The sequence below is a fragment of the Kogia breviceps genome, chromosome 14, assembly GCF_026419965.1.
Source record: "Kogia breviceps isolate mKogBre1 chromosome 14, mKogBre1 haplotype 1, whole genome shotgun sequence".
Lineage (NCBI taxonomy): Eukaryota > Metazoa > Chordata > Mammalia > Artiodactyla > Physeteridae > Kogia > Kogia breviceps.
In genome coordinates, this window is record NC_081323.1 from 53,296,066 (window position 1) to 53,434,890 (window position 138,825).

At 49.1% G+C, this 138,825-nt stretch overlaps 5 protein-coding genes and 1 pseudogene across 9 annotated transcripts; 2 read left to right on the forward strand and 4 right to left on the reverse strand.

The window, feature by feature from the left end:
- Positions 1-985: 985 nt before the first annotated feature.
- MYLK2 (myosin light chain kinase 2) lies at positions 986-14,254 on the forward strand. The gene is made up of 13 exons (XM_059038801.2): positions 986-1,158; positions 1,256-1,355; positions 1,837-2,338; positions 3,344-3,645; positions 5,249-5,354; positions 5,921-6,014; positions 8,206-8,315; positions 8,397-8,538; positions 11,108-11,178; positions 11,300-11,428; positions 11,913-12,065; positions 12,228-12,360; positions 13,305-14,254. The coding sequence occupies exons 2-13, from the start codon at positions 1,304-1,306 to the stop codon at positions 13,383-13,385; spliced, it is 1,875 nt and encodes a 624-aa protein (XP_058894784.1). The 5' UTR covers positions 986-1,158; positions 1,256-1,303; the 3' UTR covers positions 13,386-14,254.
- Positions 14,255-23,105: 8,851 nt separating this feature from the next.
- FOXS1 (forkhead box S1) lies at positions 23,106-26,066 on the reverse strand. The gene has a single exon (XM_059038810.2). The coding sequence runs from the start codon at positions 24,357-24,359 to the stop codon at positions 23,367-23,369; it is 993 nt and encodes a 330-aa protein (XP_058894793.1). The 5' UTR covers positions 24,360-26,066; the 3' UTR covers positions 23,106-23,366.
- Positions 26,066-37,249, reverse strand: LOC131741699 (interferon regulatory factor 4-like; annotated as a pseudogene).
- A 2,352-nt stretch (positions 37,250-39,601) lies between these two features.
- Positions 39,602-49,174, reverse strand: DUSP15 (dual specificity phosphatase 15). Of its 3 annotated transcripts, XM_059038813.2 has the most exons (7): positions 48,649-49,042; positions 47,913-47,946; positions 45,925-46,007; positions 43,820-43,869; positions 42,759-42,833; positions 41,436-41,607; positions 39,602-40,586 (listed from the first exon to the last, which is right to left on the reverse strand). In XM_059038813.2, exons 1-7 carry the CDS (start codon positions 48,667-48,669, stop codon positions 40,314-40,316), a joined length of 708 nt encoding a protein of 235 aa, XP_058894796.1. In that variant the 5' UTR covers positions 48,670-49,042; the 3' UTR covers positions 39,602-40,313. The 3 variants fall into 3 exon arrangements, with proteins under 3 accessions (XP_058894796.1, XP_066870329.1, XP_066870330.1); XM_067014228.1 differs by lacking the exon at positions 42,759-42,833 and having other exon boundaries at positions 48,649-49,174; XM_067014229.1 differs by lacking the exons at positions 42,759-42,833; positions 43,820-43,869; positions 47,913-47,946; positions 48,649-49,042 and having other exon boundaries at positions 45,925-45,995.
- On the forward strand, positions 49,009-115,092 carry TTLL9 (tubulin tyrosine ligase like 9). Of its 2 annotated transcripts, none has more exons than XM_059038277.2 (14): positions 49,009-49,330; positions 59,263-59,306; positions 71,951-72,043; positions 76,027-76,138; positions 77,063-77,248; positions 90,688-90,756; positions 92,447-92,537; positions 94,048-94,088; positions 94,949-95,036; positions 106,013-106,071; positions 106,904-107,100; positions 109,140-109,253; positions 110,473-110,597; positions 114,925-115,092. In XM_059038277.2, the coding sequence occupies exons 3-14, from the start codon at positions 71,988-71,990 to the stop codon at positions 114,999-115,001; spliced, it is 1,215 nt and encodes a 404-aa protein (XP_058894260.1). In that variant the 5' UTR covers positions 49,009-49,330; positions 59,263-59,306; positions 71,951-71,987; the 3' UTR covers positions 115,002-115,092. The 2 variants fall into 2 exon arrangements, with proteins under 2 accessions (XP_058894260.1, XP_066870328.1); XM_067014227.1 differs by lacking the exon at positions 49,009-49,330 and adding an exon at positions 51,863-51,887.
- Positions 115,093-117,325: 2,233 nt separating this feature from the next.
- On the reverse strand, positions 117,326-125,063 carry PDRG1 (p53 and DNA damage regulated 1). 2 transcript variants are annotated; one of them, XM_059038278.2, is made up of 5 exons: positions 124,880-125,063; positions 121,675-121,750; positions 120,551-120,625; positions 118,530-118,610; positions 117,326-117,903 (listed from the first exon to the last, which is right to left on the reverse strand). In XM_059038278.2, exons 1-5 carry the CDS (start codon positions 125,003-125,005, stop codon positions 117,821-117,823), a joined length of 441 nt encoding a protein of 146 aa, XP_058894261.1. In that variant the 5' UTR covers positions 125,006-125,063; the 3' UTR covers positions 117,326-117,820. The 2 variants fall into 2 exon arrangements, with proteins under 2 accessions (XP_058894261.1, XP_066870337.1); XM_067014236.1 differs by having other exon boundaries at positions 118,413-118,610; positions 124,880-125,058.
- Positions 125,064-138,825: the final 13,762 nt, after the last annotated feature.

Below are 138,825 nucleotides of genomic sequence, written 5' to 3' on the forward strand. Positions count from 1 at the left end.
TGTCAGTTCATTCACAGCTTCCTCCATATTTTTTACAGTTACACAATTTCCCTTTGTTCAGATGTGCTGCATTCTCAAGCCATTTCCCCACTCCTTCTCTCAACAGGGGGCAAGAGGTGATCTCTCCATTTGATAATTAGAGGAGCTGGACCGTGGAGTGGGGTTGGAGTGACTGGACGGGTCACCACAGTCAGGACCTGAACCCAGACAGCCACTCCAGAGCTATTTCCAATGCACTCAGCTTGGGGCTAGTTCTCAAGTGCCCCACAGAGAAAGGCTCTGGGCAGATAGCCCCGGGGTAATGGAAGGCCCTTTGGATCATACCTCTCTGCATCCCATCTCCACTTGAACACCTCGGGCTGGAGTGGCCCCGGTCACCATTGTGGTGGAGGATCCTAGGATCCTTCCAGGCGGGCCATTGAAAAGACCTGGATCAGCTCAGGGGAGGGACACGAGAGCACTGACCATCTCTCACAGCCGCTTGGGGCAACCTCCATCTCCCCAGGGGCCCAGGAAGAAGACATTTTCAAAAGAAAACGCTTTCAGGCCCATGGAAGTGTTGAGCAAGTGCCCCTGAGACCATTTTTTACCCAAAGATGCTCCAAGCAGATCCAGAGGCCAGGGGCAGGGCTTGTGGACACCGAGTTGGGCGCTGAGGTCAGGGTGATTACCCGTGGGCCTGTGTGGTTCTAACCAGGCTCCGGGGAACCCCAGGAGATGCAGGCAGAGCCAGACCCTGGCCTGGGCATAGTCTTGCCCTTCAGCCCTGCCTGAGAGCCCCTCTTCTTCAAGCCCCCCTCCCCCTCATCTTGTCTAAGCCAGAGATACCAGGCAAGGCCTGGGAGAAGGCTGCTCCCCCAGGGCCCCAGGTGCCCCCTCCCTCTCTCTCTTCCTGCTTGTTCCAACACCACTCTCCTCCCAGTCAGTTCATGGGAAGAATGCCGTGTCCTCTGAATGGGGGCCAAAAGTGACAGGTGGTGGCAGTCTGAGCTGCATGGCCCCTGGTGTAAGAGATCCTCTCCTCCGCCCCCGCCTCCCTGCCTGCGCCCCTGCCTCCGCCTCTGCCCACCCGGCCCGATCCCTTACAACTGCCCCAGGACTGCTCCTGGGCAGCCGCTGCGAGACAGACAGACACCAGATTGCCTCTCTCTGCTCCAGGTGCCTCTCTCCCCTCAGTCAGCTGGCCCTGGCCTCCTCTCAGCCAGACAGGAGGAGGAATCCTGCAGCCCGACACACCTTTCTCTTCTTTCTGCAGCTAGAAAGACTTGAGTTAGACAAGCAGAAGCACACGCCTCCCTACCTCATGGCGACAGGACACGGAGCGGTGGAGCTGGGAATCCAGAGCCCATCAACAGGTGCCAAGCTGGGGCAGGAGATGGAGGGAGGAGCTTGGGAAGGGGTGTTTGAATCCAGAGTTGGGCCTGTTCCTCAGTGGGAATTCTGTGCCTGAGGACTCCTTTATGGCGCATGGAGAACCAAGAAGTCAGGGTTATCTCCGGTACAGTGGGGTTGGATCAAGGGCCAACATGAAGCCTTCCCCAGAGAGACTGGGAAAACATGAAGTCCCCATTGTTGGTGCCTGAACACTCAGGGCAAGGGATGGCAGGGGCATCAAGACCCACCCACCAGGAGACCAGAGCCTCCCACACAGGGCTGCCGAGGTCTTGGCAGCCCATCTCTAGAGCCCATGGAGTGGCCCCAGAGGCTCAGTGGGACAAGCCCTTGCAAATTGTGGCCTGGGTGGGGACCTGGGCCTGGAGCTGGTCTCTGGCCAGCCTAGCTGGGGAAGGAGGTGTAGGAGGGTGGATCCTGACTGGTGTTTCACCTCCTTTGCAGACAAGGCACCTAAAGGTGCAGCAGGTGAAGGACCCCCAGCTGCAGAGAAAGACCCCGGTCCCCCAGACCCAGAGAAGGATCCTGATCCCCCAAACCCAGAGAAAGAACTTGGTCCCCTAGACCCAGAGAAAGAACTTGGTCCCCCAGACCCAAAGGAAGAACCTCATCCACTCACCATGAAGAAAGATGCTGAAGCTCCAGCCCCAGAGAAAGGGGGTGGTGCCTTGGCCCAACCCTCAACCAGCAGCCAGGACCCCAAGGGAGAAGGACACCTGGGTGGGGGGCCTGCAGAGGGCAGTGCTGGGCAGCCGGCCACCCTGCCCCAGGAGACCGCGAAAGCCGAGGTCAGTGTCAAGAAGCCCGAGGCCAAGCAGGGGACCCCAGGCAGCCAGGACCTCGGAGAACCCAAGCTGCACAAGAAGGCAGCAGAGGGCCAAGCAGCAGCCAGGAGGGGCTCACCCGCCTTTCTGCACAGCCCCAGCTGCCCTGCCGCCATCTCGAGGTGAATGGCCCCTGGCCGGGAGCGGGGAGGGGTCCTGCAGTTCCTCTGTCTTGGGCACCGTCATCACATTCAGTGCTAGACGGGGTAGTTCTGATGTTCACCTCCCTCTGTCCTGGGCATTGGCCTGACCACTTTGTCTCCCTGCAGAAACCAGGATTTTGTGATAGTTCACAAAAGCCTGGAATGTCAAGCAGCAGAGGTCCTCAAAGACCTCTTCTCCAGGCATCTGGAGTCCAGAGTTCCCCTTACCCCATGAACTTGGGTCTCACCAAGGGCAGGACTGAGATGTCAGGAGGAAAAGATAACCCGTCTGCTTAATAGAATTATTGGTATAATATGGAAAGGTGACTAATAACCAGACTGAGAGATACTTACCAGTACTCTTAGAACCATAATATAGCACCAGTCTCATGGTGCAATCCGTTATCCTTACCTGAATACCAGTCATATTAATGAGGTTATTAATGATGTATTTATCGTAAGCCACAATAATAACACTTACCATATCAGTTTGAATTACGTGGTAATATAAATTAATATCATTAATACATTATCAATTGCATCACCACAGTTTTATGAATCAAGCTACATAACCTTCCTAATTGTTGACACATAATGATTAACCAAATCAACAATCCTGTTAACAGTTATTAATGATCTGTTAGTGTATTGATACTCAAGATAGCAACCACAGACATGGGAATTCCCTGGTGGTCCAGTGGTTAGGGCTCCGCACGTCCACTGCAGGGGCACAGATTAATCCCTGGTCGGGGAACTAAGATCTCTCATGCCATGTGGCGTGGCCAGGAAAAAAAACCCCATAGACGTTTATGGTATTATTAACATCCCTTGATTTTGTATGAGGTGAATTCAGATGCATCACCCCACGCCTTTGGGGGTGGGGGGGGGTCGTATTAGCTCCAGACTGCAGATGGGGCTCTGGAGACCTGCCTGCTGGTGGGGCTGTGGCTGCTGAGGGCGTCACCTCTGTGTTCTCACTTCTAGCCCTGAGAAGCCGCTGGCTGAGAAGCCCCCAGATGAGGCATCAGAACTCATCTTTGAAGGGGTGCCCGTGACCCCAGGCCCCTCGGATCCTGAGCCAGCCAAAGTAGCAGAAGGAGAGAAGAACCTCCCAGAAGGCAGCCAGAAGGAAACAGAAGAGAAGGCTCCAGGCCAGGCTGGCCAGGCTGAGGTGCAAGGGGACACCTCGAGGGGCATCGAGTTCCAGGCTGTTCCCTCAGAGATATCGGAGGTGGGACAGGCCCTTAGTCCCACAGCCAAGGAGGAGGACTGCTTCCAGATTTTGGGTAGGCCGGGGCTGCCCTGGGGCTGAGGTAAGAGGGAGCGGGCTCCCCATGTCTCCCCACTTAGAGGACTCAACCCCTCTGAGCTGCCTCATCCAGCCTGATCCATCTAAGTGTCACCCAACCCCAGGAAGTACGAGTTCCTGGTCCCCTTTGAGAGATGGGGAAGCAGGGGCTAAAGAAAAGGGAAGTGGGGCACCCCAAACCCATAGCTAGAACAGGATATGAACCTGTCAGGACAGCCTGACTCCAGAGCTCACCTTTTACTTTCTTCTACTTTGACTAAAATGGGGCTTAAAAAAAAAAAATCAGGCACGTTATTGGAGCAACACCAATTCTCTGGACAGTGGGATTTGAAGTCAGTCTGTAGAAGGGCTCAAGTGCCAGGCTTTGGTAGTTAAACTGCATCCTGGGCGGGTGGGGAGGCTACTGAGAGCCATAGAGGGTTCTTGAGCTGAAGAGCACAGGTGGGGGGAGGGGGCTGACCAAGGTAGCTGGGCACGTGAGATGGGGCAGGACTGTGGAATGGCCTTAAGTGACGATGGTTTATTCAGCAGGCAGCAGGGAGCCATTGAGCATGAGTGAGCTTGGCGAGCAGGTGAATAGGAAAAGGGCCTGGGCAGGAGTGCGGCAGGGCTGGGGGTGGGTTGAGATGGGGTCAGGAGAGCCCAGAGTGTTCTGACAAACCCCCTCCTCCAGGCTTAGGTGCCCTGGGAGACCCGCCAACCTGCCTGGTGAGCGGCACAGTGCCACCCAGACAGGGTGGGAGGGTCTAGGCGGCTGGGCGGCAGCCAGGAGCCCTGCCTCCTCCCCTGAGCAGCGGCCCAGACCTCTGGGCCCACTCCACCCTGCAATCACATCCTTGAATGACGGACCTGAACAACCTCCAAGGGCCGCCTGATTTATCACCGGGTTCCCTGCAGCCTCTTGCTATTTATAAAGAGGTTTCCATTCGCCATGACTCAGCCTGTCTGTCCCCATGCTGTTCCTCATGCTGTCACTAGGTGGCAGCCTCTCCCTACCAACATCTCCATCCCTGGCCCACCCCCACCCCACCCCACCCCACCCCACCCCACCCCACCCCACCCCACCCCCAACTCTGCCTCTGGGCCAGGGCCAGGGCCAGGGCCAGGTAGGACACCCATTCTACAAGTGGTGAGAGCTTGCAGTGTTATTAGAGGGGATGGTAGGCAGGTCCCACCCCCTACCGCAACATAGCAACCCCTATCGGGCACTCCACCATTATAGATGCCTTTTTTTTTTTTCTTTAATGGAAATGCAGATAGCTTGGGATGGAGTCTTCATACCTTATAATGTGGGAGGGTCCGAGAATTCCAATCAGCTGTACCCACTGTTGTGCCGGGAGAAGCTGAGCCCCCCTCTGACAGAGGCAGGGGCCTCCCAAGGAGGTAGCAGAGCTGTGTGTTGGTAGCAGAGCTGATATTGGAAACTAGGCCCCTAGCCCCTATCCTGGAGCCAGCTGTCCCCCAGGTATCACTTGCTGAACTTCCCTGGATGGGGCTCAGGCCAGGCAGGAGGGTGTGGTGCCAGGGTGTGTCCTCAGCAGCCCTGGCACTGACTGTGATGGCTTTGCTCCGCTCCACAGATGATTGCCCGCCACCCCCGGCCCCGTTCCCCCACCGCATCGTGGAGCTGAGGACTGGGAACATCAACAGTCAGTTCAGCCTGAACTACAAGGAGGCACTGGGCGGGTGAGAGCTGGGGCCTCAAGCCCCTGGCCCACCAGCAGGAAAGCATCGAGCCCCCAGGCCTTACATCTTCCCCATGAGAGGCCCAGACACTCCGACTGGACATGAGCCATGTTGACAAAATTGGTTCCACATGGTCACACCTGTGTGCAGCCTGTCACATGGCTGGTGTGTCACTGTCACTCACACAAACACACCACTGGTCGTTCAGTGTCTCCCATAGGAAGCATATAGTATTTTCCTGTCTGTCTCAGTTGCAGGCACCACACTGACCCCCTCAAGGTGACTCCTACTTTGTTAAAAGTCCTGAAGGTGCCCTCCCCCAGGGCCCAGGGCCCCTCCCTGCCACAGTCTGCAAGCTGCACATCAGCGGCCATCCTTTGATAAGCCTACCCTTCCTGGGCCTGTGGTCTGTGTGGTTCAGCCATTGTCCCTGCAGTAGAGCTCACGGTTTCTGGAGGGAATCGGAGCTGGCTGGGATGTGAGCCCTCATCTCATAGGGAACAGAGCACAGCCCCTCACCCCATGGCCCTTAGAACTCCCTCATTCCCAGCCTCTTCTCTCTCCAGTGGCAAGTTTGGAGCAGTCTGTACCTGTACGGAGAAAGCCACAGGCCTCAAGTTAGCAGCCAAGGTCATCAAGAAACAGACACGCAAAGACAAGGTAGTGGGGGTCTGGCTGTGTGGGAGGGGGAGGGGACCCTTGAAGTGGGTGCCTCTCACTTCCCTCCACCCACTCTGCACCAGGGACCTGGTGTACGAAACTTAATGCACTGAAGATATCACACAGATAGACAGACAGACAGATAGCCCTGCCACAGGGGCCTGATGCCTCTGACCATAAACTTGACCCCGCGGTTAGTGAATTTATCCTGGGGACTTACCCCCTTCATGCCCTCTGTTCGGTTCAAGTCAATAAGTGCCAATGAGCACAGGCTCTGGGCCAGGCCCTTGAGGGTGCTGGAGGTCCCAGAGGGAAGTCAGTTGGTCCCTGCCCTCAGAGAACACCAGGGTAAACAGGCCTCGAAAGCTCTGCCTCTAACACCCAGCCCAGGCCTGCTTCAGAGCAGTGTTTGTTCAAGGAGTGAATGAATGGCTGAATGAATGAGGCAGAGGCTCACGTGGAGTGAGGGAGTTGGGTGTGTGAGGAGGTGATGGTGACCTAGCAGGCTGGCATGGTGAAAGCTGTAACTCAGGAAAGCTAGGGTGGTGCGGGTGGGGGTGGGGTCACAAAGGAGGCTCCTGACTCACCTGTGGGTTCAGGGAAGCTTCTCCGGAATGACGAGTTTGAAGAAGGAGGGGCTGTTTTCCAGTGGGGAAGGCAGGGGAGAGAGTTCAAACAGAGAAGACTGGAAAGAAAGGCCTGAGGGCCAGAAATGGCAGGTACCTGCTGGGAACGCTTGAGTCAGGGTCAAGGCCAGGGGAGCAGAGACAGCAGCATCTGCAGAAGCCTGGAGAAGCAGGAGAAGCTGCTCTGGAGGAAGTGCTGCAGCCCTGAACTCCTCACCGTGGCTCTGAGCGCATATGAACAGCATGGATTTTCTATGTGACTCTGTCTTTCTCTGTTGCTTCCACTTGACGGGGCCTGGATCCATGTTATTGACTGCTGGGTCTAAGGCCTCTATCATGGACCTGGCTCAGCGTAGGTGCTCAAGACATATGTACTGTGTAAATTAATTGGAGTCAGCTGTTGATTAATTAATTATTGGGCACTTTTTCTGTGCTGTTCAATGTGCCAGGTGCTAAGAAAATGGTAGTAAACAAGTCCCGACGTGCTAGAGAGGAGGGACAGACGGCTAAAACCACACTAAAACAAAAAGCATCGTGTCAGGAACTGAAAAGTGTTAGGAAGAAAAGTAAAGCCAGGTAGGAACAGGGTCGATGGGGGCCGTTCAGATAGGATCAAGTGAGATCAGGCCTCTCTGAGGAAGTGGCATGGAAGGTGAGATATCAACCAAGGAATGGAATAACGGGAAAAACGGAGCAGTCTAGGTAGTGATCCAATGCTCTGGGGGCATAGTTCTGGGGAGAGACCTGATCTGTAGCATTTGCCAATTTCCCTGGTGTAAATATTCCTACCATTGTTGATTTCACAGATGTGACCACTGGTTTGCAAACTTTCTGAAAGTGACAAATAATGGCAGCTGAGACTAGGAAGGCAGTGATGGGGGAGGTGAGAAATTATTGGATTTGTAATCTAGCTTAAGGGTAGAGTCAAAGGATTTACTGATGGGTTGGATGAAGGGTGTGAGGAAGTGAGAATAAGATAGGAATCTTGGAAAGCTCCTAACTTTTTGTCCTGCACACCCAGGTGAAGAGTGACGGCCTTTTGCTGATGGGCAAGCTGGGGGCAACTCAGTTGTGGGGAAGGGGTGGTATCAAGAGTTTAAATTTGGACATGAGAGATTTGAGATGCCTGTTAGTCAGACATTCAAGGGGAGGGAAGGTAGGCAGTTGGAGAGATTGGTGTCTGGAGCTTAAAGGAGCACTCGGAGATGGAGATATGGATTTGGAAATCAATTACATTTGGATGGAATTTCAAGTCATGGGACTTGAGGAGAAGGCCCGTGGGGAGAGTATAGAGCGGGGAGTGCTGAGCAGGGAGGATGGAGCCCACTGTTCAGCCAGGGGGAGGAGAAGAACCAGCAAAGGAAAGGTGTCCCAGCAGGAGTGACTGTATGGTGAGGACACAGGCCTGAGGGTGGGGAGAGGTGAGAGGCGAGGAGACCAGTGAGGAGGAGGTGGGCAGTGGTCCAGGCAAGGCCCAACAGGTCTGGTCAAGGGCGAAGGTGTGGAGGGTGGAGAGCAGGGGGTAATGATGCTCAGATGGTACCCCTGACTTCCCTGGTCCCCAGGAAATGGTGATGCTTGAGATCGAGGTTATGAACCAGCTGAACCACCGCAACCTGATCCAGCTCTATGCAGCCATTGAGACCTCACACGAGATCGTCCTCTTCATGGAGTAGTGAGTGCCACCAGTGGGGTGGGGCCTGGGGAGGGGGCAGCGGGCCCGGAAGCAAGCCTGCAGAGGGGTCTGTGCACACAGCATCGAGGGCGGCGAGCTCTTCGAGAGGATTGTGGACGAGGACTACCAGCTGACGGAGGTGGACACCATGGTGTTTGTCCGGCAGATCTGCGACGGGATTCTCTTCATGCACAGGATGAGGATTCTGCACCTGGACCTCAAGGTACTGAGGTGGGGGCTCCTGGGAGGGGTCGGGAGCGGCATCTAACCACCTGAGACCAGTGTTGCAGCCAGCCATCCCTCCGTCTCCCAACCCCTCCTCCTCCTGCATCCAGCCTTCCATCTGTAGATTCAAAAAGGGTTTATTGAGCACTTAGTAAGTACCAGGAGCCACGGGACACATCAGAGAGCAAAAAAGGCTTGGTCCCAGCTCTGAGGAGCTCCTAGTCTGGTACTAAGTACTTGTCAAAAGGGTCTCTTGTCCCACACTCATTGTCTCACACGTGAAACTTGCTGATAAGTGTTGCAAAAGCGCCTGCCTCAGTGCAGGCCTCTGACAGGCACTGCGAATGTTTGTTCATTTATTCCACAAATATTTGTTGAGGGCCTACTAGATGCCAGGCAGTGTTCTAGGTGGTGGAGATGCAGTGGTGAACAAAATAGATAAAAACGCCTGCCCTCATGGAGCTTACGTTCTAGAAGGGGAGTCAGAAAAACACATCAGTAGGTATAGTGTCAGCGCAGCAATACGCACGTGGCAGGCGCTAACAAAATGTGTAGTAAAAGATTATGTCTCTCTTCTGACCTTGCTCACTAGTACCCTGCATGTAGCAGGTCAGGGAGAGCAAATAGATTTTACTCATCCCACCAGCTCGGATCAGCCGGCAGTGGCTGTCTGGAGCTGAGAGACATGGCCGTGGCGTGGAGTGGGCAGGAGCCCCATGAGTAGCGGGTAACCCCATCCTTATGGCAGGTGTTAATGTTTGTGGGATCAGTGGCAAGGCTAGTGGAGAAGATGAAATCTGAACACTGATGTGGATTAGCAAAGTGGATGGTCCTTTCATTCATTCACTTGGTAGATACGTACCAAGTACCTGCTCCTGTGCTACTGTGCACAGTGCTGGGCATGGGCATTACCATCGAGATGATGAGGCCACGCCCCTGTCCCACGGAACCTGCAGGTCAGTGGGGGAAACAGACATTCAGACAGTAATAAACCAATGAATAGATCATTTTAAACCATTAAATGTGTTATGAAAAAGTACGTGAGAGTGATGGGGAAACATACAAGGTGTAACTGGAGAAGCAGGCAAGGGCTGGAGCATTCGAGGTCCAAAGCAGGAGATGCTCCCGTTGCTGTGGGCTAACACCTCCACCGTGCTTACTAGGGGTCAGAGCTGCTCAGGGTGTGTTTAGAGTGTGCGACAGCCCATTGGGTCAGGCGTGCTGTTATCATCCCCACTGACAAGCGAGGAAGCGAGGAGGGTAAAGAGATGAGTTTCAGTGGGGCCGCCGTGGCAGCAGGGCATTTAGAAGGCGGTCATAATAAGCCAGGAGAGAGATGATGGGGCTGGAACCAGTGGCAGTGGGGGAGGGATGGGAAGTGGTCAGATGATGGATGCATTCTGAAAATAGAGCCCGCCGGGTTTCTGATGGTTTGGATGGGGGAGGTCAGAGGGAAAGGAAGGAGTGTGGGTGACTCCTGAGTTTCTGGACAGAGTGGGTGCCTGCGCGGTGGCATCGGAGCCTGCCCTTCTCCCATGAAAGCCATTTTCTTTGGGGTAGGGCAGGGTCTCCAACTAAAATGCAGTGTCCTGGGAAGAAGGTCATCCTTAAGTCTCTGTATCCGAAAGTGTGTTTTTTTTCAGGAAAGCAGTAAGGTTTTCACCCATAAAGGGTTTCACATCAAGTAACTTGGGTGAACCACAGCCTGAAGGCACTTTCCAGGGCTCTGGCTGCAGGGCTTTTCAGGAAGTCCCCTGTCCTCCAAAAGGAGGTCTGAATCTGTCTCATTTCCCCTACCTATTGTATCCTGGGGCCTTTCTTTCCTTTCCCTGTTTCGGTGGAGCACTGGGTTGGGCTGTTGAAGTCACTAGCATCCTGCTCGGAATGAGTGCAGCAGTGTGAAAGGACCTTCAGAAAGCCTATCATTTGGGGCCTCAAATCAGATGCACACAAAGCCCAGACGAAGAACAGAACCCCATTAAACGAGGTGGAGGCCCCGGGGAAGTGGAGGACTTCTGCACATCACAGGGGTCAGGGGCAACTCCCTCCCAGCCGTGTGTAGCCATGCAGCTGGGGCTTCCAGTGTTTCAGGAGGTGCTGAAAATCAGGGTTTTTGTGCAAAATCTGCCTTTTAACCATTGTTAACGACTTACAACTGTTCTGCCCCGCAACCTCGGATTAGTCCTCTGTCCTTATGTTACGTGAAGAGGAAATGGGGGTCCAGAGTGGGAGGGACTAGACTTGCATGTGACTCACATGTTCACCTGTGCTTGGGGCACAGGATTTCTGGGAGCCTTGGCTGAGTATCTGCTGGGCGCTTTGTTAGACGCTGAGGGTGGGGAGCAAGGAGGCCTGGAGAAGGTGGTTCCTGCCCTGGAAGAGCCCCTCTCGGGCCTCGGGATCCTCCTCTGTGCCTGGAGCAGGCAGGTCTGAGCGTCTCTGATGGACTGTCCGCTCTGGCAGCCTGGGCCTCCAGTCTTGGGAGCCTGGGACTTGGATGGATCTGGGCAGGGAGGGAGGGTGAACCAGGTCAGAGGTCAATCCAGGCCCCACCCACTTCTCCTCAGCCGGAGAACATCCTGTGCGTCAACACCACGGGCCATTTGGTGAAGATCATTGACTTCGGCCTGGCACGGAGGTACCACCTGGGTGGGTGGCATGGCAGGGCCAGCCTCGAGGTGGGCAGGGCCGGGGGAAGGTTGGAGGGTGTCTGGGGATGGCCTGGGAGTTGTGCTCTGAGCTCTTGGCCTCACCTCCAGGTATAACCCCAACAAGAAGCTGAAAGTGAACTTCGGGACCCCAGAATTCCTGTCACCTGAGGTGGTGAATTACGACCAAATCTCCGATAAGACAGACATGTGGAGCCTGGGGGTCATCACCTACATGCTGTGAGTCCTGAGGGTGCCTGTTGTTTATGGGGTTGGGGCACGTGGGTGGGCAGCTGAGGCCTAGATTGCTTCCACCTCACCACTCCCTCAGTCAGGGGTTTGTGGGGCGTTGGGCGTGCTAGGGCAAACCAGGAAAGGGAACTTTGTACCCATTTTATAGATGGAGAAACCAAGGCCCCCAAAAGCATAGTTTCCCAGCCCAGGGCTCTGGGCAGCAGAGCTTTGATGACCCAGTGCACTCATCATTCCTCTTCTTCACTCTAACCCTGGGAAGCCGGGATGATTATGCCCGTTTTACAGATGAGAAGAGTGAGGCTCAGAGAGGGGAAGTGACTTGCCCAAGGTCACCCAGCCAGATTCAAACCCAGGTCTGTCCCATTTGAGAGGCTGGGGGTCTTTTCAGAGCATGGTGCTGCTTCCTAGGCTCTGTCCCCATCCCTGACCCAATCTCACCTCCCTGCTCCCTGCCAAACCCTCCCTTCAGGCTGAGTGGCCTCTCCCCCTTCCTGGGAGATGATGACACTGAGACCCTGAACAACGTTCTATCGGGCAACTGGTACTTTGATGAGGAGACCTTTGAGGCCGTGTCAGACGAGGCCAAAGACTTTGTCTCCAACCTCATCGTCAAGGACCAGAGGTGAGGCTCAGCCCAGGACACGAACCCCGTGTGTGCAAGCCCAGTGTGTGTGTGTGTGTGTGTGTGTGTGCGCCAGCTGGGCGAGAACTGGGCTGGTAGGCCAGTGGGGTGGTGCCTCCCTGGCCTGCCACCCACCCTCACCACACTGCCTCCTCCCCACAGGGCCCGGATGAACGCTGCCCAGTGCCTCGCCCACCCCTGGCTCAACAATCTGGCAGAGAAAGCCAAGCGCTGTAACCGACTCCTCAAGTCCCAGATCTTGCTTAAGAAATACCTCATGAAGAGGCGCTGGAAGGTACCACAGAACTGAGGGTGGGAAGAAGGGGCGGATACAGGGCAGGAAGAGTCCTGGCCCCACTAGCCCTGTGTCAGCCGGTTTGGTCTGGAACGCAGAACTGGCTTTTCTCTCCTTGTCCTGGGCTGGCTACTGCCCTGGGTAGTGGCCCTCCACCCACCCATCTCCACCGTAGGGAGGGGTGTCCATTTGTGGCTCAGGCTCAGGAAAAGGTCTCTGACCCCATCACAGGCTTCCTCCCCTCATTTCACAAATATTTCTTGAGCATCCACTACCTCTAGGCACTGAAGATACAGCAGTGGACAAAGAGACAAGGATTTCAGTCTTTGTGGACTTACTTTTGGAAGAGGATGGAGAGTTGCTAAAAGGAGTTAAGGAAGGGCTCTAGAAAAAAATAATGATGGTCAGGAGTTCTGGGGAGAGGCTGCACTTCTTAGTAGGGTGGCCATGGAGGGCACACTGAGAAGGAACATGTGAACAAAAACCTGAAGGAGGTGAGGGCTGAGCCAGGCTGGTATGGGGGGAGGAGTGTGCCAGGCAGAGGGAACAGCTGGTGCAAAGGCCCTGAGGCAGAAGCATGGTGGTCAAGTGTGAGGAACAGGTAGGAGGCCAGCACGGCTGGAGTGGAAGAAGCAAGGGGTAAGGGAGATGTCCAAGAGGATCAGGAGGCAGGGTGTGGAGGGACTCGGCCATGATGAGGGGTTTTTACTTGGAGTGAAATAGGAACCACTGTATTGCCTTGAGCAGAGCGGTACTCAGGTTGAATGAGGGAGGGAGTCCTGGAGGCTGCAGTGTCATGGCGCCCCCTGCGGCCATTTTGGGCACTGCGCCCTCCCTGGCATGGAGCCCTCCTGGAATGAAGGTGACCTTGGGAGACACTCAGCTGTCCTACAGCTTTCCCCCTGCCCTGCTGCTGACTGGGACCCCTCTCCCTCATCCCTCAGAAAAACTTCATCGCTGTCAGTGCTGCCAACCGCTTCAAGAAGATCAGCAGCTCGGGGGCACTGATGGCTCTGGGGGTCTGAGCCCGAGGAGCAGCTGAGGCCTGGATGCAGCCACACAGTGGCCGGGGCTGAGGCCACACAGCCCAGAAGGCCGGAGCAGACGGGCCAGATTGCCGGGGCTGACTGGCCAGGACAAGGCTGCACCAGGCTGGGAGGCTCGGGGCTCCCATGCCCCCACGCAGTGACTGCTTCCCCGACGTGAGCTGCCTCGGATATGGCCTGACTCCATCCTGCTAATGCCTCCCCAGACAGGGCTCCGGCCCATCAGCCACAGCCCAGACGCCACGGGCCCTGCTGAGACGCCACCTGGCTCACCTTCTTGGAACTGCTGCTCTGGTGACCCCTGCTTGGCCTCACCTGGGGCATCCCTGGCCTGGGCTTGCTCCTAGCTAGAGCAGGAGGGCTGGGGGTCCTGGCATATGGGGTTTCTGCTGTTGGGGGTGGAAAGTCTTTGGTGGGGCAGGAAGGCAGACGGCGATTCCTAAGGCGCAGCTGCCAGGGGAGACAGAGCAGGCTTTGTGAAGGAGGACCTCCATGCCCCCACCCGCCTCCCCACTCCCAACAGATAAGGCCTGACACACCATCTGGTCTGGCCAAGCCCCCGCCCACCTTCCTTGCGACCACCAACACACAGGAACTCTGTGTGAGAGAGAGGACACCCAGCCCGGGCCTGGTGGAGGGGGAGTGGAGAGGCCTGGAGGACAGGGGAGACCACCCCCGAGCTTGCCTGAAGGCCAAGCCGGCCCAACCCAGCCACTCCGGCCCCCATTCCAAGGGTCACCCACGGCCTCGGATGATGGCGTCAGCAGGCCCAGGAGGAGTGGGAAGGCCGTCGGCAGCCCCCAACCTGCTCTCAGCTTGTGCCTTGTAAATAAATGTACAGGTTGGAAGTGGCCTCCTTTCACAGTGTGTGTGCGCCCGGGTGAGGTCTCAGCTGGCCATCGTTCACGGAACACTGCTGCGGGCCGGGCACTTTAGCAGCACTTTGTGCGTGACGTGCTGGTTATCAGTGCAGCCTCAGGAGCCAGACTACCCAGTGTGTGATCTAGGCAAGTGGCTGCCCGCTTTGTGTCTCAGTTTGCTCGTCTGTGAGAGGGAGGGCACAGCACCAGCCAACATTTAGGGGTGACATTACTGTGTGTCAGGCTCTATTTAAGTGCTTGTATGTCTATTAACTCATTTAGGAGGTTATGAGATAGATAGCATTATTATTCCTCTTTTACAGAGGGGGAAACTGAGGCTTAGGGAGGGGAAGGAACTTGAAGGCTTTTCAACAAGTCAGGAGCTGGGGCTTGAACTGGACTCTTCTACCTCCCATAGCAAGACCCTGCCCGCAAGCCCGCTCTGCTTCTCACCGAACGAGGTGTAAGCAGAAAGCAGAGTCTCCAGGTGGAGCCAGAGGTTTGGACCTGCAGCGGCGGGGGTCCTCCAGGAGGCCTGGGGGAGACAGCTGTTCTCCGGTCGCTCCCATGGGCCCCAGCCCGCCTCACCCCAGGCCTGCAAGGCAGAGGAGGGGCTCCATCTGCTGGAAGGGGCAGCCCAGAGGCCAAGAGAGCTTAACCCCAGTAGGGTGCAGCCTTTCTGGCTGTGAGGACAGCTGACTCAGAAGTGGGACTGGCTTAAGTGGGGCAGCTGGTCTGCCTGCTGGGGGCTTATTGGTTCCAGCAGGAATGGCAGTAACAGCAGCTCACGTGCACTGAATGCTTGCAGGGTGCAGCCCTGGCCCAGCTCTGCGTGTTCACGTGACTCTGCTTCCAGTGACCCTGCACGGTGGGCAGTTGTGTTATGTCCATTTCTCCGATGGGGCAGCCAAGCCTCAGGGAGGCTAAGCCATTTACTCAGGGTCACAACAGCTAGTCAATGGCAGAGCCAGGATTTGTACCCAGACAGTCTGGGCCCAGAGACCCTGCTCTTAACCACCACACTATCTGCCTCTGAGAAATCTTGGACGGAGACCTTGACCGTTCATCCTTCCACCTCCTGCTTCCATGAATATTGGCCTGGAGGGCAAGGCCAGGTCCTCACCCCCACCCCTGCCCTGTTCCAGCAGATGGGTGCAGAGTCCCCCTACAGCAGATGCCACATGGGGCAGGGTATGGGGGACTTTGGAATCTGAGCATGCTGGGGCTTGCACTTGGGGCTTGGGGGGCCTGGGGAGCCTGGCTTAGGCTCTTGGTGGGAGATGTGCTTATGGGCAAGGCCTCTAGAGCTGTTGATCCCTGACTGCCTGTCCGCCCGCCACCTGCTAGCTGGGCCAGGCCTGTGGTTTCCTCTCAGTTCTCTCAGCCTTGCTGGCCCCCGCCCAGGCTGAGCCTCGGCCACACAGCTTGATGATGAGGGATGAGTCACCGCCATAGTGGAGGGGTAAGGAAATGAGGTCCAGCCAGCACAGAGATCCAGGGCCTGGATCCAGCTAGGGAAACCGAGGCCAAAATGAGAAGGCTCCTCAGCAGAGACAGCAACAGCTGGGACTAGAACCCAGGACTCCCGACTCCCAGCGCAGGCCTCAATTTCCTCCTCTATAAAATGCAAATGACAGCCTCAGCTCCACCGTCCTCTGCCACTCTGAGGGCCGTTGTAACAATCCAGAGATGGGATAGGGTGCTCATTCACCCTATTTCACAGGTGAGGAATCAGGTTCAGAGAGGGAAAGTGAGCTGCCCAAGGCCACACAGCAAATTAACATGTCCTGGGAAGGAATCCCACCCAGAACCACGGAACAGGGCTGACCACTGCCTCTGTCCCTATCTGCTCCTGGGGGCACATCTTAGAAAGCTCTTTTTGATTCATCAGGTACCTCCTTTGGGCCTCCCCTAGTCCCTGGAAGTAAAGGATATGGACTCAACAATATGGATGGGAAATGATGGGATTTCAGAGAGAATTTGCTCTCCCGGGACCATAGAGCACACCCAGGAGAAAGCTGGTGTGGCAGCCCCTGGGGTGGGACTGAGTCTCAGTCTTTCTGTAGGCTGGGGCCCAGCCCCATGACCTGCACTAGCACTTCCATTTCCAGCAGCCTCGGAGCCACCCGAGAGAGGGAGTGGATCCACGCTCGGTTGGGCCTGCCAGCTGGAGCCAGAGCCAGGACCAAAGCTCCAGGTCTGGGTCTGGGGTTCAGCCAGTCCCGGGCAGCCGACGGCAAGCATCCCCTGCCCCTTCCTTGGTGTGCCCTGCCCGCCCCACGCCTGTGTTGTGGGCTCCCCCTGGACGGCGCCCATCACAATGCCGATGCTGTAACCTTCCCTGCAAGGTGCTCTGTACCCCATGGGGCCAGGACCACGAGCTGCTCCTGCACACGGTCCTGGGCCCCCCTTGTGGGCTCAGAAGGGTTAACACCCTCAACAGGACAGCTCCTCCCTATGGGTCCCAGCCCAGAGAGCGTTCCTCCAAGACTATTTCCTGCCTTTGGGCCTTGGCCAGGCCCACAGTGACCACCCCCATGGGTCTGAGGCCGCATCTGGTTTGGATTACACCAGGGCTGGTGACGTTGCCTTTTCCTGTCGGCGTCCAGTGGCCTCGAATTCCACTGGCCACCTTGGACCCAGCAGGGCAACTGTGGGAAAAGATTCAGCCAGTGACAGGGCTGCCCTGAGGGTGTGAAGCAGCCAGTGCTGTCCTGAAGGATGTGCCCACCTGGACCAAGTGCCCGTTCATGCAGCTGCCCACACACCTGTTCCTGCCTTCACTCTAATGGGTGTTAGTTACTGAGCGCCAGGCACAGTGCCAAGTGATTCCCGTGTATGCACTCATTTCATTTCCCCCCATGAGTGGGTATTTCCTTATCAGCAGTTCACAGAGGAGGAAACTGAGGTACAGGGAGGTGATGGACAAGTCCATGGGTTCCCAGCCAGTAAATAGTGGGGTCAGGATGCAAAGCAGGTGGCCTGACTTCAGACTCATCCCATTACTTCACAGCTATTTCTTGAGCCCCTTTTCTGGGCCTGGCCTTAACTCAGAGCCTGGAGATGAGTTAGTCATGGTCTCGGTCTTCAGGGAGTTCACAGCATCTGGAACCCCAGGGGTGGGGGGTTGGGGATCATGGTCAAGCTGGAAGGGCATGGAAGAAGACACTAGCTCCTATTCCCTCCTCTCCAGCGGGAGTGACAGTCAAGCTGAGAGCAAATAAGGAGCAGGCCTCTTCCAAATAGAGCGTGTGCTGGGGGTAGGGGGTGTTCCGGGCAGCTCCCAAGACTTGGAGCTGAGAACAACCTTGTCTTGGAGCATCCCAGGGGGCTTTTGCATATGAGGAAGCAAGAAGTAATTCTGGAGAATTTGGTGGGAGTCTCAAATGCTAGGCTGCACTGGGGCCATAAGGAGCCATGGAAGGGTTTTGAACGAAGGAGGGACATGATCAGATCTGTGGTTTAGAAGGATCCCTGCAGCCAGGGATGTCAGTGAGGCAGAGACTGGAGGCAGGGAGGCCAGAGGGAGGTTGGGCCACGCCTGCTTGAGGGGCTGTGAGGATTGTGGGGACAGGAGGTAGGAGCTGCAGCCCTCATACACTGCCAGGGAGACAGGCTGATGACAGAGAGACTGGGTGCAGGTCAGGCAGAATGGGGTTCACATCTACTTACTTGCCCTCTCTGAGCCTCAGTTTCCTGTCTGTAAAATGGGATAATAGTACTTGCCTCCCAGGGCCAAAGCAAAAGTGACATGAGATGTGCAGATCGAGCACCTGGCCAGGCTGCTGAGCTTATGCTTGTTCCACAACTATTTCTCCAGCCCCTACTTTGTTCCAGACACTGTTCTAAGTGCTGGGGACAAGCAGCCAATAGACAAAAACCCCTGGCCCGGTGGAGTTTCCTTCTGTTGGGAGACAGACCCTGGACAGCAATAATGAACTTAGAGCGTGTTGGTGGGGTGGATGGGGGATGCGGTGGTCAGGGAGGCTTTTCTGAACAGAGACTGAAGGGCATGAGGGAGTGAAGATCGGTCCAGGCAGAAGGACTAGCAAATGCAAAGGCTGTTTGGAGTGGGGGCGGGGAGGGCAAGAGCAGGTGAAACCGGATCACACAGGCCTGTAAGGACTTGGCCTTTGGCTCTGAGTGAGCCAGGAAGGCCCTGGGGGCTTCTCTGAGATTTAATCCATGGCAAATGGATTTATCCATTTATCCACTCAGCAAATCTTTATTGATGGCCTGCTATAGGGCAGCCAGTGGGTTAGGGAAGTGGATAAAGTGAGTAAGGCAGACCCAGCCCCTGCCCCCAGAGGCTTATGACACAGAGGCAGAGACAAGCAAAAGGGAATGCACACAGAGATGCAGAATTCCACATTGCGACCGGGGCGGGTGGAGGAAACAAATAGGATGCAGAGGTGGAGAAAAATCTAGAGGCATCCAATCAGATAAGGAGGTGAGGGGAGGCTTCTCCGAGGAGGTGATGTTTAACTTGGGCTCTGGATGCTGAGAAGTCAGCCAGTGGGGAGTGAGCATTCCAGGCCGAGGGAACAGCGAGTGCAAAGGCCTAGAGGTGGAAACACTCACGGAGGAGTCAACTGCCTTAACTCAGCTCGGGAGGGTGAGCCTCCTGTTTGTCTCCCGGAGAGATCAGGGCACCGGAGGACTGTGGTCTGGCAGAGGCAGCCCTGGCCTTTCCAGGGGCCACAGGCAGGGTTCTGGCGGACTGTGGGACTAAATGGGACTCTGGTCTGTTTTTAGCCTGGAACCACTTCCTTCAGCCCCACCAGCTGCCTCCCTGAGTCACTACCCAATTACCAGCAGGGCAGGAACAGGGGATTAGACACCTCAGGGTCTGGACCTGCGGGGAAGGAGGTTTTGCCGTGTGCAACAAATGGGCAGAGAGGACTGGGCTGAGGGTACAAGGCCCTCCAGTGGGGCTGTGTCATATGCCAGTAGTTGATGTACACTATTATATTAATTTCAGATGTCCCATTTCATTAGTGTTGACTGAATTGTACACATATTGTGCAAGGTGAGGTTTCCCGCATGACAGTCCCGGGGGCTGAAATCATTGCCCCATTTTACAGATGAAGAAACTAGTACTCAGAGAAGTGAATCTACTTGCTCGAGGTCACACAGCAAGGAAGTAAAGATGCCAGGAATTGAATCCAAAGCTTTGTGTATATAACAACTTTCCCTCCCCCTGCATCTTCCCACCTCTACAGCAGCTAGACCTTCCTGGTGGGTAAATCAGGTTAAGAAGACAAGCCCACAGGGCCCAAATATTTATTTTACTTAAACACGTAACTTGCTGTTTCCATGTGTCAGACCCTGTTTGAAGCACTTTGCAAGTATTAATTCATGTAATCCTGACAACAATCCCATGGATGTAGGTACTGTTAGTGTCCACATTTTTTAGATGAGGGAAACCCAGAGAGGGGAAGCAACTTGCTCAAGGTCACACAGCTAGGAAGTGACAGCTGGGATCTGAAGCCAGTCACTTGGAGTCCAGAGCCCCTGCTCTTAGCTGCTGTACCTACTGCCTCTGGGAGCCTGGCCTTTCAGGGGTGATGGGAGGCGATGTTTTGGCTGAGGCCTGGATTCCTGGCTTTGTACACTCCCAGTAGGCAGACATGCCAGGCTGGCCGACACAACCTCCCCCTCACCGTCTTCCTCATTTCTGTGGTGGCCTCAGAGTGCCCGCCTGCCAAGGGAGAGCGTCTCCCCACCCTAGCCCAGGCGCTGTCTGGGGTGTGGGAAGGAGCTTGGAACTCCGGGCAGTGGAATGCCATAAACCAGGGAAGGAAGCGGGTGGGCGGAGAGGCGCAGGGAGATAAGATGTGGAGGGTGGAGGAGCGGCTGAGGAAGGCCCAGCCCTGTGGGTGGGGGTAGCCTCCCTGGAGGCAGAGAGAGCAGAGACCAAAGGACCAGCAGGTGAAGAACTTCCTGACAGCCCTTCAAAGCTGCCAAACTTGGGCGGGAAGGGGCCGACTCTGAAAGCAGCAGGCGCCCCTTTCCTGGAACCCCCCCACGTGATATGAACTGCTTGGTGTAGAGGGGATTCAGAAATCAGGCAGGAGACGCCCTTTCAACTCTGATATTCCAAGAATCTGAGCTGCTGTGATTAAAAACTCTGGAATATTCTGAAATACCACTGATCCTACCATTTTAGATTTTGATTTAGCCTAACTCTACAAGGCCCCTCGGCACCCTCTTTTGCTCTGACCTGCTGAGGAGGAGTAGGGGCTGGGATCCCCTCCTGGAGACAGACCAGCCTCCAGTGAGGAGAGTCAGATGGGGTGGCCCCTGTCCCCTAAGAGCTCTACAGTTAAGGCAGCAGAGGGGTACTCCTGCCCTGCTGTGTGACCTTGGGCATGTCACTTACCTTCTCTGGCCTTGGTCTCTCCATCTGTGACGAGGAGCTTTCTCTGGGTCGGCCCAGCTTAGGCATTCCGAATCTCTGCTAAGCACTGTCCACCCCGTCAGGTGGGGGTGGCCAGGCCAGAGGCAGGGGGTGTCTGTTGGTCATGGAAAGAATGTGAGGGCAGGAGGCCCAGTGGGTGGGGTCCCCAGGCTGGGCAGAAAGCAAAGGGCAACATGAGATCATGGTGTCTGGGCCTCCTGGTCCAGTACTTCTGGGGATGGGATCCGTTCCAGGCTGTCCCCCAGGTTAGACCCTCCCTGGGATCCAGATTCAAAGAGTCAGGCTGCCCTTTCCCCTCACCCTGCAACCCCCTCACTGGACAAAGGGAGTGAAATCGGGGCCCAGAGAGATGGGCACTAGTCCAGGCTCACACAGCAAGTCCAAGGCAGGCTCTGAGCCCAGGGCCTGCCCTGCTTAGGGACTGGGGCTGAGGGGACTGTCTTCACTTCTTGACTCTCTGGGGGGACCAGAGAGGGGCCGTGGAGGGGGCTCATGCTCAGAGCTGAGTCTGTGCCTCTGGGTGCACTTGACCCCTCTGCATGTTCCCCCACCTCAAAGCGTGGGCAGGGGGTTGCAGCTTTCTTCCCCCCAGGCCCCCACCCCAGTTAGATGCTCAACCTCATGGGGGTGGGGTGGGCGGGGCAGGATGCAGAAGCCTGGGATCCCCAGCCTCCCCATCCTCCTACGAGCTCAGGACACAGGCTGGGAAGGGACTGGGGTCACCAGGTCTCCACAGGAATGCACCACAGGGAACAGTGCCCGGCAGAGGCCTCTTTCCCTGACCCAGCTAAGAACCCCCGCCCCCCGCCGAATCTGTCCTTGTCTCCGTAACTGTCTCTGCGCATCACACACACACACACACTCACGTACACACGGAGACGTACTGACCCACACAAGCACACACGGTGGTGCGAACCGCTCCTCACCCGTGCCCTGCACTCACGGGTCTCCATCCCCTCCCCTTTCAGCCATGAGGCTGCCTGAATGCGACAGGAGAGACCCTCTTTCCCTCCCCCCACTGCTCCATGGGTTCCAGGCTGGAGTCCGGCACACACGGTAGGGAGGGTCCGCACAGCTGGCCGGGCATTCTTCCACCCCCTTCTGGCCGCACTGAGCCCGCACCCTGCAGGTGCCCCCTCCACCCCGGCTCTGGAGTCTGTGGGAACCAGACAGTTGGGGCTGTCCAGCCGGGCTCACTTCCTCCCAGGCCCCAGGGGACCTGCTGAGGGAGGAGGGAGCCACAGAGACTGAAGCCAGCGTGGCCGCCTGCCCGAGGGGGGTGTTTTGGAGGGGACTGGGCTGCCTGCCCAACGAAGGGATCTCCAGCCCCCTGAGCATCACCTCATGGGACATAAGACCCTCCAGCAAAGACCAGAAAGTATCCTTGGCCCCTCTTCTCTCCCTATACCCATGATCCAGGTGAGGGGACTGAAGTTCCGGAAGAAAGCCATCTGCCTCAGCAAGTCTGGGGTTGGAGGATATGGGGACAGTGAGGTTTCAGGTCCCTAAGTTGTTCCTCTGATGGGGGCCACGACTATACCCACTTCTCCTGCTTCCACCCAAGGGGGCACCTAGAGAAGGCCAAAGGTCAAGGCTCAGTCTCTTCTAATCTGTACCCAGGGTAGCCACCACCTCCCCCCAGGAGGGAAATGATTTCTTAAAGAGTCACCAGGAGACCTCAGAGAGCTGGGGGCTCGGGGAGGTCTCCCAGTCACGTGGGAAATCCAGACAAGGGAAGTGTGCCTGACTTTTGAACCTTGGGTTCCCTGTCTGTGCAAGGGGTGAGGGATGGCTTTTTAGCCCTGGCATGCCAGGATTCAAAAAAAGCCCTCCTCCCTCTGGGGGGTGGTCACCCTGTGGGCCACCCTGCATCCTCACGCAAACTGCAGGTAGGGGCGGGGGGTAGAGCCACGCAGACCTGGTTTTGATTTCCTCTCTGCCACTCATTTGTCATTTGGAGCTGGAGCTAGTGAGCCCCAACTTCTTTGAGCCTCAGTTTCCACCACTGTTAAATGGAGATAACATTCCGTACCACCCAGGATTCGGTGAAAGGATATATACGAGCCCAGGACAGGATTAACCGCCACAAATGGTCACAGTTATTGTGGCTGCTTATAATGTGAGGTGCTGAGTCACAGAGTTTGGGGCTGGAGAATCAGCCCCTTGGTCCAGCCCAGCCTCACTCCTGACTGGTGTCTCTCCTGGTTGCATCCCTCCTCTCTCTCCCCCACTCCCTGCTCCCCCTTCCTCGGCCTTCCTGGGAAACTCCCTGAGAAAGTCCCCAGCAGGAGAAAGCCTCATGTGGGACATTTCTATCTGTGATCCCCCGTCCCTGCCATACCACCCCACAACCCATATGCCCCCCCACGGAGCCAGGTGTCCTGGCCCTCAGTCCCCAACCATCCAGCAAACTGACCCTCATCATCACACTGGCTTTATTGGCCCTGAGAGCCGTAGAGTAAATCCCAAGGGGGCCCTGCTTCCCCTCACCCCCAAGTCTGTCCAGAGACCCTGGGCGCCGGCTGAGTGTTCACCACTCCAATCTTGGCTTCCTGTCCCGGCTGTTGTGGGCTTGCCAGGCCTGCGTCCTTTGAGAGCTCCCCAGATCCTAGAGTCAGGCTCAACCTGGAGAGCGTAGCTGGAAGGGGCTCTGCAGGGACTGCCTGAGGCCGGCTGGCTTCACTCAAAGAAGAACATTCCTGGTGTCCGGTATAGGCAGGAGGTCAGCCCCAATGGGTAGCCGGAGCTTCCCTGGACAGGGAAGCTGCCTGCAACCCAGGGTTCCTTGGGGTCAGCTGGCAGGGGCAGCGGGGCCCGGAGAGAGGCTGGAGGGGTGGGTGGTGCAGGGGAGGGGGCTGCTGAGGCCAAGAGGTGCTCAAGGCCAGGATCAGTCCCCATGCAGAAATTCAGTGCCTGCAGCCGGCACTGGTAGCTGCTTCCGATGGTGGCCTCGGAGGTCAAGATGGGGGCAGGGGCCTTGCTAAACCCCTCAGCCTCAGAGAAGCTGGCAGGAAAGCCAAATGCGGGGCTCGGGGAAGATGAGGTGGCCACGGGGAGCTCCCCTGGACCTGCAGGCTTGGGCGTGGGCATCTCCTTGGGCTCCGAGGGTGGCCGAGGCCTGGCATTGGTGGTGGCCGGGCACACACTGGCTGGCAAGGCCCCCACCAGACCCCCAAAGCTTAGGCCCTTGGGTTCTGGCGGCTCCAGTGGGAACGGGCATTGCATGCCAGTCGCAGCGTTCGGGGCTCCTAGGTCCTGGCTGGTGGCTCGGAGGGGTCTGCGGCGCACCTTGGCGGGGCCCTTGGCGCCCTCGGTGCCTGCCCGTCGGGTGAAGCGCCGGCGTCGGCGCAGGAAGCTGCCGTGCTCGAACATGTCATGGCAGTCGGGGTCCAGCGTCCAGTAGCTGCCCTTGCCCGGTTTGCGATCATCACGGGGCACCTTGACAAAGCACTCGTTGAGGGACAGGTTGTGGCGGATGCTGTTCTGCCAGCCGGGCCGGTTGTGGCGGTAGAAGGCGAAGCGGCCCATGATGTAGCGGTAGATGCCACTGAGCGTGGCCCGCTGCCCCGGTGAGCTCTGGATGGCCATGGCAATCAGGGCAATGTAGCTGTAGGGAGGCTTGGTTGGCTCAGCTGCAGGGGCCAGGGGCCCGGGCGGGGGCTGCTGCTGCATGCTGACCGGGCTGGCCAGGCTGGCGGCTGCCGGAACCGCGGGGGCCAGGCACGGTGTCCAGGGCTGGTGTCCGGCACAGCCTGCCCAGGCTGGTTAAAAGGCCCACTGGCCCAGCCTCCCAGCCTGGAAAGGCAAAAAGGGGTGGGCCCGCCAGGCTGCCCTCCCTTCTTCCCTCGCCCCCCTCCCACAAGGCCCAAGAGGGGCGGGCAGGAGAGGCCAGGATTGGGAAGCCGTGAGCAGCTGCCAGGGGTGAGGAGACGGGAGGGAAGGGACTGAGACCCTTAGCCCACATGTGCTGGCTGGTGGTGGCTGAGGAGGGACAGGATGTGAAACAGAGAGAGAGAGAGAGAAAGAGAGAGAGAGAGAGACGAAACAAAGAGAGATAGAGGCCGAGATGGAAAGAGAGAGTGAAAAGACACAGAGAGACAGAGACAAAGAGAGGTAAGGACATAATAAGAGGGAGACAGGAACATACAGAGAAGATAGAGGCAGAGACTTAAAAATAGACAAAGAGCAGAAAGAGACAGAAAAAAGGGAGGCACACAGAGAGCCAGCCCCACGCACGTGCACAGAGTACAGAAAAAGAATCACTGAATGAGAGAAAGAAAGGAATCCACAAAGATAGAGAGGAAGAGGGAGATACACACACACACACACACACACACACACACACACACACACACACACACACACATTAATGAGAGAGGAGAGAGGTAGCATCTGTCTGAGCTGGAGAACAGGGAGTTCCTGTGAGAAAAGCCTCAGGGGCCTCTCAAGTCCCCACCTCTGGTTCCCCCTTTCTTTTCTCTTCCTCCTCCCAGGCCTGGGGTCTACTTTCTCCTCCCCACAGTGCAGAGCACTCGAGGTCACACTGTTCCCTGCCCTCCTAACACTGGGGTCTACGAGGGGTGGGGCACCTAGGGTGGGGACAAGGGCCGGCCGAACCCTGTTTGCTGAGCGCTGGCGCCCTCTAGTGACTAGTGTGGGGAGGACAGACATCTGGACAGAGCCATCCACCCTCCCAAGAGGCTCTCAACCAAGACCCTGGCTGAGCCTCCGTTTCCCATCTCTAAAATGGAGCTGAAGACTCTGCAGCTGTCTGGGCTGTGGTGGGGAGGCAACGGGCTCCCTTACACTGAACCCAGTGCCCTTTGAGAGCCTGGCACAGAGTAGGGGTTTGGGCATGAGGAGGACTGTCACCCTGAGATGAGGCTGCCCGATAGCTGCAGCCTTGGGCTGAGGGTACAGCGAAGCCCAGAACAGACAGTCACGCCTTCTGAAGGATGGGGCAGCCTCCTCCACACTCTCCCACCCACAAGTAACCAAGTCATCGGGCCCCTACTGTGTGCCACTCTCCATGCCAGGCCAGCTCCTCTCCCCTCTCGACATTTACTTCTCAGACCAACTCTGCTCCAGAGGCCTTAATAGCTTCTTTTGAGTAGATGAGGAATGTGAGGCTCAGAGAAGTTAAGTGACTTGCCTGAGGTGGCACAGCTAGTCAGTGACAAAGCTGTGATTTCAACCCAGAATTCTGTAACTCCTTAACACTACTCCTTCCGTGAGGGGCAGGGGTAGAGGACTGTCACTGGGCCCCCACTGGAAAACTGGCTGTGACCTCCAAGGGAATAGGGAACCATGCTTTGCTCTATCCCCAGTGTCCAGTATCTGCCTGGAACAGAGTAGGTGCTCAATCAACATTCATTGAATGAATTTTAAAACCAGTGATTCGACTGATTCTGTCCTTTATTGAATCATACAAGTCCCCCCCCCATAAAAGTGGCTTATTAATGTATCACTAAAAGATTTATTATGTTGCCATCTGTAAGAGAATGCCTATAAATAAAGTCAGAAATCAGAAAAGGTAAAAGGTCTGATATCTGGGGTAGAAAACAGTGACTTTACCGACAAGGCAGGGTCACTGCCTTCATGGTGGAGAGGGTTCCCTCCCAATTCTCAAGGACTTCCTACAACTTACAGTTTGCAAAGATTGGAGGGGGGGCTTGGGCAGGGGCTGGACTCCTGGCTCCCACTTTGGCTTCTGTCCTAGGCCTGCCTCAGTCTCTCCAAAGACAGTATCTACTGGCGGTGGTTCAGTGATTAGCATTTAAAGCCCCAGGTTCAGGCTAAGTCCTCTGTTTTGGGACCCCCTCCCCTCACAATCCCCACCCACCCCAAAAGAAGAGAGACTTGTGGCAGGTGAAAGGAGGGTCTGGAAATTCACAGGCCCTCAGAGGTGGGGCAATTCCATTACTGGTTGGGCTTCAGTCTAAAGTATGTGGAGGATCTTATTATTGGTAAACTCAGCCCCCCCTTTTTTTGGTCACACCTGGGTGCTTGCGGGATCTTAGTTCCCCCACGAGGGATCCCTCGAACCTGGGCCCCCAGCAGTGGAAGCACAGAGTCCTAACCACTGGACCACCAGGGAACTCCCAGTAAACTCAGCTTTAAGCAAACCTTATAATGGATCAATTGCAGGTAAGGTCTGCTTTAAGTAAACCGCTATGGGCATGTCCGGCTCTTCACAAAAAGATGAAGTTTTGTTTCTGAAATTGCTATTTCTGGAACCTCAAGGTCGGAGTTTCGTTCCCAAGCCTGACGCCCCAGGCCCAGCTGCCGGGCTGTCCGCTTACGCGCCTCCTTCCTGGGTTCCCGGGGCTCCATCTCATTGGCTGAGAGCTTGAAGGCCGTGACTGGCTTCCGCTGTCTCAACGTACCTGGGCGATGAGTGAGGCGAGACCTAAAGTCCCCTGGCTCAGCTGGATCGGGGCTGGGGTGGGATCTGCACCCTGTGGGGACTGCTTTAGAGTGTATGGGAGGGGGAAACAGCCGCTCAGGGCTGACTCAGCTGTGTCAGCAGGTGAGTGACGCTGTCGGGGACGCGGGGCTGGGAACGCGCCACCGAGGCACCTGGCCGTGGAGCTTCGAGTGTAGGAGGAGCTCCCGCGCGAAGACTGGCTCCACCTGCGGGGTGTGGGTGTGGGTGTGGGTGTGGGTGTGGGTGGGGCAATGAGCCAACCTCCCCCTTTACCCACACCCTTTGTTGCGGGGGGGGCGAGGGAGTGACAGCCCCTCTCCACATGCATGTTACACGCAAGGTCTTCCAGATCAGAGGGTCGTAAGGCAGGTCCGGGGCGGAGCTAGGACTGGAGGGTGTGGCTCTCCGCTGGAGTGGGAGGTGACTCACATGGGCCATAATGAGACGCTCCTCAGGCTGGTGCGGGGGCCCCGGGTACTCCTCGCCAAAGCACAGCCGGATCTGGTACTCGGGCTCCTGGAGACCATCCTGCAGGTGGGCTCTGAGTCCTGCGGGCACCGAGACTGTGGGGTCTGGGCCAAGATGGGGCGTCCCACCTGGTGCCCACCTTGTGCTCACATCCTATGCCCACGTCCCGTAAGCCCACATCCCCACTGTGTGCCCATGCCCTATGCCCACTTCCACGTCCCCACACCTGCCTCACGTCCCACATCTGCCCCCACGTCTAGGTTTCACGCCCCGTGCCTCGTGCCCGATGCTTGCTGTCATGACTTTATGGCCACCCCATGCACACTGCCTCTCACCTATGCCTATTTTGTGCCCAGTGCCCCCGATGCCCACCCTATGCTTCACCCCCTATGACAACACGTGCCCAAGTCCTATGCTTAAGTCCCACACCCAGTGCCCCAGCCTGCCGCGTGCCTACACCTCCCATACGCCTATGTCTAATCTGTGCCCAGCCCTCCCGATGCCCATATTCGTTCCCACTCCCGGCGCTTCTGCGTCATGTCCTTTGTTTCCATGCCCACTCCAGCCCAGCATCGTCAAGTCCATCGCCCCGCGCCCACATCTCGTGTGCCCACTCTCCTCTGTCCGTGTTCCTTTGCCGACCCCTGGGCCCGGCCACTCCGCCCCGCGCCGCCAGCGGCCCCGCTGTCGCGCTCTTACCCGCGAGGAAGCGGCGCGTGTCGAGGAGCTGGCAGGTGCGCTCTCCCTCCAGTTTGTTGGGCCGCGCCAGTACACACGGCCCTGGCACAGGCGCTTGGCGAAGACGCCCTCGGGCGCCACCCAGAGCAGCACTCCGCGCTCCAGGTGGGGCAGCAGGCGCCGCAGCACGCGGGCGCCGGGCGGCGGCTCCGGGAAATGAACCTGCGCGACGCGCGGCGGCGGCCCCCAGCAGGAGCTCGGCGGAAGCGGCGGCTGCGCGCGGACTCAGGCTGCAGCCCTCGGCCGCGCGCGCTGTGGCTTCGCACACCAGCTCCGCGCCATAGAAGAGTCGCACGTGCAGCCAAAAATCTGCGGGAAAGGGAGGGGGCGCGCGCCCGGTGTTGGCGGCGCCGACTCCCCCTCCCCTCAGAACAGGGCAGGGAGCCCAGAGGTCACCCGGCCACCACCTCGGGAATTTTTGACACTCCCTCCCGCTAAGTAATAATAGTCATTCCAGTAGTAGTGGTGGTAGTAAATAATAGCAGCTTCCAGTATAAATAAATTGGTAGTTGAGCTTCGAAAGCATAGGGTCTGGGGCCATCAGTACAATGGGGGCATGGCACTGACGCCCTCCCAGCCCGAATTTCTGGGATTCTAGGAGTTTCTTCCCAGCAAATATTTTAATGCCGGTAGAAATAATAATAATAATAGCAACAACAACAACAAAACAGCAGCCTCCCATATGGAGAGCTAGCAGTATGCTCAATGGTTAGGGCTGTGGGCTCTACAGCCAGGCCCTTGGGTTCTAATCTCTCACTGCACCTTAGGAGCTGGGATCTGTTAGTAACTTTCCCAGGGTTACTAACTGTGTGACCTTGGGCAGGGTTCTTAACCTCTGTGTCTGGTTTCTGCATCTGTAAAACGGGGAGAATGGCAGTATCTATCTCACAGGGCTGTGGGGAGACTTAGCAGGATGCCTGGCATAAGCTAAGCCCTCAACAAATGTTAGCTGTTGTTATGTGGAGTCTGGGCTGGGTGCTTTGGGTGGGAGACAGAGGCTATTCGGCACCAACCCTAGGTCCTCCCCAGTTCTGCACAGTGGTCAGGGGAGAGGGCCTTCAGATTCCTTACTGGGGTTGCTGAAGCCCTGAGAAGGCGAGGGGTCCCAGGGGTGAGCAGGATCCTGAGCCTGGTACCCTGGAGAAGGAGGGGAAGCAGTAAGGCATCGCCTCACCCTGGGTCCCTCGACCCCTAGATCAAGGTCCTGGAAGAGGCCGGGAAGGAGGCAGGGGTGAGTGAGGAGACCCAGTCCTTACTGTGGTCAGCCAAAGGGTCTGGGGGCAGGGCAGCTGGTGGCAGGGAGTCCTGGTGGGCCAGCCTGGGGGGCTGCTTCTTGTCCTTATCCTCTGTGACTAATCTGGAGCCAACCTGAGCATCGGGAGAAAGGGTCGTGAGGGTGGAGGAGGAGACCTGTGGGCCACAGGAGTTCCCAGACAGTCTAAACTGAGGCAGAGGGAGGTCTGGGCAGACTGAAAGCCAGCCAGGCTTGGTAGGGACTTTGAGGTTTACCCTGTAGAGATAAAGAGAGAGTTGATGGGGTTTTGGGAGGTGAAGCTCATTGTGATAGGGAGAGAAAAGTGCTAGCAGTGAATGAGGAGATGGGGTGATAGTAATGGGGTGATAGAGCAATGGAATGGGGGCACTTGGCACGGTGGAATGAACCAGGCTAATGGGGAGATGGGAACAGAGGAATGAACCGCAGATGAAGGGGAGAGGTGATGGGGTGGAGTAAGAGTGATACAGACAGTCATGCAGGTAGAGATGATAGGGGTGACGGCAACAATGAGAGCTAGAGGTGATGCAGGTGAAGGGAATCCAGTGATGGAACTGGATCTGATGGGATGAGTGGGGACAGAGTGATTGACCCCATAATGACAGGGAAGAGGGGCTGAAGTGGGAGAAAATAGGGCTCACACAGACAGAGTGATGGAGGTGAAGATGGTGGAGACGATGGGACAGAAATGATGGAGTCGAGGAGAATAGAATGAAGGAGATGAAAATGATGGCAGAGATGGAGTAGAGGCAGGAAGTCGAGCTGATGGATGGGAACAGTGATGGGCAGGAGCTGATGGAGAGGATGAGATGAATGCCCTGGAGATTAAAGAGGGGGCGGTATGGGTGCGAGGTGACTGGGCTAGCAAGGCTGTAGGGGCTGGAAGGACTCACTGACCTGCTCTTCTGTCTTGCAGGCCGGCTCTGTCACTTCTCCAGGGGGAACCTGCTGGCTATGAAGAACGCCCTCCTCTTTACAGGGAGCACAAGCCCTGGTAACTGGATGAAGCAAGAAATAGTCTGTGGTTTCCTGGGCCCCAAGGGGAACCCCTCAACCTTGTCTGAGGTGAGCCCAGACCAGAGTCACCCAGCTCACTGCATGAGCTCAGGCAAGGCCCACCTCTCTCTGGGCTCAGTTTCCTCCTTTTCGAGTGGGGAGAGAAACTGTAAGGTCCTTCTAGCTTTACCAGCCCATGAGTTTAAGCTCAATAAACCCACCATTTCCCATTTTACAGACGGGCAATGTGAGGTCTTTTTTGCCCAGAGAGCCATCCTTAGCTGCTCCCTCCAGGGACAGGATGGTACCTGGGCTGTGGGCACCGTCAGACAGGAGCCGGTAGACCTTGTAGGGGCTTGGAGATGTCCAGCTGGCTGTGCGAGCGCACCTCACAGAAGTCAGCACTCTTGTTGAGGGCACAGCGGAGGAGCCACGTCTTCCAGGTGGAGGGGTCCTCCTTGTCAACGCCCTCTAGGTGCTTGCCCTTGTATATGGCCCAGGCCTGGAGATGAGCAGGGGCATTGGGGGAGCAATAGCGTGGGAGATGGGATGGGGATGGTGCCATGAAAAGGGATGAGGGCTGCCTTGCCTCCCACCCTTCTCTCTCTCTCCCTCTGTCCCTCAGCCCCTCCCTCCTTCCTTCTCTTCCTCCCTCCCTCCATCCAACACATATTCCTTGAGCTCCTGCTATACGCCAGGCCCAAGTTAAGGACTAAATGGGGAACAACAAGACATACATGGTGCCTGTTCTCAAGGAACTCAAGTCTAATGGGAGAAGGCAGCCGCAAACAGCTGAAAGGAAATAGCTATATTCCAAAGACAATAATACAATGGGATATAAAATGCTGGCAGTGACTTGCTATCTAGAGAGCCATAAAACTAAATCCTTACCTATTGCCACAAACAAAGTGGACTCCAGATGATTAAAAAAACAAAAGTAAGAGGTAAGACTCTAAACTTAATAGGAAATAATGTAGAAGAAAATCTTCTAGGGGCAGCGAATGCTTCTTAACCAAAATCTTAAAGGCATGAACCGTAAGGCAAAAAAATTGCAATGTCTGAAATCAGCAAGGGGCTAAGATCTAGAACATACAGGAACTTCTGCACATCAATAAGAAGCAGAAAGCATCCCCTAAAGAAAAATTCTTATCAAAGGACAAGAATGGGTGGTTTATAGAAGAGGAAACCAGAAGCCCATGAGCATAGGAGAAGGTACTGAAACTCATTAGTGCCAGAGAAATGCAAATAAAAGTATGAGATATCACCTGTAAGCTTACAAAATTTAGCCAGTTGGATAAGCCAGTAGTTGGTTGGGATGTGGACACTGTTGGTGGGCACGGAATGGGAGCAGAGTTTCTGGAGGGCAATCAGGCATGCCTAGTCCAATTAAGTATAAGCATACCCTGTGAGCAGAAATTCCAATTCCAGAGGAATTCTCACATAGGATCACGAGGGGACCAGGGCAAGCAGATCCACCGCAGCGTTATTTGTGGTCTGGAAAGCAAACTTGTGTCCATCCCTGGGAAAGTAGCTGGGGGAGTGCGTGTAATAGATGCCCACTATAGAGTCTGTGCAGCATCTAGAAACAAATTAGATGGACAGAGAACAAGACTAGATCTTCAGAGCATGACCCTGAGTGAAATAAAAGTAAGGCACAGAATGAGATCTATGACACAATTATATGTATACAAGGTAAGAATACACACGAAACAGCAATGCCCACTTTGCAAGGAAACATACAAACCAAAGATACTCATTAAACACATTAGAATGACTGTTTGTGTAGAGGGACTAAATAAATAAATAAATAATGTGAGGGGCTGCTTTAGAGAGGGTGATCAGAGAAGGCCTCTCGGAGGAAGTGGCATTTGGGCTGAAGCCTGATTGAAAAGAAGGATGGAGTCGGACAAAGAGCTGGGGGAAGGCTGTACGAGGTAGAAGGAACAGCAAGCACAGAGGTCCCGGGGTGGGAGAGATTCAAGGAAGGCCAATGAGGCTGGAGCACAGTAGTCAAAGGGGAGGACAGTAGGAGACGTCTTGTTCGCATCGCTCACTTTCAGGGACGGGGGGCGGGGGGTTTAACTGGTAAATCACACTCAGTCATTGCTCTCGGAGATCCCAGGCTTAGTAGGGCACCAGACTGAAAAGCCACAGTTCCTTTGTTGGCGTCTCCTGCCAGTGGTGAGACCTTTAAGGCTTGATTTGGTTGTCTGTAAACTGTGCCAATAATACCTAACCTCACCTGGTTGTGGCAAGTGTAAGATGAGCGGTCTATGTAATGTGCTTAGCACAGCACCTGGCACACAGTGCCTATTTATGGCAGTACTTATTCATTATGTTAAGGATGCTCTAACTCAAGGGTAACCTGGGCTCAAGGCACAGGCTGTTATCACCATGATGAGACAGGGATCTTTGGGGACACTGCTGTGCCCCTAAGCATTTAAAGTGGTGCCTGGGCTTCCCTGGTGGCGCAGTGGTTGAGAGTCCGCCTGCCGATGCAGGGGACACGGGTTCGTGCCCCGGTCCGGGAAGATCCCACATGCCGCGGAGCGACTGGGCCCGTGAGCCATGGCCACTGAGCCTGCGTGTCCGGAGCCTGTGCTCCGCAACGGAAGAGGCCACAACAGTGAGAGGCCCGCGTACCGCAAAAAAATAAAATAAAATAAATAAAATAAAGTGGTGCCTGGCACACAGGAGATGCTCAATACATATTTGTTGAATGAATCAAATTGGACCTCGAAGGATAAATAGGAAGTTGCCAGGTGGAGTGACGTTCCCAGCAGGGGGAACAGCTTGAGCAAAGGCATGGAAGCGTGTGATGAACGCAGGGGACAGTGAGCAGCCTGGTGTGACTGGAGCTGATGCGTGTGTCTGAGGGTATGTGTACTGTTGACTCTTGTTATTCATGGTAGCTGTGTTCTTTTTTTTTTTTTTTTTTTTTTTTTTTTTTTTTTTTTTTTTGCGGTACGTGGGCCTCTCACTGTTGTGGCCTCTCCCGTTGCGGAGCACAGGCTCCGGACGCGCAGGCCCAGCGGCCATGGCTCACGGGCCCAGCCGCTCCACGGCATGTGGGATCTTCCCGGACCGGGGCACGAACCCGTGTCCCCCGCATCGGCAGGCGGACTCTCAACCACTGCGCCACCAGGGAAGCCCCGGTAGTTGTGTTCTATAAAATTTACACAGCCGCTGAGTTAGCAAACACTGAACCATCACTCCTAAGGGAAATACAAGGCTAGGTTCCTGCGAGTCTCTGGTCACCCCATTTTCATCAACTAGTCAATACATAACCTTGTTCTATGAGTGTTTCTGTTGAAGGACACCTTGTTTCATATAAACTGTTCATTCATTAACAGTGAACTCATGGCCAACAACACTGTAACTCACGTCTGAAAGAAACTTACAGATGTCACAGCCTTCCTGTGCTCAGGAATACTGACAGTACTTCAACACTGTGTAAGCTTGGGGGTCATTTTCAACAGTGAAATCACCAACAAAAAGCACAAAAATATTAAAAACGTGGACTAAATATTGTCTGCGAAAGGACACCTTTTTACAGTAGAAGAGCTGAAACTAGAGCTGTCGCCTTGCTCAACCTCAGCTGGGAACATGCATGTTGGTGACAATTTTGGGGGGGCCATCCTGTGCATGTCTGTGAATGGCTGCAAAAGTGCCTTGAATATCGATTTTGAGATTACATATAATTATAGCGAGTAAGAGAATTTGTAAATATGGAATCTGTGAATAATGAGAATCCACTGTATGTGGTGGGGGTTGGGGAAGAGGAATTAAGGAAGAAGACAGACTGAAGCTGGACCATGAATGTCCTCGAAGGCCAAGCTTTATCCCATGGACTTTGAGGCACCAGGAGGGCCTGAAGCCAGGGAGTCACGTGTGTGTGTCAGTGGTGGGTTGACACCAAAGAGGGACAGGGAGGGCCAGTCCCCAGTATCTCCCACTTCTGAACAGCACATAGCCTTAAGGGGCAGGCCAGGTAACCACCTGTTCACCACTTACTGAACCAGTCCTCTGTGGGCCAGGCACTGTGCTCAAGGTCACCACCCACGGGCAACTAGAGGAGGCAGACTCATACAAGGCCCTTATAATTCATAGGGAAAGCTGTTCGATGGAGGAAGCAGAAGGAATCAGGGATGACTTGGGAGAAGCACTGAGAGCTTCATAAATGCATTAAGCAAATGAATGCATTAGGGAAGGCTTGTCTTATGCATCAGGGAAGGCTTGTCTTCAGTAAGAGTTTTTTTTTTTTTTTTTTTTTTTTTTGTGGTACGCGGGCCTCTCACTGCTGTGGCCTCTCCCGTTGCGGAGCACAGGCTCCGGACGCGCAGGCCCAGCGGCCACGGCTCACGGGCCCAGCCGCTCCGCGGCATGTGGGATCCTCCCGGACCGGGGCACGAACCTGCGTCCCCTGCATCGGCAGGCGGACTCTCAACCACTGTGCCACCAGGGAAGCCCAGTAAGAGATGTTTAAGCTGAGCATGATGGGAGTTGGCCAGCGAAGGTGAAGCAGAAAGGGTGTTCCAGGCAGGGGGAACAGCATGTACAAAGGTCTCACGGTGAGAGAGACAGGAAGCATTTGGAGACTGAAAGAATTGTCTGGCTGGGTCTAAAGTTGGGGAAGGAGTGGAGAGAGATGATCAGAGGCCAGGGAGGAGCAGTTCATGCAGGGCTTTGAGGTCTTGGTAAGGAGTTGGGACTTTATCACAAGAGCAATGGGGAGGGAGCCATGGAAGGATTCTGAGTAGGGGAGTGCCAAGGCAAGATTTACAATTAGAAATAGCCCTCTGGAGGACTGAGGGGAGAGCTGAGGGTTGGGAAAGCAGGGCATTCAGTTATCCTTGTGAGAGATGGCGGGAACGGGTCCACGTAGATGGACAAAAGAGCAGTTCTGCAGTAAGAGCCAAAGGCTTTGGAAATGGATTAGAATGAGACTGCAGGAGAGGGGAGCGCCCAGGGTTCAGGTGCCTAGCTCTGGGGTCAAGGTGGCGATCTGTGCCATCTTCCATTTTGGGAAATACAGACGTTTGTAGGAGGGAGCTGATGAGTGTGGTATTAAGGAGGTGCTGAGTTTGAGAGGTCTGGGCTGTCAGACCAGCAGGCCTGGGGCTTGGATGGGAGGCTGGGAACCGTTGGGCTCCACACTGAGGCTGTGGAAGGGGAGAGTGGGACGTGAGGAAGGAGGTCCAGGAGAGAGTGCTGAGAGCCCCAAAAGAGGAGAAGAAGGGATGGAGGCTGAGAAGCAGGGGCCAGGAAGGTAGGAGGAAAACAGGTCAGGGTTGGAGTGGGGAGGGGACACAGATTCTGGAAACCAAGTGAGACTGTTTCAAGGCGGAGGGAGGGTCCACTAGACACAAACCCACCCAGGGGTCCAAGAAGATGATAATGATGGCATCCTTGGATTTGGCAATTACAGACATTAGCAGGAGGGAGAGAAACCACACTGTGGTGGGGAGGAGGAGCTGGGGGGGTGCATATGAGTGAGGAAGTTGATGTCCAGAGACCCTTTCTAGGTGCTTCACCCTGTGAAAGGAGAGGGGAGGCCAGAGAAGCAGGAGCTGTAGACAGCTGTGGTGTTTGGGATGGTGGCGGTGGCCTGGGATACGATTGGTTGCTTATTGCTCATGGGAGAGATTCCAGAGTTTCAATCTTGGTGGGAAAGAGCCAGTTTGGAGGAAGTTAATGGTGTCCAAGGAAAGGCAGGGCATCCCGGGAGGAGGTCCCTGAGAAGGGCTGGTGTTGGAAAGCACAGCAAATGTCCCGAAGCTGCTGGGGTTGACAGTTTAGGGGTGGGAAGTGGAGGGAATTTCCATCGGTGGCGGTGGCGTCTAATTTCCTCATGGAGAGGGAGGAGAGGTCCCCTGAGGCATGGGGATGGTGCAGGTTATGCAGTCCTTGTCTGATTCTCTTTTAAGAGGGTGTGGGAGGGTCTGCCGTGTACAGAGAACACTACCCTCAACCTAGAGACAACTGAGGTTAAAGGGTGAACCCGTGGGCCGAGGTGGCAGCGTGTCGGGTCGGTTCCGGACTCTGCGACCGTGTGCGCGCAGAGCCCTTCCGGGCCGGGCCGGCGACCCCCGGCCCCCGCCCCCTTACCCTGAAGAGCGCCGCGTCCTGCTGCCCTGGTAGCCCCGCTTGGCTGCGTGCTTCCAGGGGATGCGGAAGAGGGTCTTGCCCGCGTCCTCCCAGCGCAGCCCGGCGTAGCGCCCGCTCTCGATCTGAGCCACCAGCCAGTCGCGGAGGCGCAGGGGGCCCCCGGCCCCCGCCATGGGTCGCCTGCTGTCGGTGACCCTCCCTTCGTCCCTCCGCCATTGGTCGCCGGCCATCGGGGACGCAGTGCTCCGGGGACCAGGTCGGGGCAGCGCGGCGGCCGGACCCCAGCGCGACAGGGGATCGCGGGGGCCACCTGGACAGCGCGCAGAGGCGGCGAAAGAAAGTCTAAGCGGGAGCTTTCACTTTCCTTTCTGCTCCCCAGAGGCCCTGTCGCCCCTCCTCGTGTCGCCTAGCCTGGAGGGCGTCTGTCCTCACGTAGGGAGCAGCTAGAGGCACCACCAAGACCCACTGAAGGGTACGGGGTGGGGTAGCCCGGGTTCTGCTCATTCCTGGAGGGGGGCCCCCCGAAGGGCGCTCAGAGGCGTCCCTTGCACCGTCCCTGCACCTGTTTTCTGCTCTTTCCAGCCTACCGGAAACTTAGTCTCTTTCCAGGTCCCGGACTGTAGAGGTGGGAAAAGCACAGTGCTTCTCAGACTAACTCCCAGTAAAATTGGGAGGCAGAGACTGGTTTAAAATGCATACGCCTAGCCGCCATCCCAGACCTGAAGAATCAGATTTTCTGGGCAAGAAGTCCAGGAACGTGCATTTTAAACAAGTCCCCCCATGGGATTCTGATCCAGGTGGTCCATGGGTCACCCTTGGAGAAATATTTCCTTAAACATTAGGAGTCCCTTTCTGACTGCTCACCACGGTGCTGGGCCTGGCTGAAGCCTTTCCTTCAGCGTCTCAGTTGGTTCTCACAACAGCATGTGAGATGAGTGTAATTACCTACTTTGTTAAGAGGACTGAGGTCACAGAGCTAGTGCCTGGGGGAGCCAGAATCTGAACCCAGGACTCTCTGCCCCCAGAGCCCAGGAGCCTGAAGAGTGCCCCACACTGCTTCCCAACAGCTGCACCTGGAGTTTATGGATTCCGGGTGGGGTCCGTGAAAAGTGTATGCAATTTTTTCATCTCTACGCTTCTTTCTAGGGTTTGTATCTTTCTTAAATTGTCAAAGGGGGGTTGTGATAGGAAAGAGGTCAAGTAGCTCAGACTGCTCCACCCTGGCTGTGTAGCTGGGGAAACTGAGGCTCTGAGAGGGAGAAACCACCCCTCACTGCAGGGAGCACCGAGCTGGATGGCCAGCCAGTGTTGACCAGAGGCTGGGAGCACTGTCCCTCATGTGTACCTGTCAGGGGCTTTGCCTCATGCTCCCCACCTTCTGTCCTCATATGGCAGCAGCCACCCAGTTCTGACACTTCTACAGTCACAGCCAGGATTCAAACTCAGAGCTCTAGGGCTCTGATGGGGCACAAAAAATTTCATATGATTAAATACAAGAGTATGGGACTTCCCTGGTGGTGCAGTGGTTAAGAATCCGCCTGCCAATGCAGGGGACACGGGTTCGATTCCTGGTCCAGGAAGATTCCACATGTCACGGAGCAACTAAGCCCATGCGCCACAACTATTGAGCCCACATGCCACAACTACTGAAGCCCGTGCGCCTAGAGCCTGTGCTCCCCAACAAGAGAAGCCACTGCAATGAGAAACCCGTGAACCACAACGAAGAGCAGCCTCCGCTCACCACAACTGGAGAAACCCTGCGTGCAGCAGCGAAGATCGAACGCAACCAAAAATAAAATAAAAAATTTAAAAACAAAATAAAAAAATAAATACAAGAGTAATAATTACATCTAAGCAGGAGTATTGATTGTGTCAGGCAATCTCTTCATTTTTTTCTGGGGGGTGGGGTGGGCAGAGTCATAGTAATGACAAGGATGGGGTCCACAGCCAGACTGCCTGGATTCAAATCCCAGCCCCACCACTTGCTAGCTGACCAGCTACTTCACAGGGCTGCTTGGGGATTCAATGAGATGCAGGTAAAGTGTTTGACACATTGCCTAGCCCATAGTGAGTGCAGAATGAATGAGTGGTATTATTGCTGTTATTGAGCCAGAGTGTGGTAAAAGCAGCAATGGAAGGGGGCGGGAAGCATCATGAAGCACCTGGAACGTCAGATGAAGGGGTTTTGTTTGTTCTAGAGACGATAGGAATGGAGTTTTTGGGGGGTTTTTTTGGCTGAGTTGGGTCTTCGTTGCTGCACATGGGCTTTCTCTAGTTGCTGCGAGCGGGGGCTACTCTTCTTTATGGTGTGCAGGCTTCTCACTGAGGTGGATTCTCTTGTTGCAGGGCACAGGCTCTAGGCGCGGGGGCTTCAGTAGTTTTGGCATGCGGCTTAGTTGCTCCGTGGCATGTGGGATCTTCCTAGACCAGGGATCAAACCCGTGTCCACTGGCAGGAGGATTCTTAACCACTGTGCCACCAGGGAAGCCCCCTTTTAAAAAAAATATTTATTTATTTATTTGATTTCACTGGGTCTTAGTTGCGGCAGGCGGGCTCCTTAGTTGAGGCATTAGAACTCTTAGATTGTGGCATGCATGTGGGATCTAGTTCCCTGACCAGGGATGGAACCCGGGCCCCTTGCATTGGGAACGCAGAGTCTTAACTACTGAGCCACCAGGGAAGTCCCCCGGACATATTTTTCTTTTTTTCTTTTTTTTTTTTTTCGGACATATTTTTCCTTTTGTTTATCCGTTTATCTAGTGTCTTTCCCACCAGAATGTCAGCAATACCAGGGCAGAGGTTTGCTCACTGCTGTGGGCAAGCTGCCTGACCACTCTGAGCCTGTTTCCTCCCCGAGGAGTAAGTGAACTCATTCAAGTAAAAAGTCAGGCATGAGGCAGGTACTACTACTATACCTTTACTAGCTAAGATTTGTGGATAGGGAAAGGAAAGGAGCTGGGGAGGAGGCAGGGGGCGGCGGGGGGGCAGTGCTCAGGGAGGACAGGAGCTCAGCCAGGGAGAAAGGGGTTCAGAGAGGAGGAGTTGGCGGCCTTTTCAGGAGACCAGGGCTCCAGGGAGAGATAGGGGTGAGGGTCAGGGAAGTGGAACTCAGCCCTGCAGACTGCAGTTCACGGAGGGTGGCAGGCCCTAGGGGATGCGAAGCCCCTCCCATTCTTTTTTCCGGCAGGCTCCAGCCCCTGGCAGAGTCCTGCAGCCCTGCCTTTGCTCAATGATGGAATGACTGGGAGGCGATCAGACAGGCAGCTTCTGTGTCTCTTTAATATCCTCCAGGATCATCCAACTACCCCACCCACCCACTCCCACTCCCACCGCCTTTAACGGGAGGGGGTGCCTGGGGCACCCTCCCCCAGCCCAAGGACTAAGGCACCAGGTAGCTGCAGCAGGCCGGCCCAGACACAGAGCCACACACACAGACGGGAGGACACACTGACCGCGGACACAGACAAGCAAGGCGCGAAGAGGGGCAGGGGCGGGGATCAGGCCGCCGCGGGGCTCCCACAGGCTCTGGGCCCGTCCTGAAGGCCGTGGGAGGCACAGACAATCCCCGAAGGGGACCGGTCGAGAGGCCGAGGGGCGCCACGGCGGGGCAGGATCCTCACTTGCTGCCTTTGCGGGACAGACACCGCGGGAGGCAAGAGAAAGTCTGCTTGACGCGCGCCAGCAGCGGCAGCGGCCGGTGGGCTTCCCGGGGCGAGCGCGGCACCAGGCGCTGCAAGGTCCCCTCCGAGGCCGAGGAGCTGGGCGCGGGGGAAGAGGCCGCGCTCGCAGAGCCCTGCCGGCAGCGCGCGCACAGCGGCAGCAGCGCGCGCACCTCCTCCTCGTCGCGGAAAGGGCTCTCCCCGAAGCGCTCCTCCAGCTGCCGGCGAAGCTGGGGTGGGGTGGAGTCGGGGTCGGTGCCGGGCCGCCGGCTCGGTCCCCTCCCCAATCCTCAGAGCTTCCGCTCTTCTTCGAGCTTCCCACACCTCGATAAGCCCCTCCCCGTCCTGACCATCCTCTTAGCTTCCCTTCTGGGTCTCCATCCCCCTAACTGAGCTGCTCTCCCTCTGAATCCCTCCCCTCTCCCTGAATCCCCTTCCCCTTTGACACTCCATCTTTCAGACCTACTAAAGTGACCCCCCCCGCCCACCTGCACAGTGGGGACCACATTAACCCCCCCCACCCCCCCACCCCACCCAACAACTCTACTCATGCAGGCCCTCTGCCTTGCCTGCCTCTTTCCTAATGCAGCCTTGCAGACAAGTCTTTGGGCATCAGCCTGCCTTCCTGCACTGACTGCTTCTCTCTCTCATCTCTTGTTTGCGGGTGGGGGAGGGCACGGCTCAGTCCCCGACATCTCCATGTGCCATCTGCCCAGTGGGCATAAGAGAAGGAACTGCTTTGGCCTCATCAAGGACCCAGGGGTGGAATAAGGACTGGACATGTCTCCCCAGGGGAGTCAAATGTTCAGATGCCTTCAGGTTCCAGGTAAGCAGAGCAGGCAATGCTGGAACCTAGCCAAATTGAAGGGTCCATAATCAGGCCCACGGGTATTCAGATCCTAAGTTAAAAAGGAAAAGAAAACACCTGGCCGTCCAACCTAGGGGCTAGGTTAGCTCAAGAGCCACGAGTTCAAGACCCCAGAAAAATCTTCTGCCAGGTCTGAAGCACAGGCTAAAGTCTTTCCAATCAGTGCTCAGCTCAAGTAAGAAGAGTTTCCCACGCCTGCCCCCGCCCCTACCTTCCGGGAACTGCCCCAGCCAAACTCTTCAAGCTGCTGCCTAAAGCCTGGGTTGGGGTTGGCGATGGGCCGCGTGGCCTTGATGGCTTCAAGCACGTCCCGCCAGCTCAGTCCTGTCACAGTCATCACATATGCCGTCACGATGGTGGTGCTTCGGGAGATGCCTGCAAAGCTGGGACATCCCACCCCAAGGCTTCAGGTAAGGCCCAATCTCCTCCGTGTCCTCCAGGCACCCCATCCCCACTTCAGCTCTCCCACCCTTGCCTCCTGAGCTCCAACCACAAGGAACCTGCCAGGACCTGTCTTCCCACGTCCAGGCCTTTGTCTATGCTGTTCCCTCTGCCTGGCATTCGCCCACATCAAAGGCCTGAGTGAAACATCACTTCACTCAATCATTTCAGTACATCTGTGATTTTTCAGGTACTGGGGATATAGTGGCAAATAAAACAGACACGGTCTCTGCCACCCTGGGGCTTACAATATGGTTGGTGGAGACAGACACTAACAAGGGAAACAATTTCAGGTGGTGATAACTGCTTTGAAGATGAGTCCACTGGCTAGGAGACTGTATAAGAAGAGGTGTTAATCTAGTGGAAGGGATGCGGAGGATTAGGGAAGGGGTTCGCAAGGAAGTGACATCAAGCTGAATCCTGAAAGACGGGTAAGGATTGTCAAGAATGTTCTGGGCAGTGTACAAAGACCATGTGGGTGGGATCCTGGCGGACTTGAAGAATGGGGAGATGGCCAGCGCAGCTGGAGCAAGGAAAGGAGGAAGAGAGTGGGAGAGACAGGCTGGAGGAGCCGTCCCTATGGCTGGGGCTCAGGCAGAGCTACCCTGAGCCAGGCGTAGTGAGAAGTTATGGAATGAATGAAATCAACAGGGCCAGGGGCCCCTGGGAAAACTCAGGGGTCCCATCTCCCAGCCTGGGACCCCTCACTGCCCTGTACTACTGCCTCAAAGTCTAGAGGGGAGGAGAAGGAGCCGGAACTACTGGAGGATGCTGGGCTACCTGCCTGACCTCACCTATTCCTCCCAATAGCTCGCCAGGTCAACATTCTTTTTCTCCCCATTTTACGGATGAGAAAATTGAGTCTCGGGGAGAAATAGCTATCTGGCCATGGCCATACAGCTGGTAAGAGACAGAGCCTTGATCTGAGTCCTCCATCAGCCTGTCAGACGAACGGTGGACTGTCAGGCATTGTGACAGGCTGGAGAAGATCCATCGCAGGCTCTGCATTCCCCACAGGATGAGGGCATGTTCAGGATGGAGGACTGGAGGAAGGCCACTCACTTCCCCTCCCCTCACTCCCCTCTTAACTCACCAGTGCACAAGGCAGTTTCCCCCATTGAGGCGGCAACAGTGGATGAAGTTGATACATTCTTTGAAGTGCTTTTTGCTAGAGAAGAAAGCAATAAGGTACAGAGCACCGGGGGGAGGGGGACAGGTCTCCTAGGAGTTGTCCCCCTCCCCATTTCTGGGATGGCAAGAGACAAAGAGCCCTGGATCCTCAGGTCAGCCAGCATGTGCAGTGACTAGGGGCCGACACTGTAGTACTGGTGGAGGTGAGTGTGAAGCAATAATGGTGGCGTTTCAGGAGGTGAGAGAGGCCAATGATGGCAAATCCCACCACAGAGGCAGGAGCACCTCTCCAATGGGTCCTGTGGATCCTATTTTCATGGAGGGTTTATCTTGACCTTTCAAGGAAATGGGTGCGAGGAGTCCCACCCCTCTGGGGTCTGCAAACAGAGCACCTGGGGACAATAATGGTTAACAACAGGGTTGGGAGCAGGAGTCCCAAGGGGCAGGAGTGTCTGTCTGGGTCCCTCCCAGGCTGGGGTGTACTACTGCTAATAACATAAACAAAAATCCTGCTTTCTGAGCCCTCAGTACACGCCAGGCCCTGTCCTAGATCCTCAACCTGTGCTGTCTGATCTCTGACAGCCTCCTTGGTGCTGACGGCCCCAGCCCCTCACACACCCATGTTCTCTCTCAGAGAGGGGAAGTGATTTGTCCAAGGTCAAACAGCAAGTAAGTGGCAGAGCCTGGCCTGAACCCAGATGCCTTAACTCCAAGGCCAGGAACAGGCTGAGCCTGACCCTTTCAAATCCACTGGGGTGGCTGAGCCTGAGGGACAGGGTGTTTTCTCCGTTTCATAGCCAAAGAGACTGAGCTCTGGGAGGTTAAGGCTTGGCCAGCGGCATAGGCAAGGGTGTGGCTGAGACAGAGGCCAGGTGGTCTGGGAGAACACCTGTGCTGGGGTCTCCAGGACAGCTTTGTGGCCTGAGTCCTCTCTGTCCTCCCGCAGGCCACCTCCCACCCTCCCTCCTCCCACCACACGAAGCAGCTGTCTGTCCATCTGTCAGCCCGTCCAGAGGAACTTACATGGGTACCTCAGGGGCGTCGGCCACTGAGATGCGAAGGTAGGTTATGTCCTGCAAGTACAAAACACACATGGGCAGCCTGCACCCCAACCCCAGCCTGGGCCTCCCAAGCACCTCGCGACACTAGGCCAGTTCCTGCCCCTCTCTGGGCCACTGTTATCATCTCTGTCCAAAGAGGGTAGACACCTTCTCTGAGGGCCTCCCAGGTCTGACCATCTGTGGCTCCAGAACCTTCTGAGAAGATGGTATCCTAACCCCATAGCTGACTTGGGTACAAAGACTTGCCAAAAAAGATTCAGGGATCTTTTCTTTAATAGCTGGGAAAGGGCCTCAACTTGACTCCCCTCCATAAAATGATTACAAAATTACACAGTAAGAAGGGCAAAGCAGATTTTATTCTCTTGAAAAGAAACAAGAACTATGAAGATTAGTTTTATTTCATGAATTGCGGTTATAAAACTCTGTGCTAATTATTAAAATAATCAAGGAATGAATTATCAGGAATTTCTCCAACAAACTTGCTACCACATCCTTCACTCCACGCCTAACCATCACACAAGATCTTAAAGATAAGTCCTGCCCACATTCCAAGAATCACTTTTCTCAGGGACCTCTCTTAGGCCATTTGATATTCAAATGGTTCTTTTCAAGGGCCTGGCCCACCTCCAGCCAGTGACTAAGTGACCCCCTGGCCAGGTCCTCATCTGTTAGTGGCTTTGTGTGAGATTCCAGCCCTTCTCTATAACTCACTCTCCCCAAGGTCACACGAGCCTGCATCTTTTGCAAGGTTCGCAATTTCGCTTTGCAACACATTTGGCCTTGGATTTGCAGGGCATTATCAAACCCTGACTGGTAAATTCACTGATGGATGGGGAGGGAGAAGAGGACAGGGCTGCCAGAGCAGGGACTCATTTTGCCAGTCGTCATTTCATTAGTAAATATAGTTATGCCTAGACAACCTTCCCCAGGCACTCTAGTGACTGCATACTCCAAATACTCCAAAACAAGCCTGCCCTATAAAGCAGAATCAGACTCCATTGACCTGGAAATTTCCTCTAGTGTCTCTGTGACACTGAGAACCACAGATTATTGGAGGTGGCTCTTAGAGACCATCAAATCTGACACAAGGGGAAACTAAGGCCCAGAGAGGGCGAGGACCCTGCCCAAGGTCACACAGCAAAGCTGTGACAGAAACCTATCTGGATCTCAGATCTCCAGAGTCCCTTCCCACCCACAGTTCTCTCCCTTGGATGGGTGAGCCAGACTCTAACAGATAAAGAGGAAGGGGCTCTGTTTATCAGTTGAGAATATGATTAACTTTGTTATTATGTCAGCTATAATTTGTTGAGCGCCTATTTTGTGGCTCTCAACAACCCAGTGAGGTAGGTACTGTTATAAAATTCCCCTTTTACGGATCAGGCAACTGAGATCTAGAGAAGTGAAGTCTTGTGCCCAAGGTTACAGACAGAATGTGGTGAAGATGTGAACTCAGAGCTCCTGACTCCAGCACATGTGGTCTGGATTTCCTACTTCCCTACTCTAGGTCATAACGCCCTCACCCCGTCTTTTCCAGGATTCGATAATAGCAGATCCAGCCCTCCCAGTGGGGGCCGTGCTGTACCGTGTGCAAAGCGTCTTTACCATCTCACAGTCCCCTGGGGGCAGATAGGGCTGAGGGATCTCAGAGGCCCAGACAGGTGAAATCATAGCCGCAGGTCACGAGCGAGACACAGAGCCCAGAGACATCTATGTGGAGTCATCTATTCAGTTGGACAACGGGAAGCCCCTGTGGGAGACTTTTTAAGGTTTAGTGTGAGGCCTCTGGAGCCAGATGGCCTGTGTTCAAATTCCAACTCCTTAGCTTCCTGGATGTGTGACCTTAGGCAGGTTACTTTACCTCTCTGGTCCTCAGTTGCCAAAGAGGGACTAAATAGGGATGCTAATGTAAAACAGGCCAGTTTTTAACCGAATGAGTTAGCATGGGTCAGGAAGGCCTATGTGCCAGTATAGGATCTGGCACATTGTAGGTGATTGATAAATGGGTGCTGTGGGCGTCTGAAACCCCCCTTCCCCCATGTGCAGCTCTGGGATGGGGGTAAGGCTTACCTGCAGCAGAGGCTGGGGTGACTCGTGGATGGAGATGATGTGTGTGATCTTATTCCGGCCTAGCTGATCCGTGTCTTTGGCATCTGAAAGAAACATGGATGCTTGAGCCAATCTGGCAGGTGTGACCTATATATTCCAATGGCCAAGTGAGGCGGGCGCTCACTGCCCCACTCTCCTCCTCAGCCCGGCCCTCCCCACCTTGGCCCACCCTCTGCCAGCTCCCTGCTCCTTCACCACCTCTTGCTCCCAGCATGACAGGTCCTGTCACACCCCTAAGCTTCAGCCTCTCCACTGGGGCACCCACAGGTAACAAACAGTCCAGCACCTCCTCAGCCTTGCCCTTGCTGTTCTTTCCATTGCAAACACCCTTCTGTGGCATATCCTTCACCAGGCAATTCTGCTTCTAGGAATCTTGACTACAGAAGGGTTAACTCACACAGAAAGCTGTGTGTAGAAGATGATGTTCTCTGCACTGCTGCTTATGACTGTCAACACATCAGAAACAGTTAAAAATGGGAACTGGGCTTCCCTGGTGGCGCAGTGGTTAAGAATCTGCCTGCCAATGCAGGGGACACGGGTTCAAGCCCTGATCCGGGAAGATCCCACATGCCATGGAGCAACTAAGCCCATGCGCTCTAGAGCCTGCGAGCCACAATTACTGAGCTCGCGTGCTACAACTACTGAAGCCCGCGTGCCTAGAGCCCGTGCTCCACGACAACAGAAGCCACGGCCATGAGAAGCCTGTGCACCGCAATGAAGAGTGGCTCCCGCTCGCTGCAACTAGAGAAAAGCCTGCGTGCAGCAACGAAGACCCAATGCAGCCAAAAAAAAAAAAAAAAAAAAGGGAAAAACTCACAAGGGGACTGGATAAATAATGGTATATTCATACTTGAATACTGTGCAGCCACTAACAAGATCTCTGTGTGCTGATGTGCAAGGAAGCCCACAATATATTATTAAATGGGAAACACAGGTTACAGAACAGCATGCAGAATAGGCCTCCATTTTTGTTTTAAATATTATATCTATATGTACAAAGATACATGAAAACAAACCAGGGATATACCTCCCACAGCTATCAGTAGCCATCTCTAGGGGATGGATTTCCAGTGCATGCAGACCTTTTATAATCGAAGTAAATAACACTTGATCTCCAACATGCCCACTTCCTCATTCACCACATTTACTGAGTGTTTACCATGTGCAGCCTTGGCTGGGCATGGCATTGTGGGGTCAAGTTCATGGCTCCTGCCCTCATGGGCCTACACACTTAAAGGGGATTCAGATGGTACTTACCAAATATTCAGAAGTTGGTGTGGTGTGAGCTGCTGAGGGAGCTCCCGGGGAGGAAGGGACCAGGGTTTAGGAAAGTGGGGCCCCTAAGCCCAGAGTGGGACAGGAGTGGACGGGGAAAGCTCTGCCCCAGTGCAGATGCCCCTCCCTCCCTAAAGCTTTCTCTGACCCCACAGATGGAAGTGACTTTTCCTGCCTTGGGTCTCCCAAGCTCCGGACCAGCCTGTCTCTTAGCCCAGGCCGGGGACAGGCAGAGTGCTGTGGCCTTGGGACAGAGAGGGCAGTGCTCACCAGTGAAGTTTCTGACGTAGAGTCCAGTCCCTAGAGACCTCTCCTCTGAGGAGGAGGTTGTGCCAGGAAGCCTTCCCAGCTTCCCAGCTAGAAGCAACACCTCCAAACAGACCTCAACCCAGAACCTCAGGGATGGCAAAACCTTAGAGGTGGGGGTGGGCCTTGTGCTGTGGGAGAGGCTGAGGCTCAGAGCAGGTGCAGCCTTGCCCAGTGTCCAGTGTTCTGGGCCCTCTGTACTGGGGACAATCCTCCACCCACGTCCCCCTTAGTCTTCATGAGTTCTTTCCCCCTCCCAGCCTGGCATCGCTTCCCTGCCCCCGGCCCCATTCCTGAGCGTGTCCGGGGTGCGTGGGCCGGAGCATGAATGGTGGACACAGGCCTGGGACAGAGTGGGCGGTGCTCACCAATGAAGTTTCCGAGGTAGAGTCCAGGAAGTACCTACAGGAGAGACAGGCCGGGGTCAGCCGGGTAGGGGTGCATGCAGCCCCTCTCAGTCCCATGAAGGGTGGCGTCTGGCCCTCAGGACCCGGAGCAATCACCCCCGTCTTGTGGGCCTGGACGCTCTATGAGTGAGGTCTGGGGAAGGCAGCAGGGGGGCATCAAGGGAGGCCACCCTGGGTAGGGGGAGAGGAAAGAGGAGGGAGGGGCACAAAGACCTAGGAAAAGAGGGTAGGAGGAGCACAGGGGGAGGGGGGCAAAGGGAGAGGTGGACTTGTTAAGGTGGATGGTGGGGAATTCTGAGAAGGAGGAGGTGGGAAGGCGGGGACAGATGGGGGTCGTGCAGAGGCCTTGGGGTGGGGGATGGGGAAGGATAGAGAAGCAGTGTTAGAGAGAGTCCAGGGAGACAGAGACACATGGAGACAGAGAAAGGCACTCAGGAAGAGTTAGAGTCTGGGGGTGACAGAGAGCCACAGAAAGACACAGCAAGAAACACAGAGTCACAGAAACAGAGACAGAGACACAGAGAGGCAGAGGCAGAGAGAGATACCGCCCCAGAGAGACAGACAGAGACGTACGATCTCAGAGTCCCAGGGAGACAGAGAAATAGACACACAGACCGCCAGAGCCAGAAGGTCAGAGGCGGGCGCCCGGCCGGCGCTGGGGGCGGCCAGGTGCGGGCTACGCCATCCCGGCCCCTACCTTGGTCATGCCATTCCCCATGATCCCAGGGGCGGGGATCCGGGCGCACCCCCAGCTCGCCACCCGCTGAGCGCAAGGGTCACAGCCTCCCTGACGGCCCGGGCCTGGCGCCTGCAGCCTGGCGGGGATCGGGGGGCCTGGCGTCCGCAGCCTGGCGGGGATCGGGGGGCCTGGCGTCCGCAGCTCGGCCCAGCCCTGCCCAGCTGCCGCCGCCGCCGCTGCCGCCGCCGCCGCCCGCCGACCCCCGGCCAGGGAGGGAAATGCTGGAGCCGCCGCTGCCGCCGCCGCCGCCGCCGCCACCGCCGCTGCAGGCTCCTCCTACCCCCTTGGTCATGTGTGCCGCACCCCCACCCGTGGGTCGCGGCGGGGGGCTGGACAAAGCCCCAGTGTGCCGGGCCCGGGGCCCGCGGGACAACGGCAGCTTGTTGGAGCCGCGAGGGGCCTCCACCTCCGGAGGTGGGGGCGGGGCGCTCCCCCCACCCTGGCACCGTCAGGCGCGGGCGGGGCGGGGGAGGAGAGAGCCCCCAGCCGCGGGCTCAGAGACTCGGATCCCAGTTCCAGCTCTGCCCGGCCCTCCCTGCCGGCCCTGGGGCTAAACGCCTAGCTGCTTCGGCCTCGGTTTTCTAGCAGAAACGTGATGGGGGCTGGACTTTGATCTTCAGATCTGTTTGAGACGCGAAAAGTGGGTAATTCCTTCCCTTTGTACATCTCCCTGCCCCGTCCCCCATGCAGGCATCTTACCAGCCAACCATCCTCCTCCCCCACTCTTGCAGCCAGTCTGTCCTCCCGTCCTCCACTCCATCCATTCACTGCTCCGTCTGTCTGTTCATTCATCCAGCCATCCTCCCATCTCTTCCTCCCATATACTTTGGCCTCTGAGGATAGTGCCATCTGGGTCAGCTCTGCTGGGACCAGGCATAACTCTGCTTAGGGGCCCCAATAAATCAGAGGTGCATGTGAGGAGAGGGAAATGAGTGAGGGTTACAGTCACCTGGGTCCCTTGGAGTAAAGGAGACTACGACAGGATGTAGTTAGAGGCAAGAGTCTCAGAAGGTGAGTCTGGAGACCAAGGTTCCAGGCCCTGTTCATTCACCTCTGACCTGCTCAGTGACCCTGGGCAAATCCCCTTGGGCTCCCAGCTACCCAAACTGTATGCCTCAGTGTGCTGCTGCTAGGACCAAAGCTGGAGAATGTGAAATAACTGAGAGCACACACCTCCCGTGGGACTGAAATAGAAGCAGCTGAACCAGCTTTACTCCTCTAGCTGTCACCTGCCCCCCTCCATCTGCAGTGGTAAGTGACTGTGGGAGGAATGTGGGTACAGAGAAGGACAGCGTCGGAGGAACCTGTTTGAAATGCAGGGACTGCAGGAAAATAAAACTGCTTCTTTGGTATTTCTTTCTTCCTCAAATTCAGTGTACATGGGGCTGCCTGTCTCAGCTCTGTGTCCAAGATTCTCATATAAACCAAATTATTCAACAAATACTTACTGAGTACCCACTATATGGTAGGCATTAGGGGCGTCCCTAACAGATAAGGTGGCAGTGGTTCCTACCTTTGTTGGCTAATGGTCTAGACCAGCATTGCCCAATAGGAATACAATGTGAGCCACATGGGTAATCATAAATTCTCTAGTAGCCACATTAAAAAAGTAGAAAGAAGCAGGTTGTTACTAATGGTTTTATTTGACCCAGTATAGCCAAAATATTATCATTTCAAATGTGTAGTCAATATTTAAACATTATTAATGACATATTTTACATTCTTTTAATTGTATTAAGTCTTTAAAATCCACTGTGTATTTTATACTTAGAGCACATCTCAATTCAGTTTAGCCACATGTCAAATGCTTAATCGCCATAGGTGGCTGGTAGCTCCATACTGGACATCAGGGCTAGGAGGGAAGGCAAACAAAATAAACAAATAGACAAAGCATTTACAAACAGTCACAGTTTTCTATGGAGGAAACAAACTGGGGGACAGGAAGAACTTCTGTAAATAGGTGACATTTGGATAAGACCTGACATGTAAGAAGGACACAGCTGTTTAAAGAGTGGAGAGATTTCCAGCAGAAGGAACAGCACAAGCAAAGGCCCTGTGGTGGGAAAGCTTGGTCTTTGGGAAGAGCCAGTAGGACCGGAGGGGAGGAGGCCAAGGGGAGGTGGTAAGATTGAGGCTAAAGAGGAGAAGAAGCCAAGCATGAAGGACCACGTATGGCCATGATTGGGGGTTTCGAGTTTCCTTCTCAGTATGATGGAAAGCCAGTAGGAAAATTTAAACAGAGTGGCCATGTCATCTGATTTACATGGATCACATTGGCCCCTAACTGGAGTATAGATTAGAGAGGCAAAGAAGGGAGGCTTTGAGGAGAGATGGTGAGAGATGGCAAGAGATGAGGTGCCCTGGGACAAAGAGGCAGTGGAGAGGCTGGAAAGAAGGGGAGAGATGCAGCATATATTAATATTTTGGCAGCATAACCAACTTGTAGATAGATTATATGTGGGGAAAAGGAAGGAATTCTAGGATGACTCCCAGTTTTCCTGCCTTGTAAATCGCTATCTGTGCCTCAAAAGTAAAAGCAGGGTTATTAATCCATTCAACAAATAATTATTGGGCCCCAGGTTATACATGAAATATTGCACCAAAGATGTACTGTCTGACTTGAGTTTTCCAGAAGGCCCCAACCTACGGATGGCATAAAGAAATGCCGAAAAGGCGGCCTGAAGACCAGTTCCTCATCATGACCCTGGCCTTAGCAGCTCTGTGAACCTGGGCAGGTGACCGAATGCCCCGGGTCTGTTTCCTCATCCATCTGGGGGCAATTTCCACATAGCCCTTTGTACCGCTACTTGATTGTTGGGGGAATAATCAAAGCACAGGTAGGAAAGAACTCTATCAGGTTAAAAACCCTGGAAAAAATGTAGTTATTAGATTTAACACATTTAATATCTATATACTGTTCAGCCTTTGAAAGTGTTAGTTGTTACAAAGCCCAATTTGCCTTAAATGAGTCACAGGAAGTGACAGTTTTTTAAAACCAGTAATATGAAGATGCTAAAATGCAGTTCTCACCTTGTGTTTCTTTGCTTAAAACCATTCAGTGGTTCACCATGGTAGGCAAATTAATGGTCTACCCGAAGATGTCCATTCTCTGATTCCTGGAAATTGGGAACGTGTTATTTTGCATGGCAAGAGGAAATTAAGGCCGCAGATGGAATTGAAGTGCTAGTCAGCTGACCGTGAGTTGGGGAGATTATCCTGGATTTTTTGGGAAGGTCCAGTGTAATCACAAGAATCCTTATAAGTGAAAGAGGAAGGCAGGAGTATAAGAGTCAGAGGGGATGTGATGACAGCAGCAGAGGTCACAGTGCTATGATTCCTGGCTTCGAAGATGGAAGGGGGCCATGAGCTAAGGAAGGGAAAACAAAGAAACAGACTCTCTCCTAGAGCTTCCAGAAGGAACTCAGCCCCGCCAACACTTTCATTTTAGCTTAGTGAGACCCGATTCAGACTCCTGACATCATGAACTATGTACTAATACATTTGTACTGTTTTAAGTCATTCAGTTTACGGTAATTACAGCTGCAATAGGAACCTAATACACTCACCAGTGCCCTTGGGGAAAAGTCCAGCCTGCTAAGTACGGCACACAAAGCCTTGTGGGACTGGGCTTCTGCCACTGTGACTCTGAGCAAATTTCTTAACTTCTATGGGCCTCAGTTTTACCATCTGTAAAATGGGGGAAAACACTCTAGGTCTGTAGTGAGATTAAGTGCAAGGACATATTTAAAGTACCTACTAGAGAGACTGCACACAGCACATCACCATTATTATCATCATCATTATTGTTGTTGTCACTATTATCATGGAGCAATTGACAGGGAGTTAGGAGGCCTGGGTTCCACTCCCCTCACTAGGACTCTGTTTCTGCATCTGTAAAAAAGGAAACAAACAAGAACATACAGGTTTGGCCGTCTCATCTTTCCTCTCTTCACTCTTTCCTGGTCACTGACCTGCATTCACTTCCTCAAACATGCTTCACTCTGTCTTCCTATTTAGTACATGCTGTTCCCTCTGCCTGGAATGCCCTTCCCATCCCCTTTACCAGATGAACTCCCATTTCCTCCTGGAAGTCTCTGCTGACCCCAATTAAAGTTGGTTAGACCTCACTGTTATGCATTCCCCAAACATCCTAAACTTCCTCTATCATAGTACTGATTTTCTTCTATTACTATGGCTTGGTTTTCATTTAGAAAAAAAAGAAAGACAAATCCAGATAAGAATATTTTGACCTATTTGCTTCAACTGGGTTGTTTAAAAAAAACCATTTCAAATAAACTTGACATAGTTGAAGTTTCCTCTCCTCCCTCCTCCTCCTTAATTCTCTCCCCACAGGCAACGCTGTCATGAATTGGGTGTGCGTCTTTCCAGTCTGTGTTTTTAAACTTGGAATACCTATATGCCCATAAGTATATAGAATATACTTTCGTATGTGTGTTTATAATTAACACAAATGTAACCTTTAAAAATATTTGTCAGGGCTTCCCTGGTGGCGCAGTGGTTGAGAATCCGCCTGCCGATGCAGGGGACACGGGTTTGTGCCCCGGGCAGGGAAGATCCCACATGCCGCGGAGCGGCTGGGCCCATGAGCCATGGCCGCTGAGCCTGCGCGTCCGGACCCTGTGCTCTGCAACGGGAGAGGCCACAACAGTGAGAGGCCTGCGTACCACAAAAAAAAAAAAATATATATATATATATATATATATATATATATATATATATATATATATATATATATGTCATACTACAACTTTCTTTTATTGATCCAACAATAGGTTTGGGGGCTATTTCCATGTTGATATAGAGCTGGATCACTCATTTTAATCACTGTGTTTTGTTATTAGGGTATATCCCCTTTTATTCATCCATCCCCCTACTAATGGACATTTAAATCATTTCTAATATTTTCCACTAATATAAAGAATGCTTTATATTATATGCAAAGAACATCCTTATACATATGACCTATGCACAAGTGTTCAAATTTCTTTAGGGAAGGTTGTCACCTTGCACATTAGCTGCAAAACAAAAGGTAGTCCATGGGCTGTGCAGCTGTATTCAGAGAGTCTATGGGCTGTATATCCAGTAGTTGAATCGACGAGTTGTAAGGTGTGTGCCTTTTCAACTTTATGAGATATTGCCAAATTGCCTTCCAAAGTGTGAATGTAATCATATAAAGATTCCTGTTTCCCAACATCCTCACAGACACTTGGCATGCATATGTGTTTTAATTTTTGTCTAGCTGATGTATTTAAAATCATCTCATAATTATTTTGATTTATGTATCTCAGTTGCCTATTGGCAATTCAAGATTTTTTCCGCTGAAAGTTCCCTATTTGTATATTTTGTCCACTTTTCCTTTGCAGGTTGTGGGGGAGAGTCTTTCTTAATGGTTTTCAGGAGTTCTTTGAATACTTGCCCTTTGTTATATAGGTTGCAGATTTTTACTCCTAGTCTATAGCTTGTCTTTTAATCCAATTTGCAATGTCTTCTGTTACATGGCAGTTTAAATTTTGAGAGAGTCACAGATCAATTTTTCCCTCATGAGTTGTGCTTTATTAAGAAATCCTTCTTCACCATGAAGTCATAAAATTATATATATATGTATGTACGTATATACAGTTGACCCTGAACAACATGATTTTGAACTAAGCAGGTCCACGTATATGCAGATTTTTTCAGCAAATATGTACTACAGTAATATACAATCGGAGGTTGGTTGAATCCGAGGATGCAGAACCGTCTATAGGGAAGGCCAGCTGTAAAGCTATAGGTGGTTTTTCAACTGCTGGGGTTGGCACCCCTAACTTCCGCATTGTTCAAGGGTCAGCAGTAGTCCGAAATATTTGTTTGCCATATTTATTCTTTAATCCACTTGAATTAGGTATCTATTTTTTATTCCTATGGAATGCCAGTTTCTCAGTGCCATTTACTGAGTTCTCCATCCTTTCCCTTCTGATTTATGATGCCACCTCTGTGGTACATCAAGTTCACGCACACACACACACACACACACACACACACACACACACACACACCTGTGTCTGTTTTTAGGCTCTCCATTGTATTCCATTAAAATTTGCCTCTCCCTGTACCATAATGTGACTTAATAAGCAGAGAAATATCTCCCTTCCCCAACAAATACACTTTGTTGTTTTGGTTTGATAAGGGCTCTCAAAAATCCTGATTGGATTTGGGAAAATACATGTCTTTATGATATTGAATCTTCTCATCCACGTACATGGTGTATATCCCTTCACTTATTCAGACCTTCTTTAATGTCCTTCAATAATGTTTTGTACTTTTCTCTAAGAGAATATTAACTCCACAATCCTTGTTGTATTTGTTCACTGCTGTATCCTCAGAGTCAAGAATGGGGCAAGACATCGAGTAGATGCTTAATAAAAATTTGTTGTTTAATGAATTTCTTGCATATATTTTGTTAGATACATTCCTACATAACTTACGTTTTGTTGGTATAAAACAACAACAACAAAATTTTTTAAATAGTTTCTAATCAGCTATATAGATATAGGTATATAGATTCCAGGGCAGTGGGGAAGTGAGGCAGGGAAGGACAGGGAGCCAATATAGGGTGCAATGATGAATAAATTGACACTTCAGGTTATACGCAGGGGAGAGACAAGATCAGATTTGTGTTTTAAAGGGCTCTTTGCCTGCAGTGCAGAGAATGAATTGGAATGGATAGGGCAAAGTGGGCACTAGTAGATAGGAGGCTACTGCAGGCATTGAGGCGAGTCCTGGCATACTTGGTGCCTAAGAATTAGAGTGACTGGGAGAGATCAGAAGTGACCGATTGGCCAGGTGACCAACTGACCAGGTAACTCAGTGAGGGACCGAGTAAGGAAACTTAGAACCATCGCATTGACCAAAAACTGACAACTTTTCAGACGCAGCGCTATTAGTTCAACCGAAGTGCAGCCAGAGGAGACGCTAGGCAGTGAGTGCCCGCGGCTGGCAGCCGGTCTCTGGCCTGGTGTGCCCCAGGGTCGCGGAGGCGTGGGGCTGGGAGAGAAAGTAGAGGGGAGTAGGGGGGTCCGGGCCGCAATGACACGCAAGGGCTTCAATCAGCTCGAGACGGCTAGCTGCGCCGAACTTCGTGTCCTTGCCTCATCCAATCAGAGCGGCAGATCCTTCCCTCCGTCGCCTTGGCAACGGAACACAAAAGCTCGAGCGGGACGCGATGACGGTTTGGGTCGGGCCCTGCAGAATCGTATCATGTCGCGACAGAAGGTAGGGGTGCCCCTCGATCCAGATGTTCCATCGTCCCAGAAAGGGAGGGAAATTGCGGAGGGATTCAGAAATTGTGGGGTCCTCGTGGAGGGATTCCGGTTAGAATGGGAAGAAAAGGCTGAGTTCAGAGAAGAAACTACAAGTCCCGGCATGCCGCGCAACGCCGGAGTTCCTGCGCGAGTCCAAGAAACCCAATTTGCTGGCGGGAACTGTACTCAGTGATTTATGTGACCCCGGGGAAGCTCAGAATTTCGGATTTCCTGACCTGGAAAAGCTCTTAGAGATCTATTCACCTCGCGCCCTCTTGCGACTCGCTCATCCATCTATAATCCATCCATCCCTCCATCCATCCACCTCCAAAACGCTAATGTGTTTCTTTTCCCAGGCGACCCCATTGCTGGCCAATGAGGGCACAGAGGTGAATCTGACAAGCCCCTGCCTTCTAGGAGTGCACAGGCCAACTCCCCCATTTCAGAAGTGGGAAAGATTAGACCCAGAGAGAGGAATGAATTACTCTAGAATCCAGTTCTCCCACCTCAACCTGCTTCTTATCCCGTGTTGCACCTCTGATGAATGGTACCTAAAGAAATAAATTTCTTTATTTCCCTCCCAGAGCATTAAAATGAGTGATTACATTGGGCCCACCTGTATACTCCAGGATAATCTCTGTTTTAAAGTCAGTTGATTCCAAACCTTAATTCCATCTACAACCTTAATTTCCCTTTGCCATGTAATGTAACATATTCACAGGTTCTAGGGATTAGGACATGGACACATTTTTTTAAATTGTTTTTTTGTTTTTTTAAATTTAATTAATTTATTTATTTTTGGCTGCGCTGGATCTTCGTTGCTGCGCGCGGGCTTTTGCAAACGGGGCCTACTCTTCGTTGCGGTGTGCGGGTTTCTCATTGCCGTGGCTTCTCTTGTTGCAGGTCATGGGCTCTAGCCATGTCGGCTTCAGTAACAGTGGCGCACGGGCTTAGTTGCTCTGCTCTGCGGCACGTGGGATCTTCCCCGACCAGGGCTTGAACCTGTGTCCCCTGCATTGGTAGGCGGATTCTTAACCACTGCACCACCAGGGAAGCCCGAGGACATGGACACATTTTGAGGGAGCTTTATTTTGTTTACCACAATATACTATTATCAAATAATTGGAAAATTAAAATTTAAAAATTTACAATGGCATCACAAAATCAAATACCTATGAATAAATCTAATTTAAAATGTTCAAGACTTCTATACTGAAAACTAGAAGACATTGTGGAAAGAAATTGAAGACTTAAATTACTAGAGATAGACCATATTCATGGAGTGATGAACTCAATAGGTTATGGTGTCACTTCTTCCCCAAATGATCCGTACATTCAATACAATCCCAACAAAAAACCCAACATACTTTTTTTGATAGAATAGCAAACTGATCCTAACATTTTTAAATTAATTAATTTTTGGCTGCGTTGGGTCTTCATTGCTGTACGGGGGCTTTCCCTAGTCTGTGGTGAGCAGGGGCTACTCTTCATTGTGGTGTGCGGGCTTCTCATTGCGGTGGCTTCTCTTGTTGCAGAGCATGGACTCTAGGCGCATGGGCTTCAGTAGTTGTGGCACTTGGGCTCAGTTGCTCTGCAGCATGTGGGATCTTCCCAGACCAGGGCTTGAACCCATGTCCCCTGCATTGGCAGGCGATTCTTAACTACTGCACCACCAGGGAAGTCTGATCCTAACATTTATACTGAAGTCCAAAGGACCTCAAATTGCAAAGACAATCTTGAAAAAAAAAGTTTGACTTACGCCACCTGATTTCAAAGATTTACTAGAAAGCTATGGTAATTAAGACAGTGTGGTAGTGACATAAGGGTAGACAAATAAGTCAATAGAACAAAATAAAGTCTAGAGATAGACCTACATATACATAGTCAATTGAATTCTGACAGAAGAAGCAAGGCAAGTCAGTGAGGAAAGGGAAGGTTTTTCAAGCAAAGACTCTGGAGCAACTGAATAAACATACATAAACATATGAGAATAGAAAAGATATTATAAAAAAAGATTAGGACACTTAACTAGTTCTGGAGGAATTAGAGGGGCTCTATCCCCTTCCACTGGCTTTTTGAGGGGTAGGATTGTGTGGTAGGCAGAATTCTAAGGTGACCCCCAAGATTCCCATCCTCAATGTACACACCTTGTATAATGCCCTCCCTCGAGTGTCAATGGAGCCTGTGAATTTGATGGGATAGTTATTACCATGATTACAATACATTATATAAGACTCCGCCATAGCTGACTTGGAGTGGGGGGAGGGTTGGAAATCAGAAGGACATGCTCCTGTTGGCCTGGAAGAAAAGCAACATCTATGTTGTGAACTGCCTTTGGGGGCCACTTCAAAAGGAACTGCAAGTGACCTCTAGGAGCTGAGAGCAGTCCCAGCCAATGACTAGCAAGTAAATAGGGACCTCAGTCCTACAACCCCAAGTTACAATTCTGCCAACAATCTGGATGATCTTGGAGGAGAACTCCAAGCCCCAGAGGAGAAACACAACTCCAGCCATCACCTTGATTGTAGCCTTGCAAGACCTGAGCAGAGGATCCAGCTAAGATGTGCCCAGATTCCTGGTCCAGGGAAACTGTGAGATATAGATTTGCACTGTTTTAAGCCACTAAGTTTGTGGTCATTTGTTATGCAGTGCAGCAGTAGAAAACTAATACAGATGGCACCTCTGTCCAAGGTGCAAAGGTCATCCTGCATCAGACCAATTTCTAGTTCTTTTTTCATATCTGCCTTAGGGATTAGTCTTATCAGGACTGAGGGCAAAACTGTTTTGGACATAGTCAGAGGAGAATAATACCTACCACCCTTTGAGGATTTGGAAGGTCCATTTTGGGTAGAAGGAATTAACATTGCTCTGAGTCTTTGACCCAGCTCCTCCTGGATCATAGGTCTAATCAGACATTCAAGGTTAAAGGAGGTCCACATCCTTCTCACAGAGCCTGCTGAGTTTAGCCCTCAAACTGGGGTTCATGGTTGGACTTTTAGAGCATTGAAAACCGGATGTTCACTATACTGGTCATGCATGTGGAGTAAGCCTACAGTGAGGTGGACCCTTGGATTCTTGGGGGTTCATTCCAAGGACCAAGTTACTAGGCACATGCTGACTAATAAGAACTTGGCCAGTCTGAACCTTCATGTCATAGCATCTGGGCAGTGTTGAGTCTGATAGTTTGAGCATTTTAATATCTACAGTAAGTTGATTTGGGAAGCAGGGTAGATATGCATAAAATTATATCACTTTCCTTTTCTCATTGCAGAATCAAAATTACAAGGGGCATGGATTACCAAAGGGAAAAGAGCGGTGAGTGGTCCCACCCAATACAATAAACCCAGAACTAACTGCCTGCTTGCTTGCTGCCTTCCTTCCTTCCCTTTGTCCATCCCTCCCTCCCCACTTCTTTACTTCAATAATGGTAATGATAATAAACAATTAGTGAGCACTTACCATGTGCCAGGCCCTGGGCTTGTTACTTTACTTGTATATCTCATTGAATCCTTACCACAATTCTTTGAAATAGATACTACTCTTATGTCCACTTTACAGATGGGGAAACTGAAGCTCAGGGAGGCTAAGGTACTTGCTCAAGACCACAGCATCTGTTAGTGGCAGAGCTTGTTGGACTCCATGGCCCATGTTGTGTCTAACTGTGTTTCCTTGCCTCCTTCAACAACCATGTGAAGTTGACTTGATAATGCAAATGTCAACTGCACTTTGAACTTCTGCATCACTCTGCATCAATAACCTGGTTATAGAACTCAGCACCTCTTTGGATTTCTTAAAAATAATCCACTTGCACAAAGCAGGAGTGAGCAATGTAGACTTTACTGAAGATTTTTGTGGGAATTAGAGGAGGTAGTTTACATTGCACACACCATGGCAAGTATTTTAGAATTTTCGATTCCCTATTTCATTATATATTTCTGTTCTTTCTAATGCCCTTCCTGGCTATACAACCTCTGGGGCGGGCATGCATGGCCTCTGACCTTTCTCTCATGCAGCACCCATGTTCTTTGCCTTCTTTGTCTCTGTACTGACTCCTTTCCACCAATTTCAAATCTTTCACTCTTGTATGCACAGTGTTCCACTGTGTTCCAGATCCTGGCCCTAAACTTACACATCCACTCCCACCTCAACAAAACAAAGAGCACTTCAGTTAACAGGACCCATCCATCTGTTTTATCAAGGCAGATATTGATTAGAAATGCATTTGGGGCTTCCGTGGTAGCACAGTGGTTGAGAATCTGCCTGCCAATGCAGGGCACACGGGTTCGAGCCCTGGTCTGGGAAGATCCCACATGCCACGGAGCAACTAGGCCCGTGAGCCACAACTACTGAGCCTGCGCGTCTGGAGCCTGTGCTCCGCAACAAGAGAGGCCACGATAGTGAGAGACACGCGCACCGCGATAAAGAGTGGCCCCCGCTTGCCGCAACTAGAGAAAGCCCTCGCACAGAAATGAAGACCCAACACAGCCAAAAATAAATAAATTAATTAATTTTTTTTAAAAAAAGAAATGCATTTGGCTACAAGTAACAGGAAACCCAACTAATAGTACCTTTAAAAAAATTGTGTTTCTTTTCCTCATGTAACAAAGAGTCTGGAGGGCTGATGCCGTGGTTCAACAATGTCAGAGCTAGTGTCTCTGTGATTGTCTTCACATTTTCCTGATGGACACCAAGTGGCTGCTACAGCTTCAGCCTTCATGTCATGATCAAGATGGGAAGAAGGGGGGAGGGCAGACTCAAGCCATCTCTCTCTTTCTCAAATCAAACGAATAAACACTTCCCAGGAACCTACCCTCCTTAGCAGTTTTATGCTTTTATCTTATTGACCCAAATTGTGTCACATGGACACCTCTAGCTGCCCGAGTGGCTAGGAATAAAAGTTACATAAGTGGCATTATACTATTATATTCTGCACCCTGCTTTTGTCTCACGAAATTATACTTTCAGTATTTATCCATGTTGGTGCATGTAGCTCTGGATACATTTTAACTACTGTATGAGTTCCATTATATACCACAAGTTGTTTATCTATCTGCCTTCTGAAAGACACTTAGGTTGTGTCTTACATTGGTTTCCTCCAGAAGCAGACCCTGAGATAAGGATGTGAGAGCAGATCGTTGATCTGGAAGGTGATTCCAGTAAGCATCGGCAGGGAAGTGGGGGAGTGAGACAGCTAAGGGAAAGAAACCAATAAAAAGTGCATTACTGACAGGTTATTGCTATGGGCAAGTGGGGCTCCATCCCGCCGGGGATTCCTATGAGATAGTGTAGAACACACCGTAGACTTAGCCCAACTGAGTGATGGAAGAGCCGGAGGATTTATCCATAAACTTCAGTCATCATTGGTTTTATGCTGTTGTGGGGAGGGCAGTTAACTCCCTGGTACTTCAGATCTACTCCAAGCACTGGCCGAGCAGACCAAGGGCTAGAAGAAGACTTCAGGTAAAGAACTGCTGGTGCTGGCAGAGGAAAGCCCTGTGATTTGCATGCACAGGAATGGCAAACGCCCAAGGGATAAGGATGGACCACCAACAGTGTGTGCTGCAGATTACTTCCATAAAAATATTAACAGTTACAGGTGAACATCCTTGTATGTATATTGCCGAGTACATATGTAGGGTATCTACCTAGGGTGTAGATCTAGCATAGAATTGCTGGGTGTAGAGTATATGCACATCCAACTTACTAAATATTGCCATGTGGTTCTTCAAAGTGCCTTCTACTGGCAGAGGAGGAGTTTCCATTTTAGCACATTGTTGCTAAAACTTGGACTTTTGGAGTTTTGCCAGTCTAATGTGTATGAAATAGTAATTGTTGGTTTTAATATGCCAAATTTCTCTCCAAAAGTTTATCCAATTTACACTCCCATCAGCATCACTATCATTTCTCCACATTCTCGCAAACACTTGGTATTTGCCTGATTTTAAATATTTTCTCCAATCTGATGGATTTGAACTTGTATTTCTTTATTGTTTTGGATTAGCTTTAAATATTCCACTATTTAGAGCAGTAGTTTTCAAAATTTGACCTCAGGATCCCTTTACAACTTAAAAATCATTGTGGACTCTAATAACTTTTGTTTATGTGGCTTATACTTATCAATATTTACCACATTAGAAATTTTTAATGATAAATTTTAAAAATACTTATTTATTAATTCATTTAAAAAGCAATCACATACTCATTACATGGAAGCATAGATAACATATTTTTATGAACTATAACTATTTTCTCCCTCCCCCAAATTTACTGAGATGAGTGGTGGTTGTTTTACATTTTTTGTGAGGCTCTTCAATGTCTGGCTTAATGGAAAATATTCAGCTTCTCAAATTTTCTGTATTCAATCTGTTGTGATACGTTGTTTTGCCTGAAAAGTAGGAAGAAAATCTAGCCTCACAAAGATATGTTGTGGAAAGGGGAGGACTTTGTGTACCCCTGAGAGTTGGGGACCTTGAGGAGTACTTGGACCACACATCAAGAACCACTGATTTGGGACTTCCCTGGTGGCGCAGTGGTTAAGAATCCGCCTGCCAATGCAGGGGACACAGTTTTCATCCCTGGTCCGGGAAGATCCCACATGCTGCGGAGCAACTAAGCCTGAGTGCCACAACTACTGAGCCTGTGCTCTAGACCCCGTGAGCCACAACTACTGAGCCTGTGTGCCACAACTACTGAAGCCCATGCCTAGAGCCCGTGCTCCACAACAAGAGAAGCCCGCGCATGCCATCAAAGAGTAGCCCCGGCTCACCACAACTAGAGAAAGCAACGAAGACCCAACGCAGCCAAAAAATAAATAAATAAATTAAAAAAAAAAAAAAAAAGAACCACTGCTCTAGGGAATTACAATATGCATCTTTAACTTATCACTATCTACCTTGACTCAATATTATACCACTTCATGTACAACATAAGAACCCTAGAACAGCATGCTCTGTTTACTCCCCTCCCATCTTTCAGGCTGCTATTTTTTTTTTTTTTTTTTTTTTTTGCGGTACGTGAGCCTCTCACTGTTGTGGCCTCTCCCGTTGCGGAGCACAGGCTCCGGACGCGCAGGCTCAGCGGCCATGGCTCACGGGCCCAGCTGTTCCGCGGCATGTGGGATCCTCCCAGACCGGGACACGAACCCGTGTCCCCTGCATCGGCAGGTGGACTCTCAACCACTGCGCCACCAGGGAAGCCCCAGGCTGCTATTTTTGTCATATATTTTACTTGTAAATATATTATAAACCCCACAATACATTCTTTTTTTTTTTACAAAGTAGGTTTTTTTTGGTTTTTTTGTTTTTTTTGGTTTTTTTTACTTTTTGGCCACACCACGTGGCACATGGGATCTTAGCTCCCTGACCAGTTATCGAACCCTCACCCCCTGCAGTGGAAGCGGGGAGTCTTAACCACTGGACTGCCTGGGAAGTCCCAGCCCTACAGTACATTCTCATTATATTCACTTTACATAGTTAACTGTTTGTTTTTTTAAATTAAGATATGTAAGAAAGTATTTCAAATTTACTCCATTCTTTATCCCTTCTTATAGGTCTGAATCTCCATCTGGTATAAGTTTCCTTCTATCTGAAGAACTTTCCTTTAAAATTCTTAAAAGATGATGTCCCTTTGTCTTTAGGCTTGCATTGTCTCTGATGAGAAGTCAGCTGTCCTTTACACTGTCTCCCCACCACCGCCCCGGCAGTTACACACACACATACACGCACACACCTGTATGTGTCTTTTTCCCTTGTCTGTTTTTAAGACTTCTCTGGTTTTCAGCAATTTGACTATTGTTTGTTTGCCTTTGTGTGTGTGTGTGTGTGTGTGTGTGTGTGTGTGTGTGTTTTGTATTTATTCTGCTTGGAGTTAATTGAGCTTCTTGGATCTGTGACTTGATAATTTTTAGTCAAATTGGAAAATTTTCAGCCATCATTTTTTTGAAAAATATTTTCCGTCCTATTTGCTCCCATCTCCTTCTGGGATTCCAATTACATGTATGTTAGATTGCTTTATATTATCCCATAAGGCACTGAGATTCTGTTCTTCTAAATTTTTTCTTTCTCTAATTCAGATCAAATAATTTCTATTGATCTGTCTTCAAATTTATTATCTTAAATTTTTTTCCAGCTTTATTGAGATATAATTGGCATAAAACATTGTGTGATTTAAGGTGGACAATGTGACAATTTGATACACATATATATATTGTAAAATGTTTACCACAATGAGGTTAGTTAACACATCCTTCACCTCACATAACTACCATTTTGTTGTTGTTGTTATGGTGAGAACACTTAAGATCTACTTAAGATGTACTCTGAGCAACTTTCAAGTCTATCATATAGTACAGTCACCCTGCTGTACATTAGATCCTCAAAACTCATTCCTCTTATAACTGGAAACTTGTACCCTTTGCCTAACATTACTATCCTTTTTTCTACGATGTGCAATCCCCTGTTGAGCTCATCCTATGAATTTTAAATTTCAGATACTATAATTTTCAGTTCTACATTTTTCCATTTTGGTTCTTTTTTTAGACTTTCAGTGTCTTTTCTGCAATAACTCATTATACTGATTAAATGTAATTAAATATATTTAATATAATTAAATATATTTACTCATTATATCCACCTTTTCATGTAAATTCTTTAACACATTTATAATATCTGTTTAAAGTCTTTAATAATTCCAATAATTGGGTTATTTATGAGTTTATCTCAGTTGGCTGTTTTTCCTCTTGATCATGCATTACATTTTTCTGCTTTATTATTGCATGTCTTATATATTTTTATATTCCATTCTGGTCATTGTGTATAAAAAACAGTGAAGACCAAAAAATTACACACACCCACACCCACATATGTGTATGTGTGTGTGTGTGTGTGTATACAGGCATACATCATTTTATTGTGTTTTGCTTTATTGCAGTTTACAGATATTAAGTTTTTTACAAATTGAAGGTTTGTGGCAACCCTGCATCAACCAAATCTATTGGTGCCATTTTTCCAACAGAATTGGAAAACTCCCTTTGTGTCTGTGTCACGCTTTGGTAATTCTCACAATATTTCAAACTGTTTCATGATTATTATATTTGTTATGATGATCTGTGATCAGCAATCTTTGATGTTACTACAACTCACTGAAGGCTCAGATGATGGTTAACTTTTTTTAGCAATGCAGTATTTTTAAATTAAGATATGTACATTTTAAAAAAGACACAATGTTATTGCACACTTAATAGACTACAATATAGTGTAAACATAACTTTTATATGCACTGGGAACATGGGTTGGACCAAAGCTTTAATTACACTGAGTTCACCCCAAGCCTAGCCTCCTGTACTGCCATTTTGAGCTTGTTAGTATTTGACCTGGGAGGAGATTGGACTGCAGTTCAGTTTTTTTGTTTGTTTGTTTGATTTTTGTTGTTGTTGTTGTTCATTTTTGAATTCAACTCTGGCAGGGCTGCCGGAATGCAAACACCATGTAAACATGCAGGAGTCTGGGTTTTCTCTCAACTGTACTGTTTTCTCTACTGTTCCTTTCTTAAGCAAATTTGCCAGAATCTGGTTTTGTTTGGTTTGGTTTTGGAATGGACCCTTCCAGATTTTGATTTGTTTTGCCATCCTACATATTGTATAAGCTCAGCTGATTTCTCCTGGTGCCACAAACTCTCTCTTCTTCCACGGCTGGCTTGTTCCTCCACTTGCCCACCTCAGGCCAGGCAGCCAGCCCAGATCTGGAAATGGCTGCATCTCTCTGCTCCCCCCCATGAAGGCCTTGTTTCTCTCTGGAATCAGTTCATCAAGTTTTCTTTTGTCTATTGCTCACCACTAGCCCCATGGACAAGTCTATTTATTTTGTACATTTTTTTCTCATTGTTACTATAGGATTGAAAGTCTTTTTTTTTCTTTTTTTTTTTAAGAAGATGTTGGGGGTAGGAGTTTATTAATTAATTTATTTATTTTTGCTGTGTTGGGTCTTCGTTTCTGTGCGAGGGCTTTCTCTAGTTGTGGCAAGCGGAGGCCACTCTTCATCGCGGTGCGCGGGCCTCTCACTATCGTGGCCTCTCTTGTTGCGGAGCACAGGCTCCAGACGCGCAGGCTCAGCAGCTATGGCTCATGGGCTTAGCTGCTCCGTGGCATGTGGGATCCTACCAGACCAGGGCTCGAACCCGTGTCCCCTGCATTAGCAGGCAGATTCTCAACCACTGTGCCACCAAGGAAGCCCAGGATTGAAAGTCAAGTGGAAGTCCTCTCCTTGGTATTTTAATATGCATTTCCTAATTATTGGTAAGTTGAGTATCTTTTAACATGCTTGTTGGTCATTTAAATTTCCTGTGCTATTAATTGCCTGTTCATAGCTTCTAGACATTTTTCTATTGAGTTTCTCTTTATCTTAATGATTTGTAGTAGTTCTTTATGTACTTGGTCCAAATCTCTTATGGATTACAAGCACCGCAAGTATTTTTTCTTAATCTATAGGTAGTCCTTTAACTTTATTTGTGGTATATTTTGTTATAGAGTTCTGTTATATATACAGAAAGTTGAGTATATCATAATTTTACAGCTCAATGAATTTTCATAAACTTAATATACCCACATCAGGAAACAGAACATCACCAGCATGTCCTCTTCTAATCATCTCTCGATAAAGGTAGCCATTATCCAGACATCTAAAGATGTGTTGGGAATTCCCTGGCAGTCCAGCAGTCCAGTTAGGACTCTGCACTTTCACTGCCAAGGGCCTGGTTCAATCCCTGATCAGGGAAATAAGATCCTGCAAGTTGTGCAGCCAAAAAAAAAAAAAAAAAAAAAAAAAAAGAACTGTTAATTTTTTAAATTGAATATTTTAATTGTGGATTCATATGCAGTTGTAAGAAATAATACAGAGAGATCTTATGTGCCCTTTACTCAGTTCCCCCCAGTGGTAACAGAGTAAAACTATAGCACAGCATCCAACTAGGATATTGACATTGATACAGTCAAGATATGGAATATTTCCATCACCACAAGGATCCCTCATAGTGCCTTTTATAACCACACCCACTTCCCCTCCCTCCCCCTCTTCCTCCCCATCCCAAAGTACTCTATCTTTAACCCCCAGCAACTGTTGTTCTGCTCTCTTTTCAATAATTTTGTCCTTTCAAAGAGTTTTTATAATGGAATCACATATTATATACTAACCTTTTGGGACTGGCCTTTTTCACTCAGCAACCTCACTAGAGATATATTCAGGTTGTTGAGTGTATAAACAGTTCATTCCTTTTTATTGCTGACTAGTATTCCAGGGAATGGATATACCACCATGCGTTTAACCACTTACCTATTGAAGGACATCTGGGTTTTCTTCTAGTCTGGGGCTATTATGAATAAAGCTGTTATGAACACTCAAGTACAGGTTTGTGTGTTAGTTTTCATTTCACTGGGGTAAATGCCCAGGAGTACAATTGCTGGGTTATATGGTAGTTGCATGCTTAGTTTTTTAAGAAACTGCCAAATTATTTTCCAAGGTGGCTGTACCATTTTATATTCCCATCAGCAATGTATGAGTGATTCAGTTTCTCTGTGTCCTTTCCAGCAGTTGATGTTGTCAGAGTTTTTTATTTTAGCCATTCTGATACTTGTGTATTGCTATATCATTGTGATTTTAATTTGTACTTCCCTAATGATAAACAATGTTGAACATCTTTCCATGTGCTCATTTGTCATCTGTATATCCTCTTTGGTGAAATATCTGTTCGTGTCTTTTGCCCATTTTTCTAATTGGATTTTCTTTTTAATGTTGAGTTTTGAGAAATCTGTTTTTTTTTTTTTGGCGGTATGCGGGCCTCTCACTGTTGTGGCCTCTCCCATTGCGAAGCACAGGCTACGGACGTGCAGGCTCAGTGGCCATGGCTCACAGGCCCAGCCGCTCCGCGGCATGTGGGATCTTCCTGGACGGGGGCACGAACCCACATCCCCTGCATCAGCAGGCAGACTCCCAACCACTGCGCCACCAGTGAAGCCCCCGAGAATTCTTCATGTATTCTAGATAGTAGTCCTTTGTCAAATATGTGGTTGCAAATATTTTCTCCTAGGCTGTACCTTGCCTTTTCATTGACTTAACAGAGTCTTTTAAAGAGCAGAAATTGTAATGAGATACCATCTCACACCGGTCAGAATGGCCATCATCAAAAAATCTAGAAACAATAAATGCTGGAGAGGGTGTGGAGAAAAGGGAACACTCTTGCACTGCTGGTGGGAATGTAAATTGATACAGACACTATGGAGAACAGTATGGAGGTTCCTCAAAAAACTACAAATAGAAATACCATACGACCCAGCAATCCCACTACTGGGCCTATACCCTGAGAAAACCATAATTCAAAAAGAGTCATGTACCAAAATGTTCATTGCAGCTCTATTTACAACAGCCAGGACATGGAAGTAACCTAAGTGTCCATCAACAGATGAATGGATAAAGAAGATGTGGCACATATATACAATGGAATATTACTCAGCCATAACAAGAAATGAAACTGAGTTATTTGTATTGAGGTGGATAGACCTGGAGTCTGTCATACAGAGTGAAGTAAGTCAGAAGGAGAAAAACAAATACCGTATGCTTACACATATATATGGAATCTAAGAAAAAATATGTCATGAAGAGACTAGGGGTAGGATGGGAATAAAACACAGACCTACTAGAGCATGGACTTGAGGATATGGGGAGGGGGAAGGGTAAGCTGTGACAAAGTGAGAGAGTGGCATGGACATATATACACTACCAAACGTAGGGTGGATAGCTAGTGGGAAGCAGCCGCATGGCACAGGGAGGTCAGCTAGGTGGTTTGTGACCACCTCGAGGGGTGGGATAGGGAGGGTGGGAGGGAGGGAGACGCAAGAGGGAAGAGACATGGGAACATATGTATATGTATAACTGATTCACTTTGTTGTAAAGCAGAAACCAACACACCATTGTAAAGCAGTTATACTCCAATAAAGATATATATTTTTAAAAAAGCAGAAATTGTTAATTTTGAAGGTGTCCAATTTATCAGTTTTCCCTTTTATGGACCATGCTCGTAGTGTCAAATCTAACAATTCTTTGCCTAGCTCTTAGATCCCCCAAATTTTCCTCTATGTTTTATAATTTTACATTTTACACTTCTGTGATCCATTTTGAGTTAAAGTATAAAGTACTTTATACTTTATATAAAGTACGAGGTTTGGGTTTCCCCGGTGGCTCAGGGGTTGAGAGTCCGCCTGCCGATGCAGGGGACACGGGTTCGTGCCCAGGTCTGGGAAGATCCCACATGCCGTGGAGCGGCTGGGCCCGTGAGCCATGGCCGCTGAGCCTGCACATCTGGAGCCTGTGCTCCGCAACGGGAGAGGCCACAAACAGTGAGAGGCCTGCGTACCGCAAAAAAAAAAAAAAAAAATTAAAAAAAAAAAAATGAGGTTTAAGCCTAGGTTCATTTTTTGCAGGTGCATATCCAATTCTCCAGCTCCATTTATTGAAAAGGCTATTCTTCCTCCATTGAATTGCTTTTGTTCATTTGTCAAAATTCAGTTGGGCAGGGACTTCCCTGGTGGTCCAGCAGTTAAGACTCCACGCTCCCAATGCAGGAGGCCCAGGTTTGATCCCTGGTCAGGGGACTAGATCCTGCATGCTGCAACCAAGGGCCCGCACACAGCCAGATAAATAATTTTTAAAAATTCAGTTGGGCATATTTGTGCGGGTCCATCTCTTGGTTGTTTGTTCTGTTCTCTTGGTCTTTGTGTCTCTTTCTCTGTGAATACCACACAGTCTTGATTATTGTAGCTATATAATGTTTTGAAATTGGTTAGACTGATTTACCCCACTTTATTCTTCTTTTCAAAATTGTTTTAGATATTCTAGTTCTAATATCTTTGCCTTTCCACATACATTTTAGAATTATCTATATCTACAAAAAAATCTTACTGGGATTTTGATCCCAAGAATCGCATTAAATCTGCACACCACTTTGCGAAGAATTGACATCTCTACTCTGCTAAGTCTTCCAATCCATGAACACGGTAGGGTTCTCAGTTTATCTAGATCGTCTCTGAATTTTTGCATCAGCATTTTGTAGTTTTTAGTACATAAGTCCTGCACATGTTTTGTTAGATTTGCACCTAAATATTCCTCTTTTTAAAAGTAATAGTTGTAAATTGTATTTTTAATTTCAGAGTTCATGTGTTCATTGATAGTATATAGAAATATAACTGATTTGTATGTTCATCTTATATCCTGTGGTCTCATTGTACTCACCTATTAGTTCATGAATTGTTTTTTAGATTCCATGGGAATTTTTACACAGTCATCTGCAAAAAGGGACAGTTTTCTTTCTTCCTTTCTGACCTATGTCCCTTTTATTGCCTTATTGCACTGGTTAGAACTTCTAGTGCTATGTAGAATAAGAGTTGTAAGATTGGACATCCTTGCTTTCTTCCAGTGTTCTTCACATATTCTTCTAATGTGTTCTTAATTACTCATTGAAACATTTTTATGATGGCTGCTTTAAAATATTTGTCAGATCATTCTAACACATCTGCCATTTTGGCATTGGTATCTATTGATTTTTCTTAGTTACATTGAGATTTTCCTGATTCTTGGTATGACAAGTCATTTTCAGTTGAAACCTGAACATTTGGGGTATTATGCCATAGAACTCTGGATCTTGTTTAAACCTCTTTTAGGTGACATTTTCTGACACCACTCCGGCCAGGGAAGGGGACCAAAGTCATGGTACTACCTCATTACTACCATAGAGTGTAGAAGGCCAGGTTCCCCACTTGACCTCCATTGACACTTGAGGGTGAAGGGGGTTCCTTCCTACTGCTGGGTGGAATGGGAGTTCTGACCCCGCTAGGCCTCTGCTGACCCACCCTGGCCGGGAGGGTTAGGAGCTCCTTGCAACTGACTGCTCCCCACCTGACCCACATGAACACCACAGGAAGTGCCGCCTCATTACCACTGGGTGGTAGTGAAAGTCCTGACTCTCCACTAGGCCTCCCTTGACCTCAGCCCAAGGGAGACGGGTGCCTCCTTACTGCCAGGTGGGGGTGGAAGCCCAGGCACGTGATGTCCACTGACACAGCAGGGGTGGGCACCTCACTACCACCTGCTAGGGATGAAAGTCCCAGCTACGTCTTTGACCTCCTCTGACACCAGCCTAGCCAGGGGTCTTGGGGGATGTTGGGTACCTTGTTACCACCTGGTGGGAAGTCTAGATTCCCCACTGAGCCTTTGCTAGCATAAGTGAGCGTGGGCCACAGATTTGTTTCTGCCGGCGTTGGCCAGAGTAGAGAAGTTATTGTCTTAAGTCTTCCTTTCCTGGTTTTATCAGCTGGAGAGAGCAGGCTTTTGCTGGAAGTTTTTTTTTTTTTGTCTGTGCCCATTGGTGTTTCAGACTTGCTAGCTTCTTCATCTCCACATCTGGGATCTATGAGGCAAAAAGATAACCCAGGGAATTCACCACATGCTGTTCCATGGGTCCTGAGATCCTTAGCTGATCTGCCTTTTTCTGTCCACCTTTCAGGGTCTTCTTATACTTGTTTTATATCTAATGTCCTAGGGCTTTAGTTGTCCTGGTAGGAGGAAGAGGGAAAATATATACATTCCTTCTTCTCAGATGAGTGACAGAAAGGGGGATTTGCAAAAACATATCATTTAGTATAAGGATTAGCCATGGCATATGTAAAGCAACCAGACCATAAAAGGCACTGAAGAAAATGATTGCTATTATTTTTCAATGATTCAAAAATTCTATCATTCTCAATTTGATTATTTTGTTTCATGCTATGATGCTAAATTCTAAAATTCAGTAATTCTATGTTTTGGCATTTCCATGTATGGAACTTGACTTTTCTTCCTTTCCCTTTTTTCCTATCCCTGGACTGTCCTAGGGAAATAGTTGATTCTGAGCAAGTGTTCCATTGCCATGTCTTGCAGAGAGCAGAGAACATCAATCCGGTTCAAGACCACTCTTATGAATACTCTCCTGGATGTCCTTCACCACAGGCCAGGATGGGTGGAAGTAAAGGAGTAAGAAACCCTCACCCCCAGCCTTGTCTCTCCTTCCCTTTGTCTCACAGGTCCTTGTCTCGTTTCGTTTTTGTCCCAGTTCCCTTGGGTGCCACTGGGACTTGTCCCAATTTGGCTGTGACAGGGGCCAACATTTATTTAGCATTCACAATGTGTTAGGTGCATTACTGATGCCATCTCTGTCTTATTTAAGCCTTATAACCATCCAGAAAGATGTGATTATGTTCAGAAGTATTAAGCCAGTTGTTTAAGGTCACACAGCACGTAAGTGTCAGAGTGGGATTCAAACCCAGTTCAGTTTGACTATTCCACAGCCAGTGTTCTATAGCTCTCTATGCAACCATCACAGACCTGTGGGGTGAATCCTCCGGTGATGGCAGGTCCTGGCCACTTACTAGTTCTGTGACCTTGAACAAGTTTTTTGACCCCTAAGCCTACGTTTCTTCTTCTATGCTGGGCCCTGGGGATACTGAGATGAAAAAGCAAACAATCCCTGGCACGTAGTAGGTGTTAATATTAATGAAGGTTAAGGTTTGGATGCATGTAACAGAGACACAAAATAAACGAGGCTTTGACAGACTAGAAGTTTATTTACCCCTCCCACTGAAGTCCAGATGTAGGAGGTTCAGAGATGGTATGGAAATGTGGGACCCATCTGCTTCCGTCTTTCCACTCTGCTGTCCTTTGAGTGAGGCCCTCGTCCTCATGGTCTGAGGTGGTGTTCCTGCACATTCCAAGCAGCAGGAGGTAGGAAGGAGACAAGAAAAGGCATGTCCTACCCTTGAAGGACGCAACTCAGAAGTCCCTCACATTTCACTGGCCAGAACTTAGCCATGTGGACACACCTAGCTGCAAGGGAATCTGAAAAATGTAGACTACATTTTCCAGGTAAATGTTGGAAATTCTATGACTGTAGAAAAAGGAGAGAATAGGTATGAGGGGTGAGGGCAACCAGCTACCCTGCCAGGGTCCTCAATAAATATTTGTTGCATAACAACAACTAAGCCTCCTAGACACTCTTCCGCACTTTACAAGCATGACCTCTTTGAATCATGCCATCAAACCTTCCAGTAGGTGCTATTATCGTCCCCATTTTCCTGATGAGAAAACTGGACAAAAAGAGGAAAGATATACCATGTTGGAAAATGAAAAATGTACTCATCTTGTCAGGGCTCGAGCTAGGGTTTGCACCTAGTCTGGCTGTCTGCAGAGTCCCAGGTTCATCCTCCCTGTTCTAGCAGCCCCTCAGTAATTGAAGGAACAAATGAGTGAATAGGTGAGTCCGTGGTTCCTGCTGCCTGGTGCTGGAGTCTAACAGAGGAGACAGACCCTTACTAAACATCCCACAAAAAAATTAGGAATTGGCTGACGGTGGCAAGTGTGGTATGGGTAATACAAGATGGCAGAGTCCTCTCTCTGGCACTTTGGAGTATTACAGTGATGGTGATGATGGTGATGGTGGTGATGATGGAAGCTACTGTGGATTTCCCTTCTTGGTTCTCTCATGTATCACACTAATATCAGAATGAGTTTTCCTTCCCTGGATCCAGAAGAACTGGATGTAGTGGAGGATGAGGCGGAGGAGGTGACCGGCAGGTGTATGGGAAAAGGCACTGTCCTGACCTGTCATGTGATCTGAGGCTGCCCCCTGTTTCTCCTCAGCCTTGCTCCATGGTCAAGTGGAAGAAGGTCTGAGGGTTTGTCTGGTGCTGAAGGTGTGGGAGTCCATGAAGCAGGTGGTTTCCTGGCTGATCCCAAATTGCCTCGAGAGTCCTCAAGTCAGGAAAGACTAGAGGCCAGGACCTTTACACCAGACATGGCTCTGTGAATGTGAGGCCTTGTCCTTAGGACCTAAGCTGGGGTCTGGTATTTCCAGACAGAACGAGGTCCCAATTCAGACCATCAGCCTGTTAGGTCAGAGTTTGGAACAGACGTGGCCAGAGCTGTCCCCTCCCTTGCTTCCCACAAAGAAAGCTGTCCTTGATGCCTGGAACTGCAGCACCCATCTTGTGACCTTGAGGTGATGAGCATGAAGACAGCATGTTAAGGATGGCAGAATGAGAAGGTAGAAAGAACCTGGATTTCCTGTTGGCCTTGTTGAGCAGTTTAATGTCTTCCCAGGTGATTTAAGAGCAACTTGACTGTGATCATCATGAAGACGGTGTACAAAATGAACAAACTTGTGGAATTAGAAAAGAATCCAAAATCCACATCATGGTCTACAAGACCCTGTTTTTTGGGCCCTACTCTAGTTTCAGTGTCATCCCTTATGTTTTTCCCTCCACTCTGGCTTTTTTTTCATATCCTTGAATGAGCCCTTTCCAACCTCAGGGCCTCAGTTCCTGCCCTTCCCTCTCCTGGAACCCTCTCCCCACTGCCCTTGAGCTGGCTGTCCCTCCTTACCATTCAGATCTAAGCTGAAAGGTCAGCTCCACAGGGTAGCCTCCACCTAAATAGGTCCCTCAGCTGCTCTGCCTCATGGCCTCCAACTGGGTTATTCCAACTGGGTTATAACATTTCACAATTCCTCATTAGACAGTTGTGTATTTGTTTCCTTGTTTATTTTTTATCTTCCCCACAGGACTGTATGTACCACCTGGCCAGGTGTTTTTGTTCCCCCTATATCCTTGCATCCAACATTGTCTCTGACACCAAGACAGCCTCAACACCTATGTGTTGTATGAATGAATGAATAATTCATTATTCATTCATTCATCCATTATTCATTCAACTAAAACAAAAGGTAGGTTTAAAAAAAAAAGCAAATTGTGAAAGGAAATAGACAAAAGTAGCTCTAACCACGGAGCTTGGGATCTGGAGCCCAATGGCCTGAGTTCCAGTCCTGCTCTGCCACTTACTAGCTTATGAACTTAGGTGAGTTCCTTAACCTCTCTGTGCCTCACTTCACTCATCTTTAAAATGGGCATAATAAAAGAACCTAACACTTAACAGTTACTATGATGATTAATGAGTTAATATTTGTAAAGTGCTTAGAACAGTGTCTGGCACATGGGAAATGGAAGTAAGTATTAGCCATTAGAAAGCTTTAAGAACATGCCAAACAATGTCATGTGCCACATATGGATATGCACATATATACACAGTAAAACTATAAAGACACTCACAGAAATGATCCCAAATTCAGGCTAATGGCTTCCTTTTGGACAGGAGAGTAGGAGATAGAATCAGTCAGGAATATACATGGGGCTTCAGTTATATCTGTAATTTTTTACTAAAAAATTGGAAGTGATCATGGTGGTGCATTTCATTTCCTGTCCAGTCTTTTTCAAGCACCTCCTCTGTGTACTCCAGCTCTGGTATCTGGATTTGGTAGATCAGTCTGGTTCCCTGTCCCCCTCTCTGGCATGGTGGTGAAGAGCAGGGTCAGAATTTGGAGTCGGGCAGGGTTGGCTGTGAATCCTGAGGCTGCCATGTCCTCACTGAGCAAGGCTATCCCTGTCTTAGGGATCCAGGCATGATCGTAGTCACTTTTGGGGCTGCTCTGAGGATTCAGTGAGAGGAGGGCTTTCTGAACAGGGAAGAGCTTATAAATGTTGCCTGTTTCAACTGCTTGGTAATGTGGGCTTAGGGGTGCCTACTTGGATGCTTCTAGAGCCCAGGCAGGTAACATGACCAGGTAAGGTTGGCCCGTTGTCATGGGCCATAGGGCATGGTGGGGACTGGGATCTGGAGAGGGTGTGCCCTAAGGCGGTGGGTGACCCGGAGCATCTGGGCTCAACGTGGCCAGATCTGCTGATTGTTCGAAGGAAGCCAGTAGCCTGGATTTTTGCAGGGACATTTCTGTAGTTTTCACTCTGGCCTCACAAAGTACCTGGTGGGCAGCGACAGCCCGAGGCCACCTCCTTGAGACTTACCTGATGGACACACGGCTGCTTACCCCTCAGCTGCACCTCCCTGGGCCCCAGATCCCCAGCAGTGCTGAGGCCCTCAGGTCCTGACTTTTGTCCCACCCCCACCCCCAGGGAAGGGGAATGGGATTTCTACTGGTGCGATGTCAGCTGGCTCCGGGAGAATTTCGACCACACCTACATGGATGAGCACGTGCGGATCAGTCACTTCCGAAACCACTACGAGGTGAGCTGGGTGGGCCCAGGGGACTGGGTGTGGCTATGAGGAGGAGCTGGCTTGGGGGTACAAGGACCAGAATGGAAAAGTACAAGGGAATTTGGGGTACATGCCAGGTGAGAGATATGTGCCCTAGATTCATGATGAGTTAAATAGTGGGCGGGGATAGGGATCTCAGACCTGAGGAACAGGCCACCTTGGGGAGGGGACTGAGGTCATGGGCTGTCTGGCTTCAGGTGCAAAGGCTGAAGAAGCAGGATGCTTGAGGGATTATGTGATTTCAGGGTGAGGCAAGTTGAGCTGTTTGGAGTCTGGAGATGGGAGGGAGGACTGGGAGGAACCCTACCACAAAGATGACACTAGAGGGGCCAGTGGTGGGAGATTTAAAAAGCTTAGTGCAGCTTAGCAGTTAGAAAAAGAACTTTGGCTTCAGACAGGCCCGGGTCAAACCCTGGCTGTGCTGCCTGTTAGCTGGATAGCTCTGGGCAACTGACAACCTTTCTGAGCCTCAGTTTCCTCACCTGTAAAGTGGGGATAATTATAGAATAGCAGGCTCTCAGTCAAAGTTACTCTTATTGTTACTCTTTTTTTAAATCTTTTTTTTTTAAGATTTATTTTTATTTATTTATTTTGGCTGGGCCGAGTCTTAGTTGAGGCACGTGGGATCTTCATTGTGGAGTGTGGGATCTTTTAGTTGCAGCAAGCGGGCTTCTTAGTTGCAGCATGCAGCATCTAGTTCCCTGACCAGGGACTGAACCCAGGCACCCTGCATTGGGAGCGCAGAGTCCTACCCACTGGACCACCAGGGGAGTCCCTCTTATTGTTACTCTTACCGTACAGAGAATGGGGGCTGTGGGGGGCAATTGGTGGGATGGTTGGTGCAGGGCAGTGGGCATGAGCGCCAATGGCCTGCCTGTCCATTGTGCTTCTCAGCTGACCCGCAAGAACTACATGGTGAAGAACCTGAAGCGCTTCCGGAAACAGCTGGAGCGCGAGGCGGGAAAGCTGGAGGCAGCCAAGTGCGACTTCTTCCCCAAAACCTTTGAGATGCCCTGCGAGTACCATTTGTTTGTGGAGGAGTTTCGCAAAAACCCAGGAATCACCTGGATCATGAAACCTGTGAGTGCCCAGTGCTGGGGACTGGGGAGAGGGGGTGTCCCAGGCACCAGAGCAGGGATCCTCCATTGACACAGGAGTCTGCCAATGGAGAAGGACAGGACTCTGCCTGGGAATTCAGCCTTAGATGCACCATCTGCCTTTCCCTAAAGCTGGGGTCCCCAACTCCCGGTCGGGGCCTGTTAGGAAGCAGACGCACAGCAGGAGGTGAGCAGCGGGCGAGGGAGCGAAGCTGCATCTGCGGCTCCCCGTCGCTCGCATTACTGCCTGAACCACCCCCACCCTCACCCCTGTCCGTGGGAAAAATTGTCTTCCACAAAACCGGTCCCTGGTGCCAAAAAGGTTAGGGAACTCTGCCCTAAAGGACTGACTACATCTCCTCTCTGCAGTGTGTAGACCCAGCACCTATGACTGCTGGTACATAGTAGATGCTCAGTAAATGTTCACTAGATTAAACAAGTGATCCTCAGGACACCAAGGCAGGGAATCCAGAGTCTCTCTTCCTGATATGAATGAAAACAATGGCCAGGGTGTGAGAAGTGCTTTACTTGCATTGCCCCACTTCTTGTAATGGTCCTTGGGAGGAGGTATTACCAGCCCCATTTTTAAAGATGAGGTGCCCGAGACCTATTTATTCAAGCATCCCACAAATGCTTATTGAGCACTTGCCATGTGCCAGGCACAGAACTAGATGGTGGGGATACAGCTCTCAGCAAGTCAGACGTGGGTCTCTGCCCTCCTTGAGGGCAGACAATATGCAGAGGATACATGTGTGATTACAGCTAAGTGTTAATAAGGAGAATGGTGCCAGCAGAGGAAACAGCAGGAGGATTTCCCCCAGCCCTTCAGCAAGTTTCTCTGAAGAAGTGAGAGATTGGGCTCTGAGACCAAACCCCTTGGTTCAAATATTAGCTGTACCACCTACTGTGTGACCTCAGGCAGATTACTTAACTTCTCTGTGTCCCGGTTTCCCCATCTGCGAAGTGAGAATAACTATAGCACCTATCACATAATGTTGTGTGACTAAATGAGTTAACACAGGTACAGCACATATTAGGTCCTCAATGAATGATAGTTGTTGTTATAAGAATTAGTATTGAAAAATAAACAAACAAAAGAAAACAAATAAAGTTTTAAAAAAGAATTAGTATTGAGCTTCAACCTGAAGGATGCAGAGGAGTCAGCCTGGAGAAGGGCAGAGGTAGGGAAGAGCATTCCAGGAAGAGGGAACTGCATGCTCAAAGGCCTTGCATCTGGAGGAAGCCCTAGGTCAAGAAACTGGATGGTGGGCAAGGGTACCAGAGCACCTGCCGGCCCCTCAGCCCTTCCTCGTGCCAGGACTGGCTCTCACCACAATGCCACCATAGCCTTGAATGGCATCATCAAAGCCCCCCCCCCACCCCAGGGGCTTCCCTGGTGGCGCAGTGGTTGAGAATCCGCCTGCTGATGCAGGGTACGTGGGTTCGTGCCCTGGTCCGGGAAGATCCCACATGCCGCGGAGCGGCTGGGCCCGTGAGCCATGACCGCTGAGCCTGCGCGTCCGGAGCCTGTGCTCCGCGGCGGGAGAGGCCACAACAGTGAGAGGCCCGCGAACCGCAAAAAAAAACAAACAAAAAACCCCACCTAGTATTTTCTGGGATTGGAAATGTGCTTGGTAAGGTAGGAGGGGGCAGCCCTCCTTGTGGAGCTGGAGATGGGCTAGTGTTGGCTGATGCAGATTTAGCCAATAGCACAGGTGAGTGGAGGGGGAAACTGGCAAAAAACACCAAATGCTCCCGAAGGAGACAGAGCCAGTATTTGGAGACAGAGCCAGTATTTACCCAGGCCTCCTGAAGTCTCGCCGGAAGCCGGGAAGGCCAGTGAGGGCTCAGAAGGGCGGTAGGCAGAGGAACACTGCAATCCACCGGGTGGATCCCAGTTCCATTATCTCTTCAGACAAATGATAATTTGTGCTAATTGGGAACAGCAATTGCATATTAAGTTGATTCCTTTCCCAGCCCCCGTCTTTGTTAGCAGCAGAGAAAGCTGTAATTAAGAGGAGGAATCTTGGCTCCGTGTGTGTGTGTGTGTGTGTGTGTGTGTGTGTGTGTGTGTGTGTGTGTGTGTGTCCGTGTCCTCTCTCCTGAATCGCTGAGGCACCCTGTCTGGCGTGGAGAGTGGGTGCTTCTAGTTAGAAGCCTGGTTCTGATCCTGATCTGCCACTTATGAGCTGTGTGATCCTGAGCAGGTTACTAAACCCACTCTCAGTCCATTTCCTCGTCTGTAAAACGGCCTTAATGGGTATACCTGCCTTACCTGCTTTACTTGTGAGAGAGTTCAGTGAAGTTACACGGGTTGTATACATGAATTACACAAGCTGTATAAAGGGCTTGGCACTTAGGTGCCCAATAATTCACCGTTTTTATTGTTATCTCTGAGAGTCCAGACAACACTGCCTCTTCCCCCTGCCCCTGGGGAGCACTGGGTCAGTGCTTCCCAAATTTTAACGTGCTCACAAATCCTCAGGGATCCGGTTAAAATGCAGAGCCCCTTTCAGCAGGTCTGGGTGGGGCCTGAGAGTCTGCATTGCTAACCACCTCCCAGGGATGCCACTGGGGCTGGTCCACAGACAACACTTTGAGTAGTGAGAATATAGAGGGGCAGTTCTCAAACCTGAGAATTTTCTGCAAAGCTTATTAAAGCACGCACCCCCAGAGTGTTGGATTCAGTAGGCCTGGTGTGGGGCCTGAGAGTATGCATTTCTAACAAAAATTCCCAGGTGCAGCAGTCAGGGCTCTCCGTGGAAATGGAACCGTTAGTGTGTGTACAAGGAATTGGCTGAGTGACATTGCGGGGGCTGGTAAGTCTGAAATCTGTGAGGGCAGAAAACTCAGGCAGGATTTCTCTGTTACAGTCTTGAGGCAGAATTGCTTTCTTTTTCCAGAAGCCTCAAGTTTTGCTCTTAAGCCCTCACCTGATTGGATGAAGCTCGCCCACATCATCGAGACTGATATCTTTTACTTAAAGTCTACTGACTGTAGGTGTTAATCACCTCTATGAAATACCTTAACAGCAACATCTAGACGAGCATTTGACCAAACAACTGGACACCATTGCCCAGCCAGGCTGACACATGCAATTAACCATCATACCAGGTTATGAGGATGCTGATGGTCTGGGTACCACACTCTGAGAACCACTGGGCTAGATCATTAGCTCTGGGATCCTGTTGTTTGGATTCCTTTGGTGTGGGGAAATGTTAAAAAAGAAAAAATGTTCACATAGTTCACATAGTTGCAGTGGCTGGGCCAGTTGGGACAGCCACCGGCCTGCCTTTGCCCTGAGATGTCTCCTCTGCCCTGTTCCCCAGGGCCTGCGAGCCTTCATCTTCCTCTTCAGTGATGGCCGAGCAATCCTAGAAAGAGGGGTTTGAGTTGGACTCAGAAGGGAGCAGGCAGCATCACCCCCTTCATGCCACCCCATCAGTCTAGTGTAAAACCCATCTCTATCCAAACTTTTTTTTTCCATCTAAGTGTTCTCCCCTCCCACCAGCCCAGGCCCTCTGGATTGTCAGGGAAATGGACAGGACCCAGATCATAGGGACCACGCTTGCTCCTCTAGCCTCCCTTGTGTGGCTAGGAGGCAGGTGCTGGGCTCTCAGGACCCTGTCTGTCGGTCTCTCTGTGTGTCCACAGAACTGGTCTAACACTTGACTCAGGGCTGTGAGCATTCTGGACAACCACTGTGCTGTTCTGGGCTTTGGGGGGGGCCTCTGTCCAAACTGCAGGATGGTAAGAGCTGAGTTTTAACATTCTCTTACACGGGTTTACCCCAGCCAGAGCTTCTCACACTTTTTCACTGAAATCTCCAAGAGTTGGGATGTTTTGGATGCAGATAACAGAAAACCCAACTCACAGTAGCTCGAACAAGAAGGCAGGGGTTCTGAACCGTTCTCTTTGGCGTCTGGTATAATGTGTGGACCCCATCACAGAATAGCATTTTTAAAAGCATAACATAAAGTATGTTTGATTATAAAAGAAAGCAACTATATTGAAAGATAGGTACAAGCTGTGTTTGTCTGGGTCCTCTGAGAAACAGATGCCAAGACAAGATTTAACAGGAACCAATCACGTGGCAGGGACATGGGACCATTGTGAGGGCTCAGACGTCCCCAGAGGGCGGGGCTACTGGAAAGAGGAGATCCAAATGAGGTTCTGTTCACAGGGGAAAAAAGAGAATCGTTGCTGGGGAGACCACCAACCGCATCTGCAACACCCACTGAATGCCCCGTGATGAACGGGCCCGAGGGGCAAGGCAGGGGGAGGCAGGCGGTGAAGGGCTATGAGTGGCCACAGGTGGTACAAAATCAAAGTATGGTTCATTTTAATAATCCACTAATATTGTTTTCCAATCAATAACATATCTTTTAATAAAAATATTTTCCTCCCGAATCATCAAGTAAGATTGATGCTCCCATATGTAGCACTGTGTTTATCACATGGTTCTGTTTACGCCCTCACACTTTGCAGGAGCTGAATGAGTCCCAGGCTTGTGAAAGACAGATTTGACCAGGCTGGATTTGTCACCTACTGGCTGGGTAACTTTGAGCAGAGTGCTTGGCCTCTCTCTTCCTTGGTTTCCTTGGCTGCAAAATGGGGATAATATTAATGCCTACATACAAGTGTTTTAAAAAGCTTTAATGAGGATTGGAAGTTGGGTTTCAGCTGTGGTGGCGAAGGCAGCTACCAGTGTAAACCCGGGGCTGAGAATTTTCTACAGTGACTATGACTTGTATAATAATAATAATAAAAGTTTTCGGGCTTCTCTGGTGGCGCAGTGGTTGAAAGTCAGCCTGCCGATGCAGGGGACATGGGTTCGTGCCCCGGTCTGGGAAGATCCCACATGCCGCGGAACGGCTGGGCCCGTGAGCCATGACCACTGAGCCTGCGCATCCGGAGCCTGTGCTCCGCAACGGGAGAGGCCACAACAGTGAGAGGCCTGCGTACCGCAAAAGAAAAAACAGTTTTAAAGTACTGTACAGACACACAAGGTTACAAGCACTCTTAAAGGATAGTCACATGGCTAGCTGTTATCTGTAGGTCAAGATTGAGCTCAAAGTTGCTTAAGAGTACCTCCCATCAGGAAACTTGCATAAGCCTCTTAGATAGCCTCATCCACCAAAGGGCAGACAGCAGAAGCAAGAAGAACTACAATCCTGCAGCCTGTGGAACAAAAACCACATTCACAGAAAGATAGACAAGATGAAAAGGCAGAAGGCTATGTGCCAGATGAAGGAACAAGATAAAACCCCAGAAAAACAACTAAATGAAGTGGAGATAGGCAACCTTCTAGAAAAAGAATTCAGAATAATAATAGTGAAGATGATCCAGGACCTCAGAAAAAGAATGGAGGCAAAGATCGAGAAGATGCAAGAAATGTTTAACAAAGATCTAGAAGAATTAAAGAACAAACAAACAGAGATGAACAATTCAATAACTGAAATGAAAAATACCCTAGAAGGAATCAATAGCACAATAACTGAGGCAGAACAGATAAGTGACCTGGAAGACAGAATGGTGGAATTCACTGCTGCAGAACAGAATAAAGAAAACAGAATGAAAAGAAATGAAGACAGCCTAAGAGACCTGTGGGACAACATTAAACGCAACAACATTCACATTATAGGGGTCCCAGAAGGAGAAGAGAGAGAGAAAGGACCTGAGAAAATATTTGAAGAGATTATAGTCGACAACTTCCTTAACATGGGAAAGGAAATAGCCACCCAAGTCCAGCAAGTGCAGAGAGTCCCATACAGGATAAACCCAAGGAGAAACACACCAAGACACATGGTAATCAAACTGGCAAAAATTAAAGACAAAGAAAAATTATTGAAAGCAGCAAGGGAAAAATGACAAATAACATACAAGGGAACTCCCATAAGGTTAACAGCTGATTTCTCAGCAGAAACTCTATAAAGCCAGAAGGGAGTGGCATGATATACTTAAGGTATTGAAAGGGAAGAACCTACAACCAAGATTACTCTACCCGGCAAGGATCTCATCCAGATTTGATGGAGAAATCAAAAGCTTTAAGACAAGCAAAAGCTAAGAGAATTCAGCACCACCAAACCAGCTCTACAACAAATGCTAAAGGAACTTCTCTAAGTGGGAAACACAAGAGAAGAAAAGGACCTACAAAAACAAACCCAAAACAATTAAGAAAATGGTAATAGGAACATACATATTGATAATTACCTTAAAGGTGAATGGATTAAATGCCCCAACCAAAAGACACAGGCTTGCTGAATGGATACAAAAACAACACTCATATATATGCTGTCTACAGGAGACCCACTTCAGACCTAGGGACACATACAGACTGAAAGTGAGGGGATGGAAAAAGATATTCCATGCAAAAGGAAATCAAAAGAAAGCTGGAGTAGCAATACTCGTATCAGATAAAATAGACTTTAAAATAAAGAATGTTACAAGAGACAGGGAAGGACACTACATAACAATCAAGGGATCAATCCAAGAAGATATAACGATTATAAATATATATGCACCCAACATAGGAGCACCCCAATATATAAGGCAACTGCTAATAGCTATAAAAGAGGAAATCGACAGTAACACAATAATAGTGGGGGACTTTAACACCTCACTTACACCAATGGACAGATCATCCAAACAGAAAATTAATAAGGAAACACAAGCTTTAAATGACACAATAGACCAGATAGATTTAATTGATATTTATAGGACATTCCATTCCAAACCAGCAGATTACACTTTCTTCTCAAGTGCGCACAGAACATTCTCCAGGATACATCACATCTTGGGTCACAAATCAAGCCTCAGTAAATATAAGAAAATTGAAATCATATCCAGCATCTTTTCTGACCACAACGCTATGAGATTAGAAATCAATTACAGGGAAAAAGACGTAACAAACACAACCACATGGAGGCTAAACAATACGTTACTAAATAACCAAGAGATCACTGAAGAAATCAAAGAAGAAATCAAAAAGTACCTAGAGACAAATGACAACGAAAACATGATGATACAAAACCTATGGGATGCAAAAGTAGTTCTAAAACCTATGGGATGCAGCAAAAGTAGTTCTAAGAGGGAAGTTTATAGCAATAAAAGCCTACCTCAAGAAACAAGAAAAATTTCAAATAAACAATCTAACCTTACACCTAAAGGAACTAGAGAAAGAAGAACAAACAAAACCCAAAGTTAGCAGAAGGAAAGAAATCATAAAGATCAGAGCAGAAATAAATGAAATAGAAACAAAGAAAACAATAGCAAAGATCAATAAAACTAAAAGCTGGTTCTTTGAGAAGATAAACCAAATTGATAAACTATTAGCCAGACTCATCAAGAAAAAGAGGGAGATGACTCAAATCAATAAAATTAGAAATGAAAAAGGAGAAGTTACAACAGACACCACAGAAATACAAAGCATCCTAAGAGACTACTACAGGCAACTCTGTGCCAATAAAATGGACAACCTGGAAGAAATGGACAAATTCTTAGAAAGGTATAACCTTCCAAGACTGAACCAAGAAGAAATAGAAAATATGAACAGACCAATCACAAGCAATGAAGTTGAAACTGCCATTAAAAATCTTCCAACAAACAAAAGTCCAGGACCAGATGGCTTCACAGGTGAATTCTATCAAACATTTAGAGAAGAACTAACACCCATCCTTCTCAAACTCTTCCAAAAAATTGCAGACGAAGGAACACTCCCAAACTCATTCTATGAGGCCACCATCACCCTGATACCAAAACCAGACAAAGCTACTACAAAAAAAGAAAATTACAGACCACTATGACTGATGAATATAGATGCAAAAATCCTCAACAAAATACTAGCAAACAGAATCCAACAACACATTAAAAGGATCATACAACACAAACAAGTGGCATTTATCCCAGGGATGCAAGGATTCTTCAATATATGCAAATCAATCAATGTGATACACCATATTAACAAATTGAAGAATAAAAACCATATGATCATCTCAATAGATGCAGAAAAGGCTTTTGACAAAATTCAACACCCACTTATGGTAAAAACTCTCCAGAAAGTGGGCATAGAGGGAACCTACCTCAACATAATAAAGGCCATATATGACAAACCCACAGCAAACATCATTCTCAACGGTGAAAAACTGAAAGCATTTCCTCTAAGATCAGGAAGGAGACAAGGATGTCCACTCTCACCACTATTATTCAACATAGTTTTGGAAGTCCTAGCCACGGCAATCAGAGAAGAAAAAGAAGTAAAAGGAATACAAACTGGAAAAGAAGAAGTAAAACTATCACTGTTTGCAGATGATAGTATACATAGAGAACCCTAAAGATGCCACCAGAAAACTACTAGAGGTAATCAATTAATTTGATAAAGTTGCAGGATACAAAACAGAAATCTCTTGCATTCCTATACACTAATGATGAACAATCTGAAAGAGAAATTAAGGAAATACTCCCATTTACCATTGCAACAAAAAGAATAAAATACCTAGGAATAAACCTACCTAAGGAGACAAAAAACCTGTATGCAGAAAGCTATAAGACACTGATGAAATAAATTAAAGACGATACAAACAGATGGAGAGATATACCATGTTCTTGGATTGGAAGAATCAATATTCTGAAAATGACTATACTACCGAAAACAATCTACAGATTCAATGCAATCCCTATCAAATTACCAATAGCATTTTTTACAGAACTAGAACAAAAAATCTTAAAATTTGTATGGAGACACAAAAGACTCCCAGTAGCCAAAGCAGTCTTGAGGGTAAAAAGCAGAGCTGGAGGAATCAGACTCCCTGACTTCAGACTACACTACAAAGCTATGTGATCAAGACAATATGGTACTGGACCAAAACAGAAATATAAATCAATGGAACAGGATAGAAAGCCCAGAGATAAACCCACACACCTATGGTCAACTAATCTATGACAAAGGAGGCAAAGATATACAATGGAGAAAAGACAGTCTCTTCAATAAATGGTGCCAGGAAAACTGGACAGCTACATGAAAAAGAATGAAATTAGAACACTTGCTAACACCATACACAAAAATAAACTCAAAATGGATTAAAGACCTAAATGTAAGACCGGACGCTATAAAACTCTTAGAGGAAAACATAGGAAGAACACTCTTTGACATAAATCACAGGAAGATCTTTTTTGATCCACCTCCTAGAATAATGGAAATAAAAACAAGACTAAACAAATGGGACCTAATGAAACCTAAAAGCTTTTGCAAAGCAAAGGAAACCATAAACAAGACGAAAAGACAACCCTCAGAATGGGAGAAAATATTTGCAAACGAATCAATGGACAAAGGATTAATCTCCAAAATATATAAACACCTCATGCACCTCAATATTAAAAAAACAAACAACCCAATCCAAAAATGGCCAGAAGACCTAAATAGACATTTCTCCAAAGAAGACATACAGATGGCCAAGAAGCACATGAAAATCTGCTCAACATCACTAATTATTAGAGAAATGCAAATCAAAACAACAATGAAGGATCACCTCACACCAGTTAGAATGGGCATCATCAGAAAATCTACAAACAACAAATGCTGGAGAGGGTGTGGAGAAAAGTGAACCCTCTTGCACTGTTGGTGGGAATGTAAATTGATGCAGCCACTATGGAGAACAGTAGAGAGGTTCCTTAAAAAACTAAAAACAGAATTACCATATGACCCAGCAATCCCACTCCTGGGCATATACCCAGAGAATACCATAATTCAAAAGGACACAGGCACCCCAATTATCATTGCAGCACTATTTACAATAACCAGGTCATGGAAGCAACCTAAATGCCCGTTGACACACAAATGGATAAAGAAGATGTGGTACATATATGCAATGGAATATTGCTCAGCCATAAGAAGGAATGAAATTGGGTCATTTGTAGAGACGTGGATGAATCTAGAGACTGTCATACAGAGTGAAGTAAATCAGAAAGAGAAAAACATATATCGTATATTAATGCATATATGTGGAACCTTGAAAAATAGTACAGATGAACCGGTTTGCAGGGCAGAAATTGAGACACAGATGTAGAGAACAAACGTATGGACACCAAGTGGGGAAAGCGGTGTGGGGCAGGGGTGGTGGTGTGATGCATTGGGAGATTGGGATTGACTTGTATACACTAATATGTATAAAATGGATGACTAATAAGAACCTGCTGTATAAAAAAAAATAAATAAAATAAAATTTCAAAAATTAAAAAAACCCCACAAAGTTGAGTAACTTGTTATACTTTATATCCAACCTCAGTGTCTACCTTTGCAAAATTTTGGGATTAATGGTACATGGAACCTAACTGAGACACTGTGATTTAAATAAGAGAGGATTTTTAATTCGAATTAAGTACATATAGGATTCCAGCTTTAGTGGGCATTACTGTCTCCCCAGTATCCATTCCATTGTGGATCCCCCATTCTATAGGGTAGATTCCATTTGGACTGAGTTTTTCCAGGTGATCCCATCTGTATCGTCCATGTTTTCCTGTCTCATGACTAAAATTCTCTCACTTCCATTTTATGAATTTTGTCAAGTGGCCCCTTAGTTATCTATAAATGCGTAATTCTAATTACACATAATTCCAGTGTTTCCATTTGGTTTTTGGAGGCTATCTTTAAGGAGTCTGAGATTTTCTGTCCCTTTTCCTGTTGACAAAGGGAGAAAAGCAAAACAATTTCTATAGTAGTATCATATGCAGTAGTTTTCTTGTAGTTATGCCTCCACATAATTATAGCCAACATTCAACTGTCCCTTAAGAAAATTCATGATATGGCTTTCTAAACAGAATTTAGAAACTAATTAATTACAATACAAAAGACTTCTTTACCAAAAATACATTCAAGGGCTCCTTTTAAAAAGCAAACTTTTGTTGCACATAATTAAAGAATCATAGACCTTGATGGGTCTTTTATGATCTTCTTTACAAATAAATTGAAATGAAGTATTCTTTTCAAGGGAATGATCACTTTGTTATTTTCACCCAGTGTTTTCACCCAGTGGGATCTATGTAGTCATAATAAAGAACGAGGCCATTCTATACGCGCTGAAATGGAGAGGTGCTCAGGATAGAATGTGAAGTTGAAAAAGGTGCAAGCTGATCAATCTTAGCATCTCTAGATGTGGAGCAACCAGACAATTGTGATGGAATAGCACCAGCTGTGTATTCTTGCCAAGAAGTGGAACCTGAATCTAACCAAACCTCTAGAGCTAAGTTTCATTTATAGGAAATACAAAGAGGAATACTTTATTTTATTTATTTATTTATTTTTGCCGTACGCGGGCCTCTCACTGTTGTGGCCTCTCCCGTTGCGGAGCACAGGCTCCGGACGCGCAGGCTCAGCGGCCATGGCTCACGGGCCCAGCCGCTCCGCGTTATGTGGGATCTTCCCAGACCGGGGCACGAACCCGTGTCCTCTGCATTGGCAGGTGGACTCTCAACCACTGTGCCACCAGGGAAGCCCAAGAGGAATACTTTAAATGATGCCACAAGGAAACAGACAAACCCAGAATATGGAACAGTGCACAGGACAATTGGTTTGTACAACTAGTCAATGGCAGGGGGAAAGGAGAGAGGACTGTCCTCAATTAAAAGAGACTTAGGTGTCATAACAACCAAATGCAATGTAGGGAGCTGTTTAGGTCTGGACTTAAACCTATTATAAAAGGACAATTTTGAGATAATCAGGGGAATTTGATTATGGATTGAAGAATCAGGTGCTAAGACATCATTATTAATTATGTCTTGTATGATAATGGTATTATGGTTACATAGCAGAGTGTCAATTTTTTGGAAACAAGATGCACACTGAAGTCTGTAAGGGTGAAATAACATGACATCTGGGATTTGTTTTAAAATGAAAGTTTGATAATTTTGAATTTGTGTATTGGGAGTATGTACCTCTCTCTGCTTTTGATATGTCAGAAAATTTTAATGAAAAGTAGTAAATAGAAAATGCAAGGTAAAAACAAAAGCTTTAATGAGGAAATGTGTGTAAAATCCTTGTGCCTGGTTCATAGTCGAGAAGTATCAGCTGCTAATATTACCATTGTTTAGGAACTATTCCCCTAAAGTTCTGTTTCTGTTGCTGCATCCCAAAACTCCGCCTGAAGACTATGGGTCAGTGCCTTTTCATTGCTTACTCTAGGTCATCTCTCACAAAGTGCCCGGTCAAGTCTTTGCACAGCTGTGACCTGTTGGAAGCCCTGGATGCACACTGAGTAACTGTTTTCCAAAAGAGCTGTGCACGTGTGGCTGCCCCTGCGCCACTGCCAATGCTCCACTCTTCTGGGCACCCCATCTTCTGGGCACACACAACCCTGAACCAGGGTGCACAGCATGCAGGCAGAGCAGGGCTGGGTTTTTAGCTCCACTGCCCCCACCGCTGGGAGCCCTTCTTGCAACAACCCACGGCCATGCCTGATGGCCCCGCCCGCCTCACATTGTACCAAGAGCCTCGCTTTGACCAGCTGGGCCGTGCTCAGAGGAGACGAGAATGAAATGAGAGTTTGCTCAGGCTGGGTGCATTTATGCTGGAGAAAAAATGACTGCGGGGCACTTGCTCAGTGGCTGCAAATAACCAAAGGGCTGTTCTGGAGCCCAGGAACCAGATTTGTTGTAGGAGGCCTAGAGGCCAGAACCAGGCAGGTGAATTTTAACTCAATACAGGTTAGGCTGTGAAAGTTCCATGAGGTCTGGGTTACTGCTATAGCATAAAGCCAAGCACACAGTAGGCACCTAATATGTACCTTCTGGATGAAATGACTGCTTAATAGAGCTATCCTGCTGTGGAATGGGCTGTCCGGGGGTGGGGGAAGGTAGTGAGCTCCCTGGCACTGTGAATGTGCAAGGTCAGGCAGGTGACCGTTGTGAAGGGATGTCACAGAGGGAGCAATGCCTTTGGTGCCTGCTGCCCTGCATGGTATGAAAGATTCTCCCAACCCCTAGACTCTGTGAAGCTTTGAATCATCCATGCTGGGATTCAGTAAAGGCAGGCTGATTGCAGTATTAGCTGAAGCAAAATCTAATTAGGAAGGCAAATTGATTTCCAAAAAAAGAAGTGGATGATGTGTTCCCAGGACTGTTAGAAATGGCTTTTTAATTGTCTGCTCCTTTGTATTATTCATGCAATTGTGTGCCTTTGTGAGCTCAGTCAGTCTCTCACTTTCCTCCCACTTCCCTCTCTCCCTCCCGCCATACTTAGCACCGTCTCTGTCCCAACCCCTTCAAGGCTGGGCTGGGCCATTCCTCAGGGACAGCTGGGGGGCCCTTGGGGGAGACGGAAACAGAAAAATGCTGGGGAGGGGCCCCTGGGGAGGGGCCCCCAGGCCCAGAGGCCAACAGGGAACCACACAGAGCTGAGAGCCAACCTTTCTGCCCTCACCCCCATCCCAGGTAGCCCGGTCGCAGGGGAAGGGCATCTTCCTCTTCCGGAGACTGAAGGACATCATGGACTGGAAGAAGGTGAGCTTGCCCCTCCCCCTCCCTCCCCAAACCCTTCTTTGCCCTTGCATGAATGAGGCGCCCCTCCTCCTTGCCCTCAAAGCTCGGAGGGCTGGCAAAGAAGCTCTGCCCACAGGCCTACCTATGGGTGCAGGGTCTCTGGAGCCAAATTGCCTGGGTTCAAATCTTGAACTTGCCACTTAAAAGCTGTGTGACCTTGGGCAAGTCATTTCACCTCTCCGTGCCCCAGTGAATCTGGGAGTTAACATGTCTAAGAGAACGGTGCATTCTTTTCCTGGGCCTCCTGCTCACCTGGCTGTGGAGCGTTTGGCTAACTCTTCCTCCAGGTCCTGGACGGAGCCTGACGCAGGTCCCTCCCTCCCCCAAACCCGTCCTTGTCCCCACCGTGTGTCCTGATTCCTCCCATGAAACTGTCAGGGCACCGCTGGGAAGAAGCTCACCAGCTTGGAGGCTCAGCCAGCTCGGAGCGCTGTCAACGCCTCTGGCAGCCACATGAGTTTAGGTGGGGGTAGCCCTGGGTCCCAGAAAGAGAAGACCTGGCTGCCTCGATATTGAAGCAGCTTGGGGGTGGGGGTGATGGTAGGTGTAGAAAATTCTGGCCCTTGGGCCCAGAAGCTCTGGGTTCCAGCGCTCACTGCCACTGGCTGTTGTGTGACCTTACCAGGTGTGTGACATTTGCCTTTGGGCCTTGGTTTTCTCCCAAGGTTACTGTGAACGGGACAGTGGGTGGGAAAGGGCTTTGCAGATGGTGAGGTGAAAAGGAGCATGCTACCCTCCTGAGCTGGGCTGGCCTGCAAAGAATTAGCAGGTAGAGAAAGGAGAGGAATGTCCTTGGAGGCCTGGGTGGTGCTCCAGGCAGCACTGACCAATGGAACTTTCTACAGTGGTGGGAATGGTGCACACCTGTGCTCTCCAATGCCCTGACCACCAGCGACATGTTGAAATACTGAACACTGGAAATGAGGCTAGTGTGACTGAAGGACTGGATTTTTAATTTATTTCCTCTTTAATTGAGGCAAAATATACATAAAATTTACCAGTTTAACTCTATTTGTGTACAATTCAATGGCATTAAGTACCTTCACAGTTTTGTGCAACAATCACCACCATCCATTTCTAGAACATTTTCATCTTCTCCAGCTGAAACTTGTAGCCATTAAACACTAATCCCCTCCTGCCCCCCTGCCCCCAGCCCCTGGCAACCACCCTTCTACTTTCTGTCTCTATGAATTCCACTACTCTAGGTACCTCCTATAAGTGGAATCATACAATATTTGTCCTTTTATGTCCGGCTTATTTCGCTTAGCATGAAGCCTTTAAGATTCATCCATATTGTAGCATGTAACATCATTTCCTATTAATCAATTTAAATAGAAATGTACACAGCCACACGTGGCCAGTAGCTGCCCTATTGGGAAGCACAGACCTAGAGGTTAAATACCCAGGCTCTGGGCCCAGCCTGTGTGGGTCCACTTCCCAGCTGTACCATCAACTGGCTGTGTTACCATGGGCAAGTCACTCCCCGTCTCTGTGCTTCAGTTTCTCATCTGTAAAATGGGAATAACATTAGTACTTTCCCGACAGGGTTGATTTAAGGATCAGGTCATATACCCCCAAGTAGAGTGCCAATGCCTTGTACACAGGAAATGCTAAAAAAAAAAAAGTTAATAACAATTATTATTACAACTAGGACACAAGAAGTTCTGCTGACCAGAAAGATGATATTCCCGTGGAGAACTATGTAGCTCAGCGTTACATTGAAAATCCCTACCTGATAGGAGGTAAGAGGGCTGTGTCTGCTCCTGCCCTTCCATGGAATGGTCGGTCAGTCGGTCAACAAGCCTTGATTAGCAGCCCAACGCGGGCTCAGCCTGACACCAGGCATGATGGGATGCAAAGACAGAATCCCATCCTGCGTGCTCCCACCTCCCAGCCGTTGGCCCTAAGGTTCCCCCTGCCTGGCATGCCCTTCCCTCTCCCTTCCTGGTTCACTAAAATCCTCTTCATTCTTCAAGAACCAGCTCCTTCATGCGTTTGCCCAACAAATATTTACAAAGTGCCTAGTCAGTGCCAACCCTTGTCCAGGGTGCTGGCTGCCCACCTGCTCTCCTGGAGCTTACACTCCGATGAGCAGACAGCAATAAACCCGAAACAAAGCAGTAAGATCGTTCCACACAGCGGTGAACGGGAGCTGAAACCTGAATGACAACTAGGGGTCACCCGTGGGTAGATTTGGAGGGAGGAGGAGCTGTAAGGGCCAAGGGCCTGAGGTGGAACCAGGCTATCGGGCATGAAACCTTCTCGGATTTTCCCAGGCCGTCTCCACCTCTGCTTTTCCCACACGGGGGCCGTGAAGTACAGACACGTCAGGCAGTATGTGAGCAGGGGCGTCTTGGGAGGGTCTGGTCTGAGAGGAGCCAGTGCTCCGAAGGGCTCAACATCACTTACCTCCTCTCACTTCCTCAGCGATGTCCTTCCCCAGGGGCAGGCCGTGGTGTCTCCTCCACCCCTCCCTTTCCCAGTGACCCCATCCTCTCTCTCTCATGGTTTTAACCACCACCCAGATCCAGTGACTCCCAGCTTTCTGTCTCTAGCCGAGACCTTGCCCCGCACCCCAGACCCTGATGTCCTGCAGGCTGTATCATCCCCTCGCAGGCATCTCTCAGCAACTCGAATCCAACAGGACTAAAATCCAGCCCTTGTCCTCCCCCCACCATCTGGCTCACCCACCAGCCTCCCCCCCGGGGACACAGCCCTCGCACCCCCAAGCCAGAAGGTGGAGACCTTCCTGAGATCATCCCTCTCTTCCCTCCCACATCCGGTTCTTCATCAGGCTCCCATGCAGCTTTTGGACCTGCTGGCCACCTCCATCCCAGTTCCGGCCCCTGTCCTCTCCCTCCAGGGCAACACGCCAGCCTCCGCACTGATGCCCACTGCTCTGGCCCCCTTCGCCCCACTCCAGACACAGTTGCCAGAGGGATCGGACACCCTTCAGTAGCTTCCCATGGTTGGTAGAACAAAATCCAAAACCTGCACGTGACTTGGCCTCTGCTGACCTCAACGACATCTCCTTCCGCTTGCCCTGGGACCAAGCTCTTTGTGGCCTCCGGGCCTCTGCTCAGGCAGCTCCTCCGGCTCGAAGGCCCCGCCCCATCTGGGCTAGGCAGGCACCCCGTACCTCCTGTGGCTCACTGGGATTCACATCTGCCTGTCAACTGTTGTATCCCCCAAACCTAGCATGGTACACAATCAATATTTGTTACACTGATTAATTCTTTCCTTGCCTGACAGGCCGCAAGTTTGACCTGCGTGTCTACGTGCTGGTGATGTCGGTGAGTGACCAATACAGGTGCCTTCCTCCAGTGGCGGGGAAGGGACAGTTGGACTGGCGGACGGGGGCAGAAGCCGTTCTGGGGGCACCCATGCCTGGGAGAGCCCAGCGGATGGGTAAACAGATCCAAGCTTTGCCGACTCAGAGACCCCAGCAACTGGACTGTCCCTCCTGCCTTCCTTCTTTATCCATTCAGTCATCCACGGTAACCACAGCTAGCATTTATTGAGCGCACCAGGCCCAGTATTTAGCAGGTTTTTATCTCATTCAGTCCTCCTAATAACCAGGGAGGTAGGATCTTTTATTAGCCTCATTTTACAGATGAGGAAACAGATCAGAGGGACTGAGTGATATGCTTGAGGTCGCACAGATGGTGAGTGGGTGGCAGAGCTGGGGTTTGGATCCAGGCATCCTACTCTCTTAACAAATGAGGAGCTATACTCCCTCCCTCCACCCATGCATTCGATGAACACTTAAACCTTCATGGTGCAATATTCTATGCTGGGAACAGGATATAAGGGGGTCCAAGACAGGCTCGGCCCCTGTCCTCCTGGAGCTTACAGTCTGGTGGGGAATATGGACACACCATGAGCTGGTGGGTGTCACGTGTGGTGGTGGAGCAGAGAAGACACCCATTAATTTTGTTCCCTTCTGCATCGCCCTACCCCTACTTCTACCTCCAGGGAAGGAGGGAGACCGAATCAAAGGAGGCTGATGTTTAAGCAAATTCATGAAGGATGATGTGGGAAAGAAGGCAGGGCCTGCCAGGCGGAGGAAACAGCAGGTGCAAAAACTAGGAGTTGTGAAAGTGCTGGTATTGATTCCCCTTGCCTTTTCTCTCCATTTCCACCTCCCCCACAGTACATGCCGCTGCGAGCCTGGCTGTACCGGGACGGCTTCGCCCGATTCTCCAACACCCGGTTCACACTGAACAGCATTGATGACCAGTGTATCCTGGCATGCCACCCCCCACCCCTAAGCGTTCCCCACATACCCTGCTCTGCCTGGCCTCTGGCTGGCCCTGAGATAACTCATTCATTCCACAGACGTTTGCTGAGTTCCAGGCTCTGGTCTGGGCACAGGAGATACAGCAGTGAACGAGACAGCCCTGGTCACCTCCCTTCCGGAGCTTACAATCTTGTGGAGATGCGGGATCCTCCAGTGATCTGAGGAGAGCAGCCCTGCTCTGCTCAGAGCAACTCACGCCAAGCTTCTCTGCTTGACGATCATTTCACATTGATTCATGTTCATAGGATAGGAGTGTTTGAGTCCCTTTGGAGAATGTTTGTGCCCTTTTACGGGCCTAGTCATCGGCTCACTCATTCACTTGAATACAAGGTCCTTTTCACCCATCAAATTGACAGATATGAAAAATTTGGCAACACGCTATATTGGCGAGGCTAGGGGAGTACATATATTGCTGGTGGAGTGTGAACTGATACAACCTCTTAGGAGGCAATCTGGCAAATTATCAAAAGACAAATGCACGGACCCTCTGGCCCAGCAATTCCCTGCTGGAGTTTATCCTGCATGTACACTAACAATAGAGTAAAAGAGGGGGTTAAATGTTATTCACTGCACAGCCTTGTTGTGAGATTAAAAAAAGAAAATAACTAAATGAATGACTCATTTATACAGTGGAGTACTATACAGCTGTTAAAAAGGAACAGGGGAAGGTGCTTTATGTACTGATGTGAAATAATCTCCAAGATGTATTGTTAACTGGAAAAAAAGCAGAGTATAGAACTTTGTGGAAAGTATGCTCCCATTCATGTTAAAAAGTATATCTCTGTATATGTTTTTATCTGTGCATAGATATCTCTGGAAGGATGTAGAAGAAACTGGAAACAGAATTTGCCTTTGGGAGGAGAAATGGGTAGGTGAGGACTGGGGTGAGAAGGAGATACTCCTTATATACATTTTTATACCTTTTGACTTTTGAACTATGTGAATGTATTATCTGGTTCAAATATAAACATCAAAGATTGTTTTTAAGATTTTCAGACATGAGCATCAGAGGAAAAGGGGTAGATGATCAGAAATATTTAGGAGATAAATCAGCAAGACTAGATTACCTGCATATGGGAGAGGGGGAAATGGCAAGTGATGCTGCCAAGCTTCTGGCTTGGGCAATCCAGCTGATGCTTTTAGTCAGTTCACATCACTGTGCCTTAATTTCATCATTCAATTAAGTGTCTGTCCAAGGTAATACATTCCCTACATGATAGAAGGGCGTAGGCCCTCCTGAGAATTTTCTACAATTTGTTTCTTTCTACTTAGCCAACTTCAGCCTTTCCAGTATGTTTGTTTTATTTTGTGATTCTAACAAGCCTTTACCATATGCAACTCATCAAATTTGTTTTACTTTCATTTCTTGCCACCTCATTTCTTATTAAACTTAAATGATACATGTAAAGCACTTAGACAATGCCTAACCCAGAGTGACCACTCAGTACACGTTAGTGGTCTCCCAGCCCCCATTTAGAAGTGCTTGTTTATCTCCAGGCATCATGGGGCCTTATTAAACTGAGGCCTCTCCCAGGGCCTTATTAAACTGAGGCCTCTCCCAGGGCTAGTTTCTGTTTAATGAGGCTTTGCTGTTTTCACAGTGAGTGAATACACGTAATTTTCCATCCCTTCTTTTAATTGTTCTTAATTTTTAAATACTGAAATATTTAAATTCTATGAAAACTTCAGGAAAACCTGTAACAGAAATCTATGCATCTACCATCCAGATTTAGCAGATATTAATATTTTGCCATATTTGCTTTAGATACACAGCAACTTTTAAAGTAATAAAGCAACTTGGGATCACAAAATAATAATATATAATATTATTAACCTGACTTTAAATAAATATATATAATATATATAGTTTACACACAATTATCCAAATAAATATATGCATGTACACACACCCAAAATATAAAAATATTCACCTCAACACTGTAGTAGTAAACAAGCAGAAACAACTTCACCCACCCTAGAGGGATGGTGAAATGAATGATAAAGCATTTCCAGGATCCTGTGTAGCTGTTGAATACAATGAGGTGATTGAAATGTCATGGAAAAGTACCTACAGGAATTCCCTAGCGGTCCAGTGGTTAGGATTCTGCACTTTCACTGCTGAGGACCTGGGTTCCATCCCTACTTGGGAACACTAAGATCCCACAAGCTGCAAAGCGCTGCCGCTGCCGAGAAAAACAAACAAACAAAAAAAACCATGAGGTGGAAACGTGCGGTGTAGAACTGGGACGTGTTTACAATCCCATTTTTGCTTTTAGGGAAGTACGTTTCTGTTTAGAAGAAAGTAAGAAAGGATATTCATGAATCTATTAACTTTGAAAAATTCAGAGGATTAGAATCAGGTCAGGAAACATTTACTTTCAACTTTACACATTTCTCTATATTATGAACTGTTCTTTATAACCGCTATGAATTACTTTAATAGTAAAGATAATAAAACATTGAAAGGATATAGCCTTCATAATAAAAGTATAGCTCTTTAAAGACAAATCAGAAAATACAGAAATGAACAAAAAGCGGGGAGGGAGGAAAAGAAACCTTTTTTAGTCACACTTTCTAGAAATAACTACTTACCTTTTTGATGTCTTTCCTCCCAGGTTTTTTGTTGTTGTTTGGCCTTTTATTTTATTTTATTTTTTTAAAAAAACAAATAAAGGTTTTTAATTAATTTATTTATTTATTTTTGGCTGTGTTGGGTCTTTGTTGCTGTGCGAGGGTTTTCTCCCGTTGCAGCGACCGGGGGCCACTCTTCATCGCGGTGCGCGGGCCTCTCACTGTTGCGGCCTCTCCCGTTGCGGAGCACAGGCTCCAGACGCGCAGGCTCAGTAGTTATGGCTCACGGGCTTAGTTGCTCCAAGGCATGTGGGATCTTCCCAGACCGGGGCTCGAACCCGTGTCCCCTGCATTGGCAGGCAGATTCCCAACCACTGCGCCACCAGGGAAGCCCCTGGCCTTTTATATATGAGTGATCCCACTGTATAAGTATAACCTTTTTTCTCTGAACATTAAGTATTTTCCTTATAGACATTTTTTATTAGTTACAAAGTATTCCACTGAATAGATTTACTGGTTTACTAATCCTACTTGCTGCAGGCATTTGGGAAGTAGTCAATTTCTTCCTATTATGTCAAACAATGCTGCAAAGAAACATTTTTTCATAAATCTTTTACTATATTAAAAAATTTTTTTCCTTTGTATGATGCCACAGAGGTATAAATACTGGGTCAAGGGCATTGGCCAGATTGTTTTCCAGAAGATTTCCTCGTATTTTTACCCTCCCACTGACAGGGCCCATTTCATCCCAGCTCCCCAGTACTGGGGACGATCAATTAAAAAACACATTTCCAGGGCTTCCCTGGGGCGCAGTGGTTAAGAATCTGCCTGCCAGTGCAGGTGACACGGGTTCAAGCCCTGGTCCTGGAAGATCCCACATGCTGCAGAACAACTAAGCCCGTGCGCCGCAACTACTGAAGCCTGTGCCTAGACCCTGTGCTCCACAACAAGAGAAGCCACCACAATAAGCCCGTGCACCGCAATGAAGAGTAGCCCCCACTCACCGCAACTAGAGAAAGACCGCACGCAGCAATGAAGACGTCACAAAGCCAAAAATAAATAAATTTATTTTTTAAAAAAACACATTTCCAAAACAATTGGCATATCTAGGTGAAGCATATATGGGAATTCATTGTACTATTCTTGCAAGTATTCTGTGGGTTTTTAATTTTTTCCCAATAAAAAGGTTAAAAAAAATGTAACTGACTTGATGGGGAAGCAGATTTTTTGCCTTAAAATTTGCATCTCTTCCAATTTGCATTTTTCCCCCATTTACATCCCTTTAAAATTGTGTATCTTTTATTACTAGAAACTTTGGGCACTTTCCCAGATGGTCTTTTACCAGTTATATTTTCTCTTTTATGTTTTCATATCCTTTATCTATTTACCTATTAGGGTCATACAATTTTATTGTTAACAATTTATGCGTGATTTTCACGTGACAAAACATTAGCCTGTCATATTTGTTACAAATCTTTTCTCTAGTCATGTTTACCTTTCATTTTTGCCTTTACATCTGATTAATTTCCTTTTCATATAGTTGACTACATCCACTGATTTCCTCTGTGATTTCTATTGTCATTTCTAAGATAAGAAAATCCTTTTCCCCCTGAAGATTTCACAGCTAATCAGTTCCACTTCTCTATGAATTGGACCATTTGTTTGCTTACTCTTTGCCACTTAGCTTGTTGGTCCATTGGAACCTGGTTTCAGGTCCATCTGTGGAGAGGGGAGGCTCTGAGGTCAGCTGACCAGTCACCCAACTCTCCTCTTCTAGCCTCTGCTTCTCCCTGGAAACTAGAGACGTCCCTGACTTCTCCTCCCCACAGGCAGGAGCAGTGTGCAGAGAAATGTGAGTGTTTCCTCCATCACAAGGGAGCGATTTCCGCTCTTAAAGCCAGTAACTCACTTTGTCTGAACATCCTCTTTTTCCATTTTTTAAATAACAATTGTATTGTGATATATTCACATACTACACAGTTCACCTAGTTAAATCATACAACTCAATGGCTCTTTTTTGTAAAAAATAAATAAATTTATTTATTTATTTATGGTTGTGTCGGGTCTTCGTTGCTGCACACGGTCTTTCTCTAGTTGTGGCGAGTGGGGTCGTTGCAGTGTGCAGACTTCTCATTTTGGCGGCTTCTCTTGTTTCAGAGCATGGGCTTGCGGCACCTGGGCTTCAGTAGTTGTGGCACATGGGCTCAGTAGTTGTGGTTTCTGGGCTCTAGAGCATAGGCTTAGTAGTTGTGGCACACGGGCATATTTGCCCTGCGGCATGTGGGGTCCTCTGGACCAGGGCTCAAACCCGTGTCCCCTGCATTGGCAGGCGGATTCTTAACCACTGCGCCACCGGGGAAGTCCCAACTCAATGGTTCTTATCATCTTCACACAACCATCACCACATTCGGTTTTAGAACATTTTCACCATCCCCCAAAAGAAACTCCATATTCATTAGCTGTCGTTTCCCATTTCCCTCCAACCCCACTTCCCAGCCCATGCAACCACTTTTTACTCTCTATGTTTGCTTATTCCAGACATTTCATATGAATGGATTCATATAATATGTGGTCTTTTGTATCTTCTTTTATTAAGCATAATGTTTTCAAAGTTCATTTATGTCATAACCTGTATCAGTACTTCATTCCTTTTTATTGCTAAGCAATGTTCCATTGTATGGATATAGCACATTTATTTATCCATTCATTGGTTGATGGACATTTGGGTTGTTTCTACGTTTGAGCTATTATTAATAATGCTGCTATGGACATTTATGTACAAGTTTTCGTGTGGACATATGTTTTTATTTCTCTTGGGTATATACTAGAAGTGAAGTTGCTGGTCACATGGTAATTTTATGTTTTTCACCTTTTGAAGAACCACTAAACTATTTTCCAAAGCACTGCACCATTTTACGTTCCCACCAGCATGGTAGGAGAGTTCCAGTTGCTCCACATCCTTGCCAAACATTTGTTATTATCTGTCCTTCTTTATTATAGCCACCCTAGTGGATGTGAAGTGGTTTTGATTTGCATTTCCTTGGTGACTAATGATGTTAAGCATCTTTTTTTGTGCTTCCTCGCCATTGGTAAGTCTTTGGAGAAATTTCTACTCAAAGTCTTTGCCCATTTTCTCATTGGGTTGTCTTTTTTATTGTTGAGCTGTAAGTTTCTAAATGTATTTTTAATACTGCTCCCTTATCAGATACATGATTTACAAATATTTTCTTCCATTCTGTGGGTTGGCCTTTTTATTTTTTAATATATGTTGCTCCATTGTTTGTTTTCTCTTTTTTAAATGATTATTTATTTATTTATTGTTGGGTCGGGTCTTAGTTGCAGGCACACGGAATCGTTTTGTTGCAGGGCGGGCTCTTCGTTGCAGTGCACAGGCTTCTCTCTAGTTGTGGCGTGCAGGCTTAGTTGCCCAACCTGGGATCAAACCTGCATCCCCTGCATTGGAAGGCAGATTCTTAACCACTGGACCACCAGGGAAGTCCCTGGTTGTCCTTTTTTTTTAAGGACTATTTTTTAGAGCAGTTTTAGGTTCATAGCAAAATTGAGAGAAGGGTAGAGAGATTTCCCATATACCCCCTGCCCCCACACATGCGTAGCCTCCCCCATTATCAACACCACTCACCAGAGTGGTACATTTGTTACAATTGATGAACCTATGTTGACACATCATAATCACCCAAAGTCCATAGTTTACATTAAGGTTGTACATTCTATGGGTTTGGACAAATGTATAATGATATGTATCCATCATATTGTATCATACAGAGTAATTTCACTGCCCTAAAAATCCTCTGTGCACTGCCTTTTCATTTTCTTCATAATGTCATTTGAAACACAAAAGTTTCTAATTTTGATGAAGTTGAATTTATCTACTTTTTCTATTGCCATCTGTGCTTTTTTTAAAATCCCAATGTAATTTTTTTTTTACATCTTTATTGGAGTATAATTGCTTTACAATGCTGTGTTAGTTTCTGCTGAACAACAAAGTGAATCAGCTATATGTATACATATATCCCCATATCCTCTCCCTCTTGAGCCTCCCTCCCACCCTCCCTACCCCACCCCCTCTAGGTTGTCACAAAGCATTGAGCTGATCTCCCTGTGCTACGCAGCAGCTTCCCACTAGCCATCCATTTTGCATTTAGTAATGTATATTTGTCAGTGTTACTGTCTCACTTCATCCCAGCTTCCCGTTCTCCCCCCGTGTCTTCAAGTCCATTCTCTACATCTGCATCTTTATTCCTGCACTGCCACTAGGTTCATCAGTACCGATTTTTTAGATTCCGTATATATGCATTAGCATATGGTATTTTTCTCTTTCTGACTTACTTCACTCTGTATGACAGACTCTAGGTCCATCCACCTCACTACAGAAAACTCAATTTCATTTCTTTTTGTGGCTGAGTAATATTCCCTTGTATATATGTGCCACATCTTCTTTAACCATTCATCTGTCGATGGACACTTAGGTTGCGTCCATGTCCAAGCTATTGTATAAATAGTGCTGCAATGAATATTGCGGTACATGTAACTTTTTTTTTTTTTTTTTTTTTTGCGGTATGCAGGCCTCTCACTGTTGTGGCCTCTCCTGTTGCAGAGCACAGGCTCCAGACGCACAGGCTCAGCGGCCACGGCTCATGTGCCTAGACGTTCCGCGGCATGTGGGATCTTCCCGGACCAGGGCACAAACCCATGTCCCCTGCATCAGCAGGAGGACTCTCAACCACTGTGCCACCAGGGAAGCCCACATGTATCTTTTTGACTTATGGTTTTCTCAGGGTATATGCCCAGTAGTAGGATTGCTGGGTCATATGGTAGTTCTATTTTTAGTTTTTTCAGGAACCTCCATACTGTTCTTCATAGTGGCTATATCAGTTTACATTCCCATCAACAGTGCAGGAGAGTTCGCTACACCCTCTCCAGCATTTATTGTTTGTAGATTTTTTGATGATGTCCATTCCGACAGATGTGAGGTGATACCTCATCGTGGTTTTGATTTGCATTTCTCTAATGATTAGTGATGTTGAGCATATTTTCATGTGTTTGTTGGCCATCTGTATATCTTCTTTGGCAAAATGTCTATTTAGGTCTTCTGCCCATGTTTGGATTGGGTAGTTTGTTTTTTGGATATTGAGCTGCATGAGCTGCTTGTATACTTTGGAGATTAATCCTTTGTCAGTTGCTTCGTTTGCAAATATTTTCTCCCATTCTGAGGGTTGTCTTTTTGTCTTGTTTATGGTTTCCTTTGCTGTGAAAAAGCTTTTAAGTGTCATTAGGTCCCATTTGTTTATTTTTGTTTTTATTTCCATTATTCCAGGAGGTGGGTCAAAAAGGATCTTGCTGTGATTTATGTCATAGAGTGTTCTGCCTATGTTTTCCTCTAAGAGTTTGATAGTGTCTGGCCTTACATTTAGGTAAGTTTAATCCATTTTGAGTTTATTTTTTTGTATGGTGTTAGGAAGTGTTCTAATTTCATTCTTTTACATGTAGCTGTCCAGTTTTCCCAGTGCCACTTACTGAAGAGGCTGTCTTTTCTCCATTGTATATTCTTGCCTCCTTTGTCAAAGAGGTGACCATAGGTGCATGGGTTTATCTCTGGGCTTTCTATCCTGTTCCATTGATCTATATTTCTGTTTTTGTGCCAGTACCATACTGTCTTGATTACTGTAGCTTTGTAGTATAGTCTGAAGTCAGGGAGCCTGATTCCTCCAGCTCCGTTTTTCTTTCTCAAGATTGTTTTGGCTATTCATGGTCTCTTGTGTTTCCATACAAATTGTAAAATTTCTTGTTCTAGTTCTGTGAAAAATGCCATTGGTAATTTGATAGGGATTGCATTGAATCTGTAGATTGCTTTGGGTAGTGTAGTCATTTTCACAATGTTGATTCTTCCAATCCAAGAACATGGTATATCTCTCTATCTGTTTGTATCATCTTTCATTTCTTTCACCAGTGTCTTATAGTTTTCTGCATTCACGTCTTTTGCCTCCTTAGATAGGTTTATTCTTAGGTATTTTATTCTTTTTGTTGCAATGGTAAATGGGAGTATTTCCTTAATTTCTCTTTCTGATTTTTCATTTTTAGTGTATAGGAACGCAAGAGATTTCTGTGCATTAATTTTGTATCCTGCTACTTTACCAAATTCATTGATTACCTGTAGTAGTTTTCTGGTGGCATCTTTAGGATTTTCTATGTATAGTATCATGTCATCTGCAAACAGTGACGGTTTTACTTTTCTTTTCCAATCTGTATTCCTTTTATTTCTTTCTCTTCTCTGATTGCTGTGGCTAAAACTTCCAAAATGATTTTGAATAATAGTGGTGAGAGTCTTGCTCCTGATCTTAGAGGAAATGCTTTCAGTTTTTCACCGTTGAGAATGATATTTGCTGTGGGTTTGTCATATATGGCTTTTATTATGTTGGGGTAGTTTCCCTCTATGCCTGCTTTCTGGAGAATTTTTTAATCATAAATCAGTGTTGAATTTTGTCAAAAGCTTTTTCTGCTTGTATTTCACCTGTGCTTTTGTTGTCACAGCTAAGAAGCTCTGCCTAACCCAAGGTTGCAATGACTTATTCCTAAATGTTATTCTAAGAGCTTTATAATTTTTCCTCTTATATTTAGGTCTGTGGTCCATTTGGAGTTAATTTTTGTCTATGGTATGAGAAAGGGGTCTAACTTTATTCTTTCACACATGGATATTCAGGCATCCCCACCCCATTTGTTGGAAATACTTTCCTTCCCCCACTTAATTTTCTTGGCACCCTTTTCGAAAATCAGTTGACCAGAAATGTAAGGGCTCTCTTCCTTTTAGTGGTTTGTTATGTGCTTATTCTTTTGAAATTAAGGCAGAAAACCTCTCAGACAAAGGTGAAAAAAAAAAGTCTTTGAAAAGCCCTAAAGAAGACATTCTAGGAAAAGGGTGCTACAGAGAATAACCACCTTCTCTGGAGAGGCTGAAGCCCTGACCAACATGTCACAAACATGGAGAAACATACGTGTTAGGGGAATTAGACTTGGGTCAGTGACCTAGAGCCTCTACCTCCGCATCTGTGATATGTCCCAATGTCACCAACCAGGGTTCTTGGCCTCCTCAATCAATAGAAATTAATCAGAGGCCAGAGAAGACATTCAGCCAAGGCTTTATTGGGGCCCCTGCTGCAGCAGTGGGGCGCAAGAACAAGTAACAAGTTCCCTTACTGGCTTGCTCACCGAGGTGGGGGGAGCTGGTTCCTTATATGGGGTGTGTCCAGGGGTCGGGCCAGAAGGGTGGCTTAGGTGGTTTTCCCACCCCTTTGTTGTTGGTGGTGATGTGCAGGGGGCATGCGCAATACCCTGCTTTTGCTCCCAACCCTCTGCTTTTGCTCCTGGCTCTACAGAAGTGGCAGTTGGGCTTTTTGGTCTCTTTGTAGCTTGTTGTCCATAACTTGCCCCAACTGTGCAAGCATGCAGTTATTTTTAGTCCCTTATAGTTTCTTTGTATCCAGGTGCAAGCACTCAGCAAAAGGTCTCAGTCTGTCTCACCAACAAGTCCAAGTGAAAGTTATGTCTTGTCACTACACAAGGTTTGGGGGATCCATCTTACTTAGCTATGATGTTGAGAAGGGGGTATTCTGAGTGGCTGTCAACCGCTCTGAGCCTCGAAGCTCTCTTCTGTGAGATGGGAATGATTTGGGAAATACATGAGCTGAAGTGTGTGAACATGCTCTGTAAGCTGCAACGTGTTGCCAATGTTACTGGTGGTGACGGCGGTAATGATACCGAAAGGCAGACTCTCGGGGCTGGGACTTCAAAGGCGGCCAACTTGACCCCATCCCAATGCTGGGTCACTTCTCTGATTTTCCTGCAAAGTGGCCACCCAGCCTGAACCCCTCTAGTGACAGAGAGCTCAGAATGTCCTGAGATGGCTGTTCTGTGCTTGGTCTTTCTACATGTTAGAAAGTGTTCTCTCCTCTTGAGTGGAACAATCCTAATCTAATATCAGCCACGCCAGGCACTGTAAGAGGTGCTTCTACACAGCATCTTATCTGATTTTTCAGATAACCCTGTGAGGTCAATATACTACTACACGCCCCCATTTAATAAGTGGGGAAACAGGCTCAGAGAGGTTAAGTGACTTGCTCAGGGGCCCACAGCCAGTAAAGATAGATGCAGGCATAATTTGAACCCGAGCCCATCTGACTCCAAAGCCCCCGCACGTGACCTCTGGGCTGTTTGGTAGCCTTCCCCCATCAATTCCCAAGCAAGGGTCTCAGTTTGGTCCCTGGGGGCTACTTGGCACGGGGCTCAGCGCCTTCTTGTCTGCACTGGCCCTTGACCACTAATCTCTGCCAGATGTTCACCTCACCAATGTCGCCGTGCAAAAGACGTCTCCTGACTACCACCCAAAGAAGGTGAGGAACCTGGGCTTCTGCCCTCCAGGTATGGCCTCTGGGGCTGGGCTGGGGTGAGGAGGAGGGATGCCAAGGAACCCAAGAGAGTTCTCGAGCGAGGTCAGGTCACCCTTCCCGTTTGCACGGCCCAGGGCAAGAGTACAAATGGAGGCCCACACATCATGTGTCTAAATATTTAAGAGTTATAAATCAAATGAACACATCCTTTAAAAAAATGTGTTGTATCCTCCTACCTTGACAGATATACTCCTATCATCTATCTATCTATCTATCTATCTATATCTATCATCTATCTAATAACCTGCAAGGCCAGGTTCATATTTAGAACACTCAGACTTCTCAGAGTTAAAAGCCAGAACAGAAGAGCACAGGAAGAGATGGTCCCCAGCTCCCTATCACCCCGAGGGGGATTCCTGCAAACACACACACACACACACACACACACACACACACACACACACACACACACGCACGCACACCCAAAACAGCAAGCTGTTGGTGGCTCCCTGGGCCTTGGGGTGCACACATGGTCAGGGCAGTCTGTCTGCATAAGGGCAGGCCCAGGGAGGAAGCTGGCGCAGGGCATTTGGTCAGGGACTTCTGGGGTGGTGGATAGCAGGCTGTGCTCTAGAAAGAGAGGCACAGGCTCTTGGGCGTGTAGAATCTTCGCCCCTCAAGGAGGGACACACTTGGGGTTCTCCTAATCACAGGACTCAGGGCTGGGCCCCTCTCGTCCAAGCCTAGGGGCTGTGCTGATGGTAAATGATGGTCTGGACGGGCCAGGTCCAGGTTGACTGAGGCTCCCTCTCCCAACCCGGCGGCGGGGTCCCAGGGCTGCAAGTGGATGCTGCAGCGCTTCCGGCAGTATCTGGCGTCCAAGCATGGGCCCAAGGCAGTGGAGACGCTCTTCAGTGACATGGACAACATCTTCATCAGAAGCCTGCAGAGCGTACAGAAGGTGATCATCAGTGACAAGCACTGCTTCGAGCTGTATGGCTATGACATCCTCATAGACCAGGACCTCAAGCCGTAAGTGGACGGGCTCGCAGCCCGGAGAGCCTGGAGGGGTGTTTTACACACTCTGCACCCAGACTGCCCGGGTTTGAGCTCAGCTCTGCTACTTCCTGGTGGGGCACACTTTTTTTTTTCTGTGCCTCAGCTTGCCTGTCTATAAAATGGTCACTGTGGGACTTCCCTGGCGGTCCAGCAGTTGAGACTCTGCACTTCCACTGCAGGGGGCACGGGTTCGATCTCTGGTCGGGGAGCTAAGATCCTGCATGCAGCGCGGTGCAGCCAAAATAAAAATAAAAAATAAAATAAAATGGTCACTGTGCCTATAAGATTGTTATGAGGAAGAAGTGAGGTACTGAGCCCCATGCCTGGCACTGAGGCCTTTCCTGAGCATCTGCTGAGTCAGCGATCCTCCCCTCCTATCAGGCAAGAAGCTTCCCCTCTCTTAGTCCTGATGCTTTGAGGATGCAAAGTGCCATGTAAGGGAATACTGTTACCATGTCGATCCCAGCCAAGAATTTTGTGCCCTCCCAGTGCCCACGAGCAGGTTGAGCTGATGAGTAGAACAAACCCGAACTATCGGGGAACACAGTGATGGCCCTTACGTGATACAACAGGGCACAGAAGCCCAGTGGGCTTGTTGAGGCAGCTTGAGGTCATGCAGTAAGTCAAGGGCCGAGCCAGGCCCAGGGTCCACGTTCCTGGGCTGAGCTGCTCCCACAGCACTGTGGTTCCTGGACCCAACCCCCTCCCCAGGGTCACTGTATAGCTGTTGAGGGGCTTTCTGGGCCAGGAGGAAGAGCCCTAGAGCAAGACCTAAATCGGGCCCAAGTTCAAGAGAAACAGGGGCCGGGCACCAGCGGGTCTCTCTCCCTTGCCTCCGGGGATGCAAGATGTGCTATGGGCATTAAAGTGGACACTGAAAGGGGAAACAAGCTTGGCAGGAGGCAGAAGATAGTGGAAAGGGGGCCCTAGTCTCCCACTGACCTGCTGGGTGAGCCCTCCCCTCTCTGCGCCCCAGATTCCTGTCTGTAAAATGACAGGCTTGCACAAAACAAGCGGTTGCAGGCTGGCGGCCCTTGGGCTGCTTTTGGCCTGCAGACACTTTGAGTTTGGCCTTCAGAATGTTTTTTCATTTGGTTGATTTTCATCGACAGTCTCTAATAACTGGAAGACGTTTACACAAAAATCTGGATTTTTTGGCTTTTCTGGAAGAGTCAGAGGATCTTGCAATTCTGGCTTCACATTCTCACAGGGCAACGCTCTCCTAGAGCCTCCACAGCCACCCCTTTAGACATGGGATGCTCTTTCCGGCTCACCACAGTCCCTACCCCTCCCTGCTACTCCCCACCCCATGACATGTCAGGCTGGTTACCATTTATGGGCAAAGTTTCACTAGGAAAGGAGTTTTTCTTGTACTCACAGCTCTTTTGAAAGAAGGAAAAGCGATAATAAGCATGAGGGCAGCAAAATCATTCTTACCCCCACCAACTTGCTTCATATAAGTCATCACCTGGACCCTGTGGTGATTGCCCAAGTTTGTGACAGTTGTTTTCAAAAGTTTTGTGCTTCCCTGGTGGCGCAGTGGTTAAGAATCCACCTGCCAATGCAGGGGACACGGTTCGAGCCCTGGTCTGGGAAGATCCCACATGCCACGGAGTAACTAAGCCCGTGCGCCACAACTACTGAACCCGTGCTCTAGAGCCCGCGAGCCACAACTACTGAAGCCTGCGCGCCTAGAGCCCATGCTCCGCGATGAGAGAAGCCACCACAATGAGAAGCCTACGCACTGCAACGAAGAGTAGCTCCCGCTCGCTGCAACTAGAGAAAGCGTGCGCACAGCAACGAAGACCCAACGCAGCCAAAAATAAATTAATTAATAAACTTTTAAAAAAAAGTTTTAGCCCCTGAAACCTTTCTTCAAATGGAAATGTGGAGAGAGCAGCCCTGGTTGAATTGAGGGTGAGACCCAGGCACCCTATCTAGCCTGTCAGTCAAATTCCAGGGGCCTCAGGGACCAGGTAAACTTAAGATTCTCTACTCCCCTCCTTCCCCAGGTGGCTCCTGGAGGTCAATGCATCCCCATCACTGACAGCCAGCAGCCAGGAGGACTATGAGCTCAAGACCTGCCTCCTGGAAGACACCCTGCACATCGTGGACATGGAGGCCAGGTGAGGGAGAGCAACCTTGCTCACACATCCCTGTACTTGACAATCAGGGTTCCTACCAAGGATAGAGAACTCAGAACCTTGGGACTTGAGAGGCCCTCAGAGATAGCTCTGTCCCCCCCCCCCCCCCACCATTCTACAGATGGAGAAACTGCTATGTCCACACGGGGTCAGATCCTGGCCCAGGGACTCCATCCTGTCCCAGCAGAGCAGGCCAACTACAGCTTTCTGAGATTTGGTCCAGCAGGATTTCCTCAATATTTCCTGACTGTGGGACCCTGAACCACTCACTTCACCTGAGACTCAGTTTTCTCATCTGTAAAATGGGAGATTTCATATCTATCTACCTCTCAGGTTTGTTAGATTAATTTACCAAGATAATTTATTATAAAGTGTGTAACTCACAGAAAGTGCTCAGTAAGAGGCTATTTATTGATATAACAATGTGTATATAATAGAACGATCCAGGGTTTGACTTCAGGAATGGCTCAGGCAGTGTTGGCTGGTTTGTCTGTTCTCACTTCCCTCTCTCTTATCTCTTTCCTCCGAATTAACTTTTCCCCAATTACTCTGGCAAAAGTTTGAGGGCTGACTCTCATTGCTCATTGGTGGGGATTGAGTCGCATGCCCATCCTAGAACCAATCACTGTGACTCTGATTGACCTGGCCTAGGTATTGTGCCCACCTCCCAGGGGGTGGGGTTAACCCCACCTGAGCCATGAGAGTGAGAGAGGGAGGCATGGTTTTCCAAAGAAAAACCCAGGTACCCACAGGCTAAAAAAAAGATGAAATGTATGCTGAGCAGGCAGAACCTCAGGTGTCTACTATATCCACCATCACTTATTCATTCAACAAACACTTGAGCCCCTACTATGTGCTAGGCCTTGTGCCACACACTGGGGGGACAACAAAGGACACGACAGGCCTAGTCCCTGCCTTCATGGAGTCTGTGGTCTGGGAAGAACAGCAGACTTTAAACCAGAAAGCACGAATAGGTGCATGTCACTGGAGGCAAGTGTGGAAGCCTGGGGACAAATGGGGGATGACCTCTCTGAGGCCTGTGTGGGCGCCTGGGAAACGGCCAGTGAATGGATGGACAAAAGAAGGTACTCTGACAGGGTGGGCACCAGTCGGATGCAGGGAATGGTCAGGGACCTGGCTTGAGTCTTAGGGCCCTACCAGGTGCACCCTCATTAACCCTTTTTGTCTCCTGCCTGTCCAGACTCACGGGAAGGGAGAAGCGAGTGGGAGGCTTCGACCTCATGTGGAACGATGGCCCTGTCAGCAGAGAAGACGGGGCTCATGACCTGTCGGGGCTGGGGAACTTTGTGACCAACACGCACCTTGGTATGTGGGGCCAGGTGGGGAGGGCGCACCAGGGATGAGTCATGGGAGGTGCCAAGGAGTCTAAGAGGCAGCTTGCCACAGTGGTTAGACTGTTTTAATTTGATCTACAATTTACCAGCTGTGTGACCTTGGGCAAGGGACTTATCTCTCTGTTCCTCATCTGCAAAACAGATATTAAATAGTTTCTGTCTTAATATATGCCTAGAATACTGTGGGGCACGTAGTGAGAGATATTATTAATCTGTCACGAGGTGGATTTCAAAAGGCTTAAGTGGCACCCAAACAAAAAGCATGATATGTTGTTAAGAGAAATTAAGGACTTCAGGGCTTGACTTTAAATTTGGTTTTTCAAAAATGAAAAATGTCCCTGACTATAAAAATTATCATACTCATTGTAGAATATTTGAAAATTAAAGAAGAAAATGAAAAAAAAACATCCAGACGTAACCATCTTTAACAATCTGGTGTATTTCCATCCAGTTTTTCAAAAATGCATATATTCATACTTTTTCTTTTACAAAATTGGCATTGGGCCGGAGCTTTGAGTCTAACTTTCCCATGTAGCGTTTTTCATCTCATTCAATAATAAGAGCCTCTCTTTTGGAAACATTCTATGGCCAGGTCCAGACTAACTTTTTTTTTTTTTTTTTTTTTTTTTTTTTTTTTTTTTTTTTTTTTTGCGGTACGCAGGCCTCTCACTGTTGTGGCCTCTCCCGTTGCAGAGCACGGGCTCCGGACACGCAGGCTCAGTGGCCATGGCTCACGGGCCCAGCCGCTCTGCAGCATGTGGGATCTTCCCAGACCGGGGCACGAACCCGTGTCCCCTGCATCGGCAGGTGGACTCTCAACCACTGTGCCACCAGGGAAGCCCTCAGACTAACTATTTTACATACGTGATCTCATTTAATTTTTAGGCAGCTTTTATTACTTTACAGATGAGGAAATGGCCTCCAGATGTTACATCATTTGCTGATGGTCTTGGTTATAAGTGGTGAGTGGGGACTTGAACCCCAATCTGTCTGACTCCAAAACCCGAATGCTTGGCTGCTACTGCTTGTCCCTTAGCACAATTAAAACAAAAATTACCATATGGCTGTAAAACATCCCCAAATTTATGAAATCAATTTCATATAATTGAGCATTTGGCATGATTCGTTTTTCACTTTTATAAATAATCCTGTGAGAACATCCTCTCACATAAAGCTCAGCTGAAACTCTGGCTGTTTCATTAGGACAGATTCCTAGGAATAGAATTACTGGGTCAAAAGGATGGACTTATTACAGTCAAACTGCTTTCTTAGAAATATTACACAAATTTGCCAGTTCTGAATTTAAAACAACAAAAAATCTTTGCCAACTTCATAGGTAAAAATATTGATTTGTTTTCTGTGCGTTCCATTGATTATGGGTGGGGTTTCAGATTTAAAATTTGCATTTCTTCTTTTGTAAGCTGTCCATACTCTATTTTTCAATGGGCTTACATTTTTCTAAATTTGTAAAGGCCTTGGATATTAATATATTGAGGATATTATCCCTCTGTCAAACTTATTGTAAACATTTTCCTGAGTTTGTCATTTGCTTTTTAAATTTTGTTTGTGGCATTTTTTTCCTTTTTTTTTTTTTTTTTTTGTGATATGCGGGCCTCTCACTGCTGTGGCCTCTCCCGTTGCAGAGCACAGGCTATGGATGCACAGGCTCAGCGGCCATGGCCCATGGGCCTAGCCGCTCCGCGGCACATGGGATCTTCCCAGACCAGGGCACAAACCCGAGTCCCCTGCGTCGGCAGGCGGACTCCCAACCACTGTGCCACCAGGGAAACCCTTTTTCTCTTTTTTGATGAAAAGAAGTTTTAAGTATCTTTTAGAGTTTGGTATGATTTAGGATTGGGTTTGGCTGCAAACACTAACAAGCCAACTAATAGTTATACGGAGAGGAACTGATTTATCTTAAGCCACAGGAAGTCATGGGGTAGGTCATACAAAACAGCTGCACAAGGACCCAGCTCTTTCCTCTTTCTGCTTTGCCACTCTCAGCATGTTGCCTTGATGCTCATGCTTGTTGCCTCATGGCTACAAAACAGCTGCTCCAACTCCAGACACCGTGTCCTTGTCTCAGGCAGGAAGAGACAGGAAGGCCCAAGGGCCAAAGCCTTTCTTTCAAGCTTTGACTCTTTATTCCAAAAGGGAAGCCCTCCCAGCAACCTCTGCTGACTTCTCACCCACTAGAACTGGGTCACATGGCACCTCAGCCACAAGGAAGCCTGGGAAGTCAAGTAGTTTGAGGAAAGCAAAGGAGAGAAGGTTTGTGAATGGTTTTCCCACAGCAGACCCCTAGTGCCTGCCCATGGTGTTGTTGGAGGATGACTATACAACGCTTTCAAGTTGTGCAATCACCTGGGAATCTTGTTAAAATGCAGTTATGATTCAGTAGGTCTGGAGCAGGGCACTGAGTCTGCATACCTAACAAGCTACTGTTGTGTAACAAACCCTCCTAAAACCTCGCAGCTTAAAACAACTATCTTATTTGCTTATGATTCTTCAGGTGTTGCCTGGGGTCTCTCACAGGGCTGCAGGCACCTAGCAGATTTGCTGAGATGTGATGGTCCAGGATAGCCTCATCCACACGTGTGGTGCTTGAGACTGTCGGCAGCCTCTTTCCAGGCGGCCACTCATCCTCCAGCAGCCCTGCCCCAGGTTCTTCACATGGTAGTCTCAGGGTTCCAAGAGGGTGAGAGAAGACGTAGCGAAGCCTTTTGAGGCCTAGGCTCGGAAATCCCACAATGTCATTCCACCACAATCCATTAGCCAAAGCCAGTCCAGCCCAGATTCAGGGGACAAGGAGATAGCCTCCACTTCTTGATGGGAGGAGCGGCACAGTCACCTTGCAGAGAGGTGCGTATAGGACTGGGAGGGTCATTGCAGCTGCCTTTGCTAACAAACCACCTCAGATATCAGTGCTGCTGGTTCCTGGACCCTGTTTGAGTAGCAAAGATTCAGACCAGTGGTTCTCCACCTTGGCTGAACATCAGAATCATGCGAGAGAACTTAAAAATACTGATGCCTGTTGGAGATAAATGTCTTTGGACATATTTTTCAAAGCTCCCAGATAAGTCTAAAGCACAGCTTAGGTTGAGAGCCAGCGCTTCAGAAGTCTCCAGTTGAGTGTCTGGGTGCGTGGTTTTGAATACAGGAGGAGCTGGCTGGGGGTGGAAGAGTGCTGATGAAATGAGTTAGGGATGTGTTGAGAACTGGTGAAAAGATAAACAGATAACTCAGAGATGAGTCTAGAACTCCAAGAAGAGATGTGCACTGGACACAAAGGTTTGAGAATTATGAATGAGCCAATTATAGTTAAAGCTAAGGTTCCATGGAACTCACTTAGGAAAACCCTGGGGATGCATTTAGTGGACTCTCGGCTCAGTGAAGCCTTGATGGCTGGTGAGTGCCTAGGAGGCAGGGATGGGGGCTCTGGGGTACTGAGAAGATGGCAGACACCTCCAGGTCAGTAGTTGTCCCCATGGGGATTCAGTCAGTCAGCCACCATTCGTGAGTGCCATCAGTGTGCCTGGCCCAAGATCAAATGACCACGGAGTTGTCTCCAGGATCAGCTCTGAGCGCAAAAGGAAGGGAACACTGTGCACATGCCCAGAGAGGGGAGGTCATGTCAGTCTCTCAGCATGGACTGCCTGGGACACATTTTCATGAGAGTAGGGGCCACCTGCGGGGTGGCCTGACACATGGGGTTGGATAAGGGAAGAAAGCTAACATTTAACCTATTAGATCCCAGGCACTGTGCTAGCTTTAAGTGCATTTTCAGAGCAAAGCCAGAAGGTAAGGCAACGTGGGGTCGTGGTTAAGAGCTGGGCCTCTGGAGCTTGACAGCCTGGGTTCAGCCCTCAGTCCTGCTACTTACTGTGTGATTTGGAGTAAACCACTTAACCTCTCCGAGCCTCAGTTTTCTCTTGTACACGTTATTCCCGTGAAAGCTCAACCAGTCAGTCCACATTCTGGACCTGAAGCAGTCCCTGGTTTGAGGTAAGCCCCCAGTGAATTATTACCTTCTTTTGATGATCTTTACGTTCACCCCATAAAACAGGTATCCTGGTTTACATAATGAGAAAACGGATGCTCAAAGAGGTAAATGACCTGCCTAAGGGCCATGGCAGTCAGGAAGGGAGCCAGGATGCAAACCATAGGCCATCCGTGGTCGCATGGCTCCTGCTGTCCCCTCTTCCCGCAGGTAGTGCGAGCACAGGCCCCTCCACTCCCCCTAAATCCCCCTCTACTTGGGACAGCCCATCTCAGGCAACACTCCACTTCCCTTCCAGGCTGCGTCAATGATCGGAAAAAACAGCTGAGGCAGCTGTTCCGCTCCCTTCAAGGCCAAAAGAAAACTCCCAACTAATCCCCAGCACAGAGGAGAGCGACCCGGGGAGGTGCCACACCAGTCCTCTCCCTGCTCCCAGTTACCAGCACAGCAGCACCTCAGAGCACTCACACCCCTTCCCCCTCCCCCCAGCCTGGCAGCTGCTTTGCTAGCCTGGCACCCCCACCCCACCCCGGGCATCTCTGCACCACGAGAGCCAATCCCCAGGACTGGATAGACTTTAACCTTGACGGATCGGCTGGCTTGGCAGTCAGGCCTGAAGAGGACACATGCAGCAAGTTCTGCTACCCCAGAGATCACATCTAATAAAGGATCACAGTCTTTATTCGGGCTCCAGGCTTGGCTCAGGGGATGCTGTCGGCTGCAACCAAATCTTCCTGGCTTTGACCCTTTGATGTCTCTCGGGGCGGAGGGGGGGATCCGTGTTGAAAAGATCCTCCAGGAGCAACGGTTCAGGGTTTATGGAACTTAAGCTGTGTTTGCAAAGCAAGCAGTTACTAGATTGTTTACTGGGGGTCTGGGGAAGGCCTGAGCCTTATATACATCTTGCCCTCCTTACAATACCCTGACTGCATGTCAGGGAACCCACGGACAAGGTAAGGATCAGGAAGGCAGAGCTACTTAGAGACAGTCTCTGCAAAGGTGCACTTATCAAAGTCAGATAGGTGACCTAGGTGCCTCTCTGAGCCTTCCTGTTTGAGGTTGGGAGCTGAGCTTTTTAGACCAGAAAGCCTTGGGCTGGCAGGCAGAGATGGCTTGGGGAGTTGGGCACAAGTAAGAATGTCTGCATTTTCCACATTCCTACGCCTCCTCTAGGTTGAAGAGAATTTGCAACAAGAGTGGGCTGGTGGCTAATTGCTCTAGAGCGACCTACCAAGGGACCCTAGTCAGCTCCCTCTATCACTCTCCCCTCTTCATGACAGTTCTTTTGGCTGCAAGAATCTGACTGTGGAAGGAAAGGAAGGGGAGGGGTGGGGAGGGCTTTTGAAAGGAAAATACTGGGAAATCTATGTGAATCAGCCAGCCTTGGGAAGGCCTGAAGCCAGGTCATTCTGGGCCTCCAGCCTCCAGAGTGTGGGGACTTCCCTCATCCCTGTGACTGGGGCAAGCCCAGACAACCCCAGGCATGGATTCCACATCCCTCCAGGAGAAAGAATCTGATTGGCTCTTCTTTGGCCTAGCATCCACCCTCAGCCAGACAGGCAGTGGCAACGTTCAGACAGACCAACTGTGAGCCTGGCAGTCATACTAGACTGTATCAACCAAAGTGAGCGCCACAACTCCCCATTTCCAAATATACAACAGCAACATGTCCTTCCCTTGCACCCTGTGCCCCACCATGCAGTTTCTATTCCAAAGGAACCACATAATTGCACACAAATTATGAGCTTATTAGACACCTGTCCTTACTTCGCACTTTAATGTATCTTAGAGCTTGTTTAAAATCAGTGCTCAGAGCTTCTTCATTCTTGGTTACAGCTGTATAGTATTGCACTATTTGGAGTTATCCATTTCTTTAATCTACTGTGGACAGACATTTAGTTTCCAATTCCACCTCCCTACTTCTTAGGGCCATTATGGGGAAAACCCAGCCATTTCTACTAAGAAAACTCAAGAGGATGCAAAATCACAGGTCTGGGCCAAATTTGACTTATGTAAAGTGTTTTGTTGGCCGACACCCAAGTTGTAAAAAATGTTCTGAATTAGCAGTATGTAAAAAACAGAGGATTCAATCTAAAAATCTAAATTTCTAGATTATCTTGAAGACAACACAGGATCTGGCCATGCCAGCTTGATTCCCCATATAACGTGGTTGGAACCAAATGGAGTGCCCTCTCCATCCTGCCATCTTCTGTTGTTACTGCCTATCTAATCCTGACATCATTTCAAGGAGGAACCACTGCCCCTTCATAGATGGTATCCTAAAGGAGTGGCATGCCCTCAATTAAGGGCTGAATGAGGTGAAGACTAGAAGCTGTTATTCATTCATGTAGGTAACATTCATTGAGCCCTCGAGGCACACGAAAGACATCCCTCACGGCACATTCACATCAGGATCGCAGACCCTGAAGGCAGATGGGAACTCCGAGCAGCACTGGCCCGGGCCCTGCTTTCAGAGCCGATGGAGGCGCATCCTGCACAAGTGCAGCACAGTAAGACGCAGCCCCTCACCCACCTCTGGTGCAGGACTCTGCAAGGCCTTCCCGACTGCAGAGCAGCCGCAGCAGGTTGATAAGCAGCACCTACTCTGGGCTCCGTCCTGGGGGCAAGCAGGAAGATGGGCCCAAATGGAGGCAGTGAAGGGAGACTATGGCAGACCATGAAGCACCAAGATTCTGTCCTTCATTCAGGACAGGAGCCTCCTCTGAGCCTCCTGCTTTATTCCAATTCCGCTACACACGCTGCTTGAAAATGCGTCTCTCTCTTTCTGAGAGGAATGCTGGAATGAAGCTCCCACTCTTCCCCCTGCCGGGGCCCATTTCAATAGCAGGCCATTGTTGAGAAGTGCCTGTTGCAGTCATTCTCACACCCCCACAAGCGCTGCCCCCTCCCACCTCCTGGTGGCTGCCAGGGCCTGTCAATGGGCCTTGTGTCCACCCAGCCCCAGTGGTCAGGCCCGGCAGATACTGGCAGGCTGAGGGTTCCCTCCTGCCGTCACAAAATAGCCAAGTGCTACAGACAAAGAAGCTTCGTACAAGGACTATGGCCAGATTCCTCACACTGTCCCCTTGCAGAGTAGATCCTGTCCTTGCAGGTGTCAAGGCTGGAGAGTTCTAGGTCCTCCATGATCCCAGGGGGGATGCTGGTCTTAGGTCCCGCACTTTGGTTCTTAAATTTCATCCTTTCAAGATGACCTTGAGAGCTTTAAGCTCATCCTTGTTGAGGGGGTTCAGGTTAAAACCCTTCAGCTCCGGTTTGCCTAGGGAGAGATAACAGTTCATCAGCGAGTCGGGGCTCCTGCTGTCCAACCTACTGGCCCTGGAGTCAGGCCTGGGAAAGGGGCTTAACACTGCATTCATGCTGCCAAACACTTGGCCTTGAGCTCTGACAGAAATGGACCTCAAATTCTGCAATGCACTGAACAATGTGCATCGACACCTGCTCCTGAGTCACCAAGAACCTGCAGAGTCATGACTGCTGTCTAGAAACCTCCAGATTTGCACCAGATTGTGACCAATCTGGAGTGGTTTGGTTTACCTAGAAATTCAGCTCTAACCTGGACCACCTGACTGAGGCCTTCTGACCCTTAGTCAGAGCTATCCCAGTCCCGACACCATGCCCTGGCATAAATGTGAGATATCCCAGGCCATTCCTGGTGCCTGAAAAGAACTTGTGACAGGAATAAGATCCCACAAGCTTCCCGTCCGTTCCATCTCCGGGCGGCTCGAGACAACCCTGCCTGCTGCTCACAGCTTCAGTGCGACTCACCAGCTGCCCGGGCCACTGCCCACCTGGGGGGGCTTCCCACGCCGGCCTTCAAAGTCCGTGTTGATGGCTGCCTCCCCTCCTGGTTTCCAGCCCCACCCCCAGCCCCCAGGCCAGTACCTTGGGCCTCAAAGAGGCGATTGACCTTCACTTTAAGTTGTTTCTGGAGCCTCTCTATTTCTTTATCCAGATGTTCCTGATCTGAAAAATGAGATGAGCAAACAAGACGAGGTTATACTATAGACAGATCTAAGGATGCCAGCCTCTCCCCAGCCCCCTTGAGAGCAAGGGGTCTCAGCATGTGGGAAGGAAAAGGGGACTTCGGAGACCAGCTGAGGAAGGAACTAAACGCTAGAGAAGGGATATGACCTGCCCCGACCCCTGAGTAAGCCCAAAACAGGGCTTAGCACACCAGTCCCCTGACTTGCAGTTCACCGAACTGTTTTCATTATGCAAAGAACCCTGGCCAGTGGATATGGAAGGCAACGCCAGGATTTTAGGTCACCCTCCCACAGTGAAATTATGGAAAATTCAAATATAAGGACAAAAAGAAGAACCTAGACCCAGTCTACCCTAAGATGGATGGAAAACAGGTGGCTGAGGAATTTCACAAACCCACATTCATCAAGGTGAGGGATTTTCACAAAGGCAGGATTGTGGTAACTGATACATGAACAGTCAACGTGCAGCCTAATGCTCACACTTAACCTAATTCATGGCTGTGAAGAGAAGGCTGTCTTACAGGACGGACTGCACCCAAAGGCAGGTGTGCCGTGAGTAGTGCAACTGACGGGCGCCAGCCAACCAACTCCCCCAGCTCTGTTTTCATCCACTCATGAGTGACATTCCTGTCTTCCTCACAGACTTTCATTCTTTCTGATGGGTGAAAGCCCTCACCAGCCGAGCCTTCTGGCCTGGGCAGTGGTTCTGGTTCTCAATGCAAATGAGGAACCACAGTCTCACACAAGCTTGTTTAGCCTGTGTCCATCCCTGAGAACCAGAGGTGATGATGTCACAGAACTTCTCTATGTCGGTGACAAGACCACACTTGTGGGCTAAGAGAGCTAAGGATCCGGAACCCAGGCAGGCGATGCCCCCTGGAAGCTTAGCCTGACCGGCCTCCAGCCTCCACCCAAGTGCAAGGACAACTCTTAATTTTATAACCATGATATTAGTGTATGTTTTTCAACAAGACAGCCGGAAGCTTCTCCTCCAAGCTGACCTAGTTTCCTTTGCTAGAATTTCAGTTTCAATAGGGATAGAGATACCCTGTTTTCAGGGACAGAGGCAACCTTGTTGGTTGCCACATGTTTTCAGGGGTACAGAAGAGAAAACATGCATAACTTGCCCTTCTCCCAGCCAAGGACCCATTTGTAGCCTGACCTTTTGCCTTTATGACGCTCCTCCAAAGAGCCTCCAGGAACGTAGTTGTGAGATTTAAGTAACATATGTTGTGTATCCAGGCTGTGGCAGACCCTAGAGGTTCACTCTTCCCAAACGTCCATTTTCAACCCACTTGCTATTGCAGGGGCTGTGAAAACTAAGAGCTCCTCTGCCAGGCTCCCTGGCAGCTATGTATGGGCATGTGCCTTAAATTTGGCAAATGGGGTTTCAGCAGAAGTCCCTGAGGCGGATGGTCTTATTTTCAAAATAGAAGGCAAGGCCATATATGGAGAAAACCCTCTGTCTTTTCTCCAGCTTGGCACTCAAACATGAGACCTTCAATGATGACACAATAACCATGAGAACATGTTAAGGTGAAACTGCTGAGCAACTGTGCCAGTCCTGTACTGCCCATCTCTGGACAACTTCTTACATAAGAAAAACAGAACTCTATTTCCTTAACTCCCAATTTGTTGGATTTCTGTTATTTGCAGTCCAACTAAGTCCTCACTGATAAACAAGCACTGCGCTAAGCACGTGTCCTGTTTTATCTCAACTTCACAACAACTGTGCTACGCAGAAGTGTCCCCCTTTTAGAGATGAGGAAATAACTCAGCGGCAGAGCAGGGATTAACATGCACACAGCCGCCTCTCATCAAGCTGCTGCCCAAAGAAAGCCTGACTCTAGGTTCTCGGTTAAGACCAAGGCTGGGGGGTGCGGGGGGACCTGTTCCTGACCCCTGCCCAGGAGGCCTTACCTTTCTCAATCATTTCCTTCGTCTCACGGTGAGGCATCCTGATAAACACATTTCCAAAGCAAACCATCACGTCTTCTGAAATGGCAAACAGTCATTCCTTCAACAAATATTTTTATGCCAGGCATTGTTTTAGATGCTGAGAACACAGCAGAACAGGACAAAGTTCCTGCCCTCATAGCTTATGTTTATAGTGGAGGAGAGGGAATAAACAAAAAAGTAAAGATAATAAACAAAGATATGATTTGTCAGGCCCTGAAGAGTATCGTAGAAAAAACTAAAGCAGGGTAAGAGAGATGGAGAATGCCAAAGTAGGGGAGGAGTTTGTCATTTATACCAGGCAGTCGGGTAAGGCCTCACTGATTATGTGCCATTTGGGCAGAGACCCAAAGAAAGTGAGAGTGTAAGCCCTGCAGACACCTGGGGAAAGAGCAAGCCAGGCAGAGGAACCAGGAACAGCACAGATCAATAATGTGCTGGGGCGTTAGAACAGCAAGAGCAGCGAGGGTGGAGCCAATGAGTAAGGGGGCGAGCAGAGGAGATGATGTGGGAGAGTTCAAGGAAGTCTGGATTCCATGGGGTCTTGCAGGACTCTGGATTTTACTCTGGTGAGACGAGAAGAAACTGGAAGGTTTTAGGCTTCCCAGTGCACTTTAAACCCTTGGCCGTCAAGGCCCTTCATTATGGCCTAGCCTCTGCCCACCTCTTCAGCCTCATCACAACCACTTGGCCTCATCTAAAGAGCCACTATCCCCTTCTCCAAAACCTACCCCATGTCCAATTCCTTCTTCAGTTTTCTCACAATTTTCAAATTGTGAATTTTCAATTCACAATTTTCAAGTTCTGGGGGTTTTTATACCCCCCAGCACTTTCCAAGTGCCATCACTGATAAGCTGGCAGCTAACGACCTGTTACTGAGGAAATATCATAGAGAAATCTAAAGCAGAGTAGCTGCTGAAACCCTGAGCCACAGTCTATATCAGACCTGCAATACTGTCTCCCCCATCTCCACGGGCTGTGCTACATGCCTGTGGCCTCCTGCCCAGTCTCTATCGGGGACAAGTCAAAGGCCTTAGAAGGAAAACGGAACAGGCCTCCTGGGCTGCAGCGAGGAGGTCTAGGCTTACCAGAGAGGTTGAGATCCCTCTGCAGGGCCCTCAGGCCCTCCCGGTTCCGATTCCTTTTGGTATCCAGGTCCACAATCTGAAAAGCACAGGGGCAGGAAGGAACTCAGCTACTTCTTACCCCAGCCTGTACTCCCAGACCAGGGCTATTAAAACCTAACATCGGGCAGAAGAACTAAATAGACATTTCTCCAAAGAAGATATACAGATTGCTAACAAACACATGAAAGAATGCTCAACATCATTAATCATTAGAGAAATGCAAATCAAAACTACAATGAGATATCATCTCACACCGGTCAGATTGGCCATCATCAAAAACTCTAGAAACAATAAATGCTGGAGAGGGTGTGGAGAAAAGGGAACCCTCTTGCACTGCTGGTGGGAATGTAAATTGATACAGCCACTATGGAGAACAGTATGGAGGTTCCTTAAAAAACTACAAATAGAACTACCATATGACCCAGCAATCCCACTACTGGGCATATACCCTGAGAAAACCATAATTCAGAAAGACTCATGTACCAAAATGTTCATTGCAGCTCTATTTACGATAGCCAGGACACGGAAGTAACCTAAGTGTCCATCAACAGATGAATGGATAAAGAAGATGTGGCACATATATACAATGGAATATTACTCAGCCATAAAAAGAAATGAAACTGAGTTATTTATAATGAGGTGGATGGACCTGGAGTCTGTCATACAGAGTGAAGTAAGTCAGAAGGAGAAAAACAAATACCGTATGCTAACACATATATATGGAATCTAAGAAAAAAAAAATGTCATGAAGAGATTAGTGGTAGGACGGGAATAAAACAGACTTACTAGAGCATGGACTTGAGGATATGGGGAGGGGGAAGGGTAAGCTGTGACGAAGTGAGAGAGTGGCAGGGACATATATACACTATCAAATGTAAATTAGATAGCTAGTGGGAAGCTGCCGCATAGCACAGGGAGATCACCTCTGTGCTTTGTGACCACCTAGAGGGGTGGGATAGGGAGGGTGGGAGAAAGGGTGATGCAAGAGGGAAGAGATATGGGAACATATGTATATGTAGAACTGATTCACTTTGTTGTAAAGGAAAAACTAACACACTATTGTAAAACAGTTATATTCCAATAAAGATGTTTAAAAAAAAAAAAAACTAACATCATTCCTAACATCAGGTAGCACCCTAACATCATCAGGGCTATTAGAACCTAGGCATCATTCCTAGGTTAATTCCAATGTCCTGCCTAAAATGGACTGATGTGTGAAGGTATTTCTTCCCCAACTCAGCTTCCAGTTCCTTGAAAACAATGCTTTGTCCAGGTGTCTTCCCCCCAGAGGAGGTGGTGGGGAAATGTTTAATGACTAAATAGGTAATTTTATTTTTATTATCCACTGAAGCACTAGTTCTCAAGCTTTAGGGCATTTCAGAATCACTAGGAGAGTGCAAACCACTCCCTGGACAAGCTCCTCCAGTTGATTCTGACCTAGTATCATGAAAAACCCAACAATATTAGATCAGAACAGCAGAGGTGTTGGCACTGAGATGGTGGTAACAGCCCAACAGCTACAGAGGGAGTGAGCAGGCAGTACAGCATACTGCCTGACAGCACTGGCTTTGAAGCCGAATACGCAGGTTTGAATCCTGCTGTCCACTATGAGCTATGTGATTTCACCTCTCTGAAAAATGTAGACAGGAACAGGACCCACTACATAGGTTACTGTTTTTTTAAATTTTTTGTTATTTATTTATTTAGAGTATAATTGCTTTATAATGCTGTGTTAGTTTCTGCTGTACGATGAAGTGAATCAGCTATACGTATACATATATCCCCTCCCTCTTGGACATCCCTCCCCACCCCCATCCCACCCATCTAGCTCATCACAGAGCACCGAGCTGAGCTCCCTGTGCTATACAGCAGGCTCCCACTAGCTATTTATTTTACACATGGTAGTGCATTTATGTCAAACCTAATCTCCCAATTCATCCCACCCTCCCCTTCACCCCCGCATGTCCACACATCCATTCTCTACATCTGTGTCTCTATTCCTGCCCTGCAAAGAGATTCATCTGTACCATTTTTCTAGATTCCACATATATGTGTTAATATACGATATTTTTCTCTTTCTGACTTACTTCACTCTGTATGACAGACTCTAGGTCCATCCACATCTCTACAAATTACCCAATTTCATTCCTGTTTATGGCTGAGTAATATTCCATTATACATGTGGAGATACATATGGATATATCCCACATCTTCTTTATCCAGCCACCTGTCGATAGACACATTTAAGTTGTTTCCATGTCCTGGCTATTGTAAATAGAGCTGTAATGAACACTGGTGTACATGTGACTTTCTGAATTATGCTTTTCTCAAGGTATATGCCCAGTAGCGGGACTGCTGGGTCATATGGTAGTTCTATTTTTAGTTTTTTTAAGGAACCTCCAAACTGTTCTCCATGGTGGCTGTATCAGTTTACATTCCCACCAACAGTACAAGAGGGTTCCCTTTTCTCCACACTCTCTCCAGCATTTATTTTCTGTGGATTTTTTGATGATTGCCATTCCAACTGGTGTGAGGTGATACCTCATTGTAGCTTTGATTTGCATTTCCCTAATAATTAGTGATGTTGAGGATCTTTTCCCACCACAAACTCCCTTAAAACCCTTGGCATTTCCATTAGAACCAGACCCAAACTCCCTGTGCAGGTCTACATGGCCCTCCATGGCCAGGGCCCCACGCTCCTACCACGTCCCCACTCCTGCGCAATCACTAGACCACTCAGGGCTCTTTTCTGCTCCTCTTCTCCACTCAGGGCCTGGACTGGGGTGGTGCAGCCCAGGTCGGTGAGGTGGCCCAAGAACTGCATTTTGAAAAAGGGGTTCAAGTCAACCAAACGCCCAAAGGGGTAATGGGTCGGATCCAGAAGGCAGGGCAAGAGGCAGAGAAAAGTTGGCGAGAGAGGAAAGGCCTGGCACAAACAGGCGCTCACTTAATATGTGCTAAATAAAGGAGTGAAGCACGGTGCCGTGCCACGATTTGACCCACGTGATCTCACAACCGCCCAGTCTGTCGTCACAGCCCTTGACCCACAAGCCTTGGTCAACTCACGGCGAGCCCGAGCTGGAGCCAGTCCCAGACCACGCGCGTTTCTCTAGGCGCTCGCCGTCAGGCCAAACCCGGGCCCCAGACCCGCGGACGGGCCTCCTACCTGCCGTCTGTCCGCCAACACCTCCTCGGCGAGCTCCTCCACCTCCACGAGGTACCGAAGCACCCGCTCCGCCTCGGGCGACAGCATGGTGTTCACCCGCTCCGACCCGGCTCGGCCGCGATCCATATCCACCTCCGCTCTACCTCCGCTGCAGCTCGGTCCGCGCACGCGCCAATCTGACAGGGCTTCCGGCGCGCATGCGCAATTGAAAGAAGAACGGTGGCGCGCAGGCTCCAATGCACGCGCGGCGACCGGACGCGAGAGGCGGGGCCTAGCTTTGGGGGCGGGGCTGAAGCGCCCCCTGCAGGCACAAACCTTTCAACCTCTCTTTCATACAATTATTAATCTCCTCCTCTGTGCCAGGCAGTTTTAGGGACTGAGGGTGCAGCAGTGAACAAAACAAAGTCCCTGCCCTCGTGCAACTTCATCTAGCGGGAAACATCGACAATTAATGACAAAACAAATAATTATATACTATGGCAGGCAGTGATAGTGCTTTGGAGAAATCAAATCATTCTTCCCCTCCCTGCCTGAGGAACACCAAGGAGGCCCACGTGGCAGTGTGACTTATATTAACCTCTGACACCTTCAGGTTCCAGTTTATAAAATGAGAGTGAATAAAACTCCCCCTCATTGTCTTTCCTCAGGGTTGGAAGGAGGCAGGAATCTTTTTAAGTTCAGTTTGACCCCCACGTTCGTTGAGACCCTGTGTTAGGCCCAATGTCCAGAATAGTTGACCTAGACCCAAGGAAGGGGCTGGAAAACCACGGGCAGTGAGCAATGAAGTGCCAGCTCAGAAGAAAGTTGTGTAAGTGCTGGAAAGTGAATTGGTGTGGGCTGTAGGATCTGGGAAGACCTCCAAGACGAGGCAGGCAGGTGGAAAGTGGCGGCCCTTCAGAACCAGAGGGTTCCCTAGAGATCTTCAAGCCCAATACCTCATTGTACAGCTGCAAAAACCAAGGTTGAGAGAGTGGCGAGGACTTTAAAAAGTCAAGAGCAGACCCGGTACTAGAGCTCTGACCTCTTGTTTCCCTGAGTCCAGCTTTTATTTCTCTCCTTTTGGCCACTGTAACCAAGCCCTTTCACACCACTTGCCTTACTTGAATTTCACAGCAACCTTTGTGTGGATGGGTTATTACACACTTCACAGATGCAGACTGAGGCAGGGAAAAGGGCAATGCCCTGTCACACAGCAAGCCAGACCGCAGCTGTCTCTGGACCCTGAAAAAAGGCCCTCCCCTAAATCGTGGCCCCAGAAGTCACAGTAGCACCCTGTCTTTGCCTGGCCATTGGCTTCCTTCAACTGCCAGAGGCAGAGTTAGTTTTCCCTGCAGCCACCTGGCATGGGGAAAGAAGGAGATTCATTAAGGATTCCTCATTGAGGGTGAATTTGTCGCCAAACCCAGGATGTTTTGTGTAAACACCTTCTGGTTCAGAAACGCAGGCGCAGGCCCTGTGAAGGAAGGGGGAACATTTGCCAAAGGAGAAACAGGCCTCACCAGGCATCTGTGGGGCCTGGACCCCAGGACTGGGTCTCCTCCATCTTGGGGCTCAAAGAGGGCTGGACCAGGCTGACCCCTGACCCCTGACAGATGGGCCCAGGTGGGGAAGAGTTGAGGAAGTCTCCCAAATTGGCAGCTTCTTGGCTGTGACTGGCCCTCAGAGGGCACCCCTGGCCACTGGCAATGTTGGGGAGGGAGGTCATATCTAAGACTTTGGGACAGTCAGACCTGGAAGGGCTCCTGTTTCAGAATCACTTATGTTTCAGAACCATCTATTTCACAAATATTTATTGACTGCCCTGGCCCTGTTATAGGGATTCCACCATGAGCAAAACCAGACATGGTCCTTGCCCTCAGAAAGCTTTCAGTCTGGTGGGAGAGACAGACAATAAACACGTGAACAAGCAACTATATCATATGTCAGGTGGTGGGTGATAAGTGCTATGGAGCACACTGCAGGGCAAGGTGGAGAGGGAATGAACCAGGGGCGATTTGAGATAAGGTGGTCAGGGAGGGCTTCTCTGAAGAGGTGGCATTTGTGCAGAGATGTGGAGGAGGTGAGCAGGTGAGCCACGTGGGCATCTGAGGCATGAGCATTCCAGGAAGAGGGAACAGCAAATACAAAGGCCCTGAGATGAGCCTTTGTTTGGCAAGTTGGAAGGACAGCAAAACTAGTGTAGGTGGAACAGAATGTGGGGGGAAGGGGGAGCGGGCAGAGTAGGAAGTGATGTCCGAAAGGGGAAGGAGGCATGGAGCCTGTGGGGCTATAGATGGGGCTATAGGTGCCCTGCCCACATGGCCAGGCCCTCCTTGGGGGTGGCCTGCAAGTACTGCAGCTCAGGCCTGTGGCTTCCTGTTTCTCCCTGCTCACAGATGCAGGTTGAGTGGGGAATGCAGGTGAGTTAACATCCACAGGAGTGGCCCTCAACAAAGAAGAGGAAGGAGCTAGTGGCTGCCTACCGCAGCTTCTTTGCCTCTCTGTGGGAGACCCACAAGGAGGCTGTTACAATCATCCAGGCAGGAGAGGATAGTTGCTGGACAGAGGGTAGCAATGGAGATAGTGAACACTGGTGGGATTCTCCGGGCCTTTGCACACACTCCTCCATCAGCCTGGCTTCGTTTTCTCCCAAACTTTGTACCTATATAACTACTACATGTCCCCCACTTATCAGCTTGGTGTCACCTCCTCCCAAAGGTCAAGAGTCCTCTCGGGGCCCCCACGGCTTCCTGGGCTACCCACACCTCTGCACTTACCACACCATCTTTTTCTCTAATCATCTCCCTCTCCAGTTGAGAGTTCTTCAGGGCAGGGACCTTGTCTGTCATGTTTGCTGCTGTGTCTCCAGGACCTAGGATGGTGCCTGGCATACAGTCAGTGCTCAGCCATGGGCTCAACATGAAGCAGAACTTTCTAAAACCCAAAGTATCCAAAAGTGAACAGATCTAACCTAAGGGTAACTAGCTCCCCATCCCATAAGGTGTATAAGGCTGGGCTGCCACATTATCGGGACATTGCAGAGCATGAAACCCTCTGCAACTTAGATGGTGGTGGACCCTCGGTCTTTCCTAACCAGAAAATTCTACCTAGTCACACTAGGGTATGCCCCATCTTTAGCCACCCACTGCCCCAGTCCAAAAGGGCTGTAACTACTGGGGCTTTGGTGTTTGGGGACTGGAGGCAATAAGAACGATGCTGCACCCCTTCCCCTTGGACCTCCTTTGACTGTTTCTGTGCACCCACCCCCTTGGGTAAGTGTTCAGTGACCAGCACCCACTTCTCTCCTTCGGAAGGACTGCTCTCAGTCTGCTGGAGCCTTCTGGGGGGACCCACCCTTCCTCCAAGCTGTAGCTCATCATTTCAGGGTTATGAAAGCCCACCTTCTTTGCGTAGGATGCTGGCAGGGGTGTGGGTGGATAACTCTGAGGTGTAACTTATGCTCCAGAGTTCCCCCATGGAGTCAGGCTGAAGCAGCCACCCACACGACATCCGCAAGTGCTACTTGGCTTCCTCTCCTTCCTTGTCCTGCCTCCCCCACTCCCTTATGGTCAGAACCCTCCAACGCTCCCATCTCACTCAGTAAAATCCAAACTCCTCACCGAGGCCCACAAGGCCCTACATGACCTGCCCTACCTCTCTGAGCATCTCCCACCTCTCTCCTCAGCACCTTGCTTCTCCTCAAACCAGCCAGGCGCAGTTCAACCTCAGGGCCTTTGCACTGGCTGCTCCCTCCGCCTGTACTTTCCCTTGGTGTCCTCTTGTCTCCCTCCCTCAGCTCCTAAAAGTCTTTGCTTAGATTTCACCTTCTCAGTGAGGCCTACCCTGACCATTCTATTTAAAAATAAAACCCCCACCCCCCAGGACTCCTGATTGACTTCCTCTGCTCTACTTTTTTTTTTACAGCTTTTGTCACTTTCCAGCATGCTATTTAATCTACTTAGATTTATTATTAATCTCCCTCTGTTAGAAAGGAAGTTCCATGAGGGCAGGAATCTTTGTCTCATTTGTTTCTGATGTATCTTCAATACCTAGAACAGTACCGTGCCCACAGTAGGCACTCAATAAACATTTTTGAATGAATGAATGAGGAAAAGAGCCAGAATTCTAACCAAGGCAGACCTCTCTGAGGCCAGGATCTTAACCCCTATGCTGGAGGTGGAGGTGGGGGTGGCAGGTCATGCCAGGCCTTGTTGTTAAGGTAAGGGGATTGGATTTTGTTCCCAGATCAGTACGAAGCTACTGGAGGGTCTTGAGCAAGCATGGGACGTTGATTGGGTTTTACCTTGTGAAACCTCTCTGGCTGTGGGGATAGGATGGGCTAAAAAGGGCAAGTATGGTGCAGTCCTGTGAGTGTGTGAGTGTGTGTGTGAGTGTGTGTGTGTGTGTGTGTGTGTGTGTTGGGGGTGGGAGGGTGATGATGGGGGCTTGGAGAGGTGACAGGGCTGTGACTGCACTGGAGTTGGGAGTAGCAGGAAGCTGGCTCAATATCCCAATTTTCCAGGCAGCCTGTGTGGCTGCCCCACGGGCTCTGGCCTGCAAGTGGTCCAGGCCAGGCCTCCCAGCTGCTGCGTGCCCTTGTCCCACAGATGGGCTGTTTGCTCTCCTGGGTGGTCCCCAGCTCCTCCTTCTGTTTCCTTTGTGCTTTGTGGGCTTGGCAGGTGGAGGGGAGGCTTCCACTCCCTCTCCTCCCCTGACCCAGAGAATAAGCCCTTATATTCATGTGATTCTCCTCTTGCCCTCACTTCATCCTCCCACGTCCCCAGGGAACGAAGAAATCTGATTCCCATTGGGCAGATGAGGACACTGAGGCCCAAAAAGGGCATGGGATCCTCCCAAGGTCATGAAGCCAGATGGGGATGCCAGGTGGGGACCTGTGTCCTAACTCCCTGAACCTCGATTTCATCAGGCAACAACAGATGGTCCCAAGGCTTGACTTGAAAAATCTTAAAAGTGACCTCAAAGATAATAAAAGCCCAGAACATTCCTGGCCTCCCTGAGCTGGTCTTTACGACTACCTTTAATACTAAATCCATTCATGTAAAATTCCATGAATAGATTCTTCTTATTGAAAATGAAAACATTACAGAGAAGACTAAAGTTCTGTTTTGACACCCCTCCCCCATCTCAGTTCTCTCCACAGTCCCAGTTTGGTTGTGTGATGATGTTCATTTGAAGATGTAGTTAGGAACCCAGAGAACATATGTAAGACTATTATGTGCGTGGCAGGGTAGGAAGGTAGGATGGAAGGCATTGCACACAAATGATCACTCTGCAGCCTGTTTGGTCTTGGACATCTTTGATGGGTATATTTAGATCTCTCTCCTATTCCCTGACTACTGCCGAGTATTCTATAGTCTACAAGCACCAGAGTTCATTTGTTTATCTAGTTTCCTAAATTAAGTTTTACATTTATTTTTCATGCAGTAAAGTACAGGTGATTGAATTAATCCCACCTCTCAGCTCTTAGCACGTGATCATGAGTTAGTCTTCAAAGACCCTCTCTTGTTTATATTATTTTCTCCTTTTCCCCCCACCCCCACTCCACTCTGAGCTCACCAAAACCCTCTCTACTGTGTTTGATATATGTCCTTAAACATTTGTGATTTCTTGAAAAATGCATAGTAGCTGTGTTATGTGTTTATGTATTTAAAAAATTCTTATTGAGGTATAACACACACAGGAGTGCACAAATCTTAAGTATACTAATAGTTTATGAATGTTCAGAAACTGAACACACCCAAGTACCCAGCACGCAGATCAAGCAACAGAACATCAGCAGCCCCCTCCCCAGAAGATGCCCTCCAAGCCCTCCCATCCACCACCCCAAGGTAACCACCACTCTGACTTCTAACACCATACATCGGTTTTGCTTGTTTTTGAACTTTATACAAATGGAATCACACAGAGTGTGCTCTTTTATGTCTGACTTCTTTCGCTCAACATTTTGTTCATGGATCTATCTCTATCGTTGGGTGTGGCTGTAGATCACTTACTCTCGATGCTGAAGCGTACTCCATCAGAGGACTACACAGCAGTTAAGCCATTCTGCTGCTGGTGGAGCTGTGGTGGTTTCCAGCTTGGGGCTGTTACAAAGAGCGCGGATATGAACAGTCGTGTGTATGTCTTTGGGTACACACACATATGTATCATTTCTGTGGCGTGAATACCGAGGAGAGGGATTGCTGGGTATGATTAGTTTTAGTAGACAGAAGCTACGGATAATCCACGTAATATTATTGTGCTGTAAGTTGTGTTAATTTCCCACTCTTTTTTTTTCTCATCTCGATGTTCCTCGGATCTATCCACATCCTCTGTGTACCTCTAGTTCCTTGCTCCTGGAAGCTCCAGAGAAGCCATAACTGCTTCCACCACATTTCATACGTCCTCCTCCTTAGTTGTGGGTGCTTGAGTTCCCTTTTTCTCCGCATTGACACACACAGTGCCACAACGAACACCCTAGTGTGCTGTTGCCGTGACGAAGGGCATGCACACACATTGTTTTCCCCTGAACAATGCCACTTTGCCCTCCAGAATGGCTGTACTCATTTACGCTCCTACCAGTGATGCATATCCTCCCGAACATTAGGTATTATCCACCTTTCTGCGGCTTGCAAGTGTGGTGGTTGTGAGTATCATGTTTACTGACCCATTCTTTTGTGGAGGGACACTTAAGTTGTTTGCCATCTTTGGGGATTATAAGAAGTGCTGCAAAGATCCCTCAGGGACACATCTCCTGATACTTGTCTGTGAGTTCTTCTCCACCTCATCTTCCTCTACTCTCCTTGAACCCTAGTTCCCAAACACTCCCTGACTTGCCCACCTCTCTGCCTTTGCTTGGGCTGTGCCCTCTGCCTGGAGTACCCTTTGCTTTCCTTCTCCACTTGTTGAGGCTTACTCTTCTCTTAAGGCCGCTCCTCCTAGAAGACCCCATCCCATCCCTGACCTGATCCCCTAGGAGGGTGGCTCTCCCTCAGGTCTTCCAGAAGGACTGTTGTCCTCCTTTTCTTCTGGCATCGATCACTTTCTTGTTTTGGACTAAACCTATTTTTGCCATGGTTTTGGCTTTCTCACTGACATGGGAGCCCACTGAGACTAGGGGCTCTGTGGGCTTCCCCTCGAGTACCCAGGACCCTCAGATGATGTCCCCGGAGAGGTCTGCTGAATGAATGAGTGAGGCTGTGACATAATCATGCCTTGGAGGGAATTAAGAGTCCAATCTCTCTCTCTCTTCTTCTTTACCAACCAAAACATTACGGAAGTTGCTCTTTCCACTGGAAAGAGAGTCGAACGTGGAGTCCAGACTTCCACAGTCTTGGGTGGGGATGCGTGGCTCAACCTCTCTGTAAAATAGGTGTTGGCACTCACTTATTCACTCAAGGCCATGGTTATTGAGTGCCTACACTGTGCCAGGCTCTGCAGATTCAATGGTAAACAGGACAGGCCTAGTCCTGAGCCTCACGGGCTTTTGGTCACTGGGATAAGATTGACATTCATGCAGGCACCATTCCTATTGTGATAAAGCTCAAATGAAAACCTCAGAGTCAAATGAGATTGTATAGAGGGGTGTCCCAATGTAAATCAGGGAATAGAGGTAGAGGAAGCTTTCTTAAGAAAGTGACATTTGACCTGAGACCTACAGATGAGTAGAAATAAACTAAGCAAATGGAGAGGTTATGGGTGGCTGTGGAATAAAGAAATTGTTTCAGGCAGGGAAAGCAGCAAGTGCAAAGGCACTGTGGCAGGAGGGAACCTGGAGGAGGCAGTGTAGCTGGATACCAAGGAGAAGGGGAGAAAGAGGTAGGGGATGAGCTGAATGGACAGGCAGGAGCTAGGTCATAATGCAGGGCCTAGCGGGCAAAGTGAAGTTGGAAAGTGGACTCATTCACTTACTGAATAATTATTGGACACCTTCCATTAGCCAGGGCTGTGCTATAGCACCGAACAAGGCAGACAAGGTCCTTGTTCCCACAGAGCTCGCAGTCTGGGGGGCAGATGATAACATCAAGCAGAGGAGGAATGCGAACCTTCATAGAGGCCCTACTGTGTGCCAAGAACTAGGCTGAGGACTTCCCATGCACTATCTCATTTGATCCTTACCACCACTCTCTGAAGTAGGATACTCATTTTATTGACGAGGAAACAGGCTTAGCAAGGTTAAACAATTTATTCATCTATTATACAAGGAGTCTTGAGGACTTATTGCAGTCCATTTAAAAAGGCCTATTAGAGCACTTTTACTCAATGCTGATATGTGTGGGATAAATTGGTATAGTCCCTATAGGGGGCATCTATCAAAATTATAAACACACCTACCATTGAATCAGCAAGTCCATTTGTTATACAGGTATCCAAAATGGTGCGTCCACAAAGTCATTCACTGAAGTATTGCTACAGGCTGGTGACAACCTAATTGCCCACCACCTAGGGGACTGGTGAAGTAGATTATGGTACATCCATGCAATGGAACACTGGGATGCCACAAAAAAGAACAGGAGTGCTCTCTATGCACTGATAGAAACCAACCTCCAAAAATGCTGTTATGCGAAAAAAAAGCAAAACACAGAACTGTGTATAATTAAGCTATGATTTGTTTCAGAATGGTGAAAGACAGTATAAAGATAAGCAGGGGGGGTGGGGGCAGGGGAGAAATAAAGAAGGAAAGGAAGGAAGGGAGGCAGGGAGGTAGGGAGAGAGTAAGGGAGGAAGAAAGGGGAAACTTGTGTACCTAAGGGAAGGAGAACCCCGGAGAACAAGATAGGAAAGACATATGTGTTGCCTTTGTACCTTTGAATTTTGAATCATGTGAATGCATTAACTATTCAATAAATAAACACAATTACGTTTGTTTAAAGGACTTTCAGATTCCATGGAGGAGAAAGTGACATTGGAATAGAGAAGACATCCCGGGATTGTTGAATTGAAGGTGTCTTTGTGATTCCCTTGTTTCACAAATGAGGAAACTGAGGCCCAGAGAGGCGACGTGACTTGCTTAAGGTCACCTAAGCAGGTAATGGCAGAATCAGGACTGGCTGTCACCTGAATTGTAGACTGTGCCCTTTCACGTCACAGCTGGTTCAGGATCACTAAGCATCTAGGTGATGCTTAGTGCTGAGGACACGGTGGTGAACAATGTAGGCAAGATTGCTGCCTCCACAGATCTTGTACTCTAGACAAGAAACAAATACATATGTATTATAACATCATGTAGTGATAAATGCTGTGGATGAAAAATAAGGCAGGTGAGGCGACAGAGTGTAGGGGGGAAATGGTGAGAAAAACCCCTCTGAAGAGGCAACATTTTAGAGAAGAGAGAGATGGAGCCTTGTGAACACCTGGGGGAGCAGAAGGGACAAAAGCTGGGTGAGAGGGAGAAGGTTGGCATGTTAAAGGAATAGCAAAGAGTGTGGCTGGAACAGAATGCGTGAGGGAAAGACGGAAGGATGAGAGGTTGGAGAGGAGAGCAGGAGAGAGATTGTAGACAGGGTTGAGGAGTCAGGCTCAGAGTGAATAGGAAGTAATCAGAAGGTTCTGAGCGGGATGGGATCTGAACAGATATCTCTTTTAAAAAAGCCCCTCTGGCTAATGGTGGAGATTGAACAATAGGAGGGGGAAGAAAGGCTGCAGGGTGCCTGGTGAAGAGGCTGGTGCAGTCCAGCTGTCCAGGAGAGTAGCGACAAAGCTATGGTCTGGGGCGGGGTGTCGGGGAGCAGAGGTCAGTCTTCCCAGCTGCACAACAAGGGGTTTGATGAGATGGTCCCTTAGGGCCTTTCCAGCTCTGGCATTTTGTAATTTGCTTAAACTACCTCAGCACACACCAACGAGGTGCAGCCAAGCCCCTGTTTTTCTTTTCTCACAATCTCTTGGATGCTGAGTCTGGACAGAGCCCAGTGATCTGAGGCTCGGAGTGGAGACTCCTGCCCACCCCCACTTCTGTCCCCACTTCCCAGGGACAGATGGGTGGGCAGCAGGGGACAGCTGTGCCTTGACGCCTGCAGGGCCCCGGGGGAAGGGTTTATCTGAGCGTTCATAACCTCTCTCTGTCTTGCAGGTCTTGAGTTAAAAGCCCCAAATATCACAGCCCCAAGGGGCAAGGGTTGGAGGGTGCCAGGAAAGGGGCAGGACAAGACACTTTTCTGCTTCTGTCTGCAGCTGCCCACAGTGGGGCAGAGACCCGGGGTGCTGAGAACTCCAGCCTGGAAGCAGAAGGCCGTTAGAGCCGAGGCTGAAAACTGGTGGCCCTCAGGCCACATCTGACCCACTGACCTATTTATTTGGCCTGAAAAGTGTTTGAGAGAAAATGGAGTCAAGGTTTAAAAATCAAGAGATTTTACAATAAGATCTGGATTTCTGGCTTCTCTCGAGTAATTGGAAAATCTGACCATACTGACTGCCTATTCCCATATGACAACACTCAGCAGTAGCTGAGTAGCAGCTGTCCCCATTATTATTTCAATTTATTAATAGGTAAATACATTCACATGATTCAAAAAATTATAAATAGGCATATAATAGTCTCCCTCCCAACCTGTTCCCCTTCAGCCCAGTGCTCCCCAGTAATCTCATTGCCTTATGTAGACGTCCAAAGTTTCTTTATGCATATGCAAACAAATACAAATATAGATTATCAGTCCCACTTTTCACCTGTTCTGTCCCTTGCTTTTCCATACGGCTGCCTCTCTGTATTAGGAGACAGAGTGCTTCATCACCTCCTTTGCTGCAACGTGCCATTCCGTTGTCAGGAAGTCCATGATTTATTTAGCCAGTCTCCTACTGATAGGCATGTGGGTCGTTCCCAATTTTTCTTGTTATAAACAATGCTGTGTCAATTATCTTGTGCACAGTTTGCACAGGACTAAAGGAATAGTACTCGAAACTGGTCCAAGCAGAGGGTGTGGTAGGCACGGATTAAGCTCTTGGCTGATTGAGAAAAATGTGATGAAGGCTCTTCCCAAGAGTGATTCCCAACAAAGCCCAGAGACCACGTCCTTGGGCACTATGGAAAAGCTCCCAGATTTGCTTCTGCCACTTGCTAGATATACTTCTCTCTGGACCTCAGTGTCCCTGTTTGTAAAATGAAAGAAGAGCTGAGGGAACTAGATGAGATCTCAAAGGACCTACTCACTTCTGACCAGTTGTGGTCCACCTTCTGCCTCCACATCAGCCAGACCCAGCCTCATCTTTGCCCTTGAATGAGCCTGGTTCAGTCCCACTGCAGAGCCTTTGCCCAAGTTATTCTGCCCCTGGCCCCGGTGGAACACCACCCCTCTACTTCCTCATTGGTCTTAGTCTGAATCCCTGATCTCTGATTTCAGGCCACTCAGAACACACTGGTCCAAACTTGCTCAGGGCAGAGTCCCCTCTACGGCACCAGTGACAAGTGGGTCCCTCCCACCTGACCCACTCAGGCACCCCGTCAGTTCCTTCCTCAGTGTCACTCCTCCAGTTGCCTGAACTAGAGTTCTCAAATGTCAACTCTGCTACTTCCTAACTAATGGTCTTGGGTAAATGACAGCACTTCCCTGAGTCCCAGTTTCCTCACCCCCCCAAAAAATGCTAGTTTGAGGATAACATGTGTAATATCAGTAAATTTCTTAGCATAGCTCCTGACACACAGAAGGGCTTCATAGTTACACACGTCGCTGCCCTTTTCTGAATAAGTTACTTTGTTTATAAAATGAGGAGAATAGCAGAACCTATTTCATAGGGCTGATCACATATTCATTCATTCATTCAGTGATTTTTTTATAGAATATCTATTGAGTGCCAGGCACAGCACTGGGCACTCGGCGATTTGTCAGTGAAGAAAATGGATGAATTGTCCCAACTCTCATGGAGCTCCCAGACAATTCCAAACAGGCAAACATAAAAAGATAAATTGCCAGTGTATTGGTGTTAAGAAGGAAAAGACTAAAGTGTCATGGAAGCTCATAATAGGGGAGGGTCAGGGAGATTTCTCTGAGGGATAGGGAGCAGGGCACAGCTGAGTAGGAGATCCAAGAGGGCTTCCTGAGGGAGGCATCACCCCGGCTAATGATTAGCATTAATTTTCACCACAGCCCTAGGAGGAGGGCACTGGTTATCCCTCAAGCCCGCCATTTTACTTTCTTTTCTGAAGCTAAGAGAAATTGAGTGACCTGCCCAAGGTCATAGCGCCAGGAAGGAGTGAGTAGGTTTTGAACCCAGGTTTCCTGGCTCTAGAGTCTCATACATAAAAGTGTGACTTCTACTGCTTGTTTGACCAGGCTGATCCTGGGATGTGGAGAGGCATGGGAGGTAGAGGGGCTGCCTCCATTGGGTGGGGCCCGGAGGTGAGAACCTAACTCTGTCAGGTCCTAGCCATACACATGCAGAACTGGCCCACAGCCATAAGGGGATCTGGGGTCAGATCTTCCCTCTGCTCAGGGCTCCATGCACTACATGAGTCTCCCTGCCTAGGGTTGTAGAGGAGAAAGAAAGGAAGAGACACTTCTGCTTAATCACATTGGGATTTGGACTCCCCTCCAGCCCAACCCACAAAAACTCCCACCAGTCTACACATGCCTGCGGATAAAGACTCTTAGCTTTGTATCCAGCTTAATTAAATTCCCTTAATCCCTAACTCTTCGTCAGCCTGGGACGATAGCTGGCACTCCAACTCCTGAGCATTGCTGGGACAAAAACAGTCCCTGGACGTGAAAGGGATGTTGGGCTGAAGGACTGCAAATGGCTACTCCTTCCTGACCCAGGGCAGCTGTCTCCCTTCATCTTCCCTTCTTTGCCACTCTGAAGCAGGGTGGTCCTCAAACCTCCCTTCCTCCCCTCTTCTCTCCTCCCTTTCTCACCTAATTCCCATCCTCCCTTTGGAAGGTAGAAAAGCTTCTTCTGGAACCAGATGATGGGTTTGAATTTGACTCTAGCACTTACTGTGTGATTCCAAACAAATAAATAAACTTCTCTGTGACTCAGTTTCTTCATCTGTAAAATGGGAGGGAAACATAAACTACCCCACAAATTGTAAGGATAAAGAGTTAATAAATGTACAGCGCGCTTAGAATGATTCTGAGCAAAGAGAAACTGCTACATGAGAGCTTGTATCATAAATACCCTGGCACATCCAATCTGAGCAAAGCAGGGTGAAGTGGGGTGGTGAACTAGGGATATCCAGGACATATGAGGGACCCTACCCCTCTCACGGATTACTGTTATCACTCTCTCTCTCTCTCTCTGGTCTCTCCATCCCCACACTGCTTCCCTGTAAGCACTTCTCTTCTCTGGCTGCAGGGTCTTTTTTCCAAATCCTGATTTGATCACATTACTTCCCTGCTCAAATTCTGCAGGGTTTCCCCATTGCTTCTGGTTCTTTAGGATCGTATCCCTTGGAACTCTCCAGCCCCAACTTTCCTAGCTTTCCACCTCCTTGGATCTGTGATCCAGACCTCCTTGAAAACATGCCCTATAGTCTCAGGCCTCCAGGCCTTTGCACTTGCTCTTTCCTCCACTTGGTGTTTCCTCTCATCCCTTTCCCTCTGATGTTGCCCCCTTCCCAGCCTCTGTTCGACTAGGGCAGTGGCCAGATGAAGGCAGTCCCTGAGGGAGGGAAAGGGGAGAGTGGGAAGAGACAGCAACTCTCAGAGATGCACTTTACTCAGCTTAAATAAGAAAAAGACCATAAGAAAAGAGACCTCTCAAGATCAAAGAAAGGGATGGAACAATATGTGAACACTTTGGAAACTAGGAAGTGGGGTGTTAGCATGGAGTGATGGTCTACTGGGGTGCCTGCCTAAGAAGCCCCTTACTTTCAAGTCCGTGGTCCCCTACTCTCCTCAGACCCAGACCACTGAAGGTAAACAGAGGAGATAAATGGAAGAGGAGAGGATGGAGAGAGGGAGGATGGTGAAGAAAAGAGGAAAGAAGGAAGTGGAGTAAGGTGGGGGGCTTGGAGGCAGAAAGTGTGTGGCTGGAGCCCC

What these genes read in the sequence shown, in the direction of transcription:
- MYLK2 (XM_059038801.2), top strand. Translation starts at nt 1,304, where the DNA reads ATGGCGACAGGACACGGAGCGGTGGAGCTGGGAATCCAGAGCCCATCA. An exon ending in TTCTGCACCTGGACCTCAAG is followed by an intron (nt 8,539 to 11,107) that starts GTACTGAGGTGG and finishes ACTTCTCCTCAG; the next exon opens with CCGGAGAACATCCTGTGCGT. An exon ending in GACTTCGGCCTGGCACGGAG is followed by an intron (nt 11,179 to 11,299) that starts GTACCACCTGGG and finishes CCTCACCTCCAG; the next exon opens with GTATAACCCCAACAAGAAGC.
- TTLL9 (XM_059038277.2), top strand. Translation starts at nt 71,988, where the DNA reads ATGAATACTCTCCTGGATGTCCTTCACCACAGGCCAGGATGGGTGGAA. An exon ending in GGATGGGTGGAAGTAAAGGA is followed by an intron (nt 72,044 to 76,026) that starts GTAAGAAACCCT and finishes CCCCACCCCCAG; the next exon opens with GGAAGGGGAATGGGATTTCT. An exon ending in ACATCATGGACTGGAAGAAG is followed by an intron (nt 90,757 to 92,446) that starts GTGAGCTTGCCC and finishes TATTACAACTAG; the next exon opens with GACACAAGAAGTTCTGCTGA.
- FOXS1 (XM_059038810.2), bottom strand. Translation starts at nt 24,359, where the DNA reads ATGCAGCAGCAGCCCCCGCCCGGGCCCCTGGCCCCTGCAGCTGAGCCA.
- PDRG1 (XM_067014236.1), bottom strand. Translation starts at nt 125,005, where the DNA reads ATGGATCGCGGCCGAGCCGGGTCGGAGCGGGTGAACACCATGCTGTCG. An exon ending in GAGGGATCTCAACCTCTCTG is followed by an intron (nt 120,626 to 121,674) that starts GTAAGCCTAGAC and finishes TTGCCATTTCAG; the next exon opens with AAGACGTGATGGTTTGCTTT. An exon ending in GGCAGTGGCCCGGGCAGCTG is followed by an intron (nt 117,904 to 118,412) that starts GTGAGTCGCACT and finishes ATCTCTCCCTAG; the next exon opens with GCAAACCGGAGCTGAAGGGT.
- DUSP15 (XM_059038813.2), bottom strand. Translation starts at nt 48,669, where the DNA reads ATGGGGAATGGCATGACCAAG. An exon ending in CACCCCAGCCTCTGCTGCAG is followed by an intron (nt 43,870 to 45,924) that starts GTAAGCCTTACC and finishes TTGTACTTGCAG; the next exon opens with GACATAACCTACCTTCGCAT. An exon ending in GGAAACTGCCTTGTGCACTG is followed by an intron (nt 41,608 to 42,758) that starts GTGAGTTAAGAG and finishes GGGATGTCCCAG; the next exon opens with CTTTGCAGGCATCTCCCGAA.